This window comes from Podarcis muralis, chromosome 5 (genome assembly GCF_964188315.1).
Source record: "Podarcis muralis chromosome 5, rPodMur119.hap1.1, whole genome shotgun sequence".
NCBI classification, from domain to species: domain Eukaryota; kingdom Metazoa; phylum Chordata; class Lepidosauria; order Squamata; family Lacertidae; genus Podarcis; species Podarcis muralis.
This window is the reverse complement of record NC_135659.1, coordinates 91,795,407-91,937,305: the sequence shown is the minus strand read 5'-3', so window position 1 is coordinate 91,937,305 and position 141,899 is coordinate 91,795,407. Positions and strand designations below refer to the sequence as shown.

Sequence of the window (141,899 nt, the reverse complement as noted above, 5' to 3'; positions counted from 1 at the left end):
GAGGTCGTACGCCTCTGAATGCCAGTCACTGAGTTACATGAGCCAGAGTCTGCACCAGCGGCGTAGCATGGGTTGTCAGCACCCGGGGCAAGGCAAGTAATTTGCGCCCCCTAACCCGTGGATTTGCGCCCCCTAACCCGTGGATTTGCCCTAACCCCAGATGTTGCGCCCGGTGCGGCCGGCCCCCCCTGCACCCCCCACGCTACGCCACTGGTCTGCACTGATGGTCCACATGGGGGCTTCCTATAGTCATCTGGTTGACCCTTGTAGGTTCAGAAAGCTGGACAAGATGAGCCTTTGATCTGATCCAGCAGGACTCTTCGTCATGAACTAACTACTATGGGAAATGGTGATTACTGTGTTTTGGGAATTTAGTTTTGACTTTCCAAATTACAGGCATTTGAATCTTTGTAGCTCAGCTTTGCTCTTGCCCTCAAAGGCCAGTCAAACATAAACAGAAAAGCTTGGGGCCAGGAGATTTCACAGCACTGCAAATCCTGACTGTCTTATCATACAGCAGAGGGCAAAGACTTGTTCTGTGTGATCCTTGAGGACAGGACGAGATCTAATGGGCTTAGAGGAGGAGGTTGGAATTTTAGTTGTCTATTAGGGTGGTAAGAGCAGCTCAACAAAGGAACTCATAACCTAGAGATTGGCGGGTTCTCCAACTCTAGAGGTCTTCAGGCAAATATTAGGCAGCCATATCTTGGAGATGCTCTATCCCTGGATTTGCTGGGTTGAGCAGGGGGTTAGACTAGCAGGTCTTGGGAGATTCCTCTTACTCTTGAAGAACCCCTTCAAGTTTGGGATCTGCCAGGATTCAGTGAAAGTACCAGTATATTACATTCAATGACCTTGGGTACCTTTCCAGACCAGCTTCTGTAAACAAGTGAGGATTTTCCAAGATTATTTGGGGACCAATATAAGGAGATTTGTAGAGACCCAAACTTACTGTTTTCCCCTGTTGAAATGCTGTATGGAAACAAAAATGGGAGTGAGAGAAGTGAGTGGTGAGGTGTCATCAGCTCAGCATGACCAATTGTGTGTCCAGTAACTTTGCTTCAATCTAGCAGGAGCTATTTATAGCCAGGAAGTTGTCAAGGAATTACCCATTATTATGGAAACAATCTGGTTCAGGGCTTCCTGCACTGGTTGTTTTCCTTGTCAAAGAGAAATATGTGGTTTGGTGGTGTTGTTGTTTTCTTATGATGTCAGACACACACAATGTCCCACGGTACCGAAGGAGAGAGGAGATGGAGAGGAGACTGTCTGTGAATTATGGGGACATTGTTAGTTCCGCGGGAACTAACAATTGATCATTAAACCACTCTGCAATTATAGCTCTATGAGGGGAATAGGGAGTCTCCCAGCAATTCTCAACCCCCTTAACAAACTACGCTTCCCAAGATTCTCTGGGGTAAACCATGGCTATTTATAATGCATAGAATCATAGAATCATACAGTTGGAAGAGACCACAAGGGCCATCGAGTCCAACCCCCTGCCAAGCAGGAAACACCATCAGAGCACTCCTGACATATGGTTGTCAAGCCTCTGCTTAAAGACCTCCAAAGACGGAGACTCCACCACACTCCTTGGCAGCAAATTCCACTGTCGAACAGCTCTTACTGTCAGGAAGTTCTTCCTAATGTTTAGGTGGAATCTTCTTTCTTGTAGTTTGGATCCATTGCTCCGTGTCCGCTTCTCTGGAGCAGCAGAAAACAACCTTTCTCCCTCCTCTATATGACATCCTTTTATATATTTGAACATGGCTATCATATCACCCCTTAACCTCCTCTTCTCCAGGCTAAACATGCCCAGCTCCCTTAGCCGTTCCTCATAAGGCATCGTTTCCAGGCCTTTGACCATTTTGGTTGCCCTCCTCTGGACACGTTCCAGTTTGTCAGTGTCCTTCTTGAACTGTGGTGCCCAGAACTGGACAACTGGACACAGTACTCCAGGTGAGGTCTGACCAGAGCAGAATACAGTGGCACTATTACTTCCCTTGATCTAGATGCTATACTCCTATTGATGCAGCCCAGAATTGCATTGGCTTTTTTAGCTGCCGCGTCACACTGTTGGCTCATGTCAAGTTTGTGGTCAACCAAGACTCCTAGATCCTTTTCACATGTACTGCTCTCAAGCCAGGTGTCCCCCATCTTGTATTTGTAATGCAGATGGTGCCTTACTTCTGCCACCTCTGTACTTGTTGGAACTCCACAGTGTCATAATAGGATTATGGGGTGAGTAACCTCCTGAAGCAAAGAGCAAGAAAATGCCTTAAGGTGTGTAGGATTTGATGAGAGATGTTGGAATGAAGATACTGGATGCTTTAGACTGCTTGAACAAAGGGGGACACACAGAGAGAGAGCTATTTTAAATCCATTGACCATCAATCTTGTAGCCAGCAGCGGGGAATGGGTGGCCCTGCAGATGTTGGACTCCACTTCCCATCAGCCAACAATGGCTGCTGCTCAGCTCCAGCCACCATGGGTAATGGTCAGGGATGGTGGCCATTGGACTTCAGCAACACCTAGCAAGCCACAGCCATGTCCAAAGGCAATAGCCATGCTCTCAAGCTTGTCTGCATAAGTCATTTTGTAAAGCGGGCACAGAGAGAACCAAAACTCTGCCAAGAGCTGACTCCCAATGGCTCCAGTAGAGTTATTTATGAGCTGCTGGTAAATGCGGACTGTACACTTGCAGCTTAAAGAAACAATGACAGCATGAGGAAAAAACGAAACAGTTGCTCTGCAAGCTCTACCTGCTTCTGCAGAGAGCTGCAAGGGGGCTTGTTGCAAGGCATCCATTATTTTTACACCTGAAGTATAATGGAGCAGCGTTCCTCACCCAAAGGCGATGCTCATGTGCATTCACTCTTGTAGCCCTTGGAGTAGGTTTTGCACAATAGTCTCCAGTGTAGCAAATGGAACAGTTCCTTTTCTGCAATGGGCAGAGGCAGGAAAATTAACCCCTCTCCCCCACCATCTCTATCCCAGTTCCTATATGTCGTCCATGTGTAAAAAGGTAAAGGGACCCCTGATCATTAGGTCCAGTCGTGACCGACTCTGGGGTTGCGGCGCTCATCTCGCTTTATTGGCCGAGGGAGCCAGCGTACAGCTTCCGGGTCATGTGGCCAGCATGACTAAGCCGCTTCTGGTGAACCAGAGCAGTGCACGGAAACGCCGTTTACCTTCCCGCCGGAGCGGTACCTATTTATCTACTTGCACTTTGACGTGCTTTTGAACTGCTAGGTTGGCAGGAGCAGGGACCGAGCAACGGGAGCTCACACCGTCACGGGGATTCAAACCGCCAACCTTCTGATTGACAAGCCCTAGGCTCTGTGGTTTAACCCACAGCACCACCCGCATCCCTCTCGTCCATTTATAGGACAGGCCTAAATGACTGGGAAGGGGGAAGCGGGCAGTTTCTCTCTTCAGTATTATAAAATTACAACATGAAAACAACAACAATAAAGACACAAATCAATACTCGTGGTCCACATCCTGGACTTGACAGAGCCTGAATGCGATCTTTATTTATAAAGGTATTTATATACTGCCATTTATATACTGCGACGTCAGGGCGGTGTACAATGATAAAATGTCATTTAAATGGTACGAAACAATAATTGAAACGATCACTTTTTAAAAAAAACACCATTCAAACAGCAACATAGGCCTGTTCACAGGACATCTTCTTAAGCAACTGCAATTCAAGTTGGTATTGAGTGGACTTTACCAACTTTAGTTGGGAATCTTTAATTTTAATCACAGCACGTGTCTCCCATGCCAATTTCCAGATCTTCCACTGCCACTCTGCAATTTCTGTTGGTGCCTGTTGTACTCCCCTCTCAGACAGAAGCTATTTCAGCTTAAACACCCATTAATATAGAGCTGTAGCACATTTTTGCCTTCAAAATAGAATATGCAAAAAAAGTCCTTTTTGCAGGGGTGCAGGTGCGGGGAAGGGGGCAACCTTACCCGTTGCTTTTCCATGCCTATTTGCAGCCATCATTCTCCAGCTCTGCTGCTGCTTCTGTACTTGTTTATCTTTAACACGGTGGCTGCTTCTTTTGCTACAATATCCCAGCCAATCAGGGACCACATAGTGAATGTGATAAGAGAATACGGTTAAATCATCGAGGGTCAAGCCCACATGTGCACAGGAATACATACAGAAGCATGCACTGAAAGGAGTATGGATTGGTTGCTGAACTGAGCAGAGTTTCCCGAGAGTTAAAAGCTTTTGTTGCTAAAATTAAGGCACCAGTCCTCAAGCTAATGAGGATAACTTCATTCCTGATACCTAGATTTCTGGGCATGGGGAATGCATATGATGGAAGCATAATAATAATAGTAATTTATTATTTATACCCCGCCCATCTGGCTGAGTTTCCCCAGCCACTCTGGGCAGCTCCCAATCAAGTGTTAAAAACAATACAGCATTAAATATTAAAAGCTTCCCTAAACAGGGCTGCCTTCAGATGTCTTTTAAAGATAGGAAAGCTGCTTATTGCCTTGACATCTGCTGGGAGGGCGTTCCACAGGGCGGGCGCCACTACCGAGAAGGCTCTCTGTCTGGTTCCCTGTAACCTCACTTCTCGCAGGGAGGGAACCGCCAGAAGGCCCTTGCCACTGGATCTCAGTGTCCGGGCTGGACAATGGGGGTGGAGACGCTCCTTCAGGTATACTGGGCCGAGGCCGTTTAGGACTTCAAAGGTCATCACCAACAATTTGAATTGCGCTCGGAAACGTACTGGGAGCCAATGCAGAACTCTCAGGACCTAAGCATCTAGGTATGCTTGCCTAAAGAAGAATGCTTTTAGCAGGTGCCCAAAAAAAGTCTAGCAAAGGAACATGCTTTGTTGAAATTTCAACCTTCACAACACAGGAAAACAGCCAAATAAACAGCCAAATATTTTCGTGGAGGAGGGTCAAGATATTAACTGATATGAATGAAATTTCATATGTAGCTATATAATCCCTAGCGTAGTAAGATAAGACCTTTGGAGCAGGCTTTTTTTTTTTTTTAAAAAAAAAGTTTTTTATGAACCGCCCTAGTATGGCAGTAATTGTTCCTTGATCATTTGTGTGTGTCCCCCCCATGATGGCACCTGGGGCAGACCGCCCCTCCTTTCCTATGCCCCTGGCACAGATCCTGTTCATTCCAATGGTCCAGAATAAATTCCTAGTGGATTGGGCCTCACTCTTCAAAGCAGTACAGATTACTGTGAAGGTACAAAGCTACCAAGTGGAACTGAAGTTGCAAAGGTTCCTGGTGGAATTGAAGCAGTAACGTCCCCTAGAGATAACTTTGGATTTTTTATTTTATTTTTTAAGTCTCCCAGGTTAGTTCAAGATTTATTGCACCATTAACATGACCATAAACAAGAACAACTTGCATTGATATAGATGTGAGAGCTTCGTTGTGCTACTTGCTGACTCTGTGAAAAATCAGTGTAAAGGGCAGGATGAACAGATCACTGCAGTTATGTTGTAAAACCATCTGGGCCAGTGGCCTTTGGACAGTGACAATGCATAGCCTGAAGGTGGCTGTGCAGCAACAGCAGAGCGCGTCCACCAATGCACGTGGGGTGACGGGGTAGCACATATTGCACATGTGCTTTCGGTTAAGGAGGTGTGGCAGGGACACAGTTCTAAGTCTTTAAGCCCTGTGCATGCATAACAGGACAGCAACTGATAGGCAGAAGAGGCATCATAGCTGCGGGCAGAGAGGTTCAAGCGAGACCATTAGACAGTCAAAGACTGTCCACGTTCTAATGGATTATATACTGAAGGTTCATCTATAGGATGGATGGCGGCTAACAGATTGAGGTTGAATCCTGACAAGACAGAAGTACTGTTTTGGGGGGACAGGAGGCGGGCAGGTGTGGGGGATTCCCTGGTCCTGAATGGGGTAACTGTGCCCCTGAAGGACCAGGTACACAGCCTGGAGTCATTTTGGACTCACAGTTGTCCATGGAGGCGCAGGTCAATTCTGTGTCCAGGGCAGCTGTCTACCATCTCCACCTGGTACGCAGGCTAAGACCCTACCTGCCTGCAGACTGTCTCGCCAGAGTGGTGCATGCTCTAGTTATCTCCTGATTGGACTACTGCAATGCTCTCTACGTGGGGCAACCTTTGAAGGTGACCCCTGAAACTACAGTTAATCCAGAATGCAGCAGCTAGACTGATGACTGGGAGTGGCCACCGGGATCATATAACACTGGTTCTAAAGCTGGCTTCCTGAACCTCAGCCCTCCAGATGCTTTTGGCCTACAACTCCCATGATCCCTAGCTAGCAGGCCCAGTGGTCAGGGGTGATGGGAATTGTAGTCTCAAAACATCTGGAGGGCCGAGGTTGAAGAAGCCTGTTGTAAAGGATCTTCACTGGCTCCCAGTATGTTTCCGAGCACAATTCAAAGTGTTGGTGCTGACCTTTAAAGCCCTAAACGGCCTTGGCCCAGTATACCTGAAGGAGCATCTCTACCCCCATCACTCAGCCCACACAGAGATCCACCTCGGGGAACCAGGCAGAGGGCCTTCTTGGTAGTGGCACCATCCCTGTGAAATGCCCTCCCTTCAGATGTCAAGGAAATAAAGAATTACACAACTTTTAGAAGACATCTGAAGGCAGCCCTGTATCAGGAGGTTTTTAACGTTTGATGCTTTTATTCTGTTTTTAGATATGCTGTAAGCTGCCCAGAGTGGCTGGGGAAATCCAGCCAGATGGGTGGGGTATTATTATTATTATTATTATTATTATTATTATTATTATTGCCCTTCCCCTATACAGAAGGCACTTGTCAGCCAGACACCAAGTCTGTTTGATACTGTCCCCATTTGGCCACTCAGGAGTTTCAAGGCTTGTAGGTCCTTAACCTCAACCATCATGTTTTGTAAGAGTTCCATTGGAGGCTAGACATAATATGGGCCAGCAATGAAACTTTAGGGCAGAAGGGTAGCCAATGTGCTGCCCTCCAGAGGATATTGGCCTACAGCTCCCATCATCCCTGGTCGTTGGCCATGCTGATGGGAGTTGGTCCAGCAACATGAGGAATGATGGGAGTTGAAGGCTGAGAAGACCAAGGAGACCAGGGTTCAGGTTGCCACTCAGCCACGAAACTCACTGGGTGGTCTTTTCCAGTCGCTGTCTCTCAGCCTAACCTACCTCACAGCACTGTTGTGAGGGCACAAAAGGGAAATGGAGAACCAAGTATGCCACCTTCAGCTCATTGAAGAAAAGGTGGGATATAAATATAACAGATAGACAGAGAACCAGCCTCCTCCCAGGGTGTTTTAGATTTTACAGGACAGAATCATGGAACTCCAATGAAATATACTTGGAGTTGAGTGTGAATTGCATGCTCTTTATTCAGCTCATAGTAGCAATGAATGAAACTTTCCCCAAAACGTCTAGCTATATATACATTATTTACACAATGGGCCCCACGTGATTGGCTAATTCTGGGCTGCTCCTGACTCACTTCATCCAGAAGCCTGATTGGCTGCTCCTGCAGGCCAATCAGGTCGCTGTTTCACTTCCACCTGGAGCTGGATTGGGTGGCTCCTGCAGACCAATCAGACTGCTGCATTCTGGGTTCTATTGTTCTAGGATTCAGATCAGTACATAACATCCCAATAATTTGTAGTTCAAATCTCAATGTGGGGAGGGGAAATTAGTGCTATGTCCTCCATGATTTCTCCCTAACTGATGTCCCCAAAGGTCATTTGTGACAGCTAACTTGGCACATAGCTTATCATTTTCTTTTTCTCTCTCTGTTGCTATTGCTTGATCCATAGCAATCCTGACTCTTCATATGTTCAGGTTACCGTGCGAATGAGGTGTCCATGTTTGACCTTGCCATCTTTCTCTCTTTTGATTAATAACTCTCAAACCACAATCAGACGTGGGTGGGAGCACTTCCACAGTCAACAGTTGCTAATGCTGTAAGACATTTAAAAATAAATGATAATGTTTCTCTTAGCCTGACAGCTTACATGGGAACTTACTAAGAAGGCTGTGGGTTTGTTTTGGGGCTGTCATGAAGCATTTAAAGTGCATTCTATCACTCCAGATTAAAGGGGGTGGTAAGCTACACACAGCAATACCGTTTCGGTCACAAGACCATTTGGAGCCTCTTTGCAAATGGGACAACAAGCTCAGAAGCCTTTCTTTGGATTTCCTCTCCAGCAACTGAGACCAAGAAACACAATTCATTTCTTGGGCACACTCACTTGGCAGGGCTGCAGAGTTCTAATTCTCAAAGGCTGAGATCATATGCAAGAAGCTGCCGCCTTATACTATGTCAGACCATTGTTCCATCTAGGTCAATAATCTCTAAACCAGGGGTTGGGAACCTCCAGCCCATAGGCCTAATCAGGCCCAACATGGGTCCCAATTTGGCACATGAGGCTGTTTCCCTCCAAGCCAAGGCCACCTGCCCTCCATTTGATATGAGGTAGGGGGGAGGTGGAGACAAGGATGTGGATACCTTTATGCTCCCAATCATTGGCAAAGGAGGCAGCTGAGTTGTTGTTGTTGTTGTTTAGTCGTTTAGTTGTGTCCGACTCTTCATGACCCCATGGACCAGAGCACCCCAGGCACTCCTGTCTTCCACTGCCTCCTGCAATTTGGTCAAACTCATGCTGGTAGCTTTGAGAACACTGTCCCACCATCTCGTCCTCTGTCGTCCCCTTCTCCTTGTGCCCTCCCAACATCAGGGTCTTTTCCTTGTGCCTTTCCCAACATCAGGGTCTTTTCCAGGGAGTCTTCTCTTCTCATGAGGTGGCCAAAGTACTGGAGCCTCAGCTTCAGGATCTGTTCTTCCAGTGAGCACTCAGGGCTGATTTCCTTAAGAATGGATAGGTTTGATCTGCCTTGCCGTGGTGAAGGGGCTTGAATAACTCAGAGAAGCTATGAGCTATGCCGTGCAGGGCCACCCAAGGTGGACAGGTCATAGTGGAGAGTTTTGACCAAATGTGATCTACCTAGAGCAGGAACCGGCAAGCCACTCCAGTATTCCTGCCAAGAAAACTCCATGGACAAAGACAACAGGCAGCTCAGTGGGGAGAGTCAAATAAGCCTTGAAAGAGCTTGCAAGTCCCCTGCGCTGTTGGGACTTCAAAGCACCCCATTGCCTGATGCCACTGCGAGTCATGTGATTGAATGTGGGAGATCCTGTTTGTCAAATTTGGCCCATAAGGGTTAGGGGAGATTAGGTGCCAGCCCACTAGTCAGGTTGACTCCCTGCCCCCAGTCTGGGCCTAAACTAGACTAGTGGTGAAGGCCCCAGGTTCCAGGCAGGGGTTTTCCCCAGCTCCACTTAAGAGATGCCAAAGAATGCACATCCAAGTGCTCTGTGATGCAGCTACCTGTAGGACATTGCTTCAGAAGTGTAGTTACTGATTCCTTTACTTTCTGGCATATGAAATCACCCATTGCTGTGAAGTGCGAAAAGAAAACAGGGGTGACTAGAGAAGTGGTGGTAAATTCTAGCTGCTTCAGAGCTAAGCAGAAATAGCTGGGGATCTGAAGCTTCTTGTTTCATCCTAGGTTAAATCCTAGGAAAATGGGACAGTAAGGTGAAGAAGCCTGTCCTTGTATATTTTTATTCCACCTGCCTCCCTCTCTCCTCTATTTACCCTTCCCGGTTCCACCTACTTGGATTGTCCCTCAAGGGACCTTATCAGGCAAAGCCCTACAGCTTCCATATCTCCTGGAAAGCTGTGCCAGCCTGAAAGCTTCAAATGGATATTGGTTCCTTTCACCCAACTGCAGCATTATCTCAGGGGGCTTAGGGGTGCCTTGCCATTTTGCAGGGGGTGCCTGCCAAGGGAGAAGAAGAAGCTTTGCATGGAACTTAGCAGAGCAGGAGGTTCTGCTTATCATTGGGCTGGTGTCTATTTTACGCCCTCCTTTGCAAAGAATAATAATAATAATTAAATGGAGGGAAAGGGACAAGAGATGCAGGGTGCAAAAACCTGAAGTTTGGGCTGCCTTGACCACCACTAATAGCACTCCTGCACTGGAGGCTGGCCCATTAGGGCACCGCTCCACCAACCTCAGCCAGCCATCGTCAGGCTTCAGGGAATTGACTTCCTCCCCGCTTTGGCAGTAGATAAACAGAACAAAGGAAAAAGAGTCTTCTTACCAGTTAGAAACTTTAATGATCACAGCGAGAGAACAAAGAATCAATTTCCTAAGAATGAAGGTGCTCCCAGTTAAGGGTTCCACTCACTTCCTCCCTAGTCACCCACGTCACTACCATGTTGTCAGGGGACTGCCATCGAAAATGGGGGAGGGAGGCAGGAACATACAGGGAGCCTCCTACTTTGCTGAGCAGTAACACTTCGTCAAGGACCACAGAGCCTAGGACTTGCTGATCAGAAGGTTGGCGGTTCGAATCCCCGCGACGGGGTGAGCTCCCGTTGCTCGGTCCCTGCTCCTGCCAATCTAGCAGTTTGAAAGCACGTCAAAGTACAAGTAGATAAATAGGTACCACTTTGGTGGGAAGGTAAATGGCGTTTCTGTGCGCTGCTCTGGTTCGCCAGAAGCGGCTTAGTCATGCTGGCCACATGACCCGGAAGCTGTACGCCGGCTCCCTCGGCCAATAAAGCGAGATGAGCGCCGCAACCCCAGAGTCGGTCACGACTGGACCTAATGGTCAGGGGTCCCTTTACCCTTTACCTTAAAGTGTATTCCTTTCTCTTTCATGTGATCTAAGTCAGGCACGTGACAGAGCAGAGAACAACAATTTATTTTCAACCCATCCAGGTGCTTAGAGAGCTCCTGTTCTTCTTTAACATCAATGAAATCTTCCAGTTGAACCCTTTCAGCAACGCACAGAAGCATTCTCCATTTCAGTGTGAATTAAACCATTATACCTGACATTCACATCCTCCTCCAGGTGTTCAGAGGGGCACTTTAGCTTCACAACAACCTTATGAGGGGATTAGGCAAAGTAGCCTACCCAGGATCGCTAATGAACTATCCACTAATGAACCCAGCTCACCTTCAAGCCCAGAAGTCTCGCTCCTGTGCCATCGGTGGTACAGGAGGGTAATTTGAAATTGCCCCCAAAATCCTGCCCTGCTGGCACCACTGCATGACTCCTTCATTCCACAGCAACCCCGACTCTCTGAGAAATTACGTGGCCTCAGACGGAAAGTTTGCCATTTCTGCAACTTCTGAAAGGCAAAAGGGCACATTTCGAGTGATAAAAGTCAACCGCTTCAGGGCGAAGGCTTTGACCATCTTGAAACCTTGTGATTAATACCAGACACACAGAAATAAATGAGTTGTTAATATTTCATGCCCCAAAGTAGCTAAATCCTTTCTAATCACATTTTAATCCCAGGCAAAGTAAGAATGTTTAAAGGGGGAGAGAAAGTCGCCGGTGCCGCTCACAGTGTGTAAAGGATGGGGACAATACATTGAGGGGAGATGTGGCGAGCCAGACTGAGGGCATCTTCAAGAGAAAAGACCAGGGGTGGCCGATGGTTCCAAGGTGGGAAGGGAGTTGATGTCGTCGAGCCAAGCTGATGGTTTGTCCATGAGGCCATCTCCTGCCTGCCCCGTTGAGCAAGGGCACATAAGGACATGAGAAGAGCCCTCCTGGAACAGGTCAAAGGCCCATCTATATGATATGATAGCCATGTTCAAATATATAAAAGGATGTCATATAGAGGAGGGAGAAAGGTTGTTTTCTGCTGCTCCAGAGAAGCGGACACGGAGCAATGGATCCAAACTACAAGAAAGAAGATTCCACCTAAACATTAGGAAGAACTTCCTGACAGTAAGAGCTGTTCGACAGTGGAATTTGCTGCCAAGGAGTGTGGTGGAGTCTCCTTCTTTGGAGGTCTTTAAGCAGAGGCTTGACAACCATATGTCAGGAGTGCTCTGATGGTGTTTCCTGCTTGGCAGGGGGTTGGACTCGATGGCCCTTGTGGTCTATTCCAACTCTATGATTCTATTCCAGAATCCTCTTCTCAAAGTGCCCAGCCAGAAGCTTCTGACACTTTTCAGGTCACTATCATGATCCCGACTGGGGATGCAGTTCTCCATGGCATGGTAAAGCACTTTGAAGAGCCATCTGGATGAGCCATTACAGGTATTAAGAATGTACTTAGAATCATAGAATCATAGAGTTGGAAGAGACCACAAGGGCCATCGAGTCCAACCCCCTGCCAAGCACCACACTCTATGTCCTCTATGTGACATCCTTTTATATATTTGAACATGGCTATCATATCACCCCTTAACCTCCTCTTCTCCAGGCTAAACATGCCCAGCTCCCTTAGCCGTTCCTCATAAGGCATCGTTTCCAGGCCTTTGACCATTTTGGTTGCCCTCCTCTGGACACGTTCCAGTTTGTCAGTGTCCTTCTTGAACTGTGGTGCCCAGAACTGGACACAGTACTTCAGGTGAGGTCTGACCAGAGCAGAACTTGTAGCGTTCTTCCCCAGTCTGCAGGTACTTTTGAGTAAACGGCCTCTCCCCTGTCCCGCGTCCCTTTTACACTTTATGCGTATGTTAATTGGTGGGTCTCCATTTTGTGTTTTAGCCTTTCTCTGAATGCCACAAGAGGTGTAAATGAGTCTCCTGAAGGGAGAGAAAATGGAGACTGTAGGAAGAAAGAGATCTTTGCTTCTAGGTCTGTTTGGAATTGCCTTTGATTTCTAAGATGCTGGACATGCACAAGATATTGTGTGGAATTATTAGGATGCATTTTAAATATTTTTGTTGTGTTTTGAAGATGGTTTTGCAAGGGAAGCCTGACTCAAACTTATGGGTCTGGACAATGTTTTATTCCAAAAGGATTCAGTCTTTATGCATCCAGTTGCTTCAAGCAGCACATTATTGATATATGCAACAGAGAGTGCCTCTGACCATGTGCAGAGAGATCATTTCACTTCCCACTGAATACCCATATCTTGTATGGGTAGGTTCCCTGCCCCTCTCCTCCTTATGGAATCCACTATTAAGGTGATGGCTACTAGCACAGAAGGCATTGAAAGGGGAGACTGGACCATTGATAGCGAACCTGTGTCCTCCCTAAATTGTTGGACTCTAACTCCCATCAGGCTCAACCAGCATGGCCGGTAATCAAGGCTGATGGGAGTTGTAGTCCAACATCATATGGGTGGCCCCAAGTCCCTCATCACTAAGCAAATTCAAGAAGACTGATGTATTGATGGCTATCAACAATAGCTAAAGGAACCCACATGTTCAGTAGAGGTCTACTCTTAAATATAAGAGGTTGAGGAGATATGCAATATGTGTGGCTTGTGAGCACCTAATGAGAGCTAAGAATAAAGCTTCCTTGTACAGGGGCAGTGTACCTCTGAACCAGCTGCTGCAGACAGGCAGAGGTGGACAGTTGTTTCATTGCTTGCCATAGGAATCTGGCTGACTACTGCTGGCCATAGAATGCAGCTCTAAATGGAGCTTGTTCTGACCTATCAAAGCCATTCTTAATATATTTAGTTCCAAGTTTTGCCATGGATCACACTTTATATCCCGGATAAATTTGAATGCACTTAAGAAGGGTTGGGTTTTTTTTTTGTTTTAATGTTGCTGCTGTTTCTTTGGATTTTGTTCCAGGACAGAGGGTACGAAAGAGTCACCACAGACTTATATGAAAAGAGAGGGCTTTACAATGAAAAAAAAACACACTAAAAACTAAAAATGGAAAACTTGTTCCAATTTAACAGCAGCTTTTATTAGCTGGGGCTTGTCCTGCCTGATTAATGACCACTTCCCTTTGAAAGTACAGGAGGCGTTTCAAGACACCAAGAATAAGTGGGTTCCTTCAAACGTCCAGCTTCCTCCAGGATTTACTGTAGAAAGATTTAATACAATTCAGCACAAACATTTTAACCTTTCCATCTAAAGTGTTGAATCCAACCATTTCCTGAATGGGCATAATTTAAAAGGCTGTCCTTTTCCTGGGTCAAGTTCTCGAAAGCGTTTAACGTTGCCGGGCTGCTCTGGAGTCCTTTAAGAAAACACCGAGCGAGCATGCAGCCTCGTTGAAATAAATCAGAAATGTTTATTTTATGAATGAAAGAGGAAACTAAATACCCAAATAAAGTCCTACATCTCCACGCCAGGAGCTAACTGCCCTTTTAAATTTCCTTGCTCTCCTGAAGGAGGCTTTAAAGGTGATTTATGGAGCAAGGGACCTTTACATACTGCTGACTAAGATCCCAGGAGAGCCTCTGCGTTAAAAGGAGTGCCTTCTGCAACATTTTCAACTTTTATTGGAGAATATCACATAGGGTGTGTGTGTGTTTGCAAATGTTGCATCTCTCCACCACCACCTGAACTTCTCTATAGAGGGATACCATACGGGTGGCGCTGTGTCTAAAACAGAGGTCAGCAAACTTTTTCAGCAGGGGGCCGGTCCACTGTCCCTCAGACCTTGTGGGGGGTCGGACTATATTTTGAAAAAAAATATTAACGAATTCCTATGCCCCACAAATAACCCAGAGATGCATTTTAAATTAAAGGACACATTCTACTCAGGTAAAAACACACTGATTCCCAGACTGTCCGCAGGCCGGATTTAGAATGTGATTGGGCTGGATCTGGCCCCCAGGCCTTAGTTTGCCTACCCATGGTCTAAACCACTGAGCCTCCTGGGCTTGCCAATCAGAAGGTTGGAGGTTTGAATCCCCATGAAGGAGAAACCTAGCAGTTCGAAAGCACACCAGTGCAAGTAGATAAATAGGTACCACTGTAGTGGGAAGGTAAACAGCATTCCATGCGCTCTGGTTTCCGTCACGGTGTCCCGTTGCGCCAGAAGCGGTTTAGTCCTGCTGGCCACATGACCCGGAAGGCTGTCTGTGGACAAACGCCGGCTCCCTCAGCCTAAAAGCGAGATGAGCACCGCAACCCCATAGAAACCTTTGACTGGACTTAACCGTCCAGGGGTCCTTTACCTTTACCTATAGAGGGAGACAAAGAGATGACTTCCATGTATCCCAGCTAGGGTACCCCTAGTTGCCCCCGTCCATTAATTCATGGAACCATTGAATTGTAGAGTTGGAAGGGACACTGAGGGTCATCTAGTCCAACCCCCCTGCGATGCAGGAATCTTTTTGCCCAATGTGGGGCTCAAACACATGGCCCTGAGATTAAGAGTCTCATGCACTTTTCATAGCTCATTGGGTAAGAGCTTGGTGCTGATAACACCAAGGTTACAGGTTCGATCACTGTATGGGACAGCTGCATATTCCTGCATTGCAGGGGGTGGCAACTCTACAGTTCTTTGATTCTAAGACCCTATGCTCTACCAACTGAACTATCCTGGCACCCCAAATTTTAAAAACTCATGGTCTTTTAGACTTTGTGCATACGGAGTATTCTTTTTGTTACTATGGTATGTATTTTTGTATTTTTATATTGTAAACCGCCCTGTGATCCTTGGATGAAGGGCAGCATAGAAATAATAATAATAATAATAATAATAATAATAATAATAATAATAATAATAATAATAATACACACTGGAGATGATTCTGGAGAATAGACCCATAGAATCCCAAGATTTGGGAGGGATCTCCAATCTCACCTAGACCGACCTGGGGGCAAGCGATGCAGGAAATCCATTGCTACCATATACCTGATAGGTAGTCACCCAACTTCTTGAGTGTTTAGAGGACACACAGAAAAATTGTGCAAATTTGCTTGGTTTCAGGTTTCAGAACCCCCCTTTTCTTGTTACAGAATTTGCATTTCCTGGAAACAGGACTTTGAGCTGTTTAATACCAAGCCTGCCTATTCCCTAAAAAGCTCGTTTCCAAATTGAAAAGGTCATAAATCTACACGTGCCCTGGCCCATTCTCTGGGATTCCAGACTCCTCCACCGTCGCTGCTTTCGATCATCATGAAATCTTCTTGTTTGCTTTTTTTTTTGCATGCTGAAGGAATGCTGTTGTTTTACGCAGTGTTCTGACACACATTGATTCAATAGTGGCCGTGTGTCGCTTTCCAACATGGTATTGACTGTGCAACAGCTTCTTAAATTGCCCCCCTTAAAGATAAAGGTAAAGGGACCCCTGACCATTAGGTCCAGTCATGACCAACTCTGGGGTTGCGGCGCTCATCTCGCTTTATTGGCCGAGGGAGCCAGCGTTTGTCCGCAGACAGCTTCCGGATCATGTGGCCAGCATGACTAAGCCGCTTCTGGCGAACCAGAGCAGCGCATGGAAACGCCGTTTACCTTCCCATCAGAGTGGTACCTATTTATCTACTTGCACTTGACGTGCTTTCAAACTGCTAGGTTGGCAGGAGCAGGGACCGAACAACGGGAGCTCACCCTGTCGTGGGGATTCGAACTGCCGACCTTCTGATTGGCAAGTCCTAGGCTCTGGGGATGTCCCTATTTTCATCTGAGAAATGTTGGAGGGTATGCCACTTATTTAGAACACCTAGTGCCTGAGGCAGGTCCCTCACTCTGGTTGTACCCGATTGTACATTGACTTCTCATTCAATCTTTGCATCTAACTGAGTATGATTCCATTCTGCTCTGAACACTGAAAGCCAAGACATCTTCCGGGAGTGATCCAACCTTCCTAAGCCTTCAGAAACTATTCCCCCATCCATCCACCCACCCTGCTTGCCCTTGCTGGGAGTTTTCTTCAGTATCTCATCCTGCTGTAATAATGAATGGCTACAGTAATGCGGACGTGATTGACACATTAAATGCCTCTACTTGAGCCAAACAGATTATGGGATGATAAATGTCCGAAGGCCCATGTAAATGGTTTGGATTTCCTTCTTCTCCAGCCCCTGGGGCTCAGCATGCTCCGTGCAGCGGGGTCAGGCTGGGTTCGTCTCTTTGCTTTCCTTGCCAATTTCCCGAGTGCAGCTCGGCGGATAAATGAGGCTTCTGCAGCAAGGCCGGCGCACTTGGGCCGCAGAGCTCCTCGCTGCAGCATATGGCTTTAATGTTTATAAGCTCGTCGCTTGGCACACGATATTTCAGCCCCATGTCCAAACACAACAATTTGACATATAGCTTTATTTATGTAAAGGGATGCTATCGGAGTCTTTCCCCGTCCCAATTGGCTGCCTGTGACTCGGGCCGCAAAAGGGGACGGGCTTTTCCACCCGGGTCAGACGCCGGCACTACGCCTGCTGCTCCCAGTAGGTTCAAAATTCTTCCTCAGTTGCGACAGGAAAGTAGAGCAGAACCATTTTGAAGAAGATGATTATGGAGGGGGAGAATTGGCCCATATTCACACCAGCAAGTCTTTCTGTGGGGATTGCATCTAGAGCAGGCATGTGTGAATCTCTCCATCTTGGTCACTCTCTGCTTCTCATTTTCCCAATCTTAACCTTGGTTTACCACATTTCTTTGTTTGTTTGTTTATGCCAATTAATTTTTATTCATTTCCCAAATTTATAAGACATCAATGCCAAATTAAAACTAATTTAATAAAAAAATTTCCAAAAACTGGCTTCCCACTTTTCCTTGGGTATTTCCATTTCTTCCCCTGCTTACATGACAAATTTATCTCTAATTTGTGCCCATTTTTAAAAAACAAATATCCTTATCTCTCAACTGTCCCTTTTCCAACTCCTGTGTTTGCCACATTTTTGCATCCATTCGTAATCATTGCTTGAAAGTTGTAGAACCATACAATTGAAGAGTTGGAAGGGACATTGGTGGTTGTCTGTCACCTGCCTGGCCCCAGGCAACCCCCGCTATGCCACTGGCTACAGAACTATACTATACGGTCAGTTTGGGGAGGAGGGTTAGAGAACCTTCCTGCATTGTAGAATTGTAGGGTTTCAAGGGACTCTGAGTGTCATCTAGTCCAACCTCCTTCAGTGCAGGAATCTCAACTAAAGCATCCAGGACAGATGTCCGTCCCAGCATCTCCTTAAAAACCTCCAAGGATGGAGAGTCCTCCTTGTCAGCATCTTAATGGGCAACAGCTGTGTACTTTTCTTATGAAGTGAGAACAGCCAGAATTCATAAGAACGTAAGAGCTTGCAGGATCAGGCCAAAAGCCCATCTGGTCCAGCACCCTGTTCTCACAGTCGTCACCCAGATCCCTGTGGGAAACCCACAAGCAGAAGTCGAGCCCTGTGGTTTCCAGCAACTGGTATTCAGAAGCTTTGCTGCCTCCAGCTGCGCAGGTAGAACATAGCCATCATGGCTTGCAGGCATTGACGGCCTCCTCTTCCGTGAATTCGTCTAATCCTCTTTTAATCCAGTATATCTGAAGGAGCGTCTCCACCCCCATCGTTCTGCCCGGACACTGAGGTCCAACAGAGAGGGCCTTCTGGCGGTTCCCTCACTGCGAGAAGCCAAGTTACAGAGAACCAGGCAGAGGCCCTTCTCGGTAGTGGCACCTGCACTGTGGAATGCCCTCCCACCAGATGTCAAAGAGAATAACAACTACCAGACTTTCAGAAGACATCTGAAGGCAGCCCTGTTTAGGGAAGCTTTTGATGTATTACTGTATTTTAATATTTTTTTGGAAGCCGCCCAGAGTGGCTGGGGAAGCCCAGCCAGATGGGTGGGGTATAAATAATAATAATAATAATTATTATTATTATTATTATTAAAGCCACCAAAATTTGTGGTGGTCACAGCCTCCTGCAGGAGTGAGTTCTGTGGTTTAATTTGCAAATTCCAAACTGAATCCCCACCCCCAGTGGCGGAGCTTCATGCTCCAGCACTGGGGGGGGGGGCGGAGAGCAGGCGAGGGGGCTGGCACGCGTCCTGGGGGCGTGGTGCGCCACCCACAGGGGCGTGGTGGGTGTCCTGGGGGCGTGGCGTGGGCGTGCCACCCGCAGGAGCGTGGCATGCCGCCTGTGGGGGCGTGGCTCCCAGCACGGGCGGGGGGACAGCCACGATGGCACTCCACCGGGATCGCGCTGCCAGGGGTGGTGTGCTCCCCCCAAACTCCTCTTCCTCTGCCACTGCACGCACCTGTTTCTTTATCCAGTTTTCTTCAATGCCCAGCCCACACAGACCTTCCAGGAAAGCAAGAAGCTTTATCTGAGTTCAGGATCACAACCAACTCAGGTAAAAGTACTCTAGGAAGATGCAAAGCGGGAGCAGTAAGGGCTGGGGGGAAGTCGTGTGGCAGGAGGAGAGTTCTGAGGGACAGGCAGAGAAGCACCCCTGTCCTAGATGCACATAGGGACGTGCGCTTAGGACCGCACTTGTAATTCACAAAGCCTAGGGACGCGGGTGGTGCTGTGGGTTAAACCACAGAGCCTAGGACTTGCTGATCAGAAGGTCGACGGTTGGAATCCCTGCGACGGGGTGAGCTCCCATTGCTTGGTCCCTGCTCCTGCCAACCTAGCAGTTCAAAAGCACATCAAAGTGCAAGTAGATAAATAGGTACCGCTCCGGCGGGAAGGTAAACGGCGTTTCCGTGCCCTGCTCTGGTTCGCCAGAAGCGGCTTAGTCACGCTGGCCACATGACCCGGAAGCTGTACGCCGGCTCCCTCGGCCAATAAAGCAAGATGAGCGCTGCAATCCCAGAGTCGGCCATGACTGGACCTAATGGTCAGGGGTCCCTTTACCATTACCTTTAAGGACTTCTACCCAGAGCGAGAATGCAACCTGTTTACCCCCTCTCCCTCTGAGAAGGAAAGCCGGCTCACAAACCGAAGGACAAAAATGCACTTCTGTGAATACTCCACCAGAACTTCCTCCTGAAAGCAATTAATTGTGGAAGCGTGACGGGTCCTCTGCAATGTCCTAGTCTGCACTGCGCAGCACAATGTCAGAGCAGACAATAGCAGCTAAAAATATCCCGTGACAGGAATTTGCCTGGAATGTTTTTCGGCTTGGTAGATGGAGAGGTTTTATATATAGTCGAGGGGCAGGAGGGTAAATGGGGTTTGCTGGTTTATCTGTGTGGAAGAGATCTTATTTTTAGGCCTGTGAAGCTGGGTGCAGGGTGTTTATTTTTAAGTTATTCCTGTAACGCACCCTCCAAAGTCACACAGCAGCAAGCGTGGGGCTTCCACAACCCTCTTACAACCAATCCAACAATTGTACAGGCTACCACAACATTTCACTTAGATGGAGTTCATTGCTCAGAGTGACTTCCTTTCACCAGCAAATAATCTCCATCTATCCTCCGGCCGGCATGTGAGTCTAGCTTGCTGCTTTTAATATAGGCTCCATTCAAGAAACATGGGGTGGCTTTTCCATGTCCCTGCCTGTGATCTTATTTATTTTATACTGGCTGCTTCCGCTAGTCCCCCTTTCCATTGCTTGCGGAATGCTCTTCCCAGAGAAGCACGCCTGGAGCCATCGTCATCTGTTTTTAGGCGCCAGGCAAAAACATCCCTTTTAAACCAGGCTTTGGGTCCTGAATTTGGGGGGTTTCAGATATACCGGTATGTTGCCTCTTTTTGTGGGGAAGGATCTGTAAGGCCAGACTTTTATCTACACGGATGTGGTTTTAGGTTTTTATTGGATGTGTGTGTTAAAATTGGTTTTAATGTTTGTGAAATATACTCGGAGTCGAGTGTGGATTTCATGCTCTTTATTCAGCTCATAGTAGCGAGGAATGAAAGTTCCCCCACAATATCTGCTTTATATACATTATTTACACAATGGGCCCCACGTGACTGGCTAATTCCGGGATTCTCCTGTAGGCCAATCAGGTTGCAGATTCACTTCCACCTGGAGCTGGATTGGGTGGCTCCTGCAGACCAATCATACTGCTGCATTGTTCTAGGACCAATCAGACTGCTGCATTCTGAATCCTATTGTTCTAGGACCAATCAGACTGCTGCATTTTGGATCTTATTCAACTCAGTACATAAGAGTTTGCTCTATTTTTGTAGGTCACTTTGGGTCACTTTTTGAGGAAAATTACTAAATAACAAGAAGAGGCTCGGCACCCTTAAAGATACAGTGCCCCTCTAGGACTCATTACTGCTACCTGACACTCAGTACTTGTCTCTAGAGCAGTGGTTCCCAACCTTTTTTTTGGCCATCCCCCACCTAAGCATCTCTAAAATTCTGGTGCCCACCCCCCTCTGTGGCATATAATTCTTATTATTAAAAAAGCGAACTCCTATTCACATGGAGGAAGCCTAAAAGGCCATTAACTTGGACTAAGGTAAAAGGTAAAGGGACCCCTGACCATTAGGTCCAGTTGCAGACGACTCTGGGGTTGCGACGCTCATCTCGCTTTAATGGCCGAGGGAGCCGGTGTACAGCTTCCAGGTCATGTGGCCAGCATGACCGAGCCGCTTCTGGCAAACCAGAGCAGTGCTCGGAAGTGCCATTTACCTTCCCGCCGGAGCGGCACCTATTTATCTACTTGCACTTCGTGCTTTTGAACTGCTAGGTTGGCAGGAGCTGGAACCGAGCAACGGGCGCTCACCCCATCGTGGGGATTCGAACCGCCGACCTTCTGATCGGCAAGCCCTAGGCTCAGTGGTTTACCCACAGCGCCACCCGTGTCCCATTTAATTTGGACTAAACAAGATTCCAAACTGCCCCCCTTAAAAATCAAATTGCCCCCCTGTGTGGCATGTGCCCCAAGTTGGGAACCATGGCTCTAGAGGAAGCTTATACCGGGTAAAGTTATTTGCCCAGCTAGCTCACTCTTGTCTGTTTTGACTGAGAGCAGAACCCTCTGTCTAAAGGAGAAGTCTTTCCAATCAGCTCCATCTCACCCTCTTAACTAGAGATGGCATGGACCAACCTGGGATCTTCTGCATGCAATCATCTGCTCTGCTGCTAAGCTATGCCTCCCTTCCTCCCACACCAAGCTGGCCATGTGCACTGACTTCAGCCTCAATATGTTTGCCATGGTCGGGTTGGCGCCATCGCCGAATGGCGGACTCCCTCCGAGCTCCGGAGGGAGCCTGCTCGGCAGGGGCTGGGTCCTACCGCATCGGCGACGCGGGGACCCTCAAAAACCACGGACACGGAGGCCGTGGACATGGAGACTCGGCTGGCACCGTCAGCGCCCTCCCGACTCGTGAAGGAGCCTTTTTAAAGGCTACGGATCGGGTGCCGGGGAGAAGCGTGGTGCTTTGAGTCTTCTGCTATCCCTGCCGAGCGAAGCCGCATGCCATTCGACGGAGAGCGCTGGCTTCTTCCAATTGAAATTCGGACATTTAACAACAACCCGTGAGTAATTGGGTAACCGGGTACAAAAGGAGAAAAAAAAGGAATTTTTTTTTCGGATTCGGCACGAGCGGGGGGGATCTAAAAAGGAAGTCAGTCCCCTCCCGGATTGTAAACATGCTAAAACAAGGACTGAGAAACCAAGATCAATTCAGAAGATTATTGCTGACAAAAATATCAAATTCCACGATGGGATCACTATAAGAATTGTGCTGGAGGAGAAAAGTGGAGGGTGAGTGGGAAAAGGCAACCCCCCCCTGGGAACCGGGGCGATTCGGAGAACCTGGCGGAGAGAGATGGAGAGTTTGACAGCTGTCAAAATAGCTGTCAAATCTTGAGAATACATAGATGTCAGGGGTTCAGGAGCAGAGGCAAGGGCAAGGGAGGAAACAGAGAGCGAAGGGGAGGAGGCAGAAGAAAAGATGAGTGATGACGACGACCCGAGATCTCCGAGTCTTTCCAGTGAATCGGAGGATTCACAGAAAGGAGCACCAGTGGCCAAGGCAAGGGGGGAGTTTAGGGGGGCACCCCAGGAAGATAGAGCCAGAGGGGACTCAGAGGAGAGCAGTTGGAGATCGGGACCAGCGTCACCGCCAGAGAACAGGGAAGAGGAAGGGAGCCAGGGGGCAAGCGCTGGCAGCTCACAACAGGAGGGAGGGCACGAGTCAGGGGTGGCCACACCTCCATCTGGGAGCGAAGAGACGGTTAGACGGAAGGTGGAAGGTTGGGCGCGCGCGCCAAGTTCAAATGCACAGGAAGGCGGCGCAGTAGGCAGCCCGGAAAGGGAGCCGGGTCCTAAAGCCCGGCGCAAGGAGACAGGAGGGTCCGGGGGGTCAGCGTCAGAAGAATCCCGGAAGGAAGAGACCCAGGGGGGCAGAGGGACCCAGAGAAGAACAGTCAGGCGGAAAAGGTGGAGCAGGGCTAGGATATTAAGTTGGTGTACAAGGGGCGGAGATTCAGACGGAGCTTCGCCGATCTAGCTACTAGACGTAGAGTTGCACGCAGCAGCTTGAGAATGGAAACTGTAACTCAATAAAGACTTTTACTTAATGACCGTTGGCTAGCGTGATCCTCTGTGAGCTAGGATCTTAAACCAACTCTGACAGTAAGCTCCGTCTCAAAGAATTGTGGGCATATACAGCCTCGAGGAGAGGAGAGAAGCAGGTGCCTACTAGCGAGCTCACGAACGGCAGCCGACATGACGGCTGAACAGCAAATAGCGGAACTCAGAGAAGCAGTGTCACAGCTGAATGCCGAGGCTCTCGCATCCAGGAAGAGAGAGGAGGACGCAGCTGCCGCCTACAGGGATCTCCAGGTCAGGTTGGAAGTGCTTACGAAGCAAGGGCAACAGACACCCAAACCAGAGGGGATTGGTTTGGGGAGACGCACAGGCGGTCTGGTCTCTCACTTCGATGGGAACCTGCAACAGTATCCCAATTTTAGAGCAGACGTGCTGTGTGCACTGCAACTGCTGAATAAAGATTTTAGAGATGAGCAGGAGAAAGTGGGATTCATCATGTCCTATTTGCATGGGGATGCCAGGGCATGGCTGCGCAATTTGTGGAGGGATAACGATCCGGCGCTCCAAAATGCGAATGCCTTTATTAAAGCGATGGATGGGTGTTTTTTATCAAGCATTGACGTGGATCTTGCTCGGCAACAGATTCATGGACTGAAGCAGGGAAGGGCCAGCGTACGGCAGTACCATGCCCGCTTTTTCGCCTTGGCCAGTGCCCTAGAATGGGACAGAGATGCGACTCCTGTAAGAGACCTGTTCTGGGAGGGATTAAACAGCTCTGTGAAAGATGAAATTGCGAGGGGGGAGAGACCCCGGACCACCCAGGAGGTCGTGCAGAGGGCGCTGGCAGTGGGGGTACGGCTGGAAGGACGTCCGTGGAGCAGGGACAAAGGGCGTGGAGGGCGCGAACCAGCCAGGGGCTCCTCCTTCTTTCCCAGAGAAGCAGCACGTACGCAATCCACGCCTCCGCCAGGAGGAGGAGCTGAACCGATGGAGGTTGGAGGTGCCAGGGCTCAGTCAGCAACCAGAGCCCTAGCACCAGCAGCAGTGAAAGCGAAGCCTCCTAGAGGGAACAGGAAGTGTTACGTCTGTGAGGAGCCAGGGCATATGGCAAAAGAGTGTCCCCAGAGGCTCCGCAAGCTCACTGCAGCCTCAGCAATGGCGACTGCAGCAACGCAGCAAGGAGAACCACAGCAGGGAAACGACGCAGTCTGGCTGGAGGAAGAGGCACTGGGGCCCAGCCAGACGTATTAATGATGCAGTCCCCAGAGATTTTACAGCCCGTGAACCCCCTCCCGCCCAAACCAGTGGTGAGGCTCACCGCATCACTCCAGCTGCCCAATGGCATCACCATGGACGTGCCAATCACCATTGACTCAGGCAGCAATGCGGACTTTATAGGGCAGGACTTTGTCAACAAGCATGCTATACAGTTGCTGCCGGCCACACTGCCCCTGCAGGTTGTCACGGTGGATGGCAGGGAGCTGCTAGGGGGGCAAGTGGTGCAGCAGACGCCACCAATGGTGATGCGACTTGGGAATCACAAAGAAGTCATCAGCTTCAACGTCACTCAATTGTCGGACACGCCCATTGTGTTGGGCATGAGTTGGCTGGACAAGCACAGCCCAACGCTGGCTTGGTACCAGAGGCAGCTGACCTTCGGCTCTTCCTTTTGTGCTGAACACTGCATCGTGCCCAGGCAGGAAGGAGAGGAAGAAGAGTCACAGCTGCTGCTAGGCACGCTGCAAGCGATTCCCCACAAGTACGCGGAATTTTTGGAAGTTTTCTGCGAGAAGGAGGCAGACAGGCTACCCCCTCACAGGCCATATGACTGCAAGATTGACCTGCTGCCAGGGGCGGCGCTGCCTAAGGGGAAACTGTATTCCATGTCAGAGGACGAACTGCAAGAACTCAAAGAGTTCATAGATCATAATTTGGAGCGCGGTTTCATCCGAGAGTCCGAGGCGGCGGGAGGCAGCCCGGTGTTCTTCGTTAAGAAGCGGGATACGCCCCAAAAGAGACTCGTAGTGGATTACAGGATCTTGAACAGTGTGACTAAGCCGTCGGACTTCCCCATGCCCCGAATTGACGACCTCCTCGCAAAGGTGCGGAAGGGCAGAGTGTTCACCAAGTTGGACCTGCGAGGGGCGTACAACCTCATTCGCATGCGGGAGGGAGATGAGTGGAAAACAGCCATGTTCACGCCACTGGGGACCTACGAATATAGAGTTATGCCTTTTGGATTGCAAAATGGCTCCCACGTTTTTCAAGCATTCATGCATCACGTGTTGGCGGGACTTCTCTACAAGACGTGCGTCTGTTTCTTAGATGACATCCTGATCTTTTCGGAGTCGCAACAGGAGCATGACAAACACGTCAAGGAAGTGCTGAACAGGCTAAAGCAACATAGGCTCTACGCCAAGCTGGAGAAGTGCCAATTTGACGTGACGGAGGTGGATTTTCTGGGCTACAAGCTGTCTGACAAGGGGCTCGCCATGGACAGCGCCAAGGTTCGAGCGGTGTTGGATTGGAAGAGCCCGCGCAACCGGAAGGAGGTCCAACGGTTTGTCGGCTTTGCGAACTTCTATCGCAAGTTTATCAAGGGCTTCGCTATGCAGACGGCGGCCATCACTGACACGCTTAGCTCCAAGAAAAAGAAGTTCATTTGGACAGAGCAGGCGGAACAGTCCTTTCAGGCACTCAAGCGTCTCTTCGCGTCGGAAGAGCAGCTGCTTCATGTCAACCCCAGCAAGCCGATGAGGGTGGAGACAGACGCCTCGGACAGAGCCGTGGGGGCGGTCCTGCTGCAGAAAGACCCGCAGGGGGTGTGGCGACCGGGAGCGTTTTACTCCAGGAAGCTCAGCAAGTCCGAGCAGAACTACACCATATGGGACAGGGAGTTGCTGGCCATTCATGCAGCGTTCAAGGCGTGGAGGCACTTTCTGATCGGCGCCAAGCACACGGTGCAGGTTTGCACGGACCACAAGAACCTAGAGCACTGGCGCACGGCACAGTTCCTGAACCAAAGGCAGATACGTTGGGCTGAGTTCTTTGCGAACTTCGACTTCCGAATAGAGTATGTCCCGGGGGACACCAACATCATGGCGGACGCTCTCTCTCGCAAGCCACAGTATCTGGAGGACGCAACGCCAGCGGCCGCCATGCACATCTTCGCACCAACAGTGTGGGCGTGCGCCGCGGCAACCGTGGATCTGGAGGCGGTGCGACGCGCGTTGCAGGGGGACTCCTTCGCGCAAGCAAAGATGGCAGAGGTGCAAAGGGGCAAGGCAGCGGCCGACGGTTTCCAGCTAAGAGATGGATTGCTCATCCGTAAAGGGGCCATCTACGTGCCGGGAGACGAACTTCGCGCCAAGGTGCTGCAGCAGCTGCACGACGCGCCCACTGCAGGGCACTTCGGCAAGGAGAAGACGGTGGAATTAGTCGCCAGGGATTTCTGGTGGCCTGGAATGAGAGGGGAGGTCGCGGACTACGTGGCGAGGTGTGACACCTGCCAGAGGGCGAAGCCAGTGCTTAGACCGCCGGCCGGACTGTTGGAACCGCTGCAAACTCCGGTCGAACCTTGGGAGAGAGTGGCCCTGGACTTTGTCACGGATCTGCCCAGCTCGAGGGGCAAGACGGCAGTGCTGGTGGTGGTGGACTTGTTCTCCAAGATGGCACATTTCATTCCGTGTGCGAAGGTGGCCACGGCGGAACAAACCGCCAAACTGTTCATAGACCACGTGTTCAAGGTTCACGGTCTGCCACGGTCTATTCTGTCCGACCGGGGGCGGCAGTTCATCTCGAATTTCTGGCAGAGGCTGATGGGCTTCCTGAACGTCAAGATCAACCTGGCGTCGGCGAGACACCCGCAGACCAACGGGCAAGCGGAGCGGGTCAATGCCATCATGCAGCAGTACTTGAGGTGCTATGCAAATCAACAGCCTGCGACGTGGGTGGATTACCTGCCGCTCGCCGAGTTCGCCTACAACAACACGAAGCACGTGTCCACGGGGGTCACGCCGTTCTTCGCCAACAACGGGAGGCACCCCAGAACCTTCCCGGGACTGGAAAGGCTGGGGGAGGGGGAGCCGCAGACGGCAGATGCGTTCGCGTCGGAACTGCAGGAAGTCCACGATCAGCTGAGGCGCCACCTGGAGCTGGCCAAGCACGCATACAAGGTACAAGCGGACAAACGCAGAAGGGTTGGCGAAGAGCTCCACATGGGAGACTGGGTCTGGTTAGCAGCCCACGCAGTGCCGGCCAGGTCGTTGGCCAAGAAGAAACTAGGGCATAAGCAACTGGGGCCCTATCAAGTCGAAGAGCAGGTCAACCCGGTGGCCTTCAGGCTGGCGCTTCCGGAGGGTTCCAGAATGCATCCGGTGTTCCACAGATCGGTGCTCACTCCCTACAAGGCACCGCACAGGTTTCAGGAACCCGGAACGGCGCCGAGTCCGGTCAGAGACAGAACAGGGCACGCAGGAGTGGCACAGAAGGAGCGCATCAACGAAGTCACAGAAATTTTGGATTCCAGATGGGGGGAAGAAGGGGTAGAATACTTTCTCGCCAAGGAGGGCACCCCGGCCAGTGCGAACAGCTGGGTGCCGGGCTACGCCTTGGACGAACCTCTGCTCAAAGACGAGTTTCATGCCCTCTTCCCACATAGACCTATGCCAGCAGACTTTTTCGACGACTGGCTTTTCACGCCCACGCTTTCGGCCAGCACGTTCCGGGGGTTCGACTCGGACGAGGACCCGACACGAGACGTCCGTTCCCCGGAGGGGTCACCCTCGGGATCTGCCTCAGAACCCTCGTATTGGTGGGACGACAGACCAGAGGAGCAGTGGCGCAGGAAGTGGCAAGAAGGTCCAGGACGAGCAACGCCGCCAGGAGGAAGTGAGGGAGAGACGGACATGGACGTTTTCGGGGACGACCCAGGTTTCGAGCACGGCGGCACAGAGATGGAAGCAGAGGTGACCGTCGTCGACGAGAGCAGGGAGGAAGAACCGGAAGACTTCGGATGGAGGCCCGCTACGGGAAGCGAACGGTACCCGACATTCGTCCCCTTGACACAGCAGCACCCAGCTCCAGCACCGGAAGGAGGGGAAGGGGGAGTGGGGGGCTTCGAGGGGGGGATGGATGTCAGGGGTTCAGGAGCAGAGGCAAGGGCAAGGGAGGAAACAGAGAGCGAAGGGGAGGAGGCAGAAGAAAAGATGAGTGATGACGACGACCCGAGATCTCCGAGTCTTTCCAGTGAATCGGAGGATTCACAGAAAGGAGCACCAGTGGCCAAGGCAAGGGGGGAGTTTAGGGGGGCACCCCAGGAAGATAGAGCCAGAGGGGACTCAGAGGAGAGCAGTTGGAGATCGGGACCAGCGTCACCGCCAGAGAACAGGGAAGAGGAAGGGAGCCAGGGGGCAAGCGCTGGCAGCTCACAACAGGAGGGAGGGCACGAGTCAGGGGTGGCCACACCTCCATCTGGGAGCGAAGAGACGGTTAGACGGAAGGTGGAAGGTTGGGCGCGCGCGCCAAGTTCAAATGCACAGGAAGGCGGCGCAGTAGGCAGCCCGGAAAGGGAGCCGGGTCCTAAAGCCCGGCGCAAGGAGACAGGAGGGTCCGGGGGGTCAGCGTCAGAAGAATCCCGGAAGGAAGAGACCCAGGGGGGCAGAGGGACCCAGAGAAGAACAGTCAGGCGGAAAAGGTGGAGCAGGGCTAGGATATTAAGTTGGTGTACAAGGGGCGGAGATTCAGACGGAGCTTCGCCGATCTAGCTACTAGACGTAGAGTTGCACGCAGCAGCTTGAGAATGGAAACTGTAACTCAATAAAGACTTTTACTTAATGACCGTTGGCTAGCGTGATCCTCTGTGAGCTAGGATCTTGAAACAACTCTGACAATAGAGGACTTTGTTACAAGTACCTTGCTGGGTAATTTTGATACAATTGGATATAAACATGGATACAAAATGTCGGGTGGAAAAAGAAACAACAATTTGACTTTTGGATCAGAGGACACAAAGTTATTGCAACCCCCCTAGAGGGGCTTTGGGACATTACAGGCGGCGTATGTGGAAAACTACCCTGGGATGTGTATTGGTCTTAGCTCCTGGGAAAGTAGCAAAACTGAAATATTGTTTTGTCTACAGAGGTGACAACACAATAGAACTTTTCTATTGAAGCAAGCTAGGAACTGGACGTAAGTCTGTGCTCCTGAATAACAAACCTCTGTAGAGATACTAGATTTCAGAATAAGAATGGCTTTGCAGCTGAACAAGACAGAAACCTGAGGAAGCAAGAAACAAAAGAGTATAGGACCAACTACGCCATGGAAAGAACAATGGGAGGAGCAACAAGGACCAAGGGAAATTAAAGGCCTCGATTAGACTGGACTTTTGAATTTAACATTATCAAAACAAGCAAATTTAAAGAAAACCGGCAAGATGGATTGAGAAAAATTTGGCTGTGGACTTGAGACCTCCAGGCCGATAACATACAGACTGATGGACATGGGGAATCCAAACCGGGGAAGGGAGGGGGAACTTTAGAATCCAAAGGCTATGTAACCAACTTTTGGAAACTTCTTCTATATTCTATCTTTTATCTTTTTATATAACTTTTTTATTTTGATTTAACACGTTTTAAAGAGGGAATTCGTGGAAGGAAACGGGGCAGATTTTGGGGAAAAAATTTTGTTTCATTTTGTTAAAAATGAGGACTGATGTCAAGATTGTAATTTAAATTGGCTAATATATTAGGTTTAAACTGGGAAGGAGAACTTGTGGAACCAACGTAGGGAAAGGGGAATACAGTCGGGAGGGGAAGGAGGGGGTCCCAGAAAGAAGGCTATGAAAATAAGGGTTTAAAAATTGGGGTTCTTTGTCTGTTGTTTCTTTTTCTTTCTGTCTTTTTCCTTATCTTTTCTATCTTTTCTATTCTGTTATTATTGGAAATTTTAATAAATATGATTAAAAAAAAAAATATGTTTGCCATGGTGTGCTCCACAGCTCCAGGCCAGAGGGGTCATTGGCTGCCACTACTGTCCAAGACAAGCGTAAGAGTTGAACTCTCTTTATCTTTGAGGGTTGGCTTTATCACCTTCTCCCATCTGGATGCCCATTGGGAGCTTCGCATTTCGGTCTCCCAAATTGTGCAGTCTTGCGGGAAATGACCTGCGTTCTTCCAAAGAAGAAAAACAGCTTGAGGCTCCCTCTGCTGGCTGGTTTTGAAAATGCTCCGGACATGAGAGAGCGAAGACGGTTCCAATGAAGAAATCTTTGGCTGTGGGAGCGCATTCCCTTTTAACTCCCGCTCCGGTATGCTCCTGTTGCTGGTGTTTGAAGTCGAGTACACATAGCTCTAGCTGCAATCCATAGGTATGCCGTCGTTTCTTGAGAAACACTCGTTTTTGCTGTGTTCCCCTCAAATTGGCTTCTATTTGATTTGAAAATGCCAGCTGCAGTCCAGGCGAGGTGTGGGCATTTGAGGCAGCCATTGCAGGTGTGCCAATGACAGCACATGAGCAGGCGACAACTTCATTGAATAGGAGTTCTGTGCAGGTAAGCGAATAATGCAATGTGTGCCAATTAAGACACCCCTGCCTCTCCTCTGGTGTGTACAACCGGTGGCAGACTTGGGGACTTTGGCAAGGCCAAAATTTGTCACACACAAACACCAGCCCTTGCCCTGCCTTTCCAAAGGTGGGTAAGGAGGCACCCAGCTTTAGGGAGGAGGTGTGAGGGCTCTGGCAGGGTCCCAGAGCCCTCCCTCCTCCTCCCCCCAGCTGATAAAGTGCTAACTAGGATTTGGGAAGGAGGAGGGAAGACTCTAGGACTCTAGGCCCCTGTTAGTGCCTCCTGCCTCCTTCCCAAAGAAGAAGAAGAAGAAGAGTTTGGATTTGATATCCTGCCTTTCACTCCCTTTAAGGAGTCTCAAAGCGGCTAACATTCTCCTTTCCCTTCCTCCCCCACAACAAACACTCTGTGAGGTGAGTGGGGCTGAGAGACTTCAGAGAAGTGTGACTGGCCCAAGGTTACCCATCAGCTGCATGTGGAGGAGCGGAGACGCGAACCCGGTTCCCCAGATTACGTGACTACCGCTCTTAACCACTACACCACACTGGCTCTCCTTACTTACCAGGCTTTGAGATGGCGCCTCCTCAGCTCAGCGCTGGTACAGCAGCGAAGAAAAGTGACTTGAATTGCAGCCATCAGAAACGATGTCGCTGAATAGCAGTCGCTGGCAATGCCAATGTAGAAAGTGCTATTGCACTCCGGCCCTTATCTCAGGCTTTCCGTAGGCACTGGAAGAACAGGATGCTGGACTAGATGGGCTACTGGCCTGATCCAGCAGGACTCTTCTTATATTCGTAGAATCATAGGATTGTAGAGTTGGAAGGGACCCCCAAGGTTCATCTAGTCCAACCCCCTGCAATGCAGGAATTTCAGCTAAATAATTCATGACAGATAGCCACTCAGTTGTCTTGATAGCTATGCTCTACCTTCTTAGGAAGGCACAGGCAAACTCCAGCCCTCCAGAAGTTTGGGACTACAGTTCCCATCATCCCTGACCACTGGTCCTGTTAGCTAGGGATGATGGGAATTGTAGTCCCAAACATCTGGAGGGCCAGAGTTTGCCTATGCCTGTTATTAAGGTTATATTGGTATACTCCAGTCCAGCACAGAGTTAAGTTGAGGCTTATTGTCTGTTTTGAACCCAAAGCAGTGCTGGAGAGGTTGCAGCTCTGAGCAGGAGAATGGTCAGCGGGTAGGAGAGGGAGTTGGTTGCTTAACCCTTCCCCACCCACCCAGTTTTTCGCCATGCAGGAAGGTTGGAATATTGACTTGGGAAGACAACTGCAGAGGGCCAATCAAATCTCACCCTTCATGCAACTCCAAGTCATGTCTGGTTTGGGCGTAGGCAGTCAAACGCAGGCCTTGGAAGAAGCCAGGCTTGTCTGGAGTCTCCTCACCACGTCACTGGCAACGCCCTGTGGGCCACAGCTTCTGAAAGATTAGAGAGACAAAGGATGCTGAAATCCATGGCGGCGGAGCATGTAACATTGGTGTTGGCTCCTGATGCAATCAATCAAGCGATGTGCTTTTTCAAAGGCAAACATACTTCGGGGGTTCGTTATCGCTTACATATACACAAAGCCAGACACAAGGCAGCCCAGTCAAACTTCATTAATCCATGTGTGGGTTGCAACCAGCATATCTGACTTGGCCTGCGGCTTCTCTGAATCATACCTGCACTTTGGTCCACATGCCGCCTCTGAGACTGTTGGTAATGGGAGCAGAGTAGTTATAGCCTGGCCATCTTGAAGGAACAAGGAACTTCAGGAAGGCTTCACTCCATGCATAGGATGTTGTTGGAAAACATTGCGGTGTCGTCTTCCTTGCTCACTTGGCAGGATCCACTTTCGAAGTGAAGGCCTGAACTAGACATTACGGGTGATATCCACTGTTAGCTGCACTCAGGCTCACGGAAATCAATTAAGGCTCCTGCCCCCAAAGTATCCTGGGAACTAAAGTTTGTTAAGGGTGCTGGGAGTTGCTAGGTAAAGGTAAAGAGACCCCTGACCATTAGGTCCAGTCGTGGCCGACTCTGGGGTTGCGGCGCTCATCTTGCTTTATTGGCCGAGGGAGCTGGCGTACAGCTTCCAGGTCATGTGGCCAGCATGACTAAGCCGCTTCTGGCGAACCAGAGCAGCGCACAAAAACACCGTTTACCTTCCTGCCGGAGCGGTACCTATTTATCTACTTGCACTTTGACGTGCTTTCTAACTGCTAGGTTGACAGGAGCAGGGACCGAGCAACAGGAGTTCACCCCGTCGCGGGGATTTGAACCGCCCACCTTCTGATCGGCAAGTCCTAGGCTCTGTGGTTTAACCCACAGCACCACCCGTGTACCTGGGAGTTGCTAGGAGATCCTAGGAGACCCCTACTTCCTTCACAAAGCCGCAGTTCGCAGCTTCTCCTTTCCCCGAGAAACTCTGTGAACTCTAGCTCAGCAGCAGAACAACTTGCAAGAAGAAGGCCCCAGGTTCTGTCCATAGCATCTTGAGGTAGGTTTGGAAATGTCCATTACCTGAAACCTTGGTGAGTCACTGCCAATCAGTCTATGTAGTATTCCGCAAGAAGGCCTAATGGTCTGACTCAGTACAAAGCAGCTTCAAGTGTTCCTAGGTAAAAAAGTAAAGGTAAAGGACGCCTGGACAGTTAAGTCCAGTCAAAGGCGACTATGGGGTTGTGGTGCTTATCTCGCTTTCAGGCCGAGGGAGCTGGTGTCTGTACACAGACAGTTTTCCGGGTCATGTGGCCAGCATGACTAAACAACTTCTGGCACAATGGAACACCATTATGGAAGCCAGAATGCATGGAAATGCTGTTTACCTTCCCACCGGAGTGGTACCTATTTATCTACTTGCACTGGCATGCTTTCGAACTGCTAGGTTGTCAGGAGCAAGGACACAGTAATGGAAGCACACAGGGATTCGAACTGCCAACCTTCTGATCAGCAAGCCCAAGAGGTTCAGTGGTTTACACCACAGTGCCACCCATATCCTATGTTGGTGGTGGTGCCTTGCATAATTCAGCTGAGCTCCACCCAACCAGCTCTGATAAAACGCGTATTTTTGTGCACCAGAAATGCATCACAAAATATGGAAAAGTTCAAAATCTGATGGGGAGGTTGTGTTCCTAACTGCAAGCAAGCCTGGGGCCATTGAAGACCAAACAAATTTCTCCTCCATCCATATCCACGGTGCTTTTTAGCACCACAGGCTTCTTCATTCATTCCAGTGCCTGGAAGTCTGGATTGGATGGCATTGCAATGGGTTATTTTCAACGTAGCTCTAAGTTAAAGCCCCTTAGGTGGAATGCTTGTTCCACTGGCAAAATGTTTTGTGCCAGAGGAACATGGCTGCATATGATGCTGCTGGTAACTTTGCTGCACAACAGATTGTACAATATGTCCTGCAGTGACTTTGAATAGCACAACTGTTCCATCAGATTCCTCTGCTGCACAGCATTTAAACCCAGCCACCTACAAGCACATGATTGCTCACACTACTGGACAGAGAACATTGGATGCAGCCCAATCTGTTTATACCGCCTTTTGATGGGCCTAATTTAAAACCGCAGATTAAAACAGTAACAAAGAACACTGTGCAATATTTGAGAAAGCAGTTCCCCAATCGCCTGCACAGTCTCAAAGGCTCTCCAAAAGGGAGCTCCTTAATCAACCCTCCAAAAAACCAGGAGCAAGGAGGCTGTGCAACTCTTTGCTGGAAGATTTCACAATCTTAGTAGCTCCCTTTTGCAGGAGAGGGTCATCAGGATCCTAGCACAAGGGGGAAGTTTTACACCCCCTATCTCTGTGCTATGGCTCCAACCCTAATCCGGCTCCCTCAGAGCAGCTGTTTAAAAACTAGGCACATTCATCGCAAGTCTACAATTAATGTGTGTTGTTTGGCACAAGGAAGAATAATGACTCACTCGTAGTGGAACCTATTGAATGTGCTCCTATGTGAGTCATTGTTCTGGGCAAGCCTCCTGATTAAGAAGAGGCAAGCTCAGAGCAGAAATGCAGCTCAAGCAGTGATGCAATGGACAGTTTTATCTGAAGGGGAAGGGGAGCCTTCTGCTGAAACACTGGGCTAGGAATGATTGGATTATGCACACACAAGCACACCAGTGAAGGCTGATTGGAAAACGGCCCAGAGCAGTAAATCATGCAGAGATGTAGCAGGCACCCTCCTCTGTGGGGTGATACTAAGCACTCACAGCAGTTGCAAATTGCTTTATGAAATAATGTCCCCTGGCAGATGAGAGCACCCCAGTCTGCGAATTACTGTGCTCATCAGAAGAGTCTATGGAATGTCACTGAGAAGGTGGCTAATTGAAAACTCAGAAGCACTGGAGACAGAGAGAAGAAGCAGAATATGGCATCCTTGGGCAATTGTTGGAGCCCCAGCAATGATGGCTACTGAATTGTCAGTTGCAGGGGGGAAGTGGAAAATGGAAATGATGAATCAAGGAGGACACACGCAAGAAGGGGATAGCTGGAGGTGAGAGGTACCTGCAAGAAAAGCAGGGTAGGATCTCTCATGGTGAGCAACTGGGAGAAGTGGGCACCCAGATGGGAGTTGGGGGAGTCTGCCTTTCGATGTGGGGATAAATGATAAGCTATGCCTAATATAAATTTGATAAAGGGTCTTTTTAGTTATTCCGGTATGCCCCACAGTATGCCTCTCCCAGTATGCCCCACGGAGGACCTTAAGGTCCCTAAATAGTAACACCCTAGTGGTCCTGGGCCCTAAGGAAGTCAGATTAGCCTCAACCAGAGCCAGGGCCTTTTGAACATTGGCTCCGGCCTGGTGGAACGCTCTGTCTCACGAGACCAGGGCCCTGCAGGATCTGATTTCTTTCCGCAGGGCCTGTAAGACAGAGTTGTTCCGCCTGGCCTTTGGCTTGGAATCAACTTGATCCCCTCCCCCTCTTTCCTTTTCTCCTTCTGTGATGGAACTCCTACTTGGGGACTTCCCTGGCTTTTTTCTGGCCCATGTAGGACCAGTCTGATAGTTAGCCTTGGTGAAGACTTGACGTTTTCATCCCCAAAAAAGTTTTGGAGTTTCTGCTGAAATGAGGCTGCATTTTAATGTATTTTAATCTTGTTTTTTAAGTTGTATTTCAATCAATTGTTTTATATCTGGTGTTAGCCGCCCTGAGCCCTGTCTTGGCTGGGGAGGGCGGGGTATAAATAAAAATTATTATTATTATTATTTTGTACATATGACTGGTGTTTTGCATTTTCTTGTAGGCAACTTTGAATCTCATTGTTTAATATGTTAAAAATTCAATAAAGTTGTTATAACAAAAAGAAAATGGAAATGGCGGCACCTGCGGGTTATGGTGGGAGAACCACATTGATTTGGCCAATGCCTCAGACTATGTCAGGGGCCACACTGGGAAACTAAAATGGCATACAGCTTTCCCAGGCCTAAGGTTCCCTGACGCCTGGGGCAGAGAATGTGCTCTGCATGCACAAAACAAGTCCCAGTTTCAGTCCTTGGAACCTCCAGTTGAAAGATAATCTGGCAGCAGCTGATGGGAAAAACCCTCTGCCAAAAAAAGCCTGGAGCTCTGTTGCCCGTCAGAATGCAGGCGATGTTAGGCTAGACAGACAAAACAATCTGATCTGGTGCAAGGCAGTTTTCTATGTTCACCACCACAGGCGCACCAACGTTGCCTCCGCAGCGTCCCGTCTCCAGCAAGCCTCAAAAGTTATCTGCAGATTATTAAAGGGTTCTGTAATATTTATATGGGCACTCAATTAATTATGAATGCTTTATTATAGCTATAAGCAGCTAACACCTTCTGGAATTGTATCTGTTTTCTTCTGAGGGCCGCTCGTTTTAATTATAAATGGTTCCTCTGGCCTCCCCGAAGCCACTTAGAGTGAAATGTGTTGCACTTAAAAGAAAGCGAAAACATTGGCAGCAAGTGCTCACTTGCCATAACTGTTTGTCATAGTAATGACTCGAGCCAGAGTTGCATTGTTCCCATTCCAGAATAGCTCTGTGGAAGGCATTTTCATACATACATGGTTCAGCTGAGCTAGAGGGAGCGCAGATAGCAAAAAAATAAAAATGTAGCCACTTAATAAATCAATCAACTGAAAACTTTAGTTGATTGATTTGTGGGAGGGGAATTGTAATCAGTGAGAGTGAGAGCTAAGGGCATCCCTGCATTTTCTGTGCACACTGCAATAAGACATAAAAAACAACAACAGAGATAAAAAACAACAACAGAGTAAAGACTAGCAAAACACCCATCATGGCAGTGAATGGGTTCTTTGGAGAGGAACACACCTATGGGAAGTTTTTTTGCCTTCACTACAACAGTGCTCTTCAGAACAACACTTTATGTAGCAAACATTAATGTATATGAGAGATGTAGACATACGAGGAGAACATATGAAGGTGTCTTTCCTGAGTCAGACCACTGTTATTGCCTGCTCTTATAGAAAGTAGCTTTCCTGTGTCTCTTTCCTCCACCACCCCTGGCAGTATTGCTTTTAACTTGAGATGCAGAGACTTTCTGCATCCGAACTATATGTTCTGCCACCGAAATACGACTCATCCCCTACTGCACTAATCAGACATTGGTCCCCAGTTAGAAAGCACAGGATATACAGTGGTACCTCAGGTTACATACGCTTCAGGTTACAGACTCCACTAACCCAGAAGTAGTGCTTCAGGTTAAGAACTTTGCTTCAGGATAAGAACAGAAATTATGCTCCGGCGGCACGACAGCAGCAGGAGGCCCCATTAGCTAAAGTGGTGCTTCAGGTTAAGAACAGTTTCAGGTTAAGAATGGACCTCCGGAACGAATTAAGTACTTAACCCGAGGTACCACTGTACAGCAAGCTTGCTAAAGCTAAGCAGGTCCGAGCCTGGTCACCGCCTGGATGGGAGACCACTTGGCCCGCTTGAAGTTAGTCCTGGAAAAAAGGTAGCAAACAGACGCACACTTGTTTTTTCCTGCTCTGGAGGGTAGGACTCGAACCAATGACTTCAAGTTACAAGAAAGGAGATTCCAACTAAACATCAGGAGAAAGCTTCTGAGCTGTCCAACAGTGGAATGGTCTCCTCCTGGAGGTTGTAGGCTCTTGTAGGCTCCTCCTCCTTGGAGGTTTTTAAGCAGAGGTTGGATGGTCATCTATCATGGATGCTTTAGCTGAGATTCCTGCATTGTAGGGGGTTGGGCTAGATCAGGGGTCAGCAAACTTTTTCAGCAGGGGGCCAGTTTGCTGTCCCTCAGACCTTGTGGGTGGCTGGACTATATTTTTTTTGGGGGGGGGGGATTCCTATGCCCCACAAAGAACCCAGAGATGCATTTTACAGTCATACCTCGGGTTACAGATGCTTCAGGTTGCGTTTTTTCAGGTTACGGACCTGCTGAAACCCGGAAGTACCAGAATTGGTTACTTCCAGGTTTCAGCTAAATCTAAATCATGCTTTGCGCATGCACAGAAGCTCTGAATCGCAACCCGTGCATGCGCAGATGCGCAGCTGCAGGTTGCGAACTCTGTTGTTTGCAAACACGCATCCTGCACAGATCATGTTTGCAACCCGAGCATCCACTGTAAATAAAAGCACACATTCTACTCATGTAAAAACACCAGGCAGGACACACAAATAACCCAGAGATGCATTTTAAATAAAAGGACACATTCTATTCATGTAAAAACAGGCTGATTTCCGGACTATCTGTGGGCCAGATTGAGAAGGCTATTGGGCCGGATCTGGCCCCCGGCCTTAGTTTGCCTACCCATGGACTAGATGAACCTTGAGGTCCCTTCCAAACTCTGCAGTTCTTTGATTCTATTATATATCTGGATGAATAAAATACCAGTGCAACTTCACAGCTTCACCACTGTTTCCAAATGTACTAAGGATGACAAACAGTCCAATAATGCAAGCGAAGGATACAACATCTATCTACCTCAGTCCATTTGCCTCCTTAAAAAGTTACTTGAATAAAGAAACAGCAATCCGGCACTGCATGAGATGCACCATCTAATAACAAATCTATTTAACTGGGAACATGGAACGCTTTCTCTTATTGAGGTACGTGTCTGTCTAAAACTATACAGCTTGCCTGTCTTAGACCAGTATCATCCATTCTAACCGGTAGCAGAATCCCTGGGTTCTTTTGCAGAGGTCTATCAATTTGGCTGACCCTTTTCAGTTGGAGATACTAAGAACTAAACCTGGGACCTTCTGCATGCAAAGCATGTGCTCTTTGCCACTAAGGAACTAAAGAAGTAAAGGCGCACACTCAGATTTGCTCCTGGACTCTAATGTTCACAGTGATTGAAAGCCAAGCTGTGATATAGTTCTATACCAACAATAATAGACTGGCAAACACGCATGGTAGAGTATTTTCATTTAGCAAAGCTGACTGGAAAAGTTAGGGGAGCCCTAAATCAAAAAGTATATAGAGAATGGATATTATTCAAGGAGTATATAAGATCACACTGTAAAAATGAAACTGTCCTGGCAGAATTGAATGATACTTGTGTATAATAAATAATTGGGGAAAATATCTTAGAAGAATATGCAGAAAAAGCTATAAAATAAACTCTGCGATAAAATCAAGATATTAAAAAAAATATGAGAATGATTGGAAGTTTTTGTTCCAGAAGACTTTATTGGTCAAGATATGATAATACAATCGATATTCTTTTATTTTAATGTTAAGTCTTTTTTGCTTTTTATTTTTATTCTTGTTATTCTTTTTTTCATTTTCGTGTGAAACTCTGTTGTAACCATATGTAATGTATTTGTATGATAGTATTTTAAATCAATAAAGATGTTTATTAAAGAAAAGAAAAAAGAAAACAAGAAAACCAAGCTGTGAAGTACCAAGCCTATCCTAGATTTCATTTCTTGGTCACAGGTTTAAAAGAATGCTGACTACTTGCTTTATTCTGAGCCCTACTGACCAGAGGGCACAACACTGCCATCTGCAGGCTCCCCTGCAGTGCCTCTATATCTTTCCAGCCTTACATAATCAAAGAAAGCTAAACAAAACATGGTTTTAATTAAACGGCCTCAGTCCTGATTATGTGAAGGAGCGTCTCCACCCATTATCCAGCCCGGACACTGAGGTCCAGGGGCGAGGGCCTTCTGGCAGTTCCCTCGCTGCAAGAAGTGAGGTTACAGGGAACCAGGCAGAAGTGAGGTTACAGGGAACCTTCCCGGTAGTGGCGCCCACCCTGTGGAACGCCCTCCCATCAGATGTCAAGGCAATAAACAACTTTTTTACTTTTAAAAGACAACTGAAGACGGCCCTGTTTAGGGAAGTTTTTAATGTCTGGTGCTATATTTTTTTTTAATATTCAGTTAGAAGCCACCCAGAGTGGCTGGGGGAACCCAGCCAGATGGGCGGGGTATAAATAATAAATTATTATTATTAACTACCCAGCCAGTTCTTCCAGGCAGGTGGCACTTAGCTCACTGCAGGTCTGATCAGCCAACATACGGCTTCCATTGGCTCTGACTCCCTGCTGGGACAACATCTTCCTGTAGTTGCCTTACAATGAGAGCACTTTTGCTCCTCTTTGGAGCTGTCCAAGGTCCTGTTCTTGCCTGCTTTGTGCTTTAACCTGACTTTGATTTGTCTTCACTGGATCCTGCCAGCCTCAAACTCCCACACAACTAGACACACAAATCCTCTTGTTTATTATATAGGGACATGGGTGCAATGATGTGGTGTGTGGTGCAATCCTTTTTTAAAATTGTTTTTTTTTTTAAAAAAATGTGGTGCAATCCTTACAAAGGGATTGTACTGACTATTGACCATAACGGGAGACTTCCAACTCTCACCAGCCTTGGCCAGCATAACCAACGGTGGAGGATAATCAAATCTTGAATCCAGAAACATCTGGAAGGCCACATGTTCCCCATTCCTGTCCTAACTGTATGCTGATGTAGAGCGCTGCCAACAAAAAATGTTCTGGCATGTTTAATTATGAATATTATGAATATTAATTATGAAAATTGTGAATATTAAGTACATTTGCTTTTATGGTTATTGTGCATAAGCTTTTCTGCCTCTGTTAGCCATGGGATGGGAAAAAACCAAGGATGGAATAGAAATCTAGAGGAAGGGCTACAACATAGTAGAACAGCAGACGCTTTTCATGCAAAATGTCCCAGTTTCAATCTCTGATGTCTCAGGTATGGCTGAAAAAATACTCCCTGTGTGAAGCTTTGGAGAGCTGCTGGCAGTCAGTGTAGAGCATAATCAGCCAGATGGGCCCATGGTCACACTTAATGTATCATAGCTTCCTATGTTCTTCAGCTGACTAGTATTCCTGCTCAGCAACCTCAACCCAAGCCTGATATTTCACTGGGTGTTTTCAAACATATCTTCACAGCCCTGAGAGCTAGAAACTTGGTTGATCATGCTGCTTTAAAAATGATTCTGATGAATCTTAATATTGGAGAGGTCACTTCAGCACTGCAAAAACAACACAGCAGGCAACAGTATACGAGTTATAAACGAGTTATAAACCTGATTGGCATATAGCATGTGTTGCCTTAGTCAGTGAGAGAGATAAAGAAGAAGAGCGCAGAGAGAAGAAATGCCAAGGTTTATCTGCAGTGCACAAGTGGACGCCTTCATCTGCCCTATCTGAAATAGTAGTAGTAGTAGTAGTAGTAGTAATAATAATAATAATAATAATAATAATAATAATAATAATATAATATTATTTATTCCCCTCCCATCTGGTTGGGTTTCCCCAGCCACTCTGAGCGGCTTCCAACAAAATATCAAAATACAGTGGTCTGTTAAACATTGAAAGCTTCCCTAAACAGGGCTGCCTTCAGATGTCTTCTAAAAGTCTGGTAGTTGTTTTTCTCTTTGACATTTGGTGGGAGGGCATTCCACAGGGCGGGTGCCACTACCGAGAAGGCCCTCTGTCTGGTTCCCTGTAGCTTGGCTTCTCGCAGTGAGGGAACTGCCAGAAGGCCCTCGGTGCTGGACCTCAGTGTCCAGGTAGAACGATGGGGGTGGAGATGCTCCTTCAGATATACTGGACCGAGGCCGTTTAGGGCTTTAAAGGTCAGCACCAACACTTTGAATTGTGCTCGGAAGCCTACTGGGAGCCAATGTAGGTCTTTCAAGACTGCTGTTATGCTCTTGGAGGCACTCCCAGTCACCAGTCTAGCTGCCGCATTCTGGATTAGTTGTAGTTTCTGGGTCACCTTCAAAGGTAGCCCCACATAGAGTGCATTGCAGTAGTCCAAGCGAGAGATAACTAGAGCATGCACCACTCTGGCAAGACAGTCTGCGGGCAGGTAGGGTCTCAGCCTGCGTACCAGATGGAGCTGGTAAACAGCTGCCCTGGACACAGAATTGACCTGCACCTCCATGGACAGCTGTGAGTCCAGAATGACTCCCAGGTTGCACACCTGGTCCTTCAGGGGCACAGTTACCCCATTCAGGACCAGGGAGTCCTCCACACCTGCCCGCCTCCTGTCCCCCCAAAACAGTACTTCTGTCTTGTCAGGATTCAACCTGCAACAAAACATGTCTCTCCTGCATCAATCTCTTCTGCCACAGCAGGTGCTGAAGCCTTCCAACAGCTTGACCTCACCTCCAAATGCACACTCCTCCACTGTCTCCCAGTGCTGGCATATCAAATTGTACTCACTGGCCTGCAAGCTTTTAACATGCTAAGAGGCTGTGGCATGGGAGAAACTTTGCACCAAGCACAACTTTCCAGGTGTTTCCTGAAGCACAAGAGGAGGGCACTCTGCGAGAAGCAGTGCATTTGAATCGGCAACAGCAGCTTCACCTGCCCTCAGAACCAGGTTATCTATTGCACATAGAGTCAGGAGGGTTAAACTTCCTTCTCAAGAGACCCAGGAATGTCCTTCAGAGGATCTGTAAAACGAGTTCAAAGGTTTTCCCTCGTGCGCCAAAAACACACCGTCATAAACCAAAGTGCAGTGCCAACAAGCAGCAGTGTTAATTATCATCAAGGTAGCAGTCATTCTGTGGGGGTTAATAATGGGAAATTAAAGTTTATTTATGGTAGCACAGCAGACCATAAAGCCCTTCTCAATCCAATGGGAAGCCATCAGTAGCTGCAAAACGGGCAAGGGTTAGAAAGAAACATAAACTGAATGCCTAATTGTGATTGTTGTTTATTTTATGAACCCACGCTTTGGCAATGAACTTTGCTTTGCACTTAAAACCTGGAAAAAATACACTTGTTTTTCCCCTGTGACCTCATGGCAGTTGCTTCCCTCTGTCTTCACCAAGTCTAGTGGCAACTACAGAATCAACCACAAGGATGTGGCTAAGAAATCTGGGATTCTAAATTAACATAATCCAGAATTATTTGTGTTTTCTGTGTTTACAGGACAGAATAAGGATATGAAGTCTAAATACTTAATTTTGTGGCTAGACAAACTATCATTCGGTGGTGGAAAAAAACATGAATAACCTAGACTCACCAGCATGGTATAGAACAATTTGTACATTAGCAATGGCAGAGAAAATTACACATAAAACCCACATTATGGAAGGAAAAGAAAGAACACAATAATTTTACATCACCTGTTGGAACCTGATTACATATGCATCCAGGAAAAAATTACAAAAAGACACAATAGTGGCAGTACATGAATTCTAGAATGCTTTATTCTTTGAGGAGGTCATGATGTGACTTGTAAATTTCTTGTATTTTCTTCTCTAGAAAACTACATCATAGTGCATTGTTTTTCTTTCAGATAAATGATCTTGAAAAGAAAAGTGGGGGAACTTGCTTTGGTATTTGCAATTCATAAATACAGTATATCTAAACAACCTGTTATGGGACGCAGGTGGCGCTGTGGGTTAAACCACGGAGCCTAGGACTTGCCGATCAGAAGGTCGGCGGTTCGAATCCCCCCAACAGGGTGAGCTCCCGTTGCTCTGTCCCAACTCCTGCCAACCTAGCAGTTTGACAGCACCTCAAAGTGCAAGTAGATAAATAGGTACCACTCCGGCGGGAAGGTAAACGGCATTTCCATGCGCTGCTCTGGTTCGCCAGAAGCGGCTTAGTCATGCTGGCCACATGACCCGGAAGCTGTACGCAGGCTCCCTTGGCCAATAAAGCGAGATGAGCGCCGCAACCCCAGAGTCGGTCACGACTGGACCTAATGGTCAGGGGTCCCTTTACCTTTAAACAACCTGTGTTGATTTTTTAAAAAAAGTTGCATGTGGCTTCAAAAGCCTAGTAGATTCATGTGATTTCACACCACATGTTTAATGTAGCACTATGCAGTTTGGCCCTAAACCAGAGACTGCAAACCTGCAATTCTCAATATGTTGTTGGTCTCTAACTCCCACGAGCCCCAGCGAGCATGGCTAATATTCAGGGATGTTGGAAGTTGCAGTCCAATAACATTCAATGGACCAGAGGTTCTCTATCCTTGTCGTAAGCTGTAGACTTTTCTTTTTTTGCAAGCGGAAAATGATGGGACCTCTTAGCTTAAGGTTGCCATATTTCAGACAGTGAAAATCCGGACAGAAAGTTGTTGAGGTATTTTTGGCAAATTCGCAAAAAAGGGGAGAAGTTTTTGAGCTGTTTTTAAGGAAAAGCATTATACCCTTTGTCACTTTTGGTTTATAGCCAAATCGAAAGTGTGTTCCTCCAACACAACACAGCAGTGAATTGAGATTTGCTGAATGGGCCTGGTTTATCAATAACAAGATTCAGCTCTGTCTGATATTTAGGAAATCATGTCTGGCATGTTCATCTGTGCCTTCTCAAGATCTGGATGAAGCAGGCACAGGATCTTGCTTTTTCTACGCTTCATAAAATTTTCTTGGGACTTTTAAAAAAAGAAAAAAGAACATCTCTGACTGAGACTGTTGGCTGAACCTTACATTTTACAAGATTCAAGACAATGCAAAGCCCTGAAAGAAATGATGAGGTGCTAAGAACAAATATAGACCTAGGAATCTTAGGGATAATATTACAAGTCATATGTATTACCAGTATCACACTGCTGAAAGCTAGCTGCTCAAACTTAGATTGGTATATCTGCCATGGTTTCTCCTCCACTGGAATCCTGGGAATTGTAGTTCTATAACATGGGTATCCAATGTGGTGCCCTTGAGGTGCTGTTGGACTCCAACTCCCATCAGCCTTAGCCAGCATGGTCAATGGTCAGGGGTGAAGGGAGTTGCAGTCCTGCAACATCTGGAAGGGACCACGTTGACTACCCCGGTTCAAAAAGGAGACCTGTGGAACTTCTCTCCATCTGTTGTTTCCTTCCATTATTTAGAACAACAATAATACCCAATAACATAAATGAACTGGAATTATAACTGGAACAAACAACAAAAAGTCAGAATTTTGAAAAACAAATGCATTGCACTTTGGGCTGGTATGAAAATATCAGGAGGAAAAGAAACTTCTCATTATTCAGTTGCAGTCCTGGTCCTCTGCAGAATTCTTGGAAACCAAGTCTTCTGTGTTCAGGCCTTTCACAGATACAATTAACAAACTTCTGAACAGGGCACATGATTCCATCACAATGTATGCTTGGCTTCTAAAAAGGATCCCTTCTACTTTTTCTTCTGCTTTCGCAATATTCATACAAGGCATGAGATATGAGGGAACCAAACTTCAGGTGCTGAATTGGGGTGGGAGAGCCGCCTTATAGTTTCACTTCAAAACTCAGTACACCGCGCACAAACTCCCCCCCCCCCCCAATTCCCTGGCTTTAAAATTAGAGTAATGCATTTGATCATACCCATTTGGAATGCGGAATCCTGTCTTCTCCCGGGAGAGTCATTTATATTGCTCAGCCTTGCCTTGAACTGATTAAAACCAACAGGCTTGCCAGCTTCCATTATCTCCGAAAGCCTGAAAAGGTAACGCTGAATCGGATCGAGGGCTGGCGGCGATGAGTGATCCTTACCAGGTGCCCTCCTGGCGTTGCCCAAGCATGTGAGATTTTTCCTACTGTGATTGTCTTGGGATATATTCCCAATGCGGTCATGTCTTCCACCGCAGTGGACGTGTGGGAACGCCACTCACTCTGACCGCATTGACAATGCCCAGTTGCCACCTGACAGCCGGTTTCACCAGCCAGTTCAGCAACGCCAGTCGTAAAAACCCAACGATTATGTTATGCAGCGGAAGAACTATTTTCCCCTTTGAACAGTTTGGTGTCTGGTTCAGGTCAGCCGAGCAGGGGAAATGGGTGTCCCCAAAAATGAGAATCCGTCCATTTTGGTTTCTCTCAAATCCTCGTTTCTCCCATCTTAAATTCAGTCCTGCACATTTCCACATCAGTCTGCAATGAAAAGAAATTTCACCCACATTTTAGAACTGATTTCTCTTCATATACATGTTTTTGTATGCAATTTTGCTTAATGCGGACATGTTTGCAAACCAATATTCCCATATTTAATGCACTTTTGTAGGTTGTGTTTTTTTACTAATATATCCATTTTTATGTACACATTATCCTGGTATATGCGTATGGACAATGTATGCATTTGTGTGCACCTAACTTGCAAAATAGGGACGCGGGTGGCGCTGTGGGTAAAAGCCTCAGTGCCTAGGGCTTGCAGATCGAAAGGTCGGCGGTTCGAATCCCCACGGCGGGGTGCGCTCCCGTTGCTCGGTCCCAGCGCCTGCCAACCTAGCAGTTCGAAAGCACCCCTGGGTGCAAGTAGATAAATAGGGACCGCTTACTGGCGGGAAGGTAAACGGCGTTTCTGTGTGCTGCGCTGGCTCGCCAGATACAGCTTTGTCACGCTGGCCACGTGACCCGGAAGTGTCTGCAGACAGCGCTGGCCCCCGGCCTCTTGAGTGAGATGGGCGCACAACCCTAGAGTCTGTCAAGACTGGCCCGTATGGGCAGGGGTACCTTTACCTTTTTACCTTAACTTGCAAAATCTAATATTACCGTAACTGTATTCCCGCAATACTTCCAGGACTGTCTTTCCCCATATGAACCAACCCAAACCCTGCGATCATCATCTGTTGCTATTCTTTGCGTGCCTTCTCCACAAGAGACCAGAAGGGTGGCAACACAAGAACGGGCCTTTTCTGTGGTGGCTCCCCATTTGAGGGATGCTCTCCTCAGGGAGGCATGCCTGGTGCCTTCATAATACATCTTTAAACGTTTCTTTAGAACCAGGCCTTTGGCCGATTAACATTCTATGTCCTTTAAAATGTGATTTTGGGAGGGGAGGTTCTTGGTTTGTTTTTGTTTTTGGTCTATATTTTATATTCCCATTTTGTCTCTTTTTATATTTTGAACCGCCCTGCGATCTTCAGGTGATGGGTGCTATTCAAATTTAATAAATATAATCAATAAATAAAATCTGGCAATTTGGAAGGATGGCTGTGTCCTGATTCATGTATTGTTTTGGAAAGTTCAGATTAGATATTCAATAAATAATAATGAATAAATACATAGATAATATTAGGTGAAGTGGTTACACCATACTAGTCTCTAGACTTTAGAAATGCTTAGCATAATGGTAACACAGTGCCCTCTTTTTCTTTATTGCAAATACTGGGCTCTCAGTGGGCTTTCAGCAGCTTGATCATGGGGGCAAGGAGAAAAGCACTTTCACAAATATTCATCGAAGATGAAAGTCTATGACTTACTCTACAAATAGCTTGGGCCTGCCTGACATCGTACAAACACAACATCAATCATGCTTCTACTCTTAACGTATGGACAATGTAAGAGCTGTAACAGCTAATTAAATAACATCTCTCGAAATAGATCTGAAAGCTTCACAATCAATCGTAATCAATTGTTTTGAAACCCTGAGTGCGAGTCACACAGCCTGTAGATGTCACTGACCAAATGCCAGTTGGGTTGAATGGATCTGGATTGCACCTTCTCCTCCCTCGAAACATTGCAGATCGTAGCCCTATGTCTTAATGTGTCTTTCCCACATTTAAAAGGGGAGAGAGAGGGGCAGGGGAGACATGAAACAAGGGAGTGATTAGGGAAAATCCAGCCTCATTTCTCTTTTAGGTGAGTTGTATATTTAATGGTGCCAGCCAAGTCCGAAAGAGGGGGCCGGGAGCCAGTCCCTTATCTCTGGCGATAAGACTCACAAACTCCTTTTGGTTATTACACGTAAAATACCCTCTTACATTTTAGTTCTACCACTTGGGCCTCTGGTTCATATCAGAAACGAGGCTCAATACTTGTTAAAAAAGAGAGACGGAGAAGGAGAGCTTTAGGAAAACAGGAGATCCTGTCATATTGGATAAGTGGATTCAAGGGGATTGTTAAAATGACTCCGTTCTCCTTTTAAGGGTGTAGTGGCTAATGGCAAGCAAATTCGGGTTGCACAACGACAGTCGATTTGGAGGTCTTTGTTATAATGGTGCCATGTTTATAATCCACTATCCTCCAAGGAGCTCAAGGTAGAAAGCTTGGTTTCCCTCCCCATTTCATCCTAATGAAAACCCTGTAAGGTAGATTGTTGTTTAGTCATTTAGTTGTGTCTGACTCTTCATGACCCCATGGACCAGAGCACGCCAGGCACTCCTGTCTTCCACTGCCTCCCGCAGTTTGATCAAACTCATGCTGGTAGCTCCGAGAACACTGTCCAACCATCTTGTCCCCTTCTCCTGGTGCCCTCCATCTTTCCCAACATCAGGGTCTTTTCCAGGGAGTCTTCTCTTCTCAGGACGTGGCCAAAGTATTGGAGCCTCAGCTTCAGGATCTGTCCTTCCAGTGAGCACTCAGGGCTCATTTCCTTAAGAATGGAGAGGTTTGATCTTCTTGCAGTCCATGGGACTCTCAAGAGTCTCCTCCAGCACCATAGGTAGCACCATAGGTAAGGTAGATTAGGCTGAGAGATGATGGCTGGTCCTAGCTCACTCAGTGAGCTTCATGGCCGAGTGGGGATTTGAACCCTGGTCTCCCAGGTCTTAGTCCAAGACTCTGTCCACTAAACCACACTGGCGCAACTAATCCACTTCCCACCAAAGAACAGACTTTTCACAGTAAGGAGGGGAAGTGCAATGGGAAATGTGGGACAGAGGTGGTTTTAGGGCAGGGACTGCCAGAACCGCAGGGTAGATGTAGAACGGAGCACGAGTGGTGGGGGTGACAAGTTTTAGCATCACACAGGGTGCCACTGAAATATGAGAGCCCCAAAACCTCCATTGTGTGGGACAACCCTTGCTTGATGCCTCTTCGCCTAACCTACGTTGGCTCCCAGTACGTTTCCGAGCACAATTCAAAGTGTTGGTGCTGACCTTTAAAGCCTAAACGGTCATTGCCCAGTATACCTGAAGGAGCGTCTCCACCCCCATCGTTCTGCCCAAACACTGAGGTCCAGCTCCAAGGCCCTTCTGGTGGTTCCCTCACTGTGAGAAGTGAGGTTGCAGAGGGCCTTCACAGTGGTGGCACCCACCCTGTGGAACACCCTCCCATCAGATGTCAAGGAAATAAACAACTACCTGACTTTTAGAAGACATCTGAAGGCAGCCCTGTTTAGGGAAGTTTTTAATGACTGATGTTTTATCGTGTTTTTAATATTCTGTTGGGAGCTGCCCAGAGTGGCTGGGGAAACCCAGCCAGATGGGCGGGGTATAAATAATAATAATAATTAACCTTTTCACAAGCAAATCAAAACGAATGCTCAATAAATAACCAGCGTCATCTCATCTCCCTGCAAATAAATCAAGGTTGAACGCTCAATAAACAGGTCACCTGGAAAAGACTTGTTTCCCCTGGTAGTGACACTTCCTGTAAGTACACCATGGTCATCACTCCTAGGGAATCTCTAAAGACTCGGACTGTGGGCGCATGACATCTTTAGAGCACACCCAAAGACCATTTTTCATCTAAAAGAGTTCTGGGCATGGTAGTTAACAAACGACAGTGCCCAGAATTCTTTGAGGGGGGAAACGTGCTTTGAATATGCTCTAAAGGCAGAGTCCATACGCAGACTTGATGTCCAGTAGCCCCCCCAATTAAGATTGGCTTTGCCCCAGGAAGGTGGGACATGTTGTGCCTAATGTATAGAAGTTCCCAAGAGGCAGCTTTTCAGCCTGGACGGCCCCAGAACCCCTCACACTCCACCTTCCCCCTCTCCCCACATTGTTCCATGTGGCTGCAAGACAAAGGGTTAAGTCAATGTTTTGAGAAGATAAGAGGCCTTGTTGACAAGCGGCAGGCACCAGGGGCCTTCACAGGAGCTCTCCCAGCTGTGATAAACCAGGGAGGTTTTCAGAGTGGAATCGGTAGGCGCCACAAGAGAGAGAGAGGTGGGCGGTAGTTCCTGGCACGTCGCACCAGAGGTGGGAAGGAATCTGGAGATGGTTAGAGATCCCACGCTTTGGGGTTGCTGCACCTCCTCCTTGTGTAAAATGGGGAAGGGGAGTGAGAGGTCTTGTGTTTAGGTAGCAAAGGGAAAGGGTCTCATATAATCAGCCTTCAGGTGACACATGGTCTCATTTTCTCCACTAGTGATCTCTGCTATGATACGATAATCTTTATTGTCATTGTCCCATACAGAACAACGAAATTTAAAAAATCTACATCAGACATTCAAAAACCAACAAGCCTGATATCCCAGCTATCCCAGCCTGGTTAGCCCCTAAAAACTCTGATACCTCATAACTGAATACAGTATACTCGCATAAAGACTACCTTAAAGGTAAAGGGACCCCTTTACCAACTCTGGGGTTGCGGCGCTTATCTCGCTTTATTGGCCAAGGGAGCTGGCGTATAGCTTCCGGGTCATGTGGCCAGCATGACTAAGCTGCTTCTGGAGAACCAGAGCAGTGCACGGAAACGCTGTTTACCTTCCTGCCGGAGTGGTACCTATTTATCTACTTGCACTTTGACGTGCTTTTGAACTGCTAGGTTGGCAGGAGCAGGGACCGAGCAACAGGAGCTCACCCCGTCGTGGGGATTCAAACTGCCAACCTTCTGATCGGCAAGTCCTAGGTTCTGTGGTTTAACCCACAGCGCCACCCACGTCCCAAAGACTACCTTACACTGCATCTAAAACCAAAATCGCATTTGGATAGCAACTGTTTCTCAGGTGGCTAGTCCTAGTCTTTATAACCCTGTACCTTCTTCCAGAAAGCAGAAGCTGAAAGAGATCATTTTTTTCAATGATGCCCATTGAAAAAAGGGCTTGATGCGGTCTCTGTCTTCTGCTTCTCGAGGTCATTCCGAGCATTGTTTGGCAATGAGTATATGCTGGAGCTGATGGGAGTCCCTGCATTGCAGGGGGCTTCACTTGATGACCTTGGGGGTCCCTTCCAACTTTACGATTCTATGAGTTATAGTCCAAAACATCTGGAGGGCACCAGGTTGAGGAAGCTGCTCCAATTCCAAAGCAGGTAATAATTCTACGCATTTAGCAAAAGAACCCAAAGTCTTGATGAAACACAAGTAGAATCCTGGCATGGTTTCAACGAAGTTTTACTAGACCTATTGATACGAATGGGCCTCATTTAGTCATGTCCATTCATTTCAGTGGGCCCACGCTTCATAAAACTTTGAATAGCACCCACAGAGTCGAAAGATTAGCAGACAAGTCATCAAGTCCAATCTCATGCTCAGTGCAGGATCTGGCAATGCCGTACGCAACAACAGAATCCTTGAGAAACAGCCATGCAGCCTCTGCTTAAAAGCCTCCAGGATAGGAGGACAGCTCACCCTACACCAAGGTGATCTGCTCCACTGCCAAGCACCTCTTACGGTTAGGACCTTCCCACCAAATGTTTAGCAAAACTCTCACCCCCTAACATTAGCACCCATTGATTCAAGAACGACCTTCTGGAGCAACAGAGGGCTGTCTCCTACCCTATAATCATTCAGATATTTGATGGGTTCATTAAAGATCTCTTCACTGAAGAATCAACATCATTTTAACTAGTTAATCAAGTCAATCATCATGCATTTCCCTACAGCGTACATAACACTTTTGAAGCAAAGGGGATACTGTATTTTTTGCAATGTGCATCCATATCTTGCAGCGGATGGCATCTTTGAAGAGGTGCCCGCTTTCCTGGGAGAAGGCGGTCAGCGATATATCCCTTCTATTTTTCTTTTACATTTTTCCTATTGACCTATATTAAAGAAAGTTAACCTATATTAAAGAAAGAGTCCTGGGGGCTGGAGGACTGCAATTACTCCCTGGGCCTGATGTTCCTCACACCTGGGTTTAGAGGAACATTGGACTACAGCTGTAGAAACCCTGGTTCAAATCTTCATTCCAGCATGAAGCGACTGACTGACTTTATACAATCACTGTATCTCAGCCTAGACTACCTTACAGGGTTGCTGTGAGGATGCAATTTGGGGGAGGAAGGGTCCTTTATGCCCCCCCCCCGAGCTTCTTGGAGGAACAGTGAGATATAAATGTAATACTGTAAATAAGTAAACCAATGTTCTCCTGCCCAAGAGAATATTTTGATGGCCTGGGATGCCAGCCCAGAGACATGAACTTTCCACAGAGCCTTTGGTTGATCAGTATAGCCATGAGTTCAAATCCCCCCTCAGACATACCACTGCTCACCCATTTTAGGACTCTTGAGTCCTCAGGAAGCAGCCTATAATACACTCTTAAGCTTCCTTGAAGCTGCTCCTGGGAAGCCAGCCAGGCGGGGTCAAAGTTGAGCATAAATACGATTTAGAGATCACAGGAAGGGGGGACGCAAGATTGCCTGAAGGAATTTTGATTGAAATTTTATAATGTAAAGAAAATGGTCTGCAGATAAATGGGGAGATTGTTTAATAAACAGCCAGGGAGATTAAAATTGAAATAAATCCAGAGTTAATCCCTCCCGTCCCCTCAAGAGGGGGGGGGGATATAGAAAGTTGGAGAAGGGTGTTGCCAGGAAGATGCCATGCACAGAACAGAAGGCTTTCCAAAAGAATAAACACTTAGGCGAACATGTAAAAATAAGCAGAACCCAGCAGGAAATATAGATGGAAAGATGGATAAGCAAATACTGAAGGGTGGCTGAGAGTGTCTAACAAGGAGGCCTGCAAGCCTGGGTTAAACCGAGCCAAAGGGAGGAGAAGTTTCTGAAACTGAGGATGGAGAAGAAGAGAAGAGGAGGGCATCTGATTAAAATCTTTCATAATCGTCTCTCTCAAGAGTCATGAGCAGGCCGGGTTTATATTTCTTGGCAAGGCAGGGGAGGAATTGGAGGGTGTGAAGAGACAGCTGCACAAAAGACTTATCTCGAGATGAAAACACCTGATAAGGCAGCCCCAGGGAGACAAACCCTTCAGCAAGTGCGCCAAACCTCACTGGAAACAGGTACCATCCATCCAAGAACCAGGCGGCATTGCCAGGGACAAATAAGTAAATAAATATCACACTGATGTCGCATTTCAGGGGGGTTCAAAATGCTCAACATACATCTCTCCTCACGACACCCTTGTAAGGTAGACCAGAACAGCTGCCCCCGTATCGCAGGTGCAAGGCTGAGATGGCGAGGTGGACATTTCCCCAAAGCCACTTAAGTGGTTTCATGGCAGAAGTCGGACGAAGGGTTTCCTGCCTCAGGCTCTGAACCCGTGTAGTGTACAAACTGTTCCTGGCATCCGCAGACAACATCCATTCTTTGGGCAGCTGCCAAGGGTGACTGTCCTAGTCCCACTTTCCTGGAACTCTGAAGAGCCCTGGATGGCTGCCATTTTGATTATCTGTGATGTCTTGGAGCAGCACTATGTCAGTACATTGTGGCAGAGATGGATATAGAGCAGTGAAATATACTCAGAGTCGAGAGTGGATTTCATGCTCTTTATTTGGCTCATAGTGGTGAGGAAGAATGAATGTTTCCCCAAAGTATCTGCTTTATATACATTATTTACACAATGGGCTGCCTGTGATTGGCTAATTCCGGAATTCTCCTGTAGGCCAATCAGGTTGTGGATTCACTTCCATCTGGAGCTGGATTGGGTGGCTCCTGCAGACCAATCATACTGCTGCATTGCTCTAGGACCAATCAGACTTCTGCATTCTGAATCCTATTGTTCTAGGACCAATCAGACTGCTGCATTTTGGATCCTATTGTTCTAGGACCAATCAGACTGCTGCATTTTGGATCCTATTCAACTCAGTACATAACAAGCAGCATGACTGGTTCCCTCGCACAAGGCGCCGAGCTGAGGGAGCGGCTTCCCACCTCTTCCCCAAAGCCTAGAACTGTAAGCACTTGCTTCAGGTAGCAAGTTGCCAGGCTATGGGAAGGGGCGCTTGGCTCTGGCAAAGTCCTAGAGCCCTCCCATCTCCTTCCCAAAGCTGGGAGATCACTAACTAGGCTTTGGGAAGGGGGCAGGACTGTAGGGCCCTCACTTACCCAGCTTTGGGAGGGCAGCTTGAAGGCTGAGGTGACATTAAATTTTGGCCTTGCATGGGGTGCCATATTACCAAGGTCTGCCCCTGATTGTGGGCAAGTGCAACAACAGACACATAACCTCCATCGTAGCAGCAACAAGGCCTCCCGCCCCTGCTGTTGCCTTGTGCCTTTCTTCCCGCTTCTTTTTGTAAGGCCTCTTCCCAGGTGGAATCTAGACACATATTAAAAAAACGCTGTGAAATATGCTTTTTAAAAAAACATTTTGAAAAATATATTGAATTTGCCATAGCTCCCCATCGCCATCTAGTGTCACATTTGTATAATGCACTTTATAACAAAACGTTTTATTTGCAGCGTTATGGCTGAGTCCCCTATCCATCCCCTCCTCAGTGGGAAGGTCTGGAGGAAGGAAGAGGAGCCAGACCTTGCCACAAGAGACGTGTACCAATACGGGAAGGGTGCTATACCAAAGGGCTCTCCAAACTTGGAGCCAGCTCTGAAATACTTAGGCAGATAAATGACATCCAGATTGTTGGTCTGCACCTATTGGCAGGCTGAAATAAAAGAGTGTGTTTGTTTATTTAAATGTTTCTGTGTCTTGCTTTTAAGGCCAAGCTTGCACAAGGTGGCTAACACTAAATCACATGCAGAAAACGCAGTGTCCCAATAAAATACAATAACTTAAAAAGGGGGTTTAAAAGTACATTTCACAGGCTAGCACCACACTCCTGTAAAATTCATTTAGACGACAGAACACAATGAAAGACCAGGAGCAGCACTTAAGTTCAGCAAATTGTTAAAATTCAATCCAGCATCTCAGCTAAAAGCAGAGGGAAGGACAGCGGGTGTTTCAGGGCCTGTCTAAAACATTTCCGTACTTTGCTAAATCCACTGCATTATTGAGTAGCTGTCCAGCAGAATTCTTCAGGGTGGTCTGGAGGTTGCTGTCCCTGGAGGATGAACCCCTGAGCCCCTCTAAGGCTCTTGGGGGACAAATCTGTCCTCTTCACAATGATCTTGGTGGCATGGTTATGGCAGCTGTTGGTGAAACATTCAATATTACATGGAGTCAGCAACAAGAAGGGGTTATGCTGGAGAGGCAGCTGGATGAAGGAGGGAGAGTGGGGAGACGCACCCCTTGCAGAAGTAGCTGTCTCTAAGAAGCAGTTGTTTTGGGAGGGATTGATGCGGGTGGTGCTGTGGGTTAAACCACAGAGCCTAGGACTTGCCGATCAGAAGGTCGGCCATTCGAATCCCCGCGATGGGGTGAGCTCCCGTTGCTCGATCCCTGCTCCTGCCAACCTAGCAGTTCGAAAGCACCTCAAAGTGCAAGTAGATAAATAGGTACCACTCCGGCGGGAAGGTAAACGGCATTTCTGTGCACTGCTCTGGTTCGCCAGAAGCGGCTTAGTCATGCTGGCCACATGACCTGGAAGCTCCCTTGGCCAATAAAACGAGATGAGCGCTGCAACCCCAGAGTCGGTCACGACTGGACCTAATGGTCAGGGGTCCCATTACCTTTTTTAAACATCAGGGCTAGGGTCTCCGAGGCTGTATACCATTGGCCTGAGGGGCTGTAGCTGATCAGAACACCCCCCAAACCAGCACACTTTGCATTGGTGCTGTTGGAAGTGAGACTATAAGCCAGGCCTGCCAGAAATGATGGGTTGCACCACTGGTGGGGCTGACCCCAAAGGGACAACTTCCCATCTTTGGATCCAAACCAACGAAGGATTTTTGGCTAAATCATGGGCATTTCTCCCCCAGGGCCAGATCCCTCCTTTGTAGTGGTTAAGAGCGGTATAGTGGTTAAGAGCGGTAGACTTGTAATCTGGTGAACCGGGTTCACTTCCCCGCTCCTCCACATGCAGCTGCTGGGTGACCCTGGGCTAGTCACACTTCTTTGAAGTCTCTCAGCCTCACTCACCTCACAGAGTGTTTGTTGTGGGGAAGGAAGGGAAAAGGAGAATGTTAGCTGCTTTGAAACTCCTTAGGGTAGTGATAAAGCAGGATATCAAATCCAAACTCTTCAAACTCTTCTTTCTTGAGAGTGGTCCACAGCCCCAAGGGTAAGGTCATCCTGCCTTGAGTTACATAACTTTGCTGAAGAGTGCAGTCCATGTCGTCCCCTTGCCAACAGAACCGCAGTGCTGGGTTGTTCTAATAGCACAATTACTCATTTGAGCAAACCGTACATCTTGGCACCAAAATCCCATCTCCCCGGGTGTATCTATCGATTAGCCAACGCAAGTCTGAGCTCGTTCCCACTTATCAACTTGGTGAAGCTGTCACACGCAGGAGACGTGGAGCTAATTGAAACCCTCCTTGAGAAGAGCGGACTAACTCAACCCTTCACTGAATCTCCTGAGATCCCTTTCGTGAGCTGACTATGTGTGGATATATGTGTACTTCGAGTTCCAAACTTTGCATCTTAACCCTGGAAACAAAACAGAAGCCCTGGTTGCACTCATCTATAATATTGGGCCGGCCAAAAAGGATGAATGAAGGAGTGCCCCACAAGTCTTACTCTACCATCAAGCAATAGGACTTACTTCTGAGTGGACATGGTTAGGACTACACTGTTAGTCGTCTTTTTCATTTGCTAGAAATAATAGTCTCATCTGTTCTGGGATCAGAGATACACTTCCTATGGCTAGCAGACAGAGAGAAGCACATAGATGGGCTGTCACCCAAACAGCATGATGAAAGGCATCCCCCCCCCCCATCATAGTGCTACATAAGAACATAAGATGTAGTATGTATATATGAAGGTGCGTCTCCACTCCCATCGTGAGGTCCAGCTTCAAGGGCCTTCTGGGGGTTCCCTCACTGCAAGAAGTGAAGTTACAGGGAATCAGGCAGAGGGCCTTCTCGGTGGTGGTGTCCACCCTGTGGAACATCCTCAAGGAAATAAACAATTATCTGACTTTTACAAGACATCTGAAGACAGCCCTGTTTAGGGAAGTTTTTAATGTTTGGTGTTTTAGCGTGTTTTAAATATTCTGTTGGGAGCCGCCCAGAGTGGCTGGGGAAACTCAGCCAGATGGGCGGATATAAATTGTTGTTGTTGTTGTTGATTTCAGGCCAATGGTCCATCCAGACCAACATCCTGTTCTCACTGTGGCCAAGTTGGTGCCCATCACCCCTGTGGGAGTGAGTTCCACAGGTTAACTAATTGCTGAGTGAAGAGGTACTTTCTTTTATCTAAATCTTCCAACATTCAGCTTCAACAGATGTCTACAAGTTGCAGTGTTACAAGACAGGGAGCAATTTATTGAGGATTCATTCATTGTTGGAAGGGAGTTAGATGGCTTCACAATGAGAAAATATTATCCCACCATTTCCAGTGCACTTTCCCATCATTTTTGCAAAAATTTCAATTGTGTTTGTGTGTATGGTGGTGGGAAAACCTTTAATTGTGCAATCTGAATGTGTTGGTGTGTGGCTGATTCCCACCCCAAATAATGACAGTCTGGAAGTGCCCTTCAGGAACAGAGGAGAAATTCGATTTGGTTCACATCTAAAGGCAAATCTACCTTTTCTAAAACATTATGCAAACACTGGGGTGAAGCGTCCACAAAAACAAACATGATAGTGAAAATAGCATACAAAGATGTGTTATGACAAGGTGAACTGCTTTGCAAAAACGTGTAGATTACACAAAAAATATATACAAACCTGGGAGAAATTCACACTGTGGGGCCGATGAATTTCCACCAGGAGTTGTTTCTTAATGCAAACTATGTGGAAATGAGAAACTGAGAGGAACAAAGAATGACAGGTTTGCCCATCCACGGTGCCTTGAGACAGTCCTCACAATGCACCCTCAAGGTGACGTGAATACCCGTTTGTCTGCTGGTTGCTGAAGTGTCTATTCTTTCCCCCTGACAGTTATTGTGAAACAGTCAAATGGGAACGAGAGACAAGCAAGGCCTTCTCCCTCCTTATCGGCAACCCTGGTCAGTGTCTTGCTGTCAAGGACTCTCGTAATTTATGTCAGAGCTGGCTGAGTGTTTACTTATCTGCTCCAGTAACTGGCTCGGCCGAAATCAGCCAGACTGGCTCCTTTGTGGCCCACCAGCTTTTTCCTGCTGCTGAGTGGGAGTGCTGGGGATAAGACAGAGCTGGGTGCTGTTTCCACTCTGCAGCGGCTGCGTCGCAATCTGGGGGAAACAACACGGAAGGTGTAAGAAGTCAAGTCGCATATACAACCGCCCAATCTCTCGCGGCCCCATTTGGGCCTGACATGAGAAAAGCCGACAGCCGCCCCTATCAGGTGGCCATCGCAGTTCTAGAACGGAAGCGAGGGAATTAAAAAGGCCAGCGGTTTCCACAAAGAATTTGGCCTCGTGCCTGTAATCTTCCCCCAGAGCAAACCGGGTGAGAAAATATTACAGCTAACATCTGCAACAGCTTTTCCCAACCTGGTGCCCTTGAGATGGTTAGGAATCGAACCAATGGCTTCAAGTTACAAAAAAAGGAGATTCCGACTAAATATCAGGAAGAACTTTCTGACAGTAAGAGCTGTTTGACAGTTGACTCAGGAGGTGGTGGACTCGCCTTCTCTGGAGGTTTTTAATCTGTCTTAGATGAGGCATCTGTCTTAGATGTTTGAGTTGAGATTCCTGCATTTCAGGGGGTTGGAATAGATGGCCTTTGGGGGTTTCTTCCAACTCTACGATTATGTGATTCTATGACTACAACAATAGACTAAGCTGTCTATGTATGTAACAGCAATAGCTAGGATTCTCCATGCACAAAAATGGAAGGAAGAAGTTCCCACCAAAGAAGAATGTATAAGTAAATTGATGGCCTATGTGGAACTGGAAAAGTTAACAGTCAATTTTTTTATATACAGTCATACCTCAGGATGAATACGCTTTAGGTTAAGCATTTTTGGGTTACGCTCCGTGGCGACTCGGAAGTAACGGAACGCATTACTTCCGGGTTTTGCCGCTCGCACATGCGCAGATGCTCAAAATGACGTCATGCGCATGCGTGGAAGCGGCAAAACACGACCTGCAGGGGCACAGATGTGCAGTCGCGTGTTACGTTTGCTTCAGCATGCAAATGGGGCCTGGAATGGATCCAGTTTGCATCCAGAGGTACCACTATATATTGAATTTACAGTGGTACCTTGGGTTAAGAACTTAATTAGTTCTGGAGGTCTGTTCTTAACCTGAAACTGTTCTTAACCTGAAGCACCACTTTAGCTAATGGGGCCTCCTGCTGCTGCCATGCTGCCACCGCACAATTTCTGTTCTCATCCTGAAGCAAAGTTCTTAACCCAAGGTACTATTTCTGTGTTAGCGGAGTCTGTAACCTGAAGCATCTGTAACCTGAAGCATCTGTAACCTGAGGTACCACTGTATATTGAATTTATATACCGCCCTATAGCCAAAGGTCTCAGTCAAAATAAGAGAACCTACTGATGATTCTTTTGTGGAAGACGGGAAGCCTTTTTAGGATTACTTAAAGAAATACTATACAGTGGTACCTCGCAAGACGAATGCCTTGCAAGATGGAAAACTCGCAAGACGAAAGGGTTTTTGGTTTTTTGAGTTGCTTCGCAAGACGATTTTCCCTATGGGCTTGCTTCGCAAGACGGAAACGTCTTGCAAGTTTGTTTCCTTTTTCTTAAAACCGTTAATACAGTTGCGACTTGATTTCGAGGAGCAACTCATAGCACGCGGTGTGGTAGCCTTTTTTGAGGTTTTTGAAGACTTTGGTGATTTTTGAAGCTTTTCCAAAACTTTTCCGAAACCGTGCTTCGCAAGACGAAAAAATCGCAAGACAAAAAAACTTGTGGAACGAATTAATTTCGTCTTGCGGGGCACCACTGTAGTATGATGAACTCGCCAGCAGGATTTGAACTATCAGCAACAGAAGGAATTAGAGATTGTTGCATTGTTGTTATGGTATAAGGGACAGAAGATAGGGTGCAGTAAAGGGGGAGAAATAAAAACAACACCATGGAAAACAGGGTGGGAAGTCAATAAAACAAAAGAATAATTATTGATGTATTGGAGTGTAAAAAAAAATAAAATACAAGAGGGAAAGGGTTAACCCCCTCCCTCCCAACTCACAGTCCCAACCCAATCCCAATGCACAGCCACACCCCGGCTGTTGTTTTCTTTTAAAAACAGTGGCAGCCGTTTTTAACCACCTTTACTTAAGAATGCTTTTTTTCACATGGCATGCAGTTTGGCTCTTAGTCCTGGAAGCCCTAGTTCCCCTATTTGTAAAGGAGAAATGATAATGACTTACACAGCGGGGAGCTTTGGGGCACTGTAACCTCAGCGGACCCTTAACCTGGATGGTGCTGAACATCCAAACTGAACATTCTCTTAGATTACATCCAGTCTTTGTGCAAAGTGGAAATAAGGTAAAGGTAAAGGTAAAGGTACCCCTGCCTGTACGGGCCAGTCTTGACAGACTCTGGGGTTGTTCGCCCATCTCACTCAAGAGGCCGGGGGCCAGCGCTGTCCGGAGACACTTCCGGGTCACGTGGCCAGCGTGACAAGTTGCATCTGGCGAGCCAGCGCAGCACACGGAACGCCGTTTACCTTCCTGCCAGTAAGCGGTCCCTATTTATCTACTTGCACCTGGGGGTGCTTTCGAACTGCTAGGTTGGCAGGCGCTGGGACCGAGCAACGGGAGCGCACCCTGCTGTGGGGATTCGAACCGCCGACCTTTCGATCGGCAAGCCCTAGGCGCTGAGGCTTTTGCCCACAGCGCCACCCGCGTCCCAAGCGCTACCCCGTCCCAAAAAAGTGGAAATGGCATCACTCTAAAGATGGCAGGCCTATCTCTGGTCTTGGGAGCCTAGCAATTGCCCAACTTTGCCAATTTCTGTCGCCGGCCTTGGATTAAGGCCTTCTTGTCCTGTTTAGGGGCTCCTAGAAGAACCTGCTTGGCCAATGTTGTGGAACATCATCATCATCATCATCATCATTATTACTACTACTACAGTGGACGCCCGGGTTGCGAACATGATCCGTGCAGGATGCACATTCGCACCCCGCAGTGTTCGCAACCTGCAACAGCATGTCTGTGCATGTGCAGGTTGCGATTCAGCGCTTCTGCACATGCGCAACCCCTGAAACCCAGAAGTAACCCACTCTGGTACTTCCGGGTTTCAGCGAGTCCATGACCCCAAAAAATGCAACTTGAAGCATCTGTAACCCTAGGTGTGACTGTACTACTACTAAAATATTTATACAGTGGTACCTCGGGTTAAGAACTTAATTTGTTCTGGAGGTCCATTCTTAACCTGAAACTCTTCTTAACCTGAAGCACCACTTTAGCTAATGGGGCCTCCTGCTGCCGCCGTGCCGCCGGCCCGCGATTTCTGTTCTCATCCTGAAGCCAAGTTCTTAACCCGAGGTAATGTTTATGGGTTAGCGGAGTCTGTAACCTGAAGCATAATGTAACCCGAGGTACCACTGTACTGCTTTATACCTGAGATGCGAACAGAAGTGCCTGAGATGGATAGAAACACACACTTTTTTTGCTATTGTGGATAGGCAACAAAAAAAATTTATTGCAGGGGTGGCCAGCACGGCACCATCAAGGTGTTGTTGGGTTACAACTCATATCAACCCATCAGCATGGCCAATGGTGAGGGAGACCTTCTTCTTCCCTCCTCATTCATTCTTTTCTCATATTGTGTCTAGTAGATGGTGAGCCAGGACTACCTTATCTTTTAATATAGGTGCAGTGCTTTATAAGCATTGAGGATGATAATAATAATTTTTGGAGTTGGGATCCAATAATACCTGGAGGTCACCATTATGAAATCCTCTCCCTGGCGAAGGATGTCTAAGCCACAGGGTTACGCGTTGCCAGGAGGGTGGGATCCGCCCAACTTTTCCTTTCCAGCCTTGTGAGCCAGGGCTGTGTAACTATGAAGTCATAGATCGCTGATCAGAGTTTCTTCCTTTAGATTCGTTTCCAAGGCTTTCCTTCCAATAGCCTCAACAAAGAAACCATTTGTATGTTATCCAAGCTTTTGGCTCTCTTGGCTGGAACTTGCCTGCACTGTTTCAAAGCGAGACTGTCTGCTATCCTTTCTCATAACCAACGCAGGCATTTCTATAAAGAGACAGGGCAAGTGTGTGCATGATAACTAATATGGTGGCTCCTTTGGACAACTCCATCTTGATATGTGCCGCGTGGAAAAATAAATACAAATCGCAGGCTTCTCCCTTTTTCCCAGCTTGGACCACTTGTTATCATTACCGAGCAAGGAAACTTTTCGCTATTTGGAACATTTGAAGACAATAGATTAAAGGCTCCTGACTATCTCTTGCTAAATGAGCTGTTATTTTCAATTTGTTTCCTCTTTCATCCAGGCTACGCCTCTCGCGAAAATCCCCTCGACTGGCGACATTTTCCCCTGACAAATATTTCCGTGAAGTGTCACCCCACCCAGAAGCAAAGGATCAAAGGATCCTGTACCCTCCCTCCGCTGCAAAGTGTCCCACACTCTGTTACAGCACCATCTAGACTAGGTTAGGCCAGGGAACAGGTACACACGTATGTCTCTGCCATACTATTGGTCCATGCAAGGCCTGTGGGTATGAATGAATCACTGCCTCTAAAGGGCATGTCTAGATGGGGCTGGAGAGGCACCGGGGAGTTAAGCCCAGCTCTGGAGGGACTGGTTCCCTGGTAGCCAATGAGAGAATGGCAGATGGTACAAACCAGAATGTCCTCTCCATGGTTTATCACAGGAGAACCTGTGGCCTACTGGATGATGCTATGCTTCATTCCCTCGTCTCTGATGATTGGCCAGACTTTTTTTGGGGCTGATGGGAGTCAAGGTCTAACAACAACTGGGGAATCAGGCCAAAGATGTTCACATTGTAGATGTGAGGCTAAGAAAAAGTAGCTTTGCCTGTGACAGAAGCAACATTTGAACCAAGGACTACCATATAAAAACCACTGTTAAAACCAATCTCCTATGTCCATAAAAAAATGTATAATCTGGGAGTAAGCATTGTCACATTTCTGAAATTTGAGGCCACCAGCCAGACTAAGACAACATAGTTTGAGCCTTCAGGCATGGAGAGTTGGGGTTTCATGCAGATCCTCAGGAGTTAGGTGGGGACCCTAACTCAGTGCTACTGTACATGCCTTGACTAAGGAAGGTTCGGGGCATTATTATTATTATTATTATTATTATTATTATTATTATTATTATTATTATTTCAATTTATACACCGCACTATACCCGGAGACCACAACATATAAAATCAAACCAAAAACAATAACCCGATTTAAAAAAAAAACCCCAAAAGAACCATTCTAAAAGGGTGTTGGATGTCAATAAAATCAACCAAAGGCTTAGTTATAAAGGAACGTTTTTGCCTGGCACCTAAAGCTGTATAATGAAGGCGCCAGGCAAACTTCCCTGGGGAGAGCATTCCACAGGCAGGGAGCCACTGCAAAGAAGGCACCGTTTTCATGTTGCCACCCTCCAGACCTCTCGAGGAGGCAGCACACAAAGAAGGGCCTCAGAAGATGATCTCAGGGTCCGAGTGGGTTCATATGGGAAGAGGCGGTATTGCGGTCCTGAGCCTTTTAAGGCTTTAAAGGTCAAACAATCCCTGGCATCTCCAGTTTAGAAAACTCAGGAAGCAGGTGATGTGAAAGAGCTCTTTTTGGCAGAATGCCTGGAGATCTTCTGCCAGACCAGTGTGGTTGATACAGGGCTTAACAGACCAACAGTCTAACCTGAAATGGGTCAACTCATTGTTCCAGCTAGTTTAGCGTTGTGTTCACTGACTAGCAGTAGTCCTCCAGGGTTTCAGGCTAAAGGGCACACTCCCTTCTGCACCTGAAGATAAAGGTAAAGGTAAAGGGACCCCTGACCATTAGGTCCAGTCGTGACCGACTCTAGGGTTGCGGCGCTCATTTCACTTTATTGGCTGAGGGAGCCGGCGTACAGCTTCCGAGTCATGTGGCCAACATGACTAAGCCACTTCTGGCAAACCAGAGCAGCTCACGGAAACACCGTTTACCTTCCTGCCAGAGCAGTACCTATTTATCTACTTGCACTTTGACATGCTTTCAAACTGCTAGGTTGGCAGGGACCGAGCAATGGGAGCTCACCCCATTGCAGGGATTCGAACCACTGACCTTCTGATCAGCAAGTCCTCGGCTCTGTGGTTTAACCCACAGCGCCACCCGTGTCCTGAAGATACCAGGGTCTAAATCTGAGTAGACCAGCAAGAAAGACTCAAGATCTACCACTGAACCGTAGCTCAGCTGAGTTCTGACAATATGAAGAGTTAACACCTCACAAAGCTCACTCAGTTGGCTTCATTTGCCAAGGCCTTAGCCTGGCTAGACAATTGCACCCACTCACCAAATAAACAGACATAGCACAGTTTCTTTAAGGAGATACTTATGATGCCTTTGATGTGAGATACACACACACACACACACATGCATAGCTTCTGCTTATTCTCCAACATCCAATTGTTTATTCGTTTTTAAATAGCTGAAATTCATGTCAAACATTCCACATGTTAGGAAAATATTTATGAAGTGTTATCGCAGTTTATTTAATGCCAAATGTTTGGAGAAAGTCAATATAAAATGATGGACCACACAGAGTTGCATGCTGAGTCATCTAAAAATTGCAAAGACACGGGATGATGCGTTGATACCAAACAACACTACCAAAGGCCTGTCATAATATAGGGCGTTCTTTATATTAAAATGATTTCTTCCTTTGGCTCCTTCCCCCATTCTCAAGGTCCAGGAAGTTCAGGGCACTCCTTGACAGATTTGTTTTCTTGAAAAAGGGCACTTCCAGGCAGATACTATTTTGGAGTGGGGTTTAATTGCATACTAGCAAATGCAGCGTGCACAATTAAAGTTGATTTGGTGCTCTTTTTGCAAGAAGGAAAGTGACAGGAAGTTGTTCTGGAAAGTGTTACTTTGATGCAACACTGGATTATCTCCTTGTAAACAAATCAGAGCAGATGCTTAATAAATAGCTGGCAATATCTATACGCCCCACAAACTTTGTGCAAATGAATTAGGGTGAATGCTTAATAAATAGGTTGCCTGGAAGCAACCAAAGAATTAGGGTGATACTTACAATAAATAAGATTGGAATTGTGAAGTGATCTCAACAACAGGACATTATCAGCGGAACAATAATGCTAGTGGCAGGCAGATAGCTAGGATACTGTATTCAGATCTGTTTCCAAAGTTTTGTCGACTGAAGCTACCAAGCTGCATACAGCTCACTCTATAGCAATTGACCACAGGTTTGTTTAAATATTCCATTATTTCACTATCTTCGGTGGCAGGGGATGGTGGGTGCTGCCAGTGGCGTAGCGTGGGGGGTGCAGGGGGGGCCGGCTGCACCGGGCGCAACATATGGGGGTTAGGGTTAGGGGGCGCAAATCCATGGGTTAGGGGGCGCAAATTACTTGCCTTGCCCCGGGTGCTGACAACCCACGCTACGCCACTGGGTGCTGCAAGCCTGGTGGTCTGCCTTCAGCCTGGTGGGCCCAACATCCTGCAACGTTCATGAGTTGCAATCTGAAGCAGAGATGAAAAGGAACAAAGCCTGCCTCTCGCCCTGGACACCAGTCCATAGCGGTAGGGTATAGATTATACCCATACACACCCAAGATACAGCCCTGTGCTGTAGCCCTTTTCAGCTGTGAAAGTCCCTGTGCATTAGGAATCTCGTGAGAGAGAGCAAGCAGGGATGTGCTAGCTACCCACCTGCTCCTTCCATCACAGCACGGAGCCCTCCTCAAATTGGAGGAGACATCCTGCAGTAAGAAGACCTTGCCCTACAATGAGGGCCGGCCCTATCATTAGACAGAGTGGCACAATTGTCTCAGGTGGCAGATACTGGATGGCAGTGCCTCCTAGCCACTCCTTTTCTTTCTTTCTTTCTTTCTTTCTTTCTTTCTTTCTTTCTTTCTTTCTTTCTTTCTTTCATTTAAAAGAATTTATAAACCACTTGATATTTTAAAAACATCTGTAAGTTGTATAGAATATTTTAGATAGGGTTTTAAAGCCTGGGATTTTGTGGGGGAGGCAGGACTTTCTAAATGTTTAACGCAGCCACCAAAAGAACACGTGCGGCCATTTTCAGCTACTTATTCTCAGCGTCCAGATCAGGCAACCCCAAACTCAGTCCTCCAGATGTTTTGGGACTACAATTCCCATCATCCCTGACCACTGGTCCTGTTAGCTAGGGATGATGGGAGTTGTAGTCCCAAAACACCTGGAGGACCGAGTTTGGGGGTGCCTGGTCCAGATCAACTCCTAATTTCCCTCAAATACACATGAAGAAGGACAAATGAAGAGAACAGGCATGAAGTATTTCAGGTCCACAGTGCGGGAGTGAGCTACTGCCATTTGTTAGAAGCAGTGGGTGTGAACACACCCCTTTACCCAAGTGATTTGGTATGCCTGGAGGGAGCGAAAGGAGAGGACAGCAAAATCTATTAATATCATCACCCATAAAAACTCATCTGAAGCGTTCCTCAAAGGCAACTGTGGCTTACAGCATGAATATTAATGCCTCATTAATATTTACTATATGCAAACATAGTTTACTCCACATTAATATTTATAGCGGCCACGTCATGTCATATTAGTCTTTCTCCCCCAAAGGTAAACTAAAGGCTAATTCACATCAACATGCCGGATTTTTAATACGCAAATGATGCTTGCAGCCTAGTCATTGGCACTGGCTGTTGTGGGCCTCTCTGTCCTCACCTTAGGAAACTGAAAACCCACACCAGAGAGGGCCTTTGCTGAATCTGCCAATATATAGGTTTTCAAAGAAGAGAGTGAGGAGCTGATTTTAAAAGTCCAGGTATGAGCCCGTGGCTCAGGAATAGGATTGCCATGTTTTCCACTTTATAGAAGAGAGTCCTTTGCTTAAAAGAGTATTCTATTTGAGGGGAGTCCAATTAATGGAAAGTACATGACAACTGATCGCCGAAGAATTGATGCTTTTGAATTATGGTGCTGGAGAAGACTCTTGAGAGTCCCATGGACGGCAAGAAGATCAAATGCATCCATTCTTAAGGAAATCAGACCTGAGTGCTCACTGGAAGGACAGATCGTGAAGCTGAGGCTCCAGTACTTTGGCCACCTCATGAGAAGAGAAGACTCCCTGGAGAAGACACTGATGCTGGGAAAGATGGAGGGCACAAGGAGAAGGGGGCGACAGAGGACGAGATGGTTGGATAGCGTTTTTGAGGTTACCAGCATGAGTTTGACCAAACTGCGGGAGGTAGTGGAGGACAGAGGTGCCTGGCGTGCTCTGGTCCATGGGGTCACGAAGAGTCGGACACGACTAAACGACTAAACAACAACAACAACACATGACAACATCAACTCTGGGAGACTTCCAGCATATACAAAAACATAATACAGTCATACCTCGGGTTGAATGCTCTTCAGGTTGAGCGTGTTCAAGTTGCGCTCTGCGGCAACCTGGAAGTAACGGAGCGTGTTACTTCCGGGTTTCGCCACTTGTGCATGCGCAGACGCTCAAAATGACATCACGCGCATGCGCAGAAGCGGCGAAAAAACGACCCACGCGTGCGCAGACATGCTGTCACTAGTTACGTTTGCTTCTAGATGTGAACTGGGCTCCGGAACGGATCCCGTTCATATCCAGAGGTGCCACTGTAAAACATGAAACATTAACAACTTTCCCGAACAGGGCTGCCTTCAGATGTCTTCTAAAGGTTGTAAGGTTATGTATCTCTTTGACATCTGATGGGAGGGTGTTCCACAGCGTGGGTGCCATTACCGAGAAGGCCCTCTGCCAGGTTCCCTGTAACTTCATTTCTCACAATGAGGGAACCACTAAAATATCATACGTTGTCATATATGTGGAGGAAAACCTTAAACACATTGCAGAGTTCATCAGAGTTCCAAAAAAATAGATCAGAGGCAATAGTACTTCATGCAGCAGAGCTTTACCTGTGCTGAAGGCAAATGAGAGTAATGGTTATCAGATCCAATACAATCAGGTTTGGCTCAGTTCATACAAAACCCAGTTGCAGCATTTATAAACTTAACTCATAATAAACCTTAGCACTAAGGATCCTATGTACAGAAACAGAAACACCGCACCAGAAGGAAGAGAGAGAAAGAGAAAAGTAAGAGCCGGGCTCCTTTCGGCCTATATTTATAGTCAGCATGACTCTGCAGAATAGAGAGAACTACAGAGGTACCTCAGGTTAAGTACTTAATTCCTTCCGGAGGTCCGTACTTAACCTGAAACTGTTCTTAACCTGAAGCACCACTTTAGCTAATGGGGCCTCCTGCTGCCGCCGCACCGCCGGAGCACGATTTCTGTTCTCGTCCTGAAGCAAAGTTCTTAACCTGAAGCACTATTTCTGGGTTAGCGGAGTCTGTAACCTGAAGCGTATGTAACCTGAAGCATATGTAACCCGAGGTACCACTGTAGTTCAAAGCAGCTTCCCAGAAGGTATAACCCAAACCATCACTAACCGTTCTGCCTCTGCTTCTCTCACACAGAGAAGCTTCTAGTAGTTTCTTGTATTAATCAGAATAGGGAAAGAACTTTACACATGAGATCAATACTTTCTGCACTAAGAAATGCAGACTGACATAAAAGGACCTTGGAGCTGGACCTCGGCGTCTGGGCTGAACGATGGAGGTGGGGACGCTCCTTCAGGTATACAGGGCTGAGACTGTTTAGGACTTGAAAGGTCAGCACCAATGCTTTGAACTGTGCTTGGAAACTTCAGGAAAGGGGAGTGCTCTTGCGTTCAAATCCTGCTTGTGGGTTTCTCATCTGCTTGGCCACTGGCCTGATCCGGCAGACTCTTAAATATAGATACTTGCAGGCTGCATTCCCTTTACTTAGCAGTAAACTTGTGGAACTCAGTAGAACTTGGTGGGAAGTCGAATTGGGTTGCTAATTAAGTGGGTTTTGTGCATCAGCCTGAAAAGCTACACCTCCAAGTCACCTTGCCAGCCAGAAAGCAACACACTGCAGCATACCAGGGTGGGGAAGAAGATGAAACCTCTTCTGCAACACTTAAAACAGCTGAACTGTGATTGATTAGTTCCAAACTCGAGCAAATGCACAATTTTTTTATTTTAGCTTGGCACACTCAGCTCCCCACATTAAAGCGGCTATATTAAGACCCTTCAAATATATATTTTAATTGCTTGCAATTTTAAAAGGATTTCTTAACACCCGGAGAAATCTTCCCCAAAGGCTTGACTTCATTAGTTAAAGGGAACACAGGGTGATTTATAATAATAAACCCATGGCATATTATCACCTAATAAAGAAGACACAGTAGCTGCCGCTTTTGCGAAATTTTCTTCCCAGGTAATAGCCGGTGTCATTAATCTAGTGAACATTTGCCTCCCAAGAGGAGAGGCAGCCGTTTATCTTCCTCAACACACACAAACACACACACACCATCGGCAACTTGGGGCTAATAACGCTGACCTGCCTTGCAAGGTTGTTGTAAGGATGTCAGCAAGCTTACATCTGCGAAGCATTTTGTACACTCCAGGAACATTATATAAATGTTTGAGTCTGTTCACACATTCAGCGGCATTGAGGCACCCAGTCTCAATTAATCCATTAAGTATGGGTGAATCAGTCCATCAATTTGGCATCTAATGGAGAGACGAAATTGAACCTACCGCCACAACCACCACCATATCAGGAGACCTCTTTAGGTTTCTCAAAGCTATATGAGTTCTTGCAGATGGCTGATGGCAACACCTCCAAGTTCTTTTAAAAGTAATCTGTTCCTACCCCCTTATGCTTCTTAATGTTAACAAAGAAGGAAGGCACAGCACCAACTAATTCTTTCGGCCTTGCCTGTGTTTTTTTGGTGTCACTGTGATCTGTACATTTCTCTTTTCCTGTCTCGTAAATTTCTCAATCTCTGTTTATCATGCAATGAAAACAAAGGTACAAAGACCCAGTCGAGATGGCCTAGGAGGAGATGGGCTATGAAATTTTCTATCTTTATGAAGTGAAACTGATGCCGGCAGCATGGCCAGTGACTGTTTTATTTGGCTGGCTCTGCCCTTAAGTTAAGTCACTGGGGTGCGGGCAGGAGGGGTAGGGGAGGTGTAAATTTTAAAACGTAGTTTGACAACATGCTCTGATATGTTAAATTAAATCCCTTCTCTCTCTCTCTTTTTATTACCTGTGATGAGTCGACGGATGGCCAAGTCTTGCTTCCTTTAGGAATGAGAGAGAACGATAATTCATTGCATTCCCCCATATTTTGCAAGACACTTCTCCAGTGGTTCAATGCGAACAAAAAATGCACATACTAGGATAAAGTTTGCACACACAAAAATGTGTATGCTAGTGAAAGTCAAAGAAAAATGTGTTACATTAGGGGGGATTGCTTTTCAAAAATGTACACCTTATGCAAAATTGCATCGAAAATTGTGTGCACGGTGTTTGAATGTCAGACCTGGGAGGCCAGGGTTCAAATCCTCGAATCAGTCACTGCCTCTCAGCCTAACCTACCTCACAGGGTTGTTGTGGAGATTCAACGAAGAGAGGCAGAACCATGTTTGCCACCTTGAGATCCTTCAAGAAAATGGTGGGAGATCCATAAATAAATATTCGGAGAAATTCATACTAAAATGATGGTGAATTTTCATGATGACTTTAAGGAAATGCACATTGTTGTGGAAATGTGGATAACTGAGGTTAAGATGGCGGAAATGAGAAACAGAGAAAAACTGAAATTTGCAAGTCCACCCATCCCTGGTCTCATTGTTCCTTGGTCTCTCCTCTCACCATTCCAAGATGTTTCCCGGCCATCTCCTCTCAAATTCCTCCTTCCCTTTTGCTTTCCTCTGCCAGGTAACCTCATGGATTAAGTCATCCAGACTGACAGCAATTTACAGTCTCCATTAAGAGTCATATAAATTCCAGTGGATCAAGGAAGCCTCTAGTACATTTTATTCAGAAGCCGCTAATAGGTCTGGGAGAAATGCCATCTCCTGTTTCTCAGTAATGACTGCTTACACCCATAGTGCTGCTTATATCTCTGGGGCTGTCACGTGGTTTAAACGTGTTTCTGCAAAGTCCCTCAAAGAACACCTCCGAAAACCAAAAGAAAACAGTTATAGCATCTTGATCAGCAGCAGCATTTATGATGGACAAGCAAGGCTATTGATCTACCTGGTACCTCACTCTTTCCTCACTTATATTTTTCTGCAATATATTAGCTCTCTGCAATACCGTATTTTTCTCTCTATAACACTCACATTTTTTTCTCCTAAAAAGTAAGGGGAAATGTCTGTGTGTGTTATTGAGCGAATGTGTGGTCCCTGGAGCATACTGGCCCGAGTGCAGGGGCAAAAATCAGATCCCGCGTCACGGAGGAGGGAAAGCTGTAGAGGAGGCTGCTGCTTTCCTGCATTCTGCCTCAGGGTCACCCCAAATACACCATCAGATCACATAGCATGTCTATGGCTACAGCCTGCACCAAAAAAATCACGTACCCACTGTTGCCTGGGGCCACAATGGTGCAAAAACGTGGTTACAAAGCACAGATCCACATGGATTTTCAGGATTTTTGCATTGGGCTACCCCAAACTCACCGTCAAATCACATGTCTGTGGCCACTGCATGAAGCACAAAAATGATACATCCACTGTTTCATTCAGAATTTTTTTTCTTGTTTTCCTCCTCTAAAAACTATATGCGTGTTATGGTCAGGTGCGTGTTATAGAGCGAAAAATACGGTAATTACTGTTTCTGGCTGAGCAAAATGGCTTGCTTCCCTCGTGGGGAATTGGCTTTGTGACAATGTGATGCAGCCCATCAGATTTGGCTACACAAGGTAATCAGCACACAGCCAAATATGCGGGTCTGATGCAGTATATCCAGATTTTGCAATGCAATTCTCCAGCCAAACAATGTTTGCAAAAATGCATATATTAGGGAGAATTGTGCATTAAAAGTTGAAGATTTTAGTGAAAATAACATACAAAAAATGCATTATAGGAGGGGGAATTGATTGCAGGGATGTGTGCAATAGTCAAAACTAATTGGGGGTGGGTGGGAATCAAACTAAAATGCTGATGAATTTTCACAAGGATTCTTTTTAAAAAATACAAAATGCTGCAAAATGCAGAGAAATTCATTTAAAACCGGAAAAATGTAAAATTCAGAGAACCGAAATTGACAGATCCTTTCATCCCTACTTCTGAGTAATTAGGGTTACAGCCACAGACTTCTCTGTTATGAGATGGCAGCACTTTCACAATGCCTCTTTTGCACATTTATTGCCATGTACAACTGGTGCCTGAGGTCTTCTAACAAGATCTCTCATCATTTGGGCACTGTATGCTTTTCAAGAAGGGAGGGAGTCACAAGAGTGCAACTGCGGTTTTATAACATAATGCAAGCAGCTGCACCCCCTACTCCCGGGACACTTTGCTCTTTGAAAAATGCAAACCTTACAAAATCCTGCAGCGTCTCACTGCGTTTCAGGGAGTAATTTGGTTATGGCACAATTAAGCCTGACAAGGTCAATACACATTCTCCTTGAAAGCTTGCAAAGCACTTTTCCGTTGCTGTTTTGGGCAAAATAAACAGAAGGGCCCATCCCTCAAGGAAGGACCGGCAAGAAGGCGATCGAGAAGTCAAGGATCTTAGGAAGCTGCCTTAGACTGAGTCAAGCCATTGATCTATCTGGTCCAGTATTGTCAACACAGACTGTCAGCATCTCTCTGAACAATATGCTGAAGATTTCGAACAAGATGTCTTTCCCAGTCCTACCTGTAGCTGCTGGAGATTGAACATGGGGTCTTCTGCATGCAAAGCAGATGTTCTACTACTGAGCTCCTGTGATTCACCTATGGGTTCCTGAGAATCACTGCTCTTTATCAAAGGCAAGACAGCCAAGATTTCCACTGACATTGGCCATAACTTTAAGAGCTATAGTTTTACAAACTTTTGCTGAAGCTTGCTTTTCCCTCTGCCCTCCTCTTCTTTTTCCCTTGTGTGTCATGTCTTTTTTGAATTATGCACCTGAGGACGTGAATTGTCTCTGTCTTAATGATTATTTTTGGAAGCTGCTCTGAGATACATTTCCGGCTAATGGGTGGGGTTATAAATGTTGTTCAGTAAATAACAAGTCATGGTCCTAATCCAAATCCAACACAAACATGCCAATCTTTCATTGGCAACGAGTGCTTTCTCCCCAAGGCACATGAAAGGCACTGGGGAAAACCAGCTTAATTCAGGTAAATTGTTACGGCCAACCTCCACCCATGCCAATTGGTTTCTCCCCACTGCCCACCCACCCAGCTCCCTTCTTTACAAAAAAATTAATAAAAAATGCAAGGGCTATTATTTATTTATCTGTAAAAATATTTATATACCGCTGTATCATAAAAATATACCACAATGTAACAACGAAGATCATGGCCACTGGTCCCATCACCTCCTGGCAAATAGAAGGGGAAGAAATGGAGGCAGTGAGAGATTTTACTTTCTTGGGCTCCATGATCACTGCAGATGGTGACAGCAGTCACAAAATTAAAAGACGCCTGCTTCTTGGGAGAAAAGCAATGACAAACCTAGACAGCATCTTAAAAAGCAGAGACATCACCTTGCCAACAAAGGTCCGTATAGTTAAAGCTATGGTTTTCCCAGTAGTGGTGTATGGAAGTGAGAGCTGGACCATAAAGAAGGCTGATTTCCGAAGAATTGATGCTTTTGAATTATGGTGCTGGAGGAGACTCTTGAGAGTCCCATGGACTGCAAGAAGATCAAACGCATCCATTCTTAAGGAAATTAGCCCTGAGTGCTCACTGGAAGGACAGATCCTGAAGCTGAGACTCCAATACTTTGGCCACCTCATGAGAAGAGAAGACTCCCTGGAAAAGACCCTGATGTTGGGAAAGATGGAGGGCACAAGAAGAAGGGGACAACAGAGGACGAGATGGTTGGACAGTGTTCTCGAAGCTACCAGCGTGAGTTTGACTAAACTGCGGGAGGCAGTGGAAGGCAGAAGTGCCTGGCATGCTCTGGTCCATGGGATCACGAAGAGTCGGACACGACTAAATGACTAAACAACAACAAACACCAGACAATGCAAAGATGAATCATATTGATGTGACCAGGGCTTTTTTTCATCCAGAACTCACTTGAACTTAGTTCTGGCACCTCTCATGTGGGTACCATTGCCATCTTGTTCCTCCATCTCTCCGTAAGCAACAGCAACTCACCTGCCAGGAAGCTAGCATAGGAGCTCTGTCCCTCCTTTTGAGCTACTTCGCAAGTCAGGGAAAGCTTTGGTCACTTTGGAGAAGGGACTCTACAGTTAAACAAGAATTTAATACCTTTAATACCTATTTGAGTTAATTGATTGGATTTTATTCTGTTGTGGTGACATATTTCTAGTGGGATTGTGGAGACTTATGAAGGTTGTTAGGACTTAACTTCTTCCCTGGGATTTCCTTGATCCCTAAGATTGTATCCTGGTTTTTCTGTACAAATCCCCTGACTCTCTTTTTCTTACTTGCTTTTATATGTTTTTAAATTGTTGCTCAATTGGCTTGAGGCTGCATTTTTATTTTAACGGGCGTTGTTTTTCCATTCAACATAGAGGTCTTTAAAACATAAAGTGGTTTAGTAATGCTTTTAAATAAAATAAAACATGTATCTCACCTTACTGGCAATGGCTGAACCCCAGTCTGCAAATAATCTGGGGCTACCAGTTTACTTTTTTGGTGGTGGTGGGTGTTGAAAAATAATAGGTCTAGTTTGAGGGAAGCTAACATGGTGCTCTAAAGATATCCAGCCAAGTGGTGGGCATTTTTTAGGTGCCATTGAGTCTCTGCAGTTGTCCTCCTCCAAATCGACACCAAAATACTTGCCACCAGCTTGCTTGGATCTCACTAGGGGTGCTGACTTGTGCCCCAGTTCATGGGCACCCAATGGCACATGTGACATAATGTGACATCATGATGTCATGACATAATGACGTCACATTACATCACCATGCCGCAGCGGCACTTCCGAGGCCCTGTGGGGCTTTGGAGGTCAAGTCCAAATCCTCACGAGACCTCCTATGCGACTTCTTGTTTATACTGGAAGTCACGTCAGAGGCCTGGCAGGCCCTTGGACATCGCTTCAGAGGCTTCTCAGGGCCTCGGACATCACGCCAGAGCCCCACGGTGTGGGTGCCCAGGCCCCCAGCGCCCCCTATAGTTGGTGCCAGTGGATCTCACCATCATCCCTAATTATTCAGTACCTCGAATTTAGATGTTTTTGAAGAACAATACATAAAAATCACAGCAAAATATTTGCTTGTTTATAGGATTTATAGGATTTCTTCACTGTGGTTCCAGGGTGGGGTGGAAGTTCAATGAAACAATTCTACAGTTCGGTTTTAATGTTTCTTTTTATTTATTTCTTCTTAGAGGTCATATCCACACAATAATTTAAAGCTACCGTTCCCAGTATTTCTGCAGGGAAACCTGCAGAAATACTGGGAACGGTAGCTTACACCCTCACAGAATCCAACACACTTAACAAACTACAGGAACCAGAGTTCTTTGGGGGAAGCCAAAGAATGTGCTTTAAATGTACAGTGCGGGTGTGTCCTAAACTGCTTTAAGATAGTTCAGTGTGAAAAGTGATTGTTATTATTTAAAATCAAATAAATCCAATTCTTAAGATAATACCAAACATGCAATATAACCCCAATGTCTTTAAAAATTGTGTGTTTACCAATTAGCCACCCATGCTAGCACCCCTAGTATTCAATTACCCATGTGTTACATTTGGCACCGCGATCAGGTTCTGCATCGCTGCTGCCAGATCATGATGCTTAAATCAAGGCGACATTTCTTCGGGGCTCATCTAATTATCCGTGGCTGCATCCTTTCCGTTCCCCCTGGCTTTCGGTGGAGATGTGAAAAGGCCAAGGCAACACACTCCAGCAGATCCCGGTGACCTTAATGAGGCAGAATTATAGCAGTGTGCTATATCACTTGCTCATAGAGACACGGCTGTTTACTCTATCCCTCCACTCAAAGGCTCCTCCATAAATCTTGGGTGCCTTCCAATAGCCAGTGGATCCCAGGAAAGAGGTGGTCAGAACGGCTCCGGTGTCATCTTGTCAATCAAGGGCCGCTGGAATGTGGTAGTCTAGAAAAGATCATTTGCTGAGTTGGCACTCTGGAACTGCCTGGTTTAATTTCTTGGATACAGGGGGGAATGTTTGTGCGTGTGTGTGTGTTGCTCTAAATGTCTTCAACCCATATTTTATATCTGGGAGTAAGAAGGGGTGGCGTGGCTGTGTACACTTCCAAAATCTCCATGGAGCCAAAACAGAAACTCCTCAAATACCATGTAAATCCAAGAAGCTGTCAACAGGGAAAGTGAGATGCTGGAAAGCCGATGGTGGAATCTGGATAAGCTGACAGGCAGCCTTCTGCAGCGGCATCCACTAAAAGCCTGTAGTGCTACAGGTCACAGATGAGGGAGGCCTGCCTTAAGAGAACCATGGGATTTAGGGCTCCACATGAGACTGTGTTATTGACCTTCTAAGCTGCATTCACAGGAACACGTGTGGCGCTGTGGGTTAAACCACAGAGCCTAGGGCTTGCCGATCAGAAGGTCGGCGGTTCGAATCCCCGCGATGGGGTGAGCTCCTGTTGCCCAGTTCCTGCTCCTGACAACTTAGCAGTTCGAAAGCACGTCAAAGTGCAAGTAGATAAATAGGTACCACTCCAGCGGGAAGGTAAACGGCGTTTCCGTGCGCTGCTCTGGTTCGCCAGAAGCAGCTTAGTCATGTTGGCCACATGACCCGGAAGCTGTACGCCAGCTCCCTCGGACAATAAAGCAAGGTGAGCACTGCAACCCCAGAGTTGGTCACGACTGGACCTAATGGTCAGGGGTCCCTTTACCTTTAAGCTGCGTTCACAACAAAGAAGACCCATGAGGATGCCCAGGTAACAATGGGAGTGGCCGCCGAGACCACATAACACCGGTCCTGAAAGACCTACTTTGGCTCCAACTATGTTTCCGAGCACAAATCAAAGTGTTGGTGCTGACCTTTGAAGAACCAGGTGCGCAGCCTGGGAGTCATTTTGGACTCTCAGCTGTCCAAGGAGGTGCAGGTCAATTCTGTTTCCAGGGCAGCTGTGTATCAGCTCCATCTGGTACGCAGGCTGAGACCCTACCTGCCCGCAGACTGTCTTGCCAGAGTGGTGCATGCTCTAGTTATCTCCCGCTTGGACTACTGCAATGCGCTCTGCATGGGGCTACCTTTGAAGGTGACCCAGAAACTACAACTAATCCAGAATGTGGCAGCTAGACTGGTGACTGGGAGTGGTACATGATAATGTGTACATGATCAATGAGTCTATAAGTTAGTAGCTGACCCTCTAACATTCCTTAGATGAAAATAGGGACATTTCTCACTCACTCCCCCATGAACTGACCCTCCTCGACCCCCCCCCCATTTTTGTCTCCCTGCCCACAGATCATTTCCTATCAGAAGATGGATCAGTCTATTCAGTTCTAGGGATAGGGGAGAAATTTGTTTGCATTTCAATTAGAAACTACCTAATTCATGCCTCTCAAATCAATATGCAAAACCACAACGCAATTGCCCTTCAAAATGTGCACTTCTCCCGATTTTGCAATGTATTATGGAAATGCATTAATTGGAGGAAACATGTGCATAAAATTCATGTAGTGGTGAAAATGGCATACGAAGCTGCATCATGTTAAGGAGAGCTGCCTGCAAAATGTGCGTACCAGGAGAAATTTGCATTGAACGCTGGTGAATTTTCACGCAAATTCTTTTTTTTTTATTTTAATGAAAATTGCTGCAGAAATGTCGAGAATTTAAGCTGGGGGAAATAGGGAACTAAGAAAAAATGAAATTCACTGGTTTGTCTGTCCTTGTTCTGTGCAATTATTTCTCAGTGGAAGAAAAGAACTTGATCTCAACTGTAGCCTTCAGCATTCAGGCCCAGGTTCTCTGCCGTGCTCCCCATAAAGGGAATCAGAAAGATCAGCACATGTTGCTGGCAGGTCATAACAGATGTTTAACAAGATGGTTTTCTTGGAGGCTGTCAGTCGGGGTGACATCTGCTCTGGGGGTGCCTGCTTTCTCTTACCGTATTGACTAGGAAATAAATAGATCTGGCAACAGGAGAACGAATTCAGATTTTAACTTCTCGATTTTGCAGTAAAGCTCAGCTCAGTAAATTGATTTTCATAGCCGTAAAAGCTGAACACTCATAACCCCAAAAGCGATAAACATTTTATTGCTGTTTGGAATTTATATTTTATTACAGGTCTCTCTCTCTCTCTCTCTCTGTTCCCCCCGCCTTCCTAGATATATACCCTGGAGGGGGGAAGGGGGGGTATTTTTATGTGCAGTTGTAGAAATGAACTTAGTGCAAATATTTTTATTATTTGCCACTTGGCATCAAAATTTCCATGCATTCTCCGAGGACTAAGCATATTCTTTAAATTATTCAGCATGATCTTATGGTACTTAGGAGACTTCCGAAGCAGCTTGGTCCTTCAGATAACCATTCTCTGGAGCTGGAGAGCATCAATGCAGGCAGAAAAAACAGTGTGCACATCTACGGCACACTGCCACAGAGAGACAGAAAGATTTGGTCTTGTTCCAGCAAGGCTGCTTTTGAGGTCTTTTTTCTCCCTTATGCAACACTTTAAGAATGTTTCAAAGGTCTTTACATGCATAACCTCAATCATCTTTAAAACAGCCCTCTAAGGTCAGCCAGTATAATTATTCCATATTCCAGAATGGGAGCTGAACATCCACACCATGGATTTAAAGCACTGTGATACCGCTTCGAACAGCCATGGCTTCCCCAAAGAATTCTGGGATCCATAGTCTGTTAAGCATACTGAGTCCTGTTAAAGGTAAAGGGACCCCTGACCATTAGGTCCAGTCGTGACCGACTCTGGGGTTGCAGCGCTCATCTCGCTTTATTGGCCGAGGGAGCTGGCGTACAGCTTCCGGGTCATGTGGCCAGCATGACTAAGCCGCTTCTGGCGAATCAGAGCAGCGCACGGAAATGCCTTTTACCTTCCCGCCGGAGCGGTACCTATTTATCTACTTGCACTTTGACGTGCTTTCAAACTGCTAGGTGGGCAGGAGCAGGGACCGAACAACGGGAGCTCATCCCGTCGCAGGGATTCGAACCACCGACCTTCTGATCAGCAAGCCCTAGGCTCTGTGGTTTAACCCACAGTGCCACCTGAGTCCTGTTAGGAGATCCCTATTCTCCTCACAGAGCTACATTTGCCATAGTTCACTATGAAAAGGGATTGATTGTTAAGTAGGGTTGCCATATTTCAAACTTGCTGAGCCTTTTCGAAGAAGAAGAAGAAGAAGAAGAAGAAGAAGAAGAAGAAGAAGAAGAAGAAGAAGAAGAAGAAGTTTGTGAGCTGAAAATCAGCACTTCTGACATGGCATACCTACCATATGTCCAGATTTTCCCCGGACACTTCAGCAATTTCCGCCCGGACACTGTTTCTGATGACCAAATCCCAGCCATGTCCAGGAAATTCCGGACATTTGGCAACCTATTGTTAACCCACTCTTGGAATTGTACCTCTCTGAGGCAAATTATGTGTCTCCTAAGAACTCTCAGCACCCTTAACAAACTACAGCTCCCAGAATTCATTGGGGGGGAAGCCATGACTGTTTAAAGTGGTATCATAGTGCTTTAAATGTATGAGGCAAGTGTGGCCTAAGAGAGTCATGGAAGGAAGGAAGGAAGGAAGGAAGGAAGGAAGGAAGGAAGGAAGGAAGGAAGGAACCTCAAAGGTCATTGAGCCCAACCCTTGCCAATGCATGAAATCTACCTCTAAGCAAATATGATGGAGCACGATGGTTTTTATTAAATGTGCACTGATTCCACTGCACTGTGGCTATCTATGGATACTCAGTGGAAAGCTATAATGCACTCTGCTCTGGAACTCTTCATTATTTTTTCTGTTTTCCAAGGATCTGCCCCAGCATGCCTTTGGCCAGGTTAAGCCTAGCCACCTTAAGCAGTCCTGGCTTTCCCCCAAAGAATACTGGGGAGTGTAGTTTGCTAAGAGCACTGAGAGATGTGAGGAGACCAATGTTCCCCTCACAGAACTACAGTTCCCAGAGTCCCCTGGGAGAGGGATGGACTGTTAAACCACTCTGAGATTGTTTAAAGTTCTATAGCACTTCTTGAAATGGACAGTGCCACTGGAAGAAGAAGTGGGAGCTGTGGACTCTTCCAATTTACCAATGGATAGGAAAAGCCCCGTTGGACAGTTTTGGACTTTGGGCTGTCAAATTTCAGCAGTGCCCTGTGCGACGTTAAAATGCCCTCCCCCACACACGCACACCTCTTGCGCTCTGTTCTACAGCATTGTTCTGGCGCCCCCTGCAGCGCAGCACCCGGTGCGGTCAACCTGGTCGCACTATCATAAAACTGCCTCCGATCAGATCTCAGGTCCAACTGTTAGCTTTTTTCAGTCCAGCATCTTGGTTTCACAGTGTCCAGCCAGGTACCCATGGGAAGACTGCAAGCAGGATACCAGCACAACAGCACGACCCACCTGTGTGATTCTCAGAAATTGGTATTCACAGGCAACTGGTCATCAATGACACATCCACCATTAAAGAGAGAGGCAAATGAGACAATCTGGAGCAGTGGCGTCGCAATGGGGGGGGGGGCGGTGCGCCCCAGGTTCCACATCTGGGAGGGTGACAAGTCAGCACCCCTCGGGGAGCTTGCCTTGCTGCCCTGGCCCAGGCGCGGCAGTGCAACCAGCCATCGCACCACCGCAGCCGCATGTGGAGGCCTTGTAGAGCCATACAGAAGCCCGGGCTAGGTAGATAATGTGCCCCCCCCCATTTTTTTTACCCTGGGGATAACTGAAGTCTTATAAATAAGTACAGTGGTACCTCGGGTTACATACGCTTCAGATTACATGCGCTTCAGGTTACAGACTCCGCTAACCCAGAAATATTACCTCGGGTTAAGAACTTTGCTTCAGGATGAGAGCAGAAATCGTGCTCCGGCAGCGTGGCGGCAGCAGGAGGCCCCATTAGCTAAAGTGGTGCTTCAGGTTAAGAACGGACCTCCAGAACGTATTAAGTACTTAACCCGAGGTACCACTGTAAGTATATAAATAATTTTCACAAAAGTTATGCTGACGAATCTCCTTATGTTCTCCCGCCCAGACCCTCCAAATGTCCCTATTTTCCAGGGACAGTCCCGGATTTACAGAAGCCGTCCTGGTCTCTGAATTTGATCCTAGAATGTCCTGCTTTTCCTTAGGATCTCTCTATGTTCATTGGAGAAATGTTGGAGGGTATGCAGTTATGAAACACACACACACCCAAGCCAATGAGATAAGTAGCAATGCAACCTTTAGAAGACAACTGAAGGCCGTCCTGTATGGGGAAGTTTTAAAATGTTTAACGTTTTATTATGCTTTTATAAGTGTTGTAAGCCACCCAGAGTGGCTAGGGCAACTCAGTCAGATGTGTGGGGTATGATGATGATGATGATGATTTAGGGCATCCCTATTTTCATCGGAGAAATGTTGGAGGGTATGCCAGCTGAATCTGAAAGTTCTGGTGTTGTTGCTTCAGGGCCATAACAGGTCCTGTGCTTCCCTATTGCTCTGCGACCCAGACACGCAAATCGTTTCCTGTACAGGAATTCTATCTGGGATTGGCAGGCGAGAAACAGCCCGAGATGCCTTTGGAGCCACAAAGCAGAACGGGTGGGAAACGCTGCCTCTGAAAGGGCGATTTCCAACCATATTCAGAAACCCATTAATAAGTAAGCCATTCATCTGATACCGGCAACAAATACTGTTTGCAAGTATTTGGCTGCGCAGCAATTCAATAACACCACTCCACCGTTATCTATCAATCGGGCAACACAAACATTTATGAAACTACATTTCTGAAGGCTTTTAAAGGTGTATTTAAAATGTGTTTGGCTTTGAAGCCTTATCTTTGCGAGCTCACATACTCTGATAAAGGCCACCGTTGAGCTCCCTCTCGGGGAGCAGCTCAAATCCTGTCTGTGCCAAAGATATTTCATTCTCCGAGGTCGAAATGCCTGCAGCTCACATGCAATGGAAAGCGGATTTTACAAAGGCTCTCCTACAAGGGCACGTGGTTCACTGAACCGCATATCATCCGTGCAATGGACTCCTGTTATCACTTTGCAGTGCAGCCCCTGGGCTTGTAGCAAGGGATGAAAGCTTGGTGGACCGGGCGAGCGTTTTCCGAAAGCTTGTTTGCTGCAGCATCCTCTTGCATCTGTTAATTTACTGAGGTTTCGTATTTATTCTCCTGCATAGCTGTCAACTTACAGATTTGAAAATAAGGGACCAGCAGCCTCGAAAATAAGGGGTCAGCAGCCAAAATAAGGGATCAACAATTACTTTGATAAAATACATATTTTGTGGCGTGCAAATGGCTTTAGATACCTATTAGGTCCATAAATTACCATATAGCATATATTCAACACAAAAAAACAGCAACAATTTGTTGTTGACAAAGCACAGCTGGACATAGAAAGGGCCCCATTACCTTCAGTAGCTTATTTAAGGGACATCATCAATAAGGGACAGCAGCGGGACATGGTGCTGGGATAAGGGACTGTCCCGCCAAATAAGGGACACTTGACAACTATGTTCTCCTGCCAGACGCCTCTCAGAGAGGCTTATGGCAAAACAAAACACCAGCCACACAACTGAAACATCTCAAAAACATGTGTCGCAAGGACACTTTCAATCCTGTACATGACTACTCAGAAATAAGTCCTATTAAGTCCACTGGGGTTTACATCTGGGCAAATGGGCCCTGGATTACAGCTTTAAAAGCACTTTAAAACAGTAGTCCTTTAAAAATGAAAGAGCAGCTGTGCTACGGAAGGACAATGGCCTGTCTAGTCAAGCATCCTGTTCTAAGAGTTGTTGTTGTTGTATTAAAATGAGTTCAATTATAAAGAAATAAAGTGATACAGAGAAAAAAGGGGGAGGGAAGTGAGGGGGGAGAACAAAGATATGGATAAGAAAAAATATATATACAAAAATGCAATGTAACATTCTTTCATACATTCTTATATAATTTGATATAGTGTTATTGTCCTAATACATATGTAGATATTAATAGCCTACTACATCAATATCTGCATCCTTTTCTAAGAGTGGCATACACCTCATCTGTCCCGGCAAAACTGGGACATTCCATTTTTTCAAAAGTACAGGTTTTTCCAAAGTATGGATTTCAGAATGGTTGGGGTTCCAGTTTGCCTATTGTTTTAGAAACTCTGAATTTGGTCGGTTCGCCTGTAAATGGGAAGTGAATCAAATTTCTCCCTCACCCCTTCTCACAACTTGCCACATTCATTTTTTTACAAATAGATTGTGTAAATCATATTCCAGCTAAACCACCCATTGCCCTACCTAACCCCAGACACACAGGAGCCGGTTCTGATCGTTCATGGATGAGAAACGTACACTTCGCTCACTGCCGACATTCTCTGTTATTTCTCCACATTTCCCAGGGATGAAGTTGCAGGGTCTGGGGGCTGCAGCCTGAATCGCATTAAGCCCTGTCCATTTTACAGATGAAAAACCGAGGCCAAGAGTGAGGTGGAAAACCTGTGGCCTGCCAGATAGACTACAGGTCCCATAGGGCTGCCATATTTCAAAAAGTGAAAATCCGGACACAAATGTGATTGAGCTTTTTCACCAAAATATTGAGGCTGCCATACGTCCGGGTTTTCCCAGACATTACAGTGATTTCTGCCATATTCCAGCTGTGTCCAGGAATTGCGGGTGTATGGCAACCCTAGATCCTGTCATCTCTAGGTAAAGGTAAAGGACCCCTGACCATTAGGTCCAGTCGTGACCGACTGTGGGGTTGCAGTGCTCATCTCGCTTTATTGGCCGAGGGAGCCAGCATACAGCTTCTGGGTCATGTGGCCGGCATGACTAAGCCACTTCTGGCGAACCAGAGCAGCGCACGGAAACACCATTTACCTTCCTGCCAGAGCGGTACCTATTTATCTACTTGCACTTTGACGTGCTTTCGAACTGCTAGGTTGGCAGGAGCAGGGACCGAGCAACGGGAGCTCACCCCTTTGCGGAGATTCAAACCGCCGACTTTCTGATCGGCAAGTCCTAGGCTCCGTGGTTTAACCCACAGCACCACCTGCGTCTCCCGTCATCTCTAACCCATGTGTTATAAGAATTTAAGGTCTCATATATATAAATTATCTATACGGGCTCTTGGATACCCCACAAGGGGAAAAGGGTAGGTTTTGTTTACAACACATGATTGTTTGCAAATATTTCTATACCACCAAACATTTACACGCAAACGACACACACACACACACACACCAAGGCAGTGAACAACTTCAAACCATCACTAAAACTACATCAGTCGTTAATACAGTACATTAATATTCATGTAATTATTATTATTTAATTAACTGAATTAGTAAATGATAGATTCAGATTTCTACAAGTAGATTTGAATTTGTATTTGCTAATTATATGTGGGCATGGGGTTATTGGTTTGTTTTCTTTTCTTTTTTGTTATGTATTTTCTGTTCTCGTTTTGTATGTTTATGTTGTGAACCAGCCCTGTTTAGGGAAGTTTTTAATGACTGGTGTTTTAATGTATTTTTAATCTTTTGTTGGAAGCCGCCCAGAGTGGCTGCGGAAATGAATAATAAATTATTATTATTATTTGGATGGAGGGGGGTATACAATTTTTTAATAATAATAATAGAAAATGGTCTTAAAATCCATCTCTCCGCCCTCCCAGATTCATTTCAGCTTCTAGGGCAGATTCAAATGTTACAGGTTGCAAATTTATTAAAATGAAGGGGGGCCACACACAGATACACGGTTGACCTGAGTGCCTGCATTCATTCATTCATTCATTCATTCATTCATTCCTTTTTTCCTTCCCAGACCATGGGACACAATTTGTCTGAACATACACTCTTCCTGACAAGCCTTCGACAGACTTCAGAACAAATTGTCCCGTTCACAATGGAAAGCTTTCTTTATTATTGTTTGAGGGAAAGGAGAGGAGAGGAGAGGCTGGAAGGATCGATAGGCAAATAGTAAAATAAGGCATAGGCAATGGATCGTGTGACCCTTCAGGGAAAAGTGCCTGTTGTCAGACACACCTAAGCAATCCAAATGGGTACTTACCTGCCAAGTGAGGCAGTGGTTTCAAAAGTTCACCTTGAGTTTCTGTTTACATATTCATTGATTTCCAGAATTACAGGCATAGGCTACATTTGCTGACAGATAAGAAAGGCTGAAACATGAACAGAAGGCAAAAATGAGGAGACCCCCAAGGTTATCCTTTAGCTCGTACACAGAGGGGAGGGGGAACCCAGCCTACCAGCATAGAAGGAAATGATTATGCTCCCTTTGCACAATCAATTTCCCCTTATTACACCTGTGTTAACAACCACCAAGCAAACTCAAGAGGAGGGCACTAGTTAACCTTAGACCTCTGTAGTAATGTGATTTTTATGGGAGTTTCTCCGTGGCAAGACCATAGGCTGTTCCTGTTGCCCGGCGCCAGATTTATTTATTTTTAATCCTGTGAGTCTCTGTGTGAAACGTGGCAGAACGTGTAGGACAGCAGCAGGGAAATTCCAGCCCCCACAGATCAATATTGGACTGCCAGGGGTCCAATTTGGCCCCCAAAGCCAGTCCCCCCCCAAAAAAAACTCAACCACGTCCACCTGTCAATCAGCAGACACCACAGTGAGACCAACAAATAGGCAGTGCTGGGGTTCAGCTCTGCCTTCGATGCTCCCAACCGTTCCCCAAAGGGAACTGACATGTCTTCTTCTTCGGCAATCACTCGTAGCCAAGTAAGATTGTCTTCCATGAACACAGTCTTAACAGTGAGTCCATAAGAGACTGTGGAGGCCAATTCTGGATCCACAAGTCCGTCCACAGTGGGGATATAGGTTTCCGGGCAGGCGTTGGTGAGGGTTTGCCAAACGTGCCTTCCTCTTAGCATGTTTCTCCCTTGTGTCCTGAGTTCGAGCGTCTTCAAAGCCCATGACACCTTTGGTAAAGGCTGTCCTCCAATTGGAGTGCTCGCAGGCCAGTGTTTCCCAGTTGTCAGTGTTTATACTACAGTGGTACCTCAGGTTAAGTACTTAATTCGTTCCGGAGGTCCATACTTAACCTGAAACTGTTCTTAACCTGAAGCACTACTTTAGCTAATGGGGCCTCCTGCTGCCGCCGCACTACCAGAGCATGATTTCTGTTCTCATCCTGAAGCAAAGTTCTTAACCTGAAGCACTATTTCTGGGTTAGCGGAGTCTGTAACCTGAAGCGTATGTAACCTGAAGCGTATGTAACCTGAGGTACCACTGTACTTTATTTTTTAGATTTGCCTTGAGGGAGAGTCTTTAAACCTCTTCTGTTGACCACCAGCATTACGCATTTTTAAGTTCAGAGTAGAGTAGCTGCTTTGGAAGATGATAATCAGGCATCCGCACAACATGACCAGTCCAACGAAGTTGATGTTGAGGAATCATTGCTTTGTCACTGGTGATCTTTGCTTCTTCCAGTACACTGGCATTACAGTGGTACCTCGGGTTAAGAACTTAATTAATTCCAGAGGTCTGTTCTTAACCTGAAACTGTTCTTAACCTGAGGTACCACTTTAGCTAATGGGGCCTCCCACTGCCGCTGCGCCACCGCCGCACAATTTCTGTTCTCATCCTGAAGCGAAGTTCTTAACCCAAGGTACTATTTCTAGTTTAGCCAAGTCTGTAACCTGAAGCGTCTGTAACCTGAAGCGTCTGTAACCTGAAGTGTCTGTAACCCGAGGTACCACTGTAGTTTGCCTGTCTTCCCAAGGGATGTGTACAATTTTTCAGAGACACCGTCAAGGAGTTGGAGATGAGGTTTTAAGTGGTCCATGTTTCACTTGCATACAGTAAGGTTGGTAGTACAATAGCTTTATAAACAAGCATTTTGGGCTGTTCAGTGCCAGACTGCCAAATAGCCAGAGTAGGGTCCCCACAACAAATAAAATAGTTCCATGGAGCTCCACAAGAGGGCGCCAGGTTCATGGCCCTGCCAGCTACAGCTTGGTCCTTCTGTCTTCCCAGTTGCTCCATTCTGCTGCTTCCACAGTCATCCATGGCTCCACATAGGTCTCTTAAGCCAGTATTATAATAATAATAATAATAATAATAATAATAATAATAATAATAATATACCAGTATTTATACCCCGCCCATCTGACTGGGTTGCCCCAGGCACTCTGGGCAACATACATAATAAACATACATAAAACATTAAACCTTAAGAAGCTTCCCTATTCAGGGCTGCCTTCAGATGTCTTCTAAAGGTTATATAGTTAGTCTGAGAATGTAAAGCTCACATTAGGTAGGAGTCATGCAGGGAAGGTGGGCACATCAAATGGCCACAGATTATCCAAAGATCCCAAGTATGTCTCAATGAAGAAAGGAGAGGACTTGACCACAGAAAACCTCTTTCATTAGGGTTACAGCTCAAAATCCCTAAGACTCTTCCCCAAACAACTGCCCTGCAGATGTTTTGGACAACAACCCCAGACCATTCAACATTTCTGTGATGAAAATAGATTGTTGTTGTTTAGTCGTGTCCGACTCTTCGTGACCCCATGGACCTGAGTCTCCTCCAGCACCACAATTCAAAAGCATCAATTCTTCGGCGATCAGCCTTCTTTATGGTCCAGCTCTCACTTCTGTACATCCATAATAATAATAATAATAATAATAATAATAATAATAATAATTTTGCCCCAGCCACTCTGGGCAGCTTCCAACATATATCAAAACATGAACATTTTTTAAAAAAACTTCCTTATACAGGGCTGCCTTTCGATGTCTTCAAAAGGTGGTATGGTTACTCATCTCCTTGGTTTGGGGTTCACATAACACATGTAAAGTGTAGACTGTGTGAGGAATTCCCCTCCCTCTCCCTACCCCCCCCCCCATGAGCTCTGCATAGAACAAACATCAGGAGTAACTGGACTCTACAGCACACAATTAAAAATGTAGAATGGGGCTTTTTCTTGGCAGGGCGAGGGACATCTATAAGCGCACAGTGGCTCCCGTTCCTTGCCTTTGCGCTATTTCCATGACTGCAATGCCTTGACTTCTCTTTTTGTGCAATGCTAACACACCTTCTCCTCTCCAGGGCCCTGTTGAAATGTGCTGCAAGGACCAAACATTTGCAATTCCAACCCGCTCTGAAGCTGATGAGCAACCTCTGGTGGACAGTAGTGCATAGGCAATGTGATGAGTAATTCATCTTTGCATTCATTCGAAGAATATTCTTGTGCTCAAAGTAGGTCTGTAAATGCAGAGGTTTGGTGGGGTGATCTGCATATGGTCACACTCTCCAGAGCCAAATCTTAGGGGGGGGGGCAAGGGGTTACATTAAGCAATGTTGGGAAAGAGGTGGTTAAAATACATCCAAGATGCTAGGGAGCTGCATAAGAAGGCACAATTTTCTGAAAAATATAGAGATCAGTCCCTGAAGAATTTTGCACCTAAAATCCCAGTGTCAGAAATCCATATCATGCTATCAGTTTCATAATTTTTGACCTGGCAACATACAGTAGTACCTCAGGTTAAGTACTTAACTCGTTCCGGAGGTCCATACTTAACCTGAAACTGTTCTTAACCTGAAGCACCACTTTAGCTAATGGGGCCTCCTGCTACTGCCGCGCCGCCAGAGCACGATTTCTTTTCTCATCCTGAAGCAAGGTTCATAACCTGAAGCACTATTTCTGGGTTAGTGGAGTCTGTAACCTGAAGCGTATGTAACCTGAGGTACCACTGTACAGTGGACGCTCGGGTTGAGAACGTGATCCGTGTGGGAGGCACGTTTGCAACCCACAGCGTTCGCAACATGCAGCACCACGTCTGCGCACTCTGCGCACACGCGGGTTGCGATTAGTGCTTCTGTGCATGCGCAAAGCGCGATTTAGCTCTTCTGCTCATGCGTGACCGCCGAAACCCGGAAGTAACCCGTTCTGGTACTTCCAGGTTTCGGCGTGTCCGTAACCCGAAAAAAGGCAACCTGGACCGTCTGTAACCCGAGGTATGACTATATTGCGAAGCATGATGTTTGTGTGCTTGCAAAAATCACCATGTGGGGGAAACTGTGAAGCCAGCCAATGCTTCTCTCAATTCTTGCAGCCCTTGCTAACTCTGCTGGCTTAGCTTTCCCCTGCCTCCTACAGGGGGCACCAAATCATGATGCAGGAGAAACCAGGAAGCCAACCAAAGCCTCTACATAGGTAAAGGTAAAGGGACCCCTGACCATTAGGTCCAGTCGTGGCCGACTCTGGGGTTGCGGTGCTCATCTCGCTTTATTGGCCGAGGGAGCCGGCGTACAGCTTCCGGGTCATGTGGCCAGCATGACTAAGCCGCTTCTGGCGAACCAGAGCAACGCACGGAAACGTCATTTACCTTCCCGCCGGAGCGGTACCTATTTATCTACTTGCACTTTGACGTGCTTTTGAACTGCTAGGTTGGCAGGAGCAGGGACTGAGCAACGGGAGCTCACCCCTTTGCGGGGATTCAAACCACCGACCTTCTGATTGGCAAGTCCTAGGCTCTGTGGTTTAACCCACAGCGCCACCCGTGTCCCCTAAAAAGCCTCTACATAGCTCCATCTTTATTTTAGACTTTGTGATATATCGGTATATAGCACAATGTTTAGCTGATGATGTATCGTGGTGTTGAAAACCAGATATCGCCCCGTTCTAATCAGGAGCAAGGAACCCATGGCTCTCCACAGGTTGTTGGACTCCACTTCCCATCAGCCCCAACCAGCATGGCCAATGGAGGGGGTAATGGGAATTGTTGTCCAGCAATATCAGAGGCACCCAACTATGGAACTGCTTTCCCTTAGAGCTACAACCGGCACCATCAGTACAGTGGTACCTTGGTTCTCAAACTTAATCTGTTCCAAAAGTCTGTTCCATAACCAAAGCATTCCAAAACCAAGGCACGCTTTCCCATAGAAAGTAATGCAAACTGGATTAGTCCATTCCAGACTTTTGAAAACAACCCCTAAAACAGCAATTTAACATGAATTTTACTACCTAACGAGACCATTGATCCATAAAATGAAAGCAATAAACAATGTACTGAAGTCACACAATCAATCAGTAGCTGAACTGGGTTCCACACAGTCACAAAAACAAAAAAAGAGCCGCAAAAACAAAAACGCAAAATAAATAGCAAAAACAGACTGATCTCAGCGTAACACTCAAAACGGAAGTGTAACACTCAAAACAGAACACATTCAGCTTCCAAAAAAAGTTCGCAAGCCAGAACACTTACTTCTGGGTTTGCAGTGTTTGGGTTCCAAGTTGTTTGAGTACCAAGGCGTTTGAGAACCAAGGTACAACTGTATTTGGTTTTAGGTGTCTGTTTTCCGAGGTTAGACCAACCCCTTTACTCAAGCCTTTGGGGGAAGTTGACCTGACAAAGCTGAACAGTAAATTAATTGATGGATGTTGTTTGTACGGTTCACTTTTAAGTTAACTGCTTAAAAGTGAGATTTAGTGTTTTGAATTTTTTTTATGTCTGTGTTGTAGATTGCCCTGGGATCACAAGTGATCAAAAGTGGTTTGGAAATTGAATGAACATATAACAAAAGACAGCTTTTATTGGAAAGGAGACCTTCTAGGCAATTCAGCGTCATTAACCCTCTCCTGTCCACCCCCACCCCCAAATCTTCCAACAATACGTTCAAACATGATGTTCCCACAAAAAAACAAACATGCAAACAAAAATAAACCTGATTGTCCAAAATGTTCTTAGATATCAGAGTACAAAGAAACCCAAAACAAATCATGTTCGTCCCATGACTTCAATAACTGGTTATAAGCGAGTATCCTCACCTCAATAGCCTCATCTGTAAAATGGGTATAAAAACGATGTGATTCACTGTTTCCTTGCAGAATTGAAAAAAAAGGTGTTGAAAAGTGTAATGTGCACAGAGGAAAGCTACATGAAGGGAGGGAAAATGCTCCCCCCAAAAAGCCCATTTGCCCAATGAAAAACATTGCTTTGTGGGGGGGGGGGGTTCTGAGTGGAGCAGCTAAACATCGCTCTGTGTACCCAGAGAATGTTGGCAATATTTTTGGACCCACTATGAGGACTGCCGAAAAGATTCCAACGCTTTAGAAACTCAGAAACTTTACTTTTTCTCCCTCGCTATGTTCCATTTCCTTTTTGAGAAACTGTTCAGATTTGGACAGATCTCCCTGAAGAACATCAGCAGTCAGGTGACCATCTGACTGTTTACGAATCTATTGCTTACATAAGGTTTATGTGCAGTAACAGTGAGGGATAGTTGTTCCTCGCTGTCCTGTAGAACCGGCTGATGTGAGCACAATGAAATGTGAAAGCCAAGGTCCTTACATCAGAGTGTTGCATAAGGATCAGCTGGAGATTCCACTGCAATGTTTCATCAAGTATATATAGAAGCACAGCGAACGGTTAGCTCTACAACAGGCACACTTGATGTCAAAGAGCCTTCATGGTTAGACCTATATTTAGGATTCATGCAAGCCTTGTCAAAGCACAGAGTTTGGTGCTAAGTACAAAATTCATCAGCCCAGGCTTCGGATTTCTTTTAAAACAATAGCAATAAAGTTTATAGTCTTTATGATGGGGTTTAATGGGTGTGGGCTACTCCTGGCGAAATTTCAAAAGGCAGATAGATTCATCCAATGCTAGTTCTACTCAGAGCAGATACACTGAAATTAATGAACCTAAGTTGGTAAAGTCCATTAATGACAGTGGGTCTACTCTGAGTAGGTCTAGCATTGACAGTGGAAACAACAAATGAACAATTGTGTGGTTGGGCCAGACTACAGTCCATCCAATTCAACGTTCTGTTCCCAATAGCAGCAGGCCAGAAACCTCTGGAAGTTACCGTCAAGTTGTAAAGGTAATGGCCAGTGTCTGTAGTTTACTGCAAACATCAGATGTTCAAAGCTCCATCACCTCATTCTGAGTTCTGGGCATGCAGTCCTCCATTCTCTGTGTCCACATTACTTCTTTAGACCCTCTCCTTCAAAAAAAATGCCTATTCCAAAGATCCACATTTTTCCAATGTGCCAGAAAAATCTAGCTGTCATGTTAGTTTTCAGAATTCCACACCTCAGTGAAGCCTAGTAAAGTCTGGTACCAAATCAGCTTGGATAGCTCAGTTGGCTAGAGCGTGGTGCTGACAACACTAAGGTTGCAGGTTCAATTCCCATATGGGACAGCTGCATATTCCTGCATTTCAGAAGGTTGGACTAGATGATCCCCAAATTCCCTTCCAACTCTCTGCTTCTAAGAAAGCGTGTGTTCTTCTCCCCAGTGATGAAAGAGGACGGGAACAGGCAAGGACAGAGTAACAGCCGATCATTATGGGAGTTAACATGCAAATCCACTTTGATCACTGACTCTTCAAGTCGAACAGGTACATCAGTATTTATTATAAATTAGGCACTCAGTTGCAACTGAAATTCCTAGAAGAGATTCAGAACTGGTTAAATTAGGACTGTGCTTTCTGATTTTGGTTTCCAGGGCAAAAGTAGTGCTTCCAGGCCCTCTGAAATGGTTGGCTCTCCTCAAAAACTCTCCCATCTGTTCACACCCATTGTTTCCCCCAATATGCTGCTATTCCCCCTGACAATTCCCCCCCCTTTTAGGGGTGCTTTCTCCTTAATGATCCCAGCCAATCAGGGATCAAGTAGTAAATGCAATGACATCACAGTCAGATTTGACAGCTTTTTGACATCACCAAGGGCAAACAGCGACTGATTTACATTGAGAGCAAACCTTCCTAGAATGGTACCCTGGCAGTTCTTATTGAATAAAAAAGCTAAAGGACCCCTGACAGTTAAGTCCAGTCACAGACGACTCTGGGGTTGCGGCACTCATCTCGCTTTACAGGCCAAGAGAGCCGGCATTTGTCTGCAGACTGTTTTTCTGGGTCATGTGGCCAGCATGACTAAGCCGCTTCTGGCGAAACCAGAGCAGCACACAGAAATGCCATTTACCTTCCCGCCGGAGAGGTACCTATTTATCTACTTGTACTTTTTGGCGTGCTTTCGAACTACTAGGTGGGCAGGAGCTGGGACAGAGCAATGGGCGCTCACCCCGTCATGGAGATTCAAACCGCCGACCTTCTGATCAGCAAGCCCAAGAGGCTTAGTGGTTTAGACCACAGCGCCTTCCTTGTGTAGCAACCCACGAAAGACCATTAAAAGCAAGGGGTGCGTTTCCATCTTAACTTTGCTGAATATCACCTTTCCCAGCTCAGCCCAAGTTTAAAGACAGGCATAGGGAGTTTTACAGCAAACCATTTAGTGGGTGTTTGAGACTGAGCACATGCTGTAGCTTTGAAACACATTAAAAACACACCATATACCTCAAAGAAACTTGGGTGCCGTAGTTTGTGAAGGGTTGCTGGGAAGTGTGACTCTGTGAGGCAGCGGTTCTCAACCTGTGGGTCCCCAGATGTTGTTGGACTACAACTCCCATCATCCCTGAGCTCTGGCCTTGCTAGCTAGGGTGATGGGAGTTGTAGTTCAACAACATCTGGGGACCCACAGGTTGAGAAAGGCTGCTGAGGGGTAAACAAACTACAGTGCCCATAATTCTTTGAGGGAAATAGTGTGTTTGGTATGTGCTTTGAAGGTATATTGTGCATGCAGCCTGACTCTCTAAATCAGAGGTTGGAAAACTGTGGTTCTGAAGACGCTGCTGAGGTACAGTTACTCTCAACATTGACCATTGGCCATACTGGATGGGGCTGGAGTCCAACAACATCTGAAAGGCCCAGATTCAAACTCAGAGGAGCAGTCACCACTTGCTGCTGGTACACCTGAAACAGCAGGAGCTGCGTAAGAGAAGAAAACCCATGGGAGATGGAGGGAACAGAAACAATGACAACTGGAGGCCTTTCTGCCACGACCACGTTTGGTATCACTTCGGAGCTTGGCAAACTTTCAATACTCAAATTCAATTTGGAAGTGTTGAGGCAAATTGTTCTTTTTTAAAAAAACAACAACATTCACACACAGTAAACTTCCCTCCTTCTGAATCAGCATGATCAACATCAGTCCCTTTTCTTCCCCCAAATGAGGAAATGTTTGCTTGAGAATTTTAATGTCCTCCGATTTGTAGCTGCCCTAAGAACAATAGCATGGAATCTGTTCTCAGCAATAGAAGATCAAATGTCAAACCAAACACGCAACGACCCTCCCTTGTAGGCGAGCTGACGAGACGTGAGAAATTAAGAGCCGACCCAACAAGTGGTTAGGCGTGTTTGGGGGGTTTTTTTGTTCCCCACCCGCCACCTGTGGAAGCTACAATTCTGTAAAAGGAAACGAAAAATTTCCCATCTTAATGGTAGATGCCTTATTGGGGGAGGGAGCTGTTTTGTTCCTGTGATTGACTGACTTTGACCAACTAGACCGAGCTGTAATTATGGGAAAACAATCAAATCTCTATGTGGAGTTGGTGGCAAACCTGTGTGGCCACTTCTTTGTGTTATAGCAGAACCTGTTTAGCAGCTTCAGTACCAGCGAACCTCCTTTCTGCTGCTGGGTTAAAGAAACGCAAACCTGTACAGCAAGTTTGACCGAAATGCAAAAAAAAAAAAAAAAGTCTTATTGTCTGTGCAAATTTACCCACATTGCGCTCTCCTATCTCTGCCGTGTTCACAACCTCTCTTTTTGTTTCTCTGTCATCATGACTAGATAGAGCGACAAAGTCACAGGTATCAAGGTGGGAAGGGGAGGGGGAGAAAGAGAGAGAAGACAGATGAAGAGAAGCTCCGGTCTGATGTGAGTATTTGCTATTGCACTTGAGATGGGTTTTATCTAGTGACTTCCCTTGCTAGCATAGCATATGGCTTGGGAGGGGGGAACCCAGAACTGATGCTGGCATTGTGCCTATGTAATGCAAACGGATCCAGGAACTGAGGCTAATGCGTGTTCCACAAGGCACAAGGCCCTTGAAATTGAAATGTTGGTTTCGTTACCTGCTTGGATGGTCAATATACGCTAGATTTGTCTGAGTGGTTCTGTAGGGGTTCGAGAGATATTCGAAATCTGCTGGTATCAGACGTTGGTTTTGTCTATCTGTTCTTGCACAATGTTATCATCTGTCTGTCTGGCTGTCCACCGTTGGAAACAGGATAGTGGTCTAGGTGGGTCAATCTGACCCTGCAAGGTGATTTCTTCCTTTCTTGCGTATGTTTGGAGCTCAGATATTCCCTGATCATGTTAAGGCGATCTTGCCCCTTTTAAGGCACCGAACTGCTTACTGGTTTTCTCATTCTGCTGGGAAACGGATACAAAAGTTTGCATGCTTTTAAAATGAGTGGAAGTCGGCACTGAAAACAATATTGCACATCCTGCACTGTGTGTCTGTAAACGAAGCAAAGTACGGGTGTGATGGAACGAGCCTTGCATGAAACCAAGAGTCCATCCCCTCTTGTGTGCTTTTTCATAGAGTTGTCCGTCAGCCAGAGGCTTCCAAGAAGCCCACAATAGGGCTCAAAGGCAACTGTCCCTCTCTCATTATTCCTCTGTCCCGGCAACAAAGGTAAACTGCCTCTGAACTTGGGAGCTTCATTGATGACCAAAATAACCAACTAATAGCAACAACAAAACATCCTTTTCTCCCCAAAGGATAAAGTGTTCAAGAATTAACATGAACAATCTATTTCAGTCAAAATCAATTCTGATTTAGATTTTTAGATTTCAGCGTTTCTATAGCTCAGCTAACATGTGACGGGGAGTAAGGGTTTTTTGAGTGCTGAGCTCTTGGGGAATATGCATTTATCAGAATCAAAGCACCTGTTGTTTTTAAAAAAAATCACAGGAGGGATTATAGCTCACTGGTGAAATGCTTATTTTGCTTTCCAAAGGTCCCAGGTTCTGCCCCAGGTATCTTCAGGTAGAGCCGGGAAAGATACCTGGGCAGGTGTTGCCATTCAGTATAGAAGAGTGTTTCTCAAACTTGGGTCCCCAGCTGTTGTTGGACTACAACTCCCATCATCCCTGACCGCTGGTCCTGCTAGCTATGGATGATGGGAGTTGTAGTCCAACAACAGCTGGAGACCCAAGTTTGAGAAACACTGGCACTGTAGACCATATTGTACTCACAGACCAATGGACTTCCTATGTGGAAAGGTTGTAGATCAGTGGTAGGGCCCTTGCTTTGAGTGCAGAAGGTCTCAGGTTCAATTTTAGAGACCTCTCTCTAAAATTCTGACTTTGGCATGTCAGCTAACCTGTGTGCTCGATATCGTAATCCAAAGCTGTGGTGAACAGGATTGTTGCAAATCCATACTGGGAGAGGCTGTTCCTTGCAACCTATTTTGTTCTGTGCAGAAATAGCAGCGTCCCCAGTCAGCTGAAACTTCATTCATGGGCAGAAGGGCATGAGTCTTCTGCCAATCAGAATATGCCAGGCATCTGAAGCTGCCTTAGGTGGTGCAATGGGTCAGCGCCTCTGGTTGCTAACCAGAAGGCTGGTGGTTCGAGCCCAGCCAGGGATGACTGGGCAGGAATCTTGCATTGCTTTTTAAAAAAAATATGTTTTTTAAAAAAGGATTCCTGCTAACATATAGCATAAGAGAACAAGAAGAATGTCAGTTTAAAGAAGACTGGAAAATATTTATTGAATATATGGAAGAAAACTGTGTTTATTTGAAATCATGGGCAGCATTAAGATAAATTCAACAGCGTAAATAAGTTTTGATGGATGTAATAATGGAATACTGAATGGCTTAGTTTATATAAAATATGCAGGGATTTATGTTTTGTAAAATGAACCATGGAAAGAGAAGAAGGGAAGTCATTGATATTTTAAGGTTGTTGAAATGAACATTCTAAAATGTAAAATAGAAAATTTAATAAAAATTATAGCGGGGGAGGATTTGTGCATTGCACGGGGTTGAACTAGATGACTCTCAGAGTCCCTTCCAACTTTACAATTCTATGGTTCTAAGTCAGACCACTGGTCCATCTAGCCCAGTTCTGTCTACACTGACTGGCAGCAGCGCTCCAAGAATTCAGGCAAGGGTCTTTCCTGCTCTGCTACCCAAGGGCCTTTTTAGTGAATGTAGCAATGTGGGTTAAACCACAGAGCCTAGGACTTGCTGATCAGAAGGTCGGCGGTTCGAATCCCCGCAACGGGGTGAGCTCCCGTTGCTCGGTCCCTGCTCCTGCCAACTTAGCAGTTCGAAAGCACATCAAAGTGCAAGTAGATAAATAGGTACCGCTCCGGCGGGAAGGTAAACGGCGTTTCCGTGCGCTGCTCTGGTTCGCCAGAAGCGGCTTAGTCATGCTGGCCACATGACCCAGAAGCTATATGCCAGCTCCCTCGGCCAATAAAGCGAGATGAGCACTGCAACCCCAGAGTCGGTCACGACTGGACCTAATGGTCAGGGGTCCCTTTACCTTTTACCTAGCCAACCAAACCATCCACACATAAAGCCCAGGCTCCATACTGGAGCTAAAGACACACCCTCACACCCAGTAGCAACCCATTTTCAGAGACTGACTTTATTCCATTTAGCTGCCATGGTCACGACAGTGAAACCATGCCCTTTGTTTTGAGGAAAGTGGTGCAGAGGCAGTGCGGTGTAGTGGTTAGAATGTTGGACTAGGACCTGGGAGACCAAGGTTCAAATCCACATTCAGCCACAAAGCTGGCAGGGTGACCTAGGACCGGTCGCCCTCCTCCCCCAGCTGAAACCACCTCACAGGGTCGTTCCTCATGATAAGGCGGGAATCTTGTACACTTGCTTATACTCCTTGGGGGGGGGGAAGGTGGGGTATATATATATAATAAATGAATTTAAGAATTGACACAAGCTCTCCCCCTCAAGGCAGGTTATTTTGCCCTCTCCTTTATTCTGTCCCTTTCCGCTCATCTTCTGTGATCGCCGAGTTTAGATCCTGGGATGATAGCTCAGTTGGTAGAGCAGGAGTCTCTTGGGGTCGTGGGTTTGAGCCCCACCTTGGGCAAAAGATTCCTTTATTGCAGGGGGTTGGACTTGTTGTTGGTCCCTTCCAACTCTGCCGTTCTATGATTCTGTGATCCACCCTGTCCATCACTTTGGCTTGATCAGGGCTTGGTTTCAGAAGCAACCGGTCCTGCCGCATTGCGAGTTAGCATGAGTTTTTGGGATGAGGAGGCGGTGGCTCTTGTTGCTTACTCTGGTTCTGAGACTGGCCCTGCAGCTTTCTCTCTCCATCTTGCCTGCCTGGATATTGTTAAGGCAAAAGGGTTGCCCTAGCGCTATAGGCAGTGCCGAGAAAGAGAAAATGCACAGGGTGGGGACCCACGAAATAAGGCCGGTAGTCTCTGCTCTACCTGCTGGGTGACTACTTGGTGCAAGCTGCCTTGATCAACTGCCTCCGTGATGGTGTTGCAGCCAGCTAGCCATCTGCAGCGAGGGAGCTAATGCACATAGCAAGCCACATGCCATTAACCTCCTTTGCCTGTCCTCTTCATAAATAGTGTCAGCGCCAACGAAACACCGGTAGGTATAGGAATTGGGCAGCAGGGAGATTTGATTCCATTGGCATTTAAAGGGGAATCTGTCAAATTCTCACCTCCTGCAACCGAAACACAGCCACCCTTCGAATTTCACACTTATCCCAATTTTGCAAATAGTGTTTGCAAAAATGTACGGCTTATGGGGGGAATGTGGATCGCCATGAACATATTGATGAAAATAACATACAAATGCACTAGAAATTGCTTGCAGAAATGTGTGCATCAGTCTAAACTACGTACACAAATGTCATATTGGGAGAAATTCCCACTAAAATGCTGGTGAGTTCTCATGAGAGTTTTTTGGGCTTTTTTAATGAGAAGAACTGAATTTAAAATTGACGCAAAAAAATTAAATGCTTAAGACTGACATTCAAAAAACCCTGACCTCCAAGCAATACTTATTTATCATAAGTTACAGGTACAGCTAATTAAACTTGCTTCCAAATATTGTAAAATGCTAAAATGAGAAGTACCAACTAGCACCGGATTTGGGGGGGTTGTTTTTCAAGCAACAGCATCTTTTTAAAAAAATAATAATAACTGTGCAACATTCACAAATGCCACTAGTCATCATTGTGCCAAACAGTGTTTGATCAGTGCCAGGGAGTGCTGAATGTTTTCCAGTACACTAGGGAAACTCAAAGCAGCAAATAATTCTGATTGCCTTGCTGGAAATGCAGATTGTAGACAATTTGAGAAGGAGGATGTGTCTACATTTGTGCGTGTCTTTCAAAACAGCGACACACTGGGCAGACACTACTGCCCCGTTCACAAAAACAAACCCAGAAGGGTAAAAACTGATGCCCCGGGATGTGATCCCACACTGCTGTGGCATTCATTTTATTTATTATTGCATTTATGTCCTCTGTATGCAATATGTGGGTCCCCCCCTTCCCATCCTCACAACAACCCTGTGAGGTAGGTTAGGCAGAGAGCTAGGCCACTCAACACTAAACATCAGGAGAAACTTTCTGGAGATAAGAGCTGTTCAACAGTGGAACAGACTCCCCTTCCTTGGAGGACTCCCCTTCCTTGGAGGTTTTCAAGCAAAGGATGGATGGCCATCTGGGTCCCTCCCAAATCTACAATTCTATGATTCTACCCCCTGAGCTTCACGGCTGAGGATGGGTTTGAACCCTGGTCTCCCAGGTCCTAGTCCAAGACTCTAACCACTGCAGTGATCAAGGTACATGGATGGTCTCTGTCTCCTATTATCACCTGGCTAGAACAACCAGGCAGGTAAGAAGCTGGTCCTGTCCGTGTGAGTCACACCTATACCATAGTGTCCCTGGGATAGCACAGTGTGAAAGTGGTTCACATACCCCAGTGGGAAGAGGGCCTTGATATGCATTCAGCCTCAGCTCTGGATCCTGCTAAACCAGAATCACTTGCGGTTGTAGCTTCTTCATTTACATAGTCACAGAGCCAGGTTGCTTTGGCAAGCCTGCAACTTTCCTGTTTAAAAAGCCATTATTACTGGTCTTGTTCCACTGTTACTCTTCCTCCACAGTTCATGCCCTTGTTGCCAATTAAAGGTGGTTGTGAACATTGAACCCTGTTGGGTGTTTTGCGCAAGAACGGTCCTATCAGGCAGGGTAACCTTTTTGAACTTGCTTTTCCCCTTTCTGCACAAAATCTCAGTTGGTTTATGTAAGAGGAGAAATAATGCGCTATACATGTGGGTTCCAAATCAGGTCAAGTTAAAATAGAAGGTAGACATGTTTGCCAAGCAGTAACAGCCCAATAAAAGTATAATGAACAAATTAAAGCATGCAAAATGAAAGGGGGGGGGCATTATTAATAGCTCCTACAGAGCCACTAGGTGGAATACTTACTTGCCCGTTCTCCCAACCCTCAAAAAACAGCCAGAAAGATAAGGAAGAGCTAAGAATATCCCTATGCTATCCACACAGACCATGTTTAAAAATAACATACCACTAGGGCGCTGCAGACTTTCCAACATTTCTCAGATGAAAATAGGGAGACCTTGAGCCTCTCCGCTTAACCTACGTCACAGAATTGTGTACAACGCCTTCCACAGATAAATGGAATGAAGTAAGATTTTAGCTGTAAGCTGCCTTGAGTCCCTGTCAGGGAAATTAATAATAATAATAATAATAATAATAATAATAATAATAATAATAGAAACTGTGAGAATGATCAGGAACAAACCAGGAAGTAAATCCTATTGAACTCAGTGGCACTTAAAGGTAAAGGGACCCCTGACCTTAGGTCCAGTCATGACCAACTCTGGGGTTGTGGCGCTCATCTCGCTTTATTGGCCGAGGGAACCGGCGTACAGCTTCCAGGTCATGTGGCCGGCATGACTAAGCTGCTTCTGGCAAACCAGAGCAACGCACGGAAACGCCGTTTACCTTCCCGCCAGAGCGGTACCTATTTGTGTACTTGCACTTTGGCGTGTTTTCAAACTGCTAGGAGCAGGGACCGAGCAACGGGAGCTCACCCCGTCGCGGGGATTCAAACCGCCGACCTTCTGATCGGCAAGTCCTAGGCTTTGTCGTTTAACCCACAGTGCCACCCGTGTCCCACAGTGGGACTTAGTGCTGAGTAAAAATGCTTAGGATTGAAGTATAAGGCTTCACAGTCTTCACCCAGTTACCTGGTAGCAATCTCCATTGAAAAATTAACTCCCCACATTTTCTAAGAAATGGGTGGCTACCGCAACGTTGCACTTAAAGAATTTAAAGTGGTTTGGTGACCTTTTCCTCCAAAATTATAGGAACGGCTTCACCATTTCCGTCATTTGGTGTAAAGCTTTTATTTTCCATATAAACAGAACTCTGTTTTTTTGCATCTACACCCACCCCACTTTTAATTGCTCTGCGAGACATGGGGGGAAGGGGGGGGAGGAAAACTGGGACATTCCAGGATCAAATCAGAAACCAGGACAGCTTCTGTAAAATTCTGGGACTGTCCCTGGAAAATCAGGACACTTGGAGGGTCTGGCCCTGTGGACCATGCAACATTAGGGGCGATTTCAGAGGTGGAGCAGAGATTTGCCCACCTTAAAACCAGACTGTGCCAGCTGTCCCCATAAAGCAGCATGATTTGCCAATGTGTGCAGCGGCAAAAGTTTGTCTCCATGGAGTGGGGAGAGATTCTTTCGCCTGCACAGGAAGTTTCAGATAAAAGCAAAAGAACTAGCCGGGCTGGTATTTTGGTTCCGGATTTTTTTTCTTTCTTTCTGGTCAGTTGGCAAGACTAAGGAGCTTGTAAACAAAAAATGCACCCTTTATTTGTCCAGGGCAGCGAAAGGATCGTGTGTCAAAACTGGAACTTGCAGTTCTGTGTTCATTTGATTAAGCCACACCTCAGTCGCCTCTGCCCTCCAGGCAACCTGCGGTAGGGCATGGATGGTGGCATAGCCAGGAACCATTTCTTCCTGAGCTGTCACTGCATGCAAGACACGCCACAATGCATGTGCACACGTTTCGATACAGCTCACTTGGCGTACAGAGACTTGCACAGTTGTTCCGAGGCACAGAGGACTTCATCCGAGCCAGAGCTTGTGGTAATAATAATAATAATAATAATAATTTATTATTTGTACCCCGCCCATCTGGCTGGGTTTCCCCAGCCACTCTGGGTGGCTTCCAACAAAGACCAAAAATACACTAAAATGTCATGCATTAAAAACTTCCCTGAACAGGGGTGCCTTCAGATGTCTTCTGAATGTCAGGTAGTTGTTTATCTCTTTGACATCTGATGGGAGGGCGTTCCACAGGGCGGGCACCACTACCAAGGAGGCCTTCTGCCTGGTTCCCTGTAACCTCACTTCTCGCAGGGACGGAACCGCCAGAAGGCCCTCGGCGCTGGACCTCAGTGTCTGGGTAGAACTTTGGGGGTGGAGATGCTCCTTCAGATATACTGGGCCGAGGCCGTTTAGGGCTTTAAAGGTCAGCACCAACACTTTGAATTGTGCTCGGAAACATACCGGGAGCCAATGTAGGTCTTTCAGGACCGGTGTAATATGGTCTCGGTGGCCACTCCCAGTCACCAGTCTAGCTGCCGCATTCTGGATTAGTTGTAGTTTCCAGGTCACCTTCAAAGGTAGCCCCACATAGAGCACATTGCAGTAGTCCAAGTGGAAGATAACCAGAGCATAGACCCCTCTGGCATCGCATGGAAACGCCGTTTACCTTCCCACCGGAGCAGTACCTATTTATCTACTTGCACTTTGACGTGCTTTCGAACTAATAGGTTGGCAGGAGCAGGGACCGAGCAACGGGAGCTCACCCCGTCGCGGGGATTCGAACTGCCAACCTTCTGATCGGCAAGTCCTAGACTCTGTGGTTTAACCCACAGCGCCACCTGCATCCCCTGGGGGCAAGTAGAGCAAGTGGAAATCCTTGCACAAATGAGACAACTCTGTTGGATGTAGCGCTAGGCTCTGGCTTCGATTGATAGAGAAAACAGCTACAACTTCCATTATGCATTTTTTTCTGCGAGCATTGGCATTGGCACAGAACGAGTTTTAGAAAAACTTTTCATTTTTGCATTCTCCACTAGGAAAGGCCCATTTGGGCTTAGATGGTTAGCAAGACAAAACATCCTAGCTTGCCCCCCACCCCACCCCCACCCCAGAAGTAACTTACTGCTCCTATCAGACACCATTCTTATAAATTATGCTTAAGACAAAGGGCAACTCAATTAAGGACCTCATTATTTGCCTTGGGCCCAGAACTCATAAATAAATCCTCTTTATTTGCATGATCATTATATAAAATGGGGGGGGGCACTGACCCGTCATCACTCAGGAGTGGTTGCAAGTTTATGAGGATATCATTGCAATTCATTTCCAGGGCTAATTTGTTTCCCTGCCATTGATTATATGATCCTGTTATCTCGGTTTATAGAATGGAATATGCATCAGGCAAAACAGAGTAAGTGGGGTGGTACTTTGCCATTTCTAAGGGAGACACTTCTCAGTTTGCTGATAGGTTCCAAAACAGAAATCTATACCCTTGCTTTAGCAGGTATTTGTCCTCATTTGCACCACAGTATCTGTGTACTGCCTTAAGGTGTCTTGGTAAAGGTTTAACTACCTTCCCCTTGTCTGTTTTTGCCCTCACATTCCAACATGACCTTTGCTCATGACCTTTGCTCCTCCAGTGCTACCAATCCAGAATATCTCCTGTTTCCTTAAACTACTAGCTGTTGTTGTTGTTTAGTTGTTTAGTCGTGTCCGGCTCTTCGTGACCCCATGGACCAGAGCACGCCAGGCACTCCTGTCTTCCACTGCCTCCCGCAGTTTGGTCAGACTGATGTTTGTAGCTTCGAGAACACTGTCCAACCATCTCGTCCTCTGTCGTCCCCTTCTTCTTGTGCCCTCCATCTTTCCCAACATCAGGGTCTTTTCCAGGGAGTCTTCTCTTCTCATGAGGTGGCCAAAGTATTGGAAACTACTAGCTAAGTGGTGGCTAATGGGCAGCACAGTTTCAGTCAAAGGTTTTTCCCATCTCCTGCTGGCTAGCAAACAGAAGAACGTACGTCCACACCATACATTTAAAGCACATTTAAAGCAAATGACGTTTAAAGCACATTTAAAGCAAATGACTTCCCCTAAAGGATCCTGGGAACTAGAGTCGACCCCTTGCAGAACTACAATTCCTTGCACCCTTAAACTACAGTTCCCAGGATTTGGGAGGGGAGGGAGCTGTGTGCTTTGAATGGACGTCACTTTAGCCTAACTGCCAAGAACTAAGGGTGAATTTTCAGGCAGGTGGGAACTGGAAGAAGGGAAAGATTAACCCTCTCCTCTCCACATACTGATCCCCAACACACCCAAGTGTGGTATGTTATGAAGTGTAGATAATGCATGTGCAGATTAAATGAATGAAGCTTTTCTTTTCTTTTCTTTTCTTTTCTTTTCTTTTCTTTTCTTTTCTTTTGCAAGAGCACCACTTGGCTGATGAGAGTCATCCTTCCTGTTTAGCAACCAGCTATCAAATGACTTCTCTGTGTAACACAACACACCGCAATTTCATTCGGAAGCCAGGAAACTTCTCCGCTAGGGCAAGATTAGGAAAGACCTGGTGAAAATGCCACAAAAGCAATCCCTAGAGAATGATTAACGGGCCTCTGAGTTGCTTGAGTGGTGTTGTTTGTGTGTGCATGTAGAAAACTTCAAGATCCTTTTCTAAAAGAAAAAAGAAACAGCCCCTTGTTTTCAGCTTACTGAACCTACAGATGCACGTGCTACCTTTAAGTAAGCCCTGGGTGTCAGGGGGGTGGAGCTCCAGGCACAGGTATCAATGCAATTTGAGCTTCCTGGATAGATTTGCCTTCATGAAAGCCTTTCCCATCAGAGCCTGCCAATGGTCCTGAATGGGACTTGCAAAGCCTCTGAAACTAATGACACCTTTGGAAAACCACCGGAGAAATAAAACACCACTTAAGGGTAATGATTAAGGCAGGTGTCCAAAGGACATCTGTGCAAACGCGATACTTGCCTGTGAGAAGCGGGTAGTTTAGAATGTAATCCAGTTTATTAAGTTTATTTCGGGATTCGGAGCCATTTTCCTGTTCTCCTATGGCATGCAAAAGTCTTTCTCTAGGGGACTAGGTAATGATGCAGTTTTTAAAATATATTTTGATACAACCTGAGCACGGATGAGTTGCTTCTTTTGGCTTTTAAAATACTGCAGATGTGCTGCACCGGACGGAAATACGTAGAGGGAGGCAGCTGGGCCAGTAAACTTTGAGAGAGGGGGGGATGGTGGTTAGGAGCCGTTGCACACTTATTTACAAGACTGGCTGTGCCACGCCTTGCGGTTGCCATTTTTTGACATGCCTTGCCGCTAGAGCAGCCATTTCATGCCTGATGCCCATGGCATTTCCTCAAAATTCCAAATGTGCTCATGGGCACAGACAGGTTGTTGAAACATTCGCCTCCTGATTTTCCTAAGGCTCCACCTCCTTACTCCATTCATATACAGTGGTACCTCGGGTTAAGTACTTAATTCGTTCTGGAGGTCCGTACAGTGGTGCCTCGCAAGACGAAATTAATTCGTTCTGCGAGTTTTTTCGTCTTGCGATTTTTTCGTCTTGCGAAGCACGGTTTTGGAAAAGTTTTGGAAAAGCTTCAAAAATCACCAAAGTCTTCAAAAACCTCAAAAAAGGCTACCACACTGCGTGCTATGAGTTGCTCCTCGAAGTCAAGTCGCAACTGTATTAACGGTTTTAAGAAAAAGGAAACAAACTTGCAAGACATTTCCGTCTTGCGAAGCAAGCCCATAGGGAAAATCATCTTGCGAAGCAACTCAAAAAACCAAAAACCCTTTCGTCTTGCGAGTTTTCCATCTTGCGAGGCATTCGTCTTGCGAGGTACCACTGTACTTAACCTGATACTATTCTTAACCTGAAGCACCACTTTAGCTAATGGGGCCTTCTGCTGCTGCCGTGCCGCCGGAGCACAATTTCTGTTCTCATCCTGAAGCAAAGTTCTTAACCTGAAGCACTATTTCTGGGTTAGCAGAGTCTGTAACCTGAAGCGTATGTAACCTGAAGCATATGTAACCCGAGGTACCACTGTACTAGTTGGCAATTGCATATGCTGTTACCGAAGAGAGCTTAATGTGATAAGTCCAAGAGGTCGTTTCCAAGTTAGAAACCCATGAGAAACCTCATTTGTGAACAAAATGTTTCTGCCTAAACGGCCTCGATCCTGTATACCTGAAGGAGCGTCTCCACCCCCATCGTTCAGCCCGGACACTGAGATCCAGCGCCGAGGGCCTTCTGGCAGTTCCCTCATTGTGAGAAATGAGGTTACAGGGAACCAGGCAGAGGGTCTTTTCGGTAGTGGCACCCGCCCTGTGGAACACCCTCCCTTCAGATGTGAAGGAAATAAGCAGCTATCCTATCTTTAAAAGACATCTGAAGGCAGCCCTGTTTAGGGAAGTTTTTAATATTTAATGCTGTATTGTTTTTCACACTCGACTGGGAGCCGCCCAGAGTGGCTGGGGAAACTCTGCCAGATGGGCAGGGTATAAATAATAAATTATTATTATTACTACATTATTTTTTAGCACAAAAAGAAGGGCCGTGCACGTGTTTGTTGGGGGTGGGGTTAGGCTTAATAAACTCTGATGCAATGAATTAGCCAGAAGTTTGATGGTTTGAGCCCACCCAAGGACAGCTGTGGACAGGATTCCTGTATTGCAGGGTTGGACTAGATGACCCTCGGGTCCCTTCAGTGCAGTCGGAGCTACGTTATTAAAAACCCAATTTGACCCGTTTTATATTATTCATTACATTTATTCATGCTTTCATTATAGACTACAAACTGGATGGTAGAGAAAAAACTGAACAGGAAGCACCTGGTTTCATTTCTGCCCCGCCAAGTTGGGCGCACCCCCGAGACCACACGGAGATCATGGCCGCAGAAAACTTTGCTGAATTCTTGAACAAACTGAAGGAATTGCATGAGAAGGAAGTCCAAGGTAAGAGAGGCATTTTAAAAGAAGTTAAGGGAAAGGTCATTGCTTAATTCAGGAAGAGAAACATGGTCCGTAGAACTTCTGGTGAGGTAAGTACAGCAAGGTTGGGGAAATTCAGACGCAGGAGCCAAATTTAGCCCTTCATGCATGTTACAAATATTATGCCTGAATGTATCCTTTCGACTTGACAGCTCAGGGAAGATACTTACCTTTAAAAATTACAGTGGTACCTCAGGTTAAGAACTTAATTCGTTCTGGAGCTCCGTTCTTAACCTGAAACTGTTCTTAACCTGAAGCACCACTTTAGCTAATGGGGCCTCCTGCTGCCGGAGCACAAATTTTGTTCTCATCCTGAAGCAAAGTTCTTAACCCGAGGTACTATTTCTGGGTTAGCGGAGTCTGTAACCTGAAGCGTCTGTAACCTGAAGCGTCTGTAGCCAGAGGTATCACTGTATACAAAATCAACTGCTTTGCCAGTTTCCTCCATTCCAAAGCTATTTTGGCCGTGGGAAAAGGACTCCTTTCCCTGCCACCTCCCCAAATGTGAAGACATGTACAGTGGTACCTCGGGTTACATACGCTTCAGGTTACAGAATCCACTAACCCAGAAATAGTGCTTCAGGTTAAGAACTTTGCTTCATGATGAGAACAGAAATCGTGCTCCGGTGGAGTGGCAGCAGCAGGAGGCCCCATTAGCTGAAGTGGTGCTTCAGGTTAAGAACAGTTTCAGGTTAAGAACGGACCTCCAGAATGAATTGAGTACTTAACCCGAGGTACCACTGAATACACACTTCCTACCCCAGGAAATGCCCAGAGATGACAATTGCTGGGCTCATTGTTAGCCAAGGGAAGCCAAATCTCATCACTGATCTTGCCTCAGGCTCCAGACATGCAAAGGAAGTTCTATTGTACTTTTGGATGCTGGGTACTTGAGACATGTTTGCCTGTGCTCATCTTATACTTGGGTGTTGCCCTGACACATCTGTCTAGGCTAATCTTGTGTAACCCTCCCCTTTCTGACGTTTTAGTGATGTAGCAATGATGTGTTATGTATTTAGGTTGTCACCCTGGCCACCAGGAGTATTGTGTATGTAGTTTTCACTCAGGTCCACGTCAGTTATTTTAGGCGGGAAACCCTGGGTTGTTGTTGCTACATTGTTGACAGCCGGCTGCCTATAAAAGCAGGCCGGCTGAGCTGTTTGCGGTTCAGTTCTGTCCAGCTTACAAATAAAGAGCTGCTCTGGAGAAATCGCTGTGTCGTCTGCTATGTTCGCCCACAACTTAACACGATGTATTGATGACGCTGTGCAAACTGTATTCTGGTGGGACTGTTGGAACCTGTTGCGCAACAATGAAGGATCTAAGTCTACTGACTGCTGTTTTGCTCCAAATTGCTTGGCTAGAATTTCCTTCTTTTACTGACTGCATGGACCTGTGGGGGACTTGGACCCTGGCGAGCTGGGCTGTTGAGTAGTCTCTCAACCCAGAATTTTCTTTAACAGACACCTCTTCCCAAGATGCACCCCTCACTGCCTCTGCTTCACCACCACTGCCATAAACCAGTGGCGTAGGGTGGTGGGCTGAGGGGGCATTTTTTGAGAGGGCTCCCATGACACGGCAATGGACCAGCCTCCATTGGTGACAGCTAGCCAGCCTGAATGAAAGCCCCCTTTACCAACATGCTTTAGGCTTGTCATGTGACATTCACAGTGTCATGTGACGTGCAGCGAGGACCCAGAGTCCCATACAAACATTCTTTTAACTCTTTCAGGCCTGCAAACGAAACTGAACGAGCTCACCAATGAGAGATGCCGGTGAGTGAAGCACGTATTATGCTCTTTTTTGCTGCGGCGACTGGGGCTAAGATGGACTTGAGGCCATTTCAGAAAATCTGGGGCCGGTTCACACAATATGCCCCCCCCCAATACAATTGCCGTGGGAACATATTCACAGCTGTGGCTGGGTTCATACAAAATGGCGGGGAGAACATGGCTGCCACAGGTGCTTTGACAGCGGGGAGCAGTTTTTCAGTCCCCGTTCCTTACGCGCTTTCTTCAGCATGGATTATGCTACAAACTTCCATCGGTCTATTTGTCCACACAGCAAGCATGGGGTGGGGTGTCAGGATGGCCAAATGGTCTTGGGTGTTGCGTTCAGGTCCCTTTCATCCTCAGAGGTGCTGGTTTGAATCCCACCTCTGACAACAATTTGTTTGGGGTTGTAGCTCAGTGGCAGAAGGCCCCAAATTTAATCCCACATTTAAACCCTGCCAGTCAGTGTAAACCAGATGTGGGGAGCATTTGACCCTCCAGATCATGGGCAGGCAAACTAAGGCCCGGGGGCTGGATCCGGCCCAATTGTCTTCTAAATCCAGCCCATGGACAGTCCGGGAATCAGCGTGTTTTTACATGAGTAAAATGTGTCCTTTTATTTAAAATGCATCTCTGGGTTCTTTGTGGGGCATAGGAATTCGTTCTTTTTTCTCTCTTCAAAATATAGTCCAGCCCCCCACAAAGTCTGAGGGACAATGGACCGGCCCCCTGCTGAAAAACTTTGCTGACCCCTGCTCCAGATGTTGCTGAACTTCCATCAGTCACAACAAGCATGGTCAATGGCCAAGGCTGTTGGGGATTGTACTTCAGCAACAGCTGGAGGGTCAAAGGTTCCCCAGATATGAACAGTACTGAGCAAGCTGGATCAACGGTGCGACTCTGTCTATAGTAGCTTACTATGTTGTTTAAGGGTGTGGGAATCTGCCGACCTCCTCATTTTGCTCCTTGTGCTCTCCCTGAATCAGAGACACCCAGAGAATCGAAGAGCTGTTCGCCAAAAACCACCAGCTACGAGAGCAACAGAAAGTCCTAAAGGAGAACGTGAAAGTGTTGGAAAACAGGTACAATAGTTCAGGTGCTACCAATGCCAACCCAGCTTTTTCTGCTGCCTAGCGATGCCACTACCATCCCAAACAGAGGTGTGGATTAGGCATGCCACAGGTTCGCCATTCATGCTATGCATAGTAATGTAGCACATCTTTTGTTTCCTTGACCTTTTGGCCTTACTTTGTAAAAGGCTTCTGTTTTTATTTCTCTTTTCTCTCTGTATTCAAGGTATACACACCTTCCCAATTAGTTTCAGGTAGGTAGCCATGTTGGTCTCCGTAGTCAAAAAAAAATAAAAAAAAATCCTTCTAGTGGCACCTTAGAGACCAACTAAGTTTGTTATTGGTATGAGCTTTCGTGGTATCTGAAGAAGTGTGCATGCACACGAAAGCTCATACCAGTAACAAACTTAGTTGGCCTCTAAGGTGTTACTAGAAGGAATTTTTTAATTTTGTTTCTTCCCAATTAGGGGATACTTGGTGCATCTCAGATAGCAGCCTATAGCCCATGAGTCCAAAAGACACGCTAATAAACTGAGCTACCTGTTTATAAGCGGATTTATATTCCCATACCAAGCTATTAAAAAAAATTAATATTGATTAAAGTATAAATATAAATGAACCCCTCTTCCCCTTTGAACAGTATTTCAGTATTCAGATTACATTTATAAGAACAATACAGTCTACAAATAGGCTTAAGAATCTTCTTTTCAAACATAACATTCAGTCTTCTGTAATATATATATATAACACTAATTTTTTCCTTTACAGAGTTCATAGTTTTTTTTATAAACTGTAATTGAAACAAACGACTCTATTCATTAGATCCATATTCCATTTTTCTTCATTCATCTCACCCTTATTCAATTGATCCTATTTTTCCTTTAAAAGACCAAACCATTTTATACATTGCTGGAACTGCTCTGCCAGATTCCTGGCATTTTATTTTTTTAAAATAAACCCAATAAACCCATAACCAGTCCACTTGCCCATCTTTCTTTTACTCCCTCGGGGCTGTTTTTGGAGGATTCTCCCCCCAGATTTCTTTGTACCTCTGAAATTGTTATTTCTATACAGGCAAAGATAATACAGTGGTACCTCAGGTTAAGTACTCCATTCATTCTGGAGGTCCGTTCTTAACCTGACAATGTTCTTAACCTGAAGCACCACTTTAGCTAATGGGGCCTCCCGCTGCTGCCGCGCCACCAGAGCGCAATTTCTGTTCTCATCCTGAAGCAAAGTTCTTAACCTGAAGCACTATTTCTGGGTTAGCGGGGTCTGTAACCTGAAGCGTATGTGTCAGGGGCTCAGGAGCAGAGGCACAGGAAAGGGAGGAAATAGAGAGCGAGGGGGAGGAATCCGAAGGAAATGTTAGCGATGACAGCGGCCCGAGGTCTCTGAGTCTTTCCAGCGAATCGGAAGATTCACAGAAAGGGGCTCCCATGGTCAGAGCAAGGGGGGTGCCTAGGGGGACACCCCAGGAAGAAGGGGCCAGAGGGGACTCAGAGAGCAGCAGTTGGAAATCAGGACCAGCTTCCCCACCAGAGCGCAGTAGGGGGGAGGAGTCCCAGGTATCGGGATCAGGCGGCTCACCGCCAGCGGGAGGAGATGAGTCAGGATTGGCCACGCCTCCATCGGAGAGCGAGGAAACGGTCAAGAGGAAGGTTGGAGGCTGGGCGCACGCGCCAAGTTCAAATGTACAGGAGGGCGGCGCAGTTGGCAGCCTGGATAGGGAGCCAGGTCCTAAAGCCCGCCGAAAGGAGGGACAGGAGTCAGGGGGGTCAGCGTCAGAAGAGTCCAGAAAGGAGGAGACCCCGGGGGGCAGAAGGACCCAGAGGAGAAAGGAGAGACGGAAGAGGTGGAGTAAGGTTAGAGTCTTAAACTGGTGTACAGGGGGTGGAGACTCAGACGGAGCTTCGCCGGTCTAGCTTCTAAGACGTAGAGCTGCGCGCTGCGGCTTGAAAATGGAAACTGTACTTCAATAAAGACTTTTGTACATTACTACCGGCTAGCGTTGGTCCTCTGTGAGCTGGGACCTGGAGGCAGCTCTGACAGTATGTAACCCGAGGTACCACTGTATTTGTAAAATCAAATAAAAATTATTACAGAAAAATAAAAATCAAGATGTGACGTTCTCCTTGTCTCTGAATTACTTTTTAAAGGTTGCGAGCTGGTCTCTGCGACAGATGCCAAGTGACCCAGGAGCTTGCGAAGAAGAAGCAACGCGAGTTTGGCAAGGCCCATTTCCAGAGCCTTCAGCACATCTTCATCCTCAGTAAGCGCCGAGGAAATCTGGTGTCTCCTCACAGTCAGAGAGAGCGATACATGGGAGTCAGATCCCTCTCTCTTTATTTAGTAAAGAATGGGTGGGACATTGTCCTTGAAGCTCAAGTAAGGGGATGTAACATCGGGAGATGGTTGCAAAATGCCACCTGTGTGTGCCCACTTCTGAGGGTTAGAAATCAGAGAATGCGTCCGGCTTCACCTAATACAGAAACCTCTTCCTCTTCTCCGCTACAGGTAATGAAATGAACAAGGTGAGAGAGGAAAACAAAAGCCTGAAAGAAGAAATTAAGAGGCTCTGTGGCACAGAGTAAGTTCTTCACAACACACACACACACACACACACACACACACACACATATATATATATATATATATATATATATATATATATATATATATAATAAATATCAATACATTACAAAAGCTGTACACACTTGACATTACATTACATATATTACATACAAAACATACACCACATATCTCACCTTCACCACCCCTTCCACCTACCTACCAACAAAGACACCGACATACTGTGGTTATTGACTTCCAACCAGTCTCATTGTGTAATTTTGTCAATCTTTAATCTATGCGCATTACATATTGGTTATTATGTTTATCCTTTATGATGATTACTTCCTTTCTCTCGTCTAACTTTTCTCTTCTTCTTTTTCTCTCATCTAACTCCTCTATTTATTAGATTTAGTTATACTTCTGTCAGGAGATCTGAGTTTTCTATATAGGTTTTGAGAGAATCATTAAATATTGACCAATCCTTGTTAAGTCTTTGTGTGGTGTTTCCTCTTAATCTCCCAGACAATTTTGCGAGCTGTGAGTATTCAATCATTTTTTCTAACCAGTCAGTTTCCGTGGGAATGTTGTTACTTTTCCAGTTTTTGGCTATTAGTGTCCTCGCTATGGTGGTCGCGTACATAAATATAGGTCAGGCAGTTTTTGTAACTTCTCGTGACATAATACCAAGTAAAAATGCCTCGGGTTTTTTGTTGAATGAAAATTTAAACATTTTTTAAAATTTCATTATAAAAAACCTCCCAGAATTCTCTTATTTTCTTGCACTCCCACCACATGTGGATAAACGTATCTATACCTTCTTTACACCTTCAACAAGTATTTGTGTTCTTCTTGTATATCTTTGCGAATTTGACCGGGGTTAAATACCACCTGTATTGCATTTTCAGTACGTTTTCTTTTAAATTATAACATAGAGTGAATCATCTTTACAACACATTTAAAGCAGTATCATATCACTTTGAAACAGTTGTGGTTTCCCCCCAAGAAGCCCAGGCACAGCTCCCTCCTTGCAACCTGTCCATTTATTAAATAAATAAAACAATAGCTCATCACCAGGCCGTGATGACAGAAGATTTCACCTGAAGTCCGTTAGCTGAACAGCATTATAGAGCAGAGAAGTGCATTTGTTTTGCAGAGAACCTCTGCTATTGAAGGTAACCATAGCGACCAGCAGGTGGAGCTTTTGCATTACTTACATCTAGACTAAGGAATTCCTAGGAGCTGCAGTGATGGGAATGAGGAGAGAAGTTTGACTAGCTGCCATTTCCGTTGTGTCCCTGTTTTTTCTTGCAATGGATAACTCTGAACAATTATCATAAGCTGCCTTGTCGAGGAGAGATGATAACTGCTGAAAAGTGGGCTATAAATGTTATAGGTAAAGATTAAGACTTGTTGTTGTTTAGTCGTTGAGTCGTGTCCAACTCTTCGTGACCCCGTGGACCAGAGCACACCAGGCACTCCTGTCTTCCACTGCCTCCCGCAGTTTGGTCAAACTCATGCTGGTAGCTTCGAGAACACTGCCCAACCATCTCGTCCTCTGTCGTCCCCTTCTCCTTGTGCCCTCCATCTTTCCCAACATCAGGGTCTTTTCCAGGGAGTCTTCTCTTCTCATGAGGTGGCCAAAGTATTGGAGCCTCAGCTTCAGGATCTGTCCTTCCAGTGAGCACTCAGGGCTGATTTCCTTAAGAATGGATAGGTCTGATCTTCTTGCAGTCCATGGGACTCTCAAGAGTCTCCTCCAGCACCATAATTCAAAAGCATCAATTCTTCGGCGATTAAGATTAAGACAGGCATCCCCAAATTTGGCCCTCCAGATGTTTTGGGACTATGATTCCCATCAGCCTGATCACTGGGTCCTGTTAGCTAGGGATGATGGGAGTTGTAGTCCCAAAACATCTGGAGGGCCGAGTTTGGAGATGCCTGGATTAAGAGGATTCTAGCGTTCACTCCTCATGCAAATGGTGGAATTCAGCCAGGTGCCTGCGTCCCTAATGTAGTTTCTTTTTTCATTCTTTTCCTTTGTGTTTCCACAGGGACAGACAGAAGCCTCTGAGAGGGCCGTCGAGAGAAGCGAGCTCCAACCCCAACTCCCCGCTGCCCTTGATCTCGACACAGAGCAGGAAATCCAGCACTGAGAAATCCACAAGCAGAGAAGCAGAAGACGAGTATGACGAACCGTTCGGCCGTCCGCTGGCAGGAGGCATGTTCTCCTGGGGCTGGCCCCAGTTTGCTCTGTGGCAGGGCTAGGGAACCCTTTTAGGCCCAGGGCAGAATTGCCCTCGTAGGCAACCTCCTGAGGTGCTCAGCGGTGGGGGCTGGCGCCCATTGGAACTGGTAGAGCATAAGGCAGAGAGGTCAACAGTAAGTGGAGTCAAAGCAATGACAGACAGATAATTATTATTACAGTGGTACCTCGGGTTACATATGCTTCAGGTTGCATACGCTTCAGGTTACAGACTCCTTTAACCCAGAAATAGTGCTTCAGGTTAAGAACTTTGCTTCAGGATGAGAACAGAAATCGTGCTCTGGCGGCGTGGCAGCAGCAGGAGGTCCCATTAGCTAAAGTGGTGCTTCAGGTTAAAAACAGTTTCAGGTTAAGTACGGACCTCTGGAACGAATTAAGTACTTAACCCGAGGTACCACTGTATTATTATTATTATTATTATTATTATTATTATTATTATTATTATTATTTATACCCCGCCCATCTGGCTGGGTTTCCCCAGGCACTCTCAGCGGTTCCCAACAGAATATTAAAAACATGATTGTCAGGGGCTCAGGAGCACAGACACAGGGGAGAGAGGAAATGGAGAGCGAAGGGGAAGAATCTGAGGGCAGCATAGGGGAGTATGAAAGTGGCCCGAGAGATTCCATGAGTCTCTCCAGCGAATCAGAAGATTCCCAGAGGGGGCGCCGATGGCCAGGGTAAGGGGGGTCCCAGGGGGGACACACCAGAAGCAAGGGGCCAGCGGGGACTCCCAAAGCAGCAGCGGGAGAGCAGGACCAGCTCCTCCACCAGAGCGTAGTGAGGGGGAAGAGTCACATGTATCAGGGCCAGCTTCTCCTCCAGCAGGGAGAGAAGGTGAGTCAGGGGTGGCCACGCCTCCAGCGCAGAGTGAGGGAACGGAGGGAGAGTCAGGTGCAGCTAGCCTCCCCGAAGGGGGAAGCAGTGACAGGAGCAGTGTAACGGTCAGGAGGAAGGTGGCCGGCTGGGCGCGCGTGCCAAGTTCGAATGTACAGGCGCGCGGCACAGCAGGAAACCCGGATTGGGACCCAGGTCCTAAAGCCCGCCGGAGGGAGGGGGAGGACTCAGGAGACTCGGCGTCAGAAGAGTCTAGGAGAGGCGAGACCCCAGCAGACAGGCGGGCCCAGAGGAGAAGAGAGCAAAGGAAGAGGTGGAGCAAGGCTAGAGTCTTAAACTGGTGTCTGGGGGGAGGAGATTCAGATGGAGCTTCGGCGGTCTAGAGTTTAAGACGTAGAGCTGCGCGCCGCGGCTGTGAAAGCGAAACTGAGCTTCAATAAAGACTGTTTTATATAACAACGAACTGGCGTTGGTCCTTTGTGAGCTGGGACCTAGGGCAGCTCTGACAACGATAAAATATCAAATGTCAAAAACTTTCCTAAACAGGGTTGCCTTCAGATGTCTTCTAAAAGTCAGATAGTTATTTATTTTCTGGACATCTGATGGGAGGGCGTTCCACAGGGCAGGCGCCACCACCGAGAAGGCCCTCTGCCTGGTTCCCTGTAGCTTCACTTCTCGCATTGAGGGAACCACCAGAAAGCCCTCGGAGCTGGACCTCAGTGTCCGGGCAGAACGATGGGGGTGGAGACGCTCCTTCAGGTATACTGAGCAGACTCATTCTCGTTTTGTCTCCATCCTCTTCCCTGCTGAGGTCTTTAAGGGCAACACTAAGCCTGGGGGAGAATAAGCTGGCGGCCACTGGTGGCCCCTAGACTGCATGTCAGTAAGAAGGCAGGCAGGCAGGGGCTGGTTGAGGTTGGTGGGGCAATGTGCCATTTGCCCTAATGAACCAGCCTCCACTGAGCACTGCTCAGGCCCTGCTTGTAGGCTTCCTGTGGACATCTTGTTGGCCACCATGAAAACAGATTGCTGGACTAGATGGACCTTTGGACTTAGGTTCTCAAGTTCTGAGGGCGACAGACCAGAGTTGGATGGGTCCTCTGCATTGAAATACATGGCCCACGTTGGGCAAAAGCTTCTGGCATTGCAGGAGGCTGAACTAGACGGCCCTCGTGGTCGCTTCCAACTCAAGATTCTATGATTCTTTGAAACATCTGATCCTCTCTTTCCTTCTTCCAGATCAGTCTCCAGGACAGAGAAGCTCCCCAAGTAGCAGGGTCTCTCCGAACATCCTTCTCCAGGGAGAACGTGCTGTGGAGATGGTAAGCATTTCCCTAGCTAACTTGTTATTCTCTATCTTTCCGAAACCAGAAGAAAGAGGAAGGCAATGGATGAAGCAAGGCTGTTGAGACCCATTTGAAGGGCACGGGCCTGTTTCCAACTCCAGAGGCCTTGACAGCTGTTGTAAACAAAATTTACCCTTTTCCCCTTATCCAAGAGCCCGTATAGAGTTCTTACGTGGGTTCCCTATTGATAGGAGAAAATAACAGAGGCCAACCAGAGAATATTTAAAACAAAGCAGCTAGTAAGCCTGATCTTTATTGATCTGTTGCAACAGGGTGCTCCCCTCACATGCAGGAGAAAGGAGGAGGACCCAGAACAAAGGTGTGCCTGCCCTTATATAGACAATTAAAATTCCCTGCCCTGGAGCTCAAGACCACCCCTCCATACATCATACATACGTCACAGAAGGGGTGTAACCCAAGACCAACCCCCACAAACCTACATCACAGAAAAGGTGGTCTACAACAGAAATCTGAATGTGGTTGTTTTTCCTGTCTGCCAGGTTATCTGATAATGCCTTATCTGATTTACTTTCCTGGTAGTCTGTCACCCTTTGAGATGGTGATTTCCCAATTCCTGAGACAATGGGAAAGTTCTCTCACCCCCCTCCCTCCTTGCAGAGCAAACATTTGGTCAGTTTGGGAGTCAAAATGGTTTCAGGTCAGTCTTCCTGTGCTGACCTATGTACATGCTTGGTTGGTACATTTATGAACATTTATTATATATATAAGACCTTAAATTTTATTATTACACAGCCTCATGCTACTTTTTGAGCCTGGAAGGTGGGGTTGGACTTGCAAAGCGGCGCGGCATGAGAAGAAAAATGCGCCCTGGGAAAAAAAAAGCACCCAGGGCCATGGCCCCCCTCGCCCCACCTACGCTACGCCTCTGGCCCTGCCTCTTGAAAATGTTAAACGAGACTTCATCACTCCCTTCAGCCTCCTCTTTTTGCCTCCTTCCCCCAGACAACGCAGGCTTGAAATAATGCAACAAAGCCTTTCTCCTCTTCCTGTCTCCCCTCTGTTATTAGCATTCTTCTCAGAGGATAGCTAACCAGTTGCACGGAACAATTGCGTTACTGAGGCCTGGCTCGAGATCCTGCTCTCAGGAAAGGGATTGCCCAGGAAGTCCCGTCCCACCCCCTGCGAGTGAAACGCCCCCACCCCCAGCATCTGATCGAATTCCCAGCTTTGAAGCGTAAGTAAGAACTCAAGAAATGGCCTCGGTCCAGTATATCTGAAGGAGCATCTCCACCCCCATCGTTCTACCCGGACACTGAGGTCCAGTGCCAAGGGCCTTCTGGTGGTTCCCTTGCTGCGAGAAGTGAGGTTACAGGGAACCAGGCAGAGGGCCTTCTCGGTAGTGGCACCCGCCCTGTGGAACGCCCTCCCACCAGATGTCAAAGAGAACTACAACTACCAGACTTTTAGACGACATCTGAAGGCAGCCCTGTTTAGGAAAGCTTTTAATGTTTGATGCATTACTTTATTTTAATATTGTGTTGTATGCCGCCCAGAGTGGCTGGGGAAACCCAGCCAGATGGGCGGGGTATAAATATATTATTATTATTATTATTATTATTATTATTATTATTATTAGCAGTCTAGGGTGCGTGAGCTACAAGGGCCTGCCTGGTCTCTCCAAGAATATCCCAGGCCTCTCCCTTGCATTTTCAGTTTTCATTTGAAGGGGTGGGAAACCAAGTTTCTAGATCCTTTGTGTATGGTGGCATACAGAAAAAGTGATCACCAGTGATCACATCCTTGCTGCTGGCTTGCAGAGGGAGAAAAGGAGGACAAATCACCATGTGAAACAGCTTTTAGATCTCGATTCCAGTATAGCGCTACAGCCCACACATCTTATTGAAGTGCTTGCAACGGGATGTGTGCTGTGTGTTGAAACTTGACCAGTGAATTCAGGTCCCACACAGGTGTTGGTAATGTAACTGGTTTATTATCAGGGGTTATATACAGATTTCTGGCATGGCTTCGATTACAGGCCTGCAGCAGTATTTCTCCCAGGACAAAACAAAGGTGAGAGAGGAATCAGGAGACTAGATGTTGTTAAAGGAACAATGCACTGTAAGTTCACTACATTTGAATGTAGCATGGCATGGTGAATCGGGAGCACTTAGATGATGGCTTCACCACCTCGACCTTCTGTCCAGGTTGACCAAAACAAAGTCACTCACTATGGAGTCTAGAGTCATAGAATTGTAGAATTGGAAAGCATCATCTAGTCTAATTCCCAGCAGTGCAGGATAATAAATGGAAAGTGAGCACCCAGCTGGAATGCAGCCTGAGCCATTTGAAATTACGGTTCCCAATACAGCACTAAAACTCTCGTTCTGTCAGTGCAAGGTTCGCTGTTTGTGCAATAGAACATTCTCCCCCATGCATCCCCTAAAGCTATTTAGGGGTTCTCCCAACTGTCTGCAGCAGATTTGGGAAGTGGGGTACACGTGGGTTTGGTACCCGTGGAGAAAGGAGAAGAGAGGAAGTCTCATTGCATAACCAGAAGTCCTTCCACTAATGGGACACGTTAGGGCTGGCTCTGTGATGAGACAGAGGGAAGCAGCTGCCTCAGGCAGCAGGTGCTGAGGGGCAGGGAGCAAGGAGAGCTGTGGGTACCATGCTTTGTACCCCCTACACTACCTGGCTGCCCTCAAGCACGGTGGAAGATACTTTCCTTTCACCAGTATTGAGGTAAGACTCAGCTGCCAATCCAATTGGCTTCTGTATGTGCCTTGGGGAAGGGCAACATCTTGTCTTTCTCCTCTGGCAGCAAAACTCCTTGATCCGGCCCTGGCAGTAGTTGAATACTACCCTGTGACTCTTGGCAGATTTTTGAGTAGCATTGACAGTCATGCTTTATTTCAGTTATTTAAGAGCCAGCAAATCGGACTGCCGGGAACTTGCTTCATCTTACAAGGCTCTGAAGTTTGCCGCCAGAAAGGAGCAATCCTGCCTCCCCGGCCAACACTTTGCCTTGCACCATCTTGGGCTCCAGAGTAACTCCAGCAGCAGGGAAAGTGGTTTCCCTCACCGCTTACTAATGGCCAGAGAGGCAGAAGGCAGAATGAAGTCAGAAGACGACTGGGAAGACCAAGCTGCCATCTTCGATCTCCCAGGCGCTATGGTGTACATGAAGGACCGCCATTTGGAGAATAGACTCCAGTTTCTTAATCATCAAGAGAAGCTCCGTTATTTATTGATGCAACAGCAGGAATGCAATGCCAAGATGGAAGACGGCTTAGATCGCACCGAGCGTCGATCGCCTTCCCCGCTGCTGAGGGCAGGCAAGGAGTGCAAAAAGGAAAGGTCCAGTTCGGGAGACTCTAGTGAGGGAACGCTAGGGCGATTTCTTTTGATCGACAGGGAGGAACTGGAGCAAGCAGAGAAGGCAGAAGTCATGAGGGAGTATCTCACAGAAGTACCCCTAGACCTATCAGATTATGGAAGAGGAAGAGAGAAACTGAAGGCAGCCAACTGGCAACCATCCTCAGGGGAAGAGGAGCCTGGAAGTCCGATTAAAAGCTCAGCTGAAGACCCCATCCTTCATAAAAGCGATTTGTCCACCTGGCTCCACGCAGCTGAACGTCTCCACAGGGGCAGAGAGTCAGAGCAGCTCAGCGTGGGAGCCAAGGAGAACCTCGCAGCATCTCTGGTAAGAGAAACTGCTCCAAGAGTTCATGTGTTGGGCTGTTTCTGAACTGTCACTTCTGTTTGTAAACAAAACCATTTCCCATTTATGTTTTTTATGCCACTTTTATCCTTTGCAATATTATTGCCCTCCTACCAGTCCTATGACCTAGGAGAACAGTTAGGCAAGAGCCTCTTTGATTTGCACAGCAGCAAATCAAATGGGACGCGGGTGGCGCTGTGGGTAAAAGCCTCAGTGCCTAGGGCTTGCCGATCGAAAGGTCGGCGGTTCGAATCCCCATGGCGGGGTGCGCTCCCGCTGCTCGGTCCCAGCGCCTGCCAACCTAGCAGTTCGAAAGCACCCCCGGGTGCAAGTAGATAAATAGGGACCGCTTACCAGCGGGAAGGTAAACGGCGTTCCGTGTGCTGCGCTGGCTCGCCAGATGCAGCTTTGTCACGCTGGCCACGTGACCCGGAAGTGTCTCCGGACAGCACTGGCCCCCGGCCTCTTGAGTGAGATGGGCGCACAACCCCAGAGTCTGTCAAGACTTGCCCGTACGGGCAGGGGTACCTTTACCTTTAAATAACCTTGTTCACCATTGAGGATGGATGGAGGGATGGAGGGGTGGAGGGATAGAGGGATTTATATGCCGCTTAATGCCAAAACAGGCTTCTGAGTGTTTACAAGTATAGAAACCAATTACATAAGAATTAAAACATATGCATCCATAAATAATATGCAACAATCAAATGGCACAACAAAATACTTGCCAGCCAATCCTACTCCTGTATTGTACGTATGTGTGAATACACTTGTCCCTGCATGGGCTCCTCACCTTGAAACAAGCGGGTATACATCTGGTGGAGAGTCAGCTGCCTCAAGGCCTTCTTGCCCCCAGTCCTCCTCACATTTTACCTGTTTAGTATATCTGCAAAGGGCTAGGACGAATGTGGCATGCAGATGTTTTGCACATTATGTGTTTAAAGTGTAGATGACATAGTCACATCTTTAAATACTCACATGAACAGTCAGACCCAATCACAGTCTCACCATATGTGTGTAAAGGTGCTTAAAGATGTGGCTACATCATCCACACTTCATGGGTCCTCTTCAGGAAACATCTGTCTGCTGCATCAGTCAGGTCACCTTTGACTGAACATGAGCATCATTCAGTTCATATGTGCTCGTGGGAGCTGTATCCAATGTTAAAAGCAGACCTATTGAGATTAATGGGTGTGACTAACTAAAGTCCATAAATTTCAGTGGGTCTTGTCTGAGCTGGACACGACTTATGGTTCACATTCTGTGAATCCGATATGATTCTCTCTTACAGTGATGCTTGTGTTTAGCAGGACTTGAACACAGGTCTCATGAACATACGAAGCTACCTTACACTGCCAGCATATATAGCCAAGTAGTGTATATTCTGATTCACTGCAGTTCTCCAACACTTAAGAGAGGGGTCACTCCAGCCCCACCAAGGTGCCTTTTGGTGAAAAATGAACCCCAGGCCTCCTACATGCAAGATTTGTGCTCTACCACTCAATTACATCCCTTCTCCATCTCATCAAGAAGGAAGGCTAGTCATGTGTGATGTTCCATGGAGGCTGTTTTGGTCCATGGAGATACTCACCACCAAGCATAGCTGATCACCCCAGCTGTGCTGGAGGTGGGTAAGCAGGGGGACATAAGATCAGCACCTTGGAGAGGTGTCCGGTAGCTGAGGCAGGACATACATGTGGACTCAGAAGTGTCCTGGAGCAACTAACAGGTCTTGATAGGCTTGGCTAGCTATTCATTGACTAGAGATCCCTCCTTGTGCGCTACAACTCCACATATGACAGTCCATGAAATACACCCGTCTCCTTACAGCTGCAGATGTTGGAGGAATCTGCCTTTGAGGATTCTTGGTCTGTGGCCATGATGGAGGCTGGGTGTTATTGGTGAGAGTGTGTTTGTGTTGAACTGCTATATTTCTGGCCACAAACATCTGTCTGTGCCTTCTGCAGATCTCTTCACTACAAGAACTTCCCACGTGCAAGCCGGCATCTTGCGACGCCACAGCCGATTCAGAGACAAAGGTGCCTTTTGAAGCGCAGAAGCAGAAAGTGGACCAGCCAGGTAACCTGCACTTTCAGAGAGACAGTGATAGGGAACAACATTTCTCTTGGTAGGTTGCAGGGTTTTTCTAAGTTAGCAGGCCCCAGATGCATGAAACACGCCTTCATCTTTTCAGACAGACAGATGCCAACAACAACATCGTCACCATGATTTGCTCACTGGGAGATTAGACAGTGTTAACTATTTAAAGGTAAAGGGGTAAAGGGACCCCTGACCATTAGGTCCAGTTGTGACTGACTCTGGGGTTGCGGCGCTCATCTCGCTTTATTGGCTGAGGGAGCTGGTGTACAGCTTCCAGGTCATGTGACCAGCATGACTAAGCCGCTTCTGGTGAACCAGAGCAATGCACGGAAACGCCGTTTGCCTTCCCGCCGGAGCGGTACCTATTTATCTACTTGCACTTTGACATGCTTTCGACCTGCTAGGTTGGCAGGAGCTGGGACCAAGCAACGGGAGCTCACCCCGCCGCAGGGATTCGAACCGCCAACCTTCTGATCAGCAAGTCCTAGGCTCTGTGGTTTAACCCACAGCGCCACCCGTGTCCCTATTAACTATTTAGTTAGCATTTAATTTCAACTTGTTTGTGAGAACACTGGATGAGGTTGCCTCAAAGCAAGTGTTATCCTACACTTTGCCATGCATTTTCCCGACACTTTCCTTATCGCCAAAAGTCTGGTCTTTTGGGGGAAGTGGATTTACTGCCCAATGCCTCCAAATCAACTGTAACTGCCCAACCTGAATTTGCCTGTATATGACTGAATCCCACCCAAAAATAGAGACAAAATGGAAGTTCCATTAGCCTTTAAGGTGCCAGAAGACTCTATTTCTGTGGTTGCTGTAACAGACTGACACAGCTACCATTTCTTTCAGCAAGAAATGTAGACATCCATTGTTGACCAAACCACCCTTACATCAAACTGCACTCCAAAACTTGAGAAACATTTCCCCTAATGGTTGTAATTAATCCTCTCAGTAGCAACATCTAAGTTCTGTGGCTTCCAAAGAAACTTCTATTGCTCAACCGGTAGTTTCACTCCTTATATCCAAGACGACTGCATTGTTTGAACACACTGTGCCTCCAATTTAAGTAAACTTTGATTATAACAGACAGTAGGTCTTTGTGCTCAAACGAAACCTCCAGCACCCTGTAAGGCTTTTCAGACAGCAAGACCAGAAACTTCTCACTTTAGCCTGTGGCCATATCAACCCAAACAAGCCCCACCTGCTCAAATTATTTGTTCACCTAGATCAGTATTGTCTGCTGTGATTGACAGCAGCTCTCCAAAGTCACAGGCATTTGCCTCCTGGTCTTTTTACCTGGAGATTCAGATATTTAACCTGCGACTTCCTGCATGCAGACCATGTACTTAACCAATGAGATATGTACACACGATAGGAAGCTGCAAAGGGAATGATCCCTGATTCAAGACAATGAGGAAATCACAAGCTTTTCCTAATTATAGCCCCCACAGGAAAATCCCCATTTTTTAAATTTTCTCTACATCTGTGATGACTAGAAACTTGACCCTTCCCATCTCCTTCTCAGTGCTTCAGTAAAATGGTTGGTTGGCTCTCCTATCGTATGAGGAGGGAAAGCCCTATTCCTATATCAACAACAACAACAAAAGTCACATTTTTGTTTTGTTTTTTAAAGGCAGCTGTGTGCTGATTTGCATATAAGGAGATCAAATCAAGGGAGAAGGATCTCTCAATTGATTGACATCTGGGTGGGGTGGGAACACACAGAGAGAGAGGTTTTGTTTGCTTGTCATTTGAATATTGGTGTGGCTCCTCGTCTGGAAACTGCAAGTCCTCCAACAGCTGATCTTTCATCTGCCATTGTTTCCTTTAGGTAACGGAGATTCTGAGTCGGTCAGTGAAGAATCTGACGAGCCCAATACATCCGATAGCGAGGTTTGTTTCCTTTTGTGTATTTGCTCATCATCCCACACATACACCTGCCTGTCCCCCCACCCCCGAAACACACACACCAAGTAGAGTCTACCTCCTGGCTAAACACAACCCATTCTCAGTGTGGGACTCATTTAGGAGGCAACTGGGGTATTTGGCCGAATACGCCCACCTGTCATTCAGCTGATTTCACAATGACTATTTTTCACTTGCACAGTTTGAAATCAAACCATGCAGGCAAGGCACGGTGTAATGCAAGACCCAAGGAATCAGCTGTTGTTGGCGCTTGCAAAGTACCGTACTTTTCTGTGTATAATACTAGGGTTTTTTTTACTAAAAAATAATGTTTAAAAAGGGGAGTAGTCTTATACACAGAGGCAATCTCCTCCATTTTCTTAATTTTGAGTCCCCCAAAATAGGGGGACATCTTATACACAGTGGCATGTTATACAAAGAAAAATACGGTACATCAAAGCAGCTAGACTGATGACTTTGATTGGCCTCCAAGACCATATAACACCAGTTCTGGAAGAACTACATTGGCTCCCAGTACGTTTCCAAGCACAATTCAAGGTGTTGGTGCTGATCTTTAAAGCACTAAACGGCCTCAGCCCTGTATACCTGAAGGAGTGTCTCCATCCCCATCGTTCAGCCTGGACACTGAGGTCCAGCTCTGAGGGCCTTCTGGCAGTTCCCTCACTGTGAGAAGTGAGGTTACAGGAAACCAGGCAGAGGGCCTTCCCGGCGCCCGCCCTGTGGAACACCCTCCCACCAGATGTTAAGGAAATAACTATCTGCCTGAAGGCAGCCCTGTTTAGGGAAGTTTTTAATGTTTGATGTGTTTGTGTTTTTAATATTCTGTTGGGAGCCTCCCAGAGTGGCTGGGGAAACCCAGCCAGATGGGCGGAGTATAAATAATTTTATTATTATTATTGTTATTATTATTATCATCATCATCATCATCATCATCATCATCATCACATGGCTTTGAAGCCCCTCCTGATCTGCAAACCCCTTTTCCTTTTGGTCCAGCCATGCCTTTACCAAGCCTGGTGTCATATATGACGTTAGGTTGAAGGCTGGTGGGTGTGTCTTAGCCATAACAGCTCCATGGTTTAAATGGGGAGGTCTGGTGGGTCTGATTAAGCCCACAAACAAGAGATTCCCCACTTCTGAGAACCTTTGGCAATGCTAATCAAACCTTATGCTCTCAACTAAGTCGAGAAGCCACTAGAGAAAGGGGGCTCCATGTGGTGTGCCAGGATCCTGCTCCAACGTCGCATGTGGGCAGACAAGTGTAGAGACAAAGTGGGCAGCTCATGAGATGCATGGCCTTATGAGATTCAGCTGGGCTGCAAGCTGGCCCAATCATTAGGCAGAGTGAAACAACTGCCTCAGGTGGCAAATTCTGATGGACATTTGAGTATTTTCCCCAAGGCATTCCTGCCGAGCCCCTTGTCCATTCCCCTAAGCTGGAGGACAGAGATTTGTGCCGCATCTGCCCTGCCCTGTGCCCCCTATGTTAGCCAGCTGGCATCAGCTGCAATTGGCGACACTGCCCCATTGCCAGTGTTCCAGTCAGATTCATCTGTCAGTCCAGCTGGCTTCTGTATGTGCAATGGGGAGCACCAAACCTTTGCCCTCTGCCCCAGGCAGCAGAATGTATTCGGCTGTCCCTGCTAAATCAGTCCCACCAATCACTAAAAGGAAGACTTGCAACAGACACATCCCAAAATGAAGTGCTGGTGCCATGGTTAAAATACAGGAGGTGAAAGCTGGAAGGAATGGAAGCTGTCTTTCCAAAGCTGAGTTTCTCAATTGGTAGAGCATGAGAGTAAATCTCAGGGCTGTGGGTTCAAGCCCCACATTGGGCGAAAGATGCCTGCATTGCAGGGGGCTGGACTAGATGATCCTTGTGGTCCCTTCCAACTCTATGATTCAAGTTATGACCTTAATCCTAATATAGCCAGGGTATCCAACTAGCATGGCCAATGGTAAGGGCATCACTCTGGCTAATCATACACTGTTCACCTAGAACGACCTATGAAACGACTTGACTTTAATCCAAAATGAGCTGTGTTTGACTTGTAGGCAGGGTTGAAAGAGCGTCTTGTTTGCGGAATACAGAAGGAGGAAAATAATTTTTCCGATCAGACCTGATTTTTGAGTGCAAAACTTGAGCACAACTGAAGGAAGAAAGGTGGGGTTCCCAAATGCTATGGGACATTTAACTTGCACATCTGCAACTCATGTCTGAATAATTTCCCCCTAATAGGTGATTGGCACTTGTGATGATGAAAGCCTCCAAGCGGCTCCCGTGAAAGAAAAATATTGTTGCACAACTGAGGTCACCCAGAGATCGCAAAAGAAGCGGAAAAGGGGACACGATTCGCTGACAAAGGGTACAAACAGGGGGTTCAGAATCATGTATTGTGAGATACAGTCATACCTCGGGTTACAGACGCTTCAGGTTGCGTTTTTTTGGGTTAAAGGTAAAGGTAAAGGTACCCCTGCCCGTACGGGCCAGTCTTGCCAGACTCTAGGGTTGTGCGCTCATCTCACTCTATAGGCCAGGAGCCAGCGCTGTCCGCAGACACTTCCGGGTCACGTGGCCAGCGTGACAAGCTGCATCTGGCGAGCCAGCGCAGCACACGGAACGCCGTTTACCTTCCCGCTGGTAAGCGGCCCCTATTTATCTACTTGCACCCGGGGGTGCTTTCGAACTGCTAGGTTGGCAGGCGCTGGGACCGAACGACGGGAGCGCACCCCGCCGCAGGGATTCGAACCGCCGACCATGCGATCGGCAAGTCCTAGGTGCTGAGGTTTTACCCACAGCGCCACCCGCGTCCCCTTTTTTGGGTTACGGACCGCCAAAACCCGGAAGTACCAGAACAGGTTACTTCCGGGTTTCGGTGGTTGCGCATGCGCAGAAGCACTAAATCACGCTTTGCGCATGCTCAGAAGCACCGAATTGCAACCCACAGATGTGCAGATGTGGGCTGCAAACACTGCAGGTTGCGAATGTGCATCCCGCATGGATCACGTTCGCAACCCGAGCATCCACTGTATACTATTTTTCATGTCTTACATAACACTGCACCTGTTTACTTCGGCCACATTCACATTTAAATTGCCTATGTTGCCACTTGTTACATTGTTCGGAGACCCCTATCCCCCTCACAGAGCTATGATTTCCAGAGTAGTTTAGCAATCCATCCCTCTTCACAGAGCTATCTCTGAGAATTGTAGCTCTGAGGGGGGATTTGGGCTTCCTAAGAACTCTCAGCACCTTTAACAGCTCCCAGAATTCTTGGGGGGAAGACAGTTTAAAATGGCACCATTGTGCTTTAAATGGATGTGGCCCTTGTCCACTTGGCTCATTTGAGAAAAGAAAGAACTAACTTTTCCTATGCACAGGCCAGGCACTCTCTTCTGCTCTCTGAATTCCAGGCTATGCAAATGTTTGTTCACAGTGATACAGTCCGCTGTGATAAGGCACGCAAGCAGGGAGGACTCCAGAGTCTCCGGGGCCAGGCTGGCTTTCTGGCAAAGGGTTAGCCCAAGCCAACCTGGGCGGGAGAAGAGAGTAGGAGAAAGGCTTTGCAACACGTAAATTGAATAGGTGCACTAGGTACACAGTTCAGTGTTTGCTTAGCCTTTCCGGAGAAATGTTATTGACTTGCAGGGAATTCATTTTCACAAACGGTGTTTATTGTTAAGCCCCATTCCCTGTAGAGGGGGAAACCTCTTAACAATGGAATGTGTTGTGCTGGCGTTTCCAGCAGGTGACAACGTAGGAAATGGATAAAGGTTGGGCACTTGAAAAAGGGCGGAGGGGACAACCAACAACCCTCCCTTCCTCTTCACAGTTTAAATACTTTTCTCCATCTCCAAAGCGCTACCAGTGGCTCTGTTTGTGCAGTCAAAAAGTGTGTGCTTGGCTGTGTGTGTGTATGCGTGTGAGTTAGAGAGAGCAATGTTGACCGAGTATGTGAGAGAGATATTGTTGTCGGCAAGGCAAAAGGGCTTGTTTGACAAGCTTCCGTTCCTATCACATTGCCTTTCTGACAGGTCTGATGAACCTGGATACAAAATGTCGACAGCTCCTTTTTCTTGTTCTGTCAAAAGGCTTGGCCCTTCCCTGCAAAGCGCTGAGCTCAGAAGGGGTTAAAATTGCAAAGGGCAAGACAATGAATGGTAGCCAGTGGCAGCAGGGGTGGGGTGGGGTGGGGTGGACACTGGTATTTTCAAATACCAGTGATTGCAAATTTAATCCAGGCCTGCAAGCAGCTGCCCATCTGCCTTTACATTACCGCTCTCAAAGGTAATAGGGGAACACGGGTGGCGCTGTGGTCTAAACCAGTGTTTCCCAACCTTTTTTGGGCAAAGGCACACTTGTTTCATGAAAAAAATCTCGAGGCACACCACCATTAGAAAATGTTTAAAAAATTAACTCTGTGCCTATATTGACTATATATAAACTTTTACTTATGTAAAAAAAAATAAAAAAAATAGTAACAGCATAGAAGGTAATGGTTAGGCCCTCTTCCAAATATGCTGGGTTTTTATTTGCAGGGACTGTTCTACATGGGAAAGCATTCAGCACTGTCATTCTCCCATCTGCCATCTGAATTGGTACTATTCTGGGTCAACTTACTCTGCTGCATGTGTAGATGAAAATGGCACCAAGTGTGGGGGAGGGGGCAGAACAGGTTTCAGATACAGGATATTAAGCATACACGTACTTCAGATTGAACTGGTTGCTTGCTTTGCAAGTTTTCATTTCCCAAATGACTGCCTTGGCAAGCGCAATACCTACCAGGCTCAAGGCCGGTCTCGCGCTGCTGCTTCCCGCGCTCTCAAGGACCCGGGAGGAGGAAGGCGTGAAGGGAATCCCGAAGGCGCGAAAACCTCGCGCATGCGCAGGCCTTCCGCCTGCGACAGCCCAGTAGGCCGGCCGAAGCGAGCGGCGATGGGATGTGGGAGGGAGCTCGCTCGCTCGCCGCCCCACGTGTGCGTATGTGGGGCACGTTACAGCCCCGTGACGTCAGCGCCACGCAGGCAGCCAGGCAGGCAGACGGTGAGAGCCCCGCGCTGGGCGGCCTCTCCTCGCCGCCGCCCCGCCTCTCGCCGCCCGACTCGCCCGCCTCCCTCCCACGGCACACCAGGCAACGTCTCGCGGCACACTAGTGTGCCGCGGAACACCGGTTGGGAAACACTGGTCTAAACCTCTGAGCCTCTTGGGCTTGCCAATCATAAGGTCGGCAGTTCAAATCTGCACAACAGGATGAGCTCCCATTGCTCTGTCCCAGCTTCTGCCAACCTAGCAGTTCGAAAGCATACCAGTGCAGTAGATACAGTGGTGCCCCGAAAGACGAATGCCTCGCAAGACGAAAAACCCGCTAGACGAAAGGGTTTTCCGTTTTTGAGTTGCTTCGCAAGACGATTTTCCCTATGGCCTTGCTTCGCAAGATGAAAACGTCTTGCGAGTCTTGCGATTTTTTTTGCTTCCCCCCCTTTTTCTAAGCTGCTAAGCCGCTAATAGCCTTTTAGCCGCTAAGCCGCTAAGCCTTTAATAGCCGCTAAGACGCTAAACCGCTAATAGCGCTAATCTGCTAAGCCGCTAATAGGGTTGCTTCGCAAGACGAAAAAACCGCTAGACGAAGAGACTCGCGGAACGGATTATTTTCGTCTTGCGAGGCACCACTGTAAATAGGTACCACTGCGGCGGGAAGGTAAACAGTGTTCCTGTGCGCTCTGGTTTCCATCCCAGTGTTCCATTGTACCAGCAGCGGTTTAGTCCTGCTGGCCACATGACCCGGAAAGCTGTCTGCAGACAAACGCCGGCTCCCTCGGCCTGCAAGCAAGATGAGCGCCGCACCCCAAAGTCGCCTTTGGCTGGACTTAACCGTCCAGGGGTCCTTTACCTTTTTTTTTTTACTGCTCTCAATGCAGCAGGTTCCTGAAATGCTGAATCCAGTGTCTGTGGCCAAGATTAGGATTTAGGACAGAATTCTGCCCCAGCTTTTACAGAACCTGCATCAGCGGCAAGGATAGCCCTTTGTGTTTATTTTTTCCAACCAGGAAGAAAGAACACTGAAATTATGGTGACAGGGAAGGATGGGATGGAACCCAAGTCCAGCACCAGCAATCAGTCAGGTTGGGCACCGGCCAAGGACTCGGGGGCTTGGAAGGGCCCCCAGCCTAGCTGTGTCACCATTCATCACTCTCTTTGTTTTGTTTTGTTTTGTTGAGGGAGGGTGGCTCATTTTGGCACTGTGCCAAAAGTGCCATGAAATCTGGTCCTCATGCAACCAAGTCATAGACAGGGAGCTGTTCATTTGTGTGGCTCTTAACGTGGGAACTGGGCGAGATGTTTTCAGGAAACCCGATCTTTAGACTCCACAAGCTGCTTCAACCAATACTTCTTCCCAGGGATTTGGAATGGTAGCTGTCTAAAGGAATGGGGGTCACCTAACATCTCCCAGCACCCTTAACGAACTACAGTTCCCAGGATTCTTTGGGGGAAGCCAATGACTCTTTAAAGTGGTACAGTGCTGTTTTAAGTGTAGGTGGTGAATGGGGCCTAAGTTGGATTTCACACTTGGTGATCTATTCCAATCACTCTCCTGATCTACCTTCGGCCCACCTCTTCTATATGAGGTGCCAGAGACTGAAACAAAACTTGCACAGTTCGTTATCCCAGAATGCATTGCAAACCTGCTGACGCCTTTGTCTCTTTTGCTCTTCGCAGCCTTTAAGAAGCCTGTTCAAGGCAGGCGTAATGGCAAAGCAGCCCAGATCCTAGCCGACGTGCAAGAAGATCTAAAAGAAACAGCCAACCGCAGCCCTTCTTCCAGCCACAATGAAGACGAAGAGACATAGCCTGAATGTGCTTTTTCGCTGGGGCAGATCCTACCACTTGAACCGGTGTCAGATATTTCTGCTGCGATATGAAGCCCTTCAGTGGCCAGTTATTCTCACTGACATCAACCAGGACAGCTCAAGCCTCCTCAGGCGCCATTGCTTCACATCCCTGGCCGACAAGTAAATTCATGTGGACTAGTAACTTACTGACAGTCAAGGCACTCTGGAGAGCTTTACGAAATTCTTTGGTTAATTCTCTTGAGATTTTGGCAGTGAGGTGGTTTGTTCTGCTTGGCTATTCTGTGGTTCCTTTTGTCCAGGTCTTGCCAGTTCTCTGGCATTCAACCAGATTGGCCCTGCCATACCTTCGCTATGATGCATTAAGTGTTGCATCAAGAGACAACTGCAATGTAAGGACAGAGAGACCATGCAGGGGGTCCCAAATTCAGCCCCTTGCAATAACAGTTAGAATGATCAGGTCCTGGGGAATGCTCTTGCCTGATATTTTGGAGGGCTACTGCAAACCAGAGACGACAGCAGTGAGCTACAGCAGACCTGGCAGCTTTCGGTGACTTGCAAAACATGGTATTTTGTTGCTTCCGTGGCCAATACAAGACATCCCTATGGGACCGTTGTCTTTTCTTCCTTTTATAAAATCACCGACACTGCAGGGGCCTGGACATTCAATGTCCTGTAGCCTGTGGATCCACAAGGGAGGGCTGTAGATCAGTGCCAGAGCAACTACTCTGAATCCAAAAGCTTCCAGGTTCAATTTCCAACATCTCCAGGTGAGACTGGGAAGACCTTTGCCTGAAATACTAGACACCTGCTGCAATGCAGTGTAGACAATGCTAAACTGGATGGACCAATGTTCTGACTTCCTAGTCATACCCACCAACTGTATGTATTTTCCCAGGACATTCCTGGAATTATAGAATCCATCCCGGCTTCTGATTAAATCCCGGAATGTCCCGGGGATAAGCTGGTGCTTGCAGCCAGCGTTGGCACTTGTAGCGGTGTTGCTGACCTGCATGACAGCCTGACACCAAAAGACACGCGTCCCGATTTTCTTCAGGGGAATGTTTGAAGGTAGGCTAGGTATCTGTCAGGCATCATTGGTGCGCTGCAAATCCCACCAAAAGCACAGGGGAAACAGCGGCAGAATAAGGTCGTCCTGCGAGGTGCAAGATAAGAATAAATGGGCTGAACTTTGACAGCAGCTTTCCTTCGTCAAAAGGCTGTATTGGGCCAAGATGGTGAAAGCATGGTTTGACTAGTCCTGGAGAACTTCCCAAAGTGCATCTTAAGATGGTGCTTATTTCAGATATTGTTGCACCTGTGATCCCCATACTCACACATCGGAAGATTCAGCAAGGAGAAGGGCCCTAGCTACTGCACATGGCTGATGGGGAAGTCTGAAGGACCAGCAATAAGAAACAATATCTGCTAGCCACATCCTCATGGTTGCCAGTCCGAAGTAGTCTGAGGGCCAGAAATGGCCTAGTGATCTTCCTGGTAGCTTTTGATCTACATCAGTTTTGCAGGTGGTGGGTTCTGGTGACAAGGAAGCAATCACACCTTTGAAGTTAATAGGGGGAAAGGTAAAGGTAAAGGGACCCCTGACCATTAGGTCCAGTCACAGACTACTCTGGGGTTGCAGCGCTCATCTCGCTTTATTGGCCGAGGGAGCCGGCGTACAGCTTCCGGGTCATGTGGCCAGCATGACTAAGCCGCTTCTGGCGAACCAGAGCAGCGCACGGAAACGCCGTTTACCTTCCCGCCAGAGCGGTACCTATTTATCTACTTGCACTTTGATGTGCTTTCGAACTGCTAGGTTGGCAGGAGCAGGGACCGAGCAACGGGAGCTCACCCCGTCACGGGGATTCGAGGGGAAAGGTGCCACACACTAAACAAAAACTTCTGGATCTTGATATGCACAGGGTACAAAAAACACCTATGTATTGTCAAGTACTTAGTCTGATTGTACATAAATGCTGCATTGATTAAACCACTAAAATAAGTGATCTTATTTTAAGTCAACTCTGTGTTAGGGATTTGGGGGGGGGGGAGTTTATAGCAGCTGCTCTCCATATATCGGGGTGAACAACATGGGAGCTGACTGCAGACTTCCTGTTCAGGGCCGTTAAAACTAAAAACTAAAAGAGATTGTGGAGAGCTTGTCCAAACTGAGCAAATGGGCAATAAAATGGTCCAGTTCAGTGTAAGCAGCAGTCAAGTGATGCTTGTGGTGGCAATAAATCTTAATTTCACATATACGCACATGGGGCATGAGCAGGTAGTGACTGACCAGCAATGAGACCTTCAGGTCGGAGTGGATAGCTCCGTGAAGATGTTGACCCAGTGTACGGCAACTATTTTTTAAAAGATAAAATTCCATGCTAGGAATCCCATGTGTGCTGTTCTAGTCACCTCTCCCTCAAGGATATAGCAGAGTTGGAAAGGAGCACCTGAAATGTGATCAAGGGGCTGGAGTGCCCTCTGACCCGGGTGAGGAAAGGTTGTGACATTTGAGACTTTTTAGTTAGGACAAAAACCAAGTAAGAGGTGAAATGATAGACATTTATAAAATTATACCTGGCTTGGAGAACATGGATTGGGGTTTTTTTCTCTCTCTCCCTCTCTCATGACTCTAGAACTCATAGACATCCAGTGAAGCTAATTGTTGGAATATTTAGGATAAAGAAAAGAAAGTACTTCTTCACACAATCCAGAGCCCGATCTGAAAGGAAATTTTTGGGGCTTGACAAGTTAAAGAGGACCTGATCTGGGATGACCTTTGGTTGGGTGCAAATTAATTGAAGATTTGGGAGGGGGGCATTTGCATGGGAAGTTAGTTGGCTCCTCTTCCATCACACATCTATGCATATAAATTAGCATGGGCAAATGCTATGCACATTTGTGTTCGTGAGTCCATGCCCTGAATATTTACATACCCAGCAAATGACTCTGGCACAACTCATATACAGAATCCTCATAAATGATGTGGATAACACAGGCCTTCGTCAAAGGGATTCCAAAACATATTGGCAGCTTAAATGTCAAAGTTAGACAGAGGACAACAAGGTGGCCAAGCTGTAAGCAGTGCTGGCACTTAGCCCTCGGTTCACACTGACCTTGGGAAGGTCATTCATATCCTGTTGTTCCTGAACCACATCGCCAAACAGAGTCCAGATACTGTCAATTGCTGTGTCAGAGATCATGTTTTCCCACAAGTACAGTTCTTGGTAGTGCCCTGTCCATCACTTCATCTGTTTGCTGTGATCTGTGATGATCTTTCCCGACAAAGGTTTTCAGCAGTGCAGTTTCCCTTGACGGGTTGGTCCAAAGGTTTTCTCCATGCCTTCGTACATTTTGCGAGTGTTGCCCGCGTCAGCAGCGAGTTGGGTGCTCTGACGCAGCTTTAGCCATTAGTCACTGGCACATGTGGAAATGGTGAGGGCACTAAATCTGTTGTCATTTTTCAAAGGGCCCTTGTCTCTTTTGGTCTGCGCCTGCCACCTAGTGGATACAGCATGGTATTTCTAAGGTTGGCATGTGTCCTCACATAGGAAGGACACTAGCAACACCTTTATCACCTTATGAAACACACACACACACACACACACACACACACACACACACACACACACACACCAGACTTGCAAAATCAGGTTACTAAATGCAGGTTTTGTGAGTGATATCCAGATGCTCCAAACTCAGTGGCCTGGTTTCTCCCAAATCCCCAACTCCCGGCACAGAGGAAGTATGAGATGTTGCTACCTTTCTTTAGTGTGCTCAGTAATTTTATGTGCTCCAATTGTGACACCACCAGCCTAAAACATGAGGCATTTGGATGTCCACTGTGTTGAAGAATTACCTTCACAAATGGGCTCTGCAAAGTGCAGTTCTAGGATAGGTTTCCTGGAACAGAAGTCAAAGCAAAGACATCCTTGGTTTTCAAACTGGGGTGTCGTGTGTTTTTTTAAGTTACAGGTAGGTAGCCGTGTTGGTACAGTGTGCATACTGTAGATAGTTTTCACTCAGGTCCACATATGCAAATAAAGGGTTGAAAGTGACGTTCAGTGATTGGATAGTTACAGAAAGTGGTTACTGTTGCATTGTAGTGGAGCTCTATATAAGCAGGCTGGCTGAACCATTCAGTTCAGTTCTGTTCTGGCCTGTGAATAAAGAAGGGCTGTTTGAAGAATCGCTGTGTCGTCTGATATTTTCACCCACATCTTAACAGTAGGCCTCTGAATACCAGTTGCTGGATGGGAGAATTCCTACATTCCTGCCTCTCAAGCGCCTTCAGAGATCCAGCATGACTCTTATGTTCAGAGCCACCTGATGAACCCCAGCCATCTCATTTTCATGGTTGGGACTCTTCTCATCAGTACAGTGGTACCTCTGGTTAAGAACTTAATTCGTTCCAGAGGTCTGTTCTTAACCTGAAACTGTTCTTAACCTGAGGTACCACTTTAGCTAATGGGGCCTCCCGTGCCGCCGGCCCGCGATTTCTGTTCTCATCCTGAAGTAAAGTTCTTAACCTGAGGTACTACTTCCAGGTTAGCAGAGTCTGTAACCTGAAGCGTTTGTAACCTGAGGTACCACTGTACACACACCCTTAGGTTCATTTCTTTGTTCTACCACCACTGGGACATGCAAAAGCTCCTTCCTCTCATTTCTGGTTCTTCTTTCTTTGGAAATACTTGTCGTCCCCTTTGACACCTTTGTAATCTCTCCTTTCTTAATTCACCATGGGCGATGCTCTTTTGCCTTATACCTGCTTCAGTCAATGTCAGGGGTTAGCAAACTTTTCCAGCAGGGGGCTGATCCACTGTCCCCCAGACCTTGTGGGGGGCTGGACTATATGGGGGGGGGATGAACCAATTCCTATGCCCCACAAATAACCCAGAGATGCATTTTAAATAAAAGGACACATTCTACTCATGTAAATACACGCTGATTCCTGGACCATCTGCAGGCCAGATTGAGAAGGCAATTGGGCCAGATTCGACCCCTGGGCCGTAGTTTGCCTACCCATGGTCAATTCTTGCTCCTGTCTCTTGTTACTTTCCCTAATTTTTGCCTGACTCTGTTTGTTTCTCTGCCTCAGTTTCATGCTCCCTCTTCTCAACGCTCGTTCTTCCTAGCCAGGCTCCTGTCCTACCTTCAAGCACATGCTTTCTTTCACTCTTCTTCTCTTCTTCACAGGCTTCTGTTCGTCCACATTCCCTCTGCCTCTTTCGCTCCCACTTCATCTCCTGTACAGTCATAAAGGTAAAGGTAAAGGGACCCCTGACCATTAGGTCCAGTCGTGACCGACTCTGGGGTTGTGGCGCTCATCTCGCTCTATAGGCCAAGGGAGCCGGCATACAGCTTCCGGGTCATGTGGCCAGCATGACTAAGCCGCTTCTGGTGAACCAGAGCAGTGCACGGAAACACCGTTTACCTTCCCGCCAGAGCAGTACCAATTTATCTATTTGCACTTTGACGTGCTTTTGAACTGCTCTGTTGGCAGGAGCAGGGACCGAGCAACAGGAGCTCACCCCGTCGTGGGGATTCAAACCGCCGACCTTCTGATTGGCAAGTCCTAGGCTCTGTGGTTTAACCCACAGCGCCACCCGCGTCCCTTACAGTCATACCTGTACAGTCATACCTCGGGATAAATATGTTTCAGGATAAGTATTTTTGGGTTGCGCTCCGCAGCGACCCGGAAGTAACGGAGCGTGTTACTTCCAGGTTTCGCCGCTTGCGCATGCGCAGTCAAAATGATGTCACGCGCATGCGCAGAAGCAGCGAAACGCGATCTGTGCACGCACAGACATGCAGTCGCATCTTAAGTTCTATTCAGGATGCGAACAGGACCCCGGAATGGATCCCATTCGCATCCCGAGGTACTACTGTATGTCTGTTTCTCTTTATCAGTGGCTGGTGTAGTGACAGATTCAGAAGTCCAAGCCACACCCCTTCTAAGATTATACAATTACCTTGTGATAATAATAATAATAATAATAATAATAATAATAATATACTCAATAATAGGAAATTAGGTACCACAAGATAGAGATAAAATGTTTCTATATGCAGCTGCAGCAGCCAGGTTACTACTTGCAAAGAATTGGAAAAGAAAGGAAATTACATACCCACAAAAGTGGATTGGTTATATAAATTATCTGAATTTATAGAACTGGCGAAATTAACTGCAGCAATAAGATAACAAGCAAATCAGAAATTAAGGTCACAACGGATATGGTTTGAAGAATATATGAGTAAACACTGCTCTAAAGATAGCGTGCTGATATGTTTAGACTAAGCTGTAAAGTTGACCTAGAAAAAATAACAGTTTAATAAGAGAAGTAAGGTAGAGATACATGAATTGCAATGTAAATAAGAACTTTAATGTAACAAAGATGGCGAGCATTGGCGGAGGGAAGCCACATGAGTGTATTATTATTTACCTATTTTATGTATTTTTCTTTTTCCCTTACCTTTTTTTTTGTTTTGTTTGTAAGTGTATGTACATTACTGTTTTGTATGTATGTCTAAATAATATATATATATATATATATATATATATATATATATATATATATATATATATATATAAAAGAAAAAAGCAATAATAATAATAATAGATTCATTGCCACTATCACTGGTTATATCAAGACTGGATTACTGCAGTGCTCTCCACTTGAGGCTTCTTTTGTTCTTGATCTGGAAGCTGCAGTTAGTGCAGAATGCTGCAGCACGATTGCTGACAGGAGTGAGGTCTTGTCAGCATCAGGAATGCCAGCTTGGCCCTGTGAGTGTGGGTGCCTGGGGTCGTGGGTGCCATGCAGCCGAAATTTGTGAGTGCCCGGCCCTTTCATGGGGAATTTTGTGGGTGCTCGAGCCCCCAGGGAGCTGGCACCTATTGTCAGCATATAATGCCCGTGCTCACCAATTTGCAACCAGTAAATAATAATAAACTATTCATGCCAATCTCCAAGTATGTGTTTCCGTTAGATCTACTGTTTTCTGGGCAATGCATTTGGAGTTTTCAAACATCTTCTGTCAGAGTGACATTCTGCTGGGGATGCAACTTAACTCATTCACTTTTCCTTTCTTACCTACACGGGCTTTTCCAGACAATTCAACAATCCCAGGTCATGTGATGTCATGTCATGTCATGCACCCTTCACACATGCTACATGATATCAAGTCCCCACATCGCCCAGGAACAGCAACCCTGGAAAATTCAGGTTGTGTAATTGTGTCATTATAGTTTGTCATTCTTGGGAGAAAAGCAATGACAAACCTAGACAGCATCCTAAAAAGCAGAGATATCATCTTGCCAACAAAGGTCCGTATATTTAAAGCCATGGTTTTCCCATTAGTGATGCATGGAAGTGAGAGCTGGACCATAAAGAAGGCTGATTGCCAAAGAATTGATGCTTTTGAATTATGGTGCTGGAGGAGACTCTTGAGAGTCCCATGGACTGCAAGCAGATCAAACCTATCCATTCTTAAGGAAATCAGCCCCGAGTGCTCACTGGAAGGACAGATCCTGAAGCTGAGGCTCCAATACTTTGGCCACCTCATGAGAAGAGAAGACTCCCTGGAAAAGACCCTGATGTTGGGAAAGATGGAGGGCACAAGGAGAAGGGGACGACAGAGGACGAGATGGTTGGACAGTGTTCTCGAGGCTACGAACATGAGTTTGACCAAGCTGCGGGAGGCATTGGAAGACAGGAGTGCCTGGCGTGCTCTGGTCCATGGGGTCACGAAGAGTCTGACACGACTAAACGACTAAACAACAACAACATAGTTGACCGGAAGGTCTTATGTAACAAACCCACTTCTCCAAAAGATTGGATCTTTTTTGTGATAAGGGGTGACAGGAAAATGCACTGGAAAGTAATGGATGGCGCTTGCTTTGACATGTCATCTAACAATCTGCAAACAAATCAACTGAATGTTTAATAAACAGGTTGTCTGTGTATCTGCAATGGCTACTAGGTCCAGAGCTCAAGAACAGAAAAGCAACAGAGCCATTTTTATTTTTCTGATTGCCAATGAAGCAGAATGCTGGAAGATTTGGGACAGATAAAAGAAATAACTTCTTCACACAATCTAGAGCCTGATCTGTAGGAATAATAATTTTTATTTCTCTGATGGCTGGAGGTACAATGACTGCGCAGAATTCTTTAAAAAGGAAGATCAATACGTGTATAGCAGCCAGGCTGTTCAGTCATCGCTACCTTGGAAAGAGCGGAAGATGCTAATATGTGACTAAGTTATTTCACCACCACTGAGCTATAGTTTCTCCTCTGGGCAATACCCGAGGGTTTGTGCTCCACAATTAAGCAAGCAAACAGCGATGCATTTCTGAAAACTGGTTTCTGTACAGATTTGGAAAATGTACTGTGTTTTTCGCTCTATAAGACGCACCAGACCACAAGAGGCACCTAGTTTTTGGAGGAGGAAAACAAGAAAAAAAAATATTCTGAATCTCAGAAGCCAGAACAGCAAGAGGGATCGCTGCGCAGTGAAAGCAGCGATCCCTCTTGCTGTTCTGGCTTCTGGGATAGCTGCGCAGCCTGCATTCGCTCCATAAGACGCACACACATTTCCCCTTACTTTTTAGGAGGGGAAAAGTGAGTCTTATACAGCAAAAAATACGGTATTTCCTTAGCCCCCCACTCTCTGACCTCTCATTGTCTTCTTCTCCTTCCCTCTAGGTGACCACGACCACCCACCAAAAAAAGCCCTGCAACTGCTTTGACGATGAGTCACATACAACAGCTTCTGCAGCATGTGGAGAAGAGGGATGTTTTTGATTCATTCGTTCATATCCCTGCTGTATGCCCGTTTCATTAAGAGGATGCATCGCTCTCCGCAGTCTGGAGTGGCATGATTAAATCAATCAGCTCAGTCTTTCTTAATGTCATAATAAAACTCTGAGTCATTTCCCAAGGCATATAAGCTATTGGCACCATACAGGCTGCTGTGTTCATTGGCATTTTCCTTCTCTGGAGCGTGGTACGGAGCCTTTTACAATCACAGAATCACAGAATGGTAGAGTTTGTAGGGAACCCAAGGGTCATCTAGTCCAACCCCCTGCAATGCAGGAAATCTCAACTAAAGCATCCAAGGCAGGTCGCCATCCAGCATCTGCTTAAAAAACTCCAAGGAAATCCATTCTGCTGTTGAACAGCTTTTACTGCCAGAAATTCTTCCATTGGTTTGGATCCTAGTGTCTGTAGCAAGAGAAAACAAGCTTGTTTTCTGATCTGGCCATAGTGATCCATGCGATGGTCACCTCCAGACTTGATTATTGTAACTCGCTCTATGCAGGGCTGCCCTTGAAGCTGACCCAGAAAATCCAGCGGGTGCAGAATGCTGCGGCGAGGCTCCTTAAGGGGTCCTTGCCGCAGGATCACATTCATCCAGTGCTTTACCAACTGCACTGGCTCCCGGTGGAGTGCAGGGTCAGGTTTAAGGTGCTGGTTTTGACCTTTAAAGCCCTATGCGGCCTAGGACCCCACATACCTATGGGACCACCTCTCCTGGTATGCCCCGCGGAGGACCTTAACGTCCACAAATGACAACATTAATACAAAAGCTGTTTTGATATTTATTGATGCGGAGAAAGCCTTTGACAATATCTCTTGGAGTTTTATGAGGAAAAATTTGCAAGGGATGGGGGTGGGAGAAAGGTTTGGAAATGGTATAGGTGCGATTTATTCAGAACAAAAGTCAAAACTAATTGTGAATAACGCAGTTACAGAGGAAGTTAAGATAGAGAAAGGGACACGACAAGGCTGCCCAATTTCCCCTCTGCTTTTCATTTCAGTCCTGGAGGTATTGCTGAACATGATTAGAAGGGACCAACAGATTCAGGGTATACAGGTCGGAGCCAAACATTATAAACTTAAAGCATATGCAGATGACCTAGTTTTGACATTACAGGAGCCAATCCCTAGCACTAAAAGAGCTTTGGAAATAATACAAGAATTTGGTCAGGTGGCAGGATTTAAGTTGAATAAATCAAAAACTATGGTGTTAGAGAAGAACTTAACCTCGACTGAAAAGGAGAGGTTTCAGGGAGAAACAGGTTTATCACTGGTGAAAAAAGTGAAATACCTAGGGGTAAATATGACGGCTAAAAATGTTAATCTATTTAAGGACAATTATGAGAAGTGTTGGTCAGAAGTGAAAAAAGATCTTGAAATTTGGTCAAACTTGAAGCTTTCATTATTGGGTAGAATTGCTGTTATCAAAATGAATGTATTGCCAAGAATGTT

General features: G+C 46.7%; 1 protein-coding gene and 1 long non-coding RNA gene across 2 annotated transcripts; one reads left to right on the top strand and one right to left on the bottom strand.

Moving 5' to 3' along the window:
- Positions 1-43,184: 43,184 nt before the first annotated feature.
- On the bottom strand, positions 43,185-135,216 carry LOC144327860 (uncharacterized). Its single transcript, XR_013393027.1, has 4 exons — positions 134,745-135,216; positions 85,303-85,411; positions 57,714-58,198; positions 43,185-46,014 (listed from the first exon to the last, which is right to left on the bottom strand). It is a non-coding gene; the product is annotated as an uncharacterized LOC144327860 (long non-coding RNA).
- RBBP8NL (RBBP8 N-terminal like) lies at positions 94,772-132,237 on the top strand. Its single transcript, XM_077929359.1, has 14 exons — positions 94,772-94,981; positions 107,009-107,173; positions 108,942-108,984; positions 109,968-110,063; positions 112,211-112,323; positions 112,569-112,641; positions 114,677-114,828; positions 116,977-117,047; positions 118,100-118,266; positions 119,949-120,735; positions 122,721-122,837; positions 124,690-124,746; positions 127,019-127,145; positions 131,498-132,237. Exons 2-14 carry the CDS (start codon positions 107,107-107,109, stop codon positions 131,626-131,628), a joined length of 2,001 nt encoding a protein of 666 aa, XP_077785485.1. The 5' UTR covers positions 94,772-94,981; positions 107,009-107,106; the 3' UTR covers positions 131,629-132,237.
- Positions 135,217-141,899: the final 6,683 nt, after the last annotated feature.

Coding starts and splice junctions, on each gene's coding strand:
- RBBP8NL (XM_077929359.1), top strand. CDS start 107,107: ATGGCCGCAGAAAACTTTGCTGAATTCTTGAACAAACTGAAGGAATTG. Junction 117,048..118,099: donor GAGAACGTGCTGTGGAGATG/GTAAGCATTTCC, acceptor CTCTGTTATTAG/CATTCTTCTCAGAGGATAGC. Junction 127,146..131,497: donor ACACGATTCGCTGACAAAGG/GTACAAACAGGG, acceptor TGCTCTTCGCAG/CCTTTAAGAAGCCTGTTCAA.